The sequence below is a fragment of the Rissa tridactyla genome, chromosome 2 (assembly GCF_028500815.1).
Source record: "Rissa tridactyla isolate bRisTri1 chromosome 2, bRisTri1.patW.cur.20221130, whole genome shotgun sequence".
Classification (NCBI taxonomy): Eukaryota; Metazoa; Chordata; class Aves; order Charadriiformes; family Laridae; genus Rissa; species Rissa tridactyla.
The window spans coordinates 42701231-42845409 of NC_071467.1; the positions used below are offsets into that span (position 1 = coordinate 42701231).

The 144179-nt window shown below is 41.5% G+C and overlaps 2 protein-coding genes across 6 annotated transcripts; both read right to left on the reverse strand.

Annotated features, from left to right (window-relative positions):
• Positions 1-23700: 23700 nt before the first annotated feature.
• On the reverse strand, positions 23701-78023 carry LYN (LYN proto-oncogene, Src family tyrosine kinase). Of its 5 annotated transcripts, none has more exons than XM_054191400.1 (13): positions 77878-78023; positions 56427-56500; positions 55146-55194; positions 54947-55052; positions 54498-54596; positions 54289-54392; positions 52637-52786; positions 51180-51332; positions 43232-43414; positions 42222-42298; positions 32464-32617; positions 30465-30596; positions 23701-25361 (listed from the first exon to the last, which is right to left on the reverse strand). In XM_054191400.1, the coding sequence occupies exons 2-13, from the start codon at positions 56493-56495 to the stop codon at positions 25159-25161; spliced, it is 1479 nt and encodes a 492-aa protein (XP_054047375.1). In that variant the 5' UTR covers positions 56496-56500; positions 77878-78023; the 3' UTR covers positions 23701-25158. The 5 variants fall into 5 exon arrangements, with proteins under 5 accessions (XP_054047375.1, XP_054047371.1, XP_054047374.1 ...); XM_054191396.1 differs by having other exon boundaries at positions 56364-56500; XM_054191399.1 differs by lacking the exon at positions 77878-78023 and adding an exon at positions 77690-77737 and having other exon boundaries at positions 56364-56500.
• Positions 78024-110103: 32080 nt separating this feature from the next.
• Positions 110104-135826, reverse strand: TGS1 (trimethylguanosine synthase 1). The gene is made up of 13 exons (XM_054192299.1): positions 135662-135826; positions 134618-134682; positions 132597-132769; positions 129751-130603; positions 128340-128457; positions 127382-127468; positions 126193-126364; positions 124514-124865; positions 123411-123584; positions 122342-122485; positions 119699-119917; positions 118896-118972; positions 110104-110396 (listed from the first exon to the last, which is right to left on the reverse strand). The coding sequence occupies exons 1-13, from the start codon at positions 135757-135759 to the stop codon at positions 110280-110282; spliced, it is 2649 nt and encodes an 882-aa protein (XP_054048274.1). The 5' UTR covers positions 135760-135826; the 3' UTR covers positions 110104-110279.
• Between the last annotated feature and the right edge of the window lie 8353 nt (positions 135827-144179).

Genomic DNA, 144179 nt, shown 5'->3' on the forward strand with positions numbered 1-144179 from the left:
TGCAAAAGCACAGAAATATTCATCCTCACCCCTGCCCCCATATATTGCGAATACTGATGCAAAGAATTCATTTAGCTGTCCTTGGAGGACAAGGTCTCTGCAGTGTATCGCTCAGCCCTCACGTTTGTGGAGTCTCAAAGGCAGTCTGATAGACCTCTTGTTCCCGACCTGTTTGAAGAAGAATTCAATATTAGTTTTGGTTTGCTTCTTGCAATTTGCTTTTTTAAAACATATCCTTGCATTTAATCTTCCAGAGTTGGAACCTTTTGTATTTTTTTCACTTGGGTTATTTTTTTTTCCCCTCAACTTACATTCATCTTTCCCTAGGCAGTTCTTGTTGAGTAGTATGCACTGCCATAGCTCTAGTTTGGTATTATTCATCAATCTGAGCTGGCTGTAAGGGTAAATGGATTTACAAAATCAATTTGTTTTACAAGTTGGTTATGTTATTTCTCTTTGGAATGGGAAATTTCTGACTACCTGACCATTAGTGAAACTACTTATTTTTAAAAGCAGGGAGGGAGGAAAAAAGTTAGTGTTGAAGTTCGTACTAGATTTTTTAAAGTTCTTGTCTTTATGTAGTTCATGATGAAATAGTTGATCTTCCAACTGTTAGCTGTATAACCTGTTTTACATGATATGAAGGCTTTTTCCTCAGCTTCCAACGACTATGAATGCTTGAAAGATCTTCAACTTCGATGATTTCTCTTAACTAGCACCTCAATCTGTGAGGAAGATGCTTGGTAAAAAATGAAAAAAACCCCCACAAACCCAAAAAGCAAGCAACAAAAAACCCCCTTACTATCTCTGTAATCAATGAGAGATCAATTTAATTTTTAGGTCCTTTTTCCTCCGTGCCATGCATAATTTTCAGGAAAGCATCTTTGTTCCAAATACGCAACAGGAAAAGAAAAAAAAAGTGGAACCCAAGCCCTATTTCCTGTAGCTGCAAACTGATGCTTTAAACATAGACAGTTCACAGCTTAACTGATCTGTTGTTGCTTATAGAGATAATGATTTTCGCAAGTAAAGCGTAAGAGCTTTGGATGAAATTCTGTACTTCTCATACAACTGCCAGTGGTTCTCAAGAGTCACCCGTGAGAGAACAGGAAGTTGTGTTCTTTGGATATAAACAATGTGTACAGAGCCAGAAATGGTCCAACGCCTGCCAGCTTACCTGCGGGGTTAGTTGAGGGGAGACAAGAGTGACGTGTTACTAGCTGGATTCCAGCTCTGCAGATCTGACTACTTGAAGGCCTTCACTCATGAGCATCTATGGGGCTGCAGATGTTGTATTCTTCTGTAGCTCTCTAGGATTTAGTATGTCTGACTTGCATTTCTGTTCCTGGAAGTGTGGGAGGAATGTTAAAGAGTATATGGGTTGAAAGCCTGGCACACTGAGCAAGTGATTGGTCTAAATTCAGTACCCAGCTTCTTAGAGCCTCTATACCAGTTGATAAACACTTGTTAATTGAGACTCCTAGAAAGAGCAGTACTTCCTATGTACATATTACACATGGATTATTAGTCTTACTGGCTCTGGCCAGTCTCTGAACACAAATGTCAGATTTATTTACAATCAATCCCTGTGGCTGATGCTTCAAGACACTGTTAAGCTATACTGGTAGTTCAGTTTGTATTTTTGGTAGCGTGTCTGGTGTAAAACAAATTTTCCTGAAACTGCATTCTACATTTATCTAGTTAGTGAGTGCTAGGTAACTGCATCTCACACCTACTTAAATGAGAAGTGGCAGTTAAAGCTAATTCCCTTTTCTTCGTTACTGGTAACACCATCTATTAATCAAAGGATAGTGCTTCAAGCTTATTTTACTTGACTTACGCTGGTCATAGTTTTTTTCACACTGAAAATAATTGAAGTGGAAAATCAGTAGATAGCTTTGTTGTCATAGCTGGGATTGTGCAAGCCACAATCACAAAAAACCAGGGTTTAGAAAGCATTAAGAAAAAAAACAATGTTGCTGAAAGGAATCCTAGAAAAATTTTTTACCTCTTAAAAAGCTCCAGATAATTGCCTTAACTTTGTCTACACTCTGTCTTTCTTGTGAAGTGGATATCTCTGTAGTTGTTACATGTGTCAAGAGTGATTGTCTGTAAACTTTGCAACTCTCTAACTCTGGTAAATAGATGAAAACACTAGGGGTTTTGGTGGTGGTGTTTGGGTTTGGTTTTTTTTTCAGATAGTTTTCTTCCGAAATTTTATGTGGTGTTTTGATTTACCTTGTCTTCTTTTTTTTTTTTTAAGAGTTGTGTAACTATTGAAGATCCCCAGACAGTAATTCTTAATGCACCCAAAGAATCTTCTGCAATGAAAAACAGTGAAAGAGGGATTGGTCATTCTGTGCACAGGTTCACATTTTCTCAGGTAGGCAAGCTTTTTTCCTAATTTTTAGTTATAGTTTGTTGTTTTCCACTGTAATGGTAAAATTGAATTTTCTACTATATCATGCAATGTGATTTCTCTTCTTTGAAATACATGTGGTGGTAGTTGCCTTAAAAATGACAGACTGCTTATTATTTACTGCTAGGCTGTCAAGAAAGCTCTATTACAAGGGAGGTCCCTATTAGGTAAGACTAGGTGAAGCTTCCTTGGTAACTCTTTTTTATTTGCTTATATGCAACAGAAGCTTCTCATAGGCGCAGACTTACAGTGGTTTGGCTGCTCCTGCAGATGCCCTCATCTGGGAAGCGTTATGGGAAATAACCTGTTTAAAGGGACTTATGTAAGCCTGTGTTTAGGGACTTAATTTTGAAAGAATAGCAGCTTAACTGCTTAAACCTTCTATACTGGAAGTAAGTTTCTTAACTCTATTACCTACTGCAAGAACTTCCATTCTTACAGTATCAAAACATAAACAGCTCCATGCATTGAGTAACTTACTTAAACTGTTGTAATGCTGATCTTCTCATCTGTTATGGATGACCAGTACAGAGTGAGGAGGGAGTCACCAGCAGAGCTCTTGAAAGTGTCCACTAAGTAGTATGTTCTCAGTGGCATTCTGAGTAGTTTATCTTAAGAATAGGAAAATATTCAAAACCAAGTGCAAGCCTGAGTGCCTCTCAGAATTAAGCAGGCATCCTGTGAGAACCCAAAGGAAAACATTGACTTAGAAGGGGTTCAGTCAAGACAGAAAACTAAGCTCTCTCTGAAAAACTAGTCGCTCTTAATCAGTGCTTAATATTTTGATATATTAAACTTCTTTGTGCTGCTTATCATTCTTCTTTTTTTCTTTCCTTTCTCTTCTTCCAACCCCCACCCCTTCTCCAAGGTCTTTGGACCAGAAACTACTCAGAGTGAATTTTTTGAAGGCTCAATGAAAGACATAGTAAGAGCATATGTTAATGGAGTGAATGGGCTGGTGTTTACTTACGGGGTTACAAATGCAGGCAAGACATTCACTATCCAAGGTATAAAATGTTTGCCAAAAATCATATATAACAACCAAGTCAAAATCCAATGAGAAGTTAGTATGAATGTCTACAATTATGTTTTGTTATTTTTAAGGGACTTCAAAAGATTTTGGTATTTTACCTCGCTCACTTGATGTGATTTTTAACCACATAAGGGGAAGACATTACCTGAAGATGAACTTCAAACCATATTTGAGCAATGATATTAAGAAACTAGAAGATGCACAAGTTAAGCAAGAAGAAGCCATAAAAACTGCTATTCTTGCATCACTGAAAGAGGTCAGTGACCAAATACTTCCTTGTTACTGAATGAAGCTTCTTAAAAACTTCCTAACAGACTATCTTTAATAAAATCTCTGTTTCACTATTGATTCTTTAGATCTATCTAAATCTACAGTATGGATACTTGGTGAACCTTGGAATAATAAGGCAACTGGCTGTTTTTGGAGCTCAGGGTAAACTGGAAGAACTTTCTGCATCAGGCAGCACACAGTTCAAACCAAAAACCATTGCAAAGCCTGTATTTCCATAGAGGAGCAATTCTGATACTGTGGTGACACTAGCCCTTGAAAAGTCTCTGAGAGCTGACCTATCTAGAACTCGCTTCTTGTTAAGTGACTCTTCTTTTGGGTCAGGTTTCCAGGCTGGATCTCTGGGCAGTTGCTCAAATTTCAGTACTAGCTCAGGAGAGTTGATGGCAATGTCTTAGCAGGGGCATCAAAGAAGGCGGAAGAGTCCCTTTTGGTGGAAGACAGTCTTGAAGCAGATTATAAAGTTGGTAAACCTGTGATTCGTGTAACTTCATAAAAAAACTTTTCTGATACAGCAAGTGAAGTGAGATGCCACAAAATGAGTTTCCTAAAAGGATTACAGCCTGCTTTAGAGGATTGTATGTATCTTTTACTTTGGTCTCTGAAGATTGTAGTTAGAATAGAGGAGTGTTTACGGTGGCAGCCTCCCGTTCTTATTATCTAGTCTTTTCTGTTTCCATTGCAAGAAATGGATCTTGCCAGAAAATGGGCACCCTTGTGTGTGTGTGACTGTTTTATACTTCTAAGCCCAGTTGCAAATTGTCACAAGATGTCTGGCTGTTTTTCCTGATGTTCAGAACACCTTTAAACTGAACTGTGAGTGTACTGCATTTTGGGATTATCATACAAAGCAGCACTGAACGAATTCTGGGAGGTATAGAAGCAATGATTAACTGGGTTTTCTTTTTTCCATGGTCTTTAATACCAATGTTGTTGAAGCTGAAATGTTGTAGCACTAAAAGAATATCCTTCTGTGAATCATATTCATATATAAAGTTCCACTCTAAATTCTATTGCTTAATTTAAACTCTGCAAATGGAACTTTGTTTAGTCTGAGTCTGGTTAACTTTTGAGGAAAGACCTCGGATGAAAAATCTAAAAGATGCTAAAGATCGCATATTTATTTTGAGAGTGTCTTAAAAAGGTCATTTGCACTGTGTGTGTGTATGCATAGGGGGTGAGGGTCTTAAAGGAAAAAGACAGGTAGATAGTAGGTAAATATTTTTAAAAACTTTATGGAACTTACAAGCTTGCAAGAAGGAACAAGCAGGAGCTCAAGGTCTAGAAAAGGAGGTCAATATCTTGTTTTGAAGATAACTCTATACTTTACAAATATTCCTTTCTGTTATATCAGTCTGACTTTATTAATAGTTTAGTTACTGAATGTTGCAGTAGGTGATCTAGATGCTGCTCCTGCACTCCACTGAAGGGCAAGCAAGACTCCACCATCAGGAAAGAAAGGCAAAAACGTATCTAGAAAATAATACATGGCAAAACCTTGCTTATGTGTTGTGGTGCTTCCATAGTGATAGCTCAGCTATCGCCAGTACTAGAGCTGTGCTTCGTGATAGCTTGTGAATAGCCTCACTGTTTGGATGTTCACTCAAGCTTGTAATCTGAGAGCAGATATGTTTTGGTGGGCTTGGTTTTGGTTTACACGGATTTCTGTAGGCACTTTTCCCAGGCTCAGTTTACATGTCATGCAGAAAGAGCCTGCTGTTCCTTTCATTCTGTCAGTTTAAACTGCTCTGAGTTACTGCAGTACTCTAGCGTTTAATGTTCTACTGTTTGTTTTCTATACAGTACTGCTGCAAAAACTCTTGCTTGGCATGGTTCACACCCTCTCTTTCCTTCCCTTTATTTGTTCTATTCACTGGATGAAATACTGGGTTTTACTGGATTAAAAGTAAATACTGCTTTACTTGCATTCCTATTCCCACCTGTCCTCATATTTCCTACTAAATGTCAGCTTCTGTCGCTGGCAAACAATGTCAGTTCCTGTTCCCACTTGTTTTCAGGCTGTCGTCTTCATGTTCTTTACTGTATTTGGTCTTATGATTTGAAGAACAGCATAGCAACATAGCTAATTAACTCAGTTTTGTTGAAATACCTTTACAAAAACTTACCACGTGCAAAAGTAGTGGTACTGGGTTTTTTACATTCTTTTACACTTTTGACATGCATAGATATGCCATGCACATCAGTCCCTTATTCTTCTTTGTATGTTACAAACAGAATGAACAGAAGCCATACTTGTGGTTATACTTGTAACTTCTCAAGCAACATAAATGTGTAGACAGGGCAGTCTTTGCAAAATAGTAATTTATAAAATAAATGACAACAAAATCATATGCTATTTGTCTTTAAAATGGAAGATTGGAAAGTATGGCTTCATACTTTTCTGTTAGTAAAAAATACGGTTTGGATATATCAAGTGAGTAACATAAACATCAGTAGACAATCCATGACAAACTTAGCCCTGCATTCTAATAGTTAGCATTAAGGTTTACTTCTTTGAATCTGGTTCCCTCTTCTACTCTAGGATAACCCTTCATCAGGATTGTGTTTTGGGAAATCAGAGTGAATGTTCTAATGTATAAAATATGGAGAGGGAGGTAGTATGTGGAGGTGTTGGAGTCTCTGAATAATGGGTGTTGCTACTTGATTACAACAGTTTTCCTAGCAGTAATTTGAAGCCTATGTTTTGACAAGTCTTGTCAGGTTTATAAATAATTTTGTTGATGTAAAGAAATTCAGCAAGTGTGTGTACTTAAAGAAACTGAGCTGTTATCTATACAGGATTTTTAATGGCCTTTTAATTCAGTCTGAACTAAACCAAGACAGACTGTTGGTTTATCAGATCTTTAAGTCCTTTATGAAGCTATTATTTCACTCTGCCTGAAGTCTTAAAGTAAGTTTGACTCAAACTCTCACAGACCTGGTGCTTTGCAAAAGTGATCAGCAACAAGCAAGCAAATTAGGAATCTCTGATGCTTTAGTGTCTCTGCTGCCCACCACCCTGCCATCTGACCCTGAAAGAAACTTACTTCTCCAGTTCTTTTGGTTGACTGAAATACCATTCAGTGGTTCATAAAAACATTTTGAGCTGTCGCAATCTGACATTGTCAGTCTGATCTTGGTTCTCCCAGAACTGTAAAGTCAGTCTACTTTGTTAGCAGCAGCTGGCCTCTAAAACAGATTGGTGGGAGTAGCAGAGAGCAATAATTCTTGTGAGGGAAGACCTTTATTGATTCTAGCTTTGTATTGTTAAAAACATTTCATTTGCAGCCAGGCTTAACACTTAATACTACTGTAATATTTAAATCTTAAATAGTGGAATTACTGTCATTTTTTTTACTTCTGCTATTCTCATAGTCTGTTCATGTGGATGTAACGGTCTCTTATTTTCTCAAGGAGACAGAAAGCATCTCAAATACTATTACAAATATGTGTGATGTGGAGTCAGCTGCTTCCAACTGTACTTCAAAAAGTGTTTCTTCTGATTCACTAGGTAAAATAAAGTGGAAAAATTCTGTGGGGAAAAAAATAACAGAAATTTTGGAACATAAGTGGGTAATTATTGGTGGATTAAAAAGTATCTGTACTACAAAGTAAAGGTACATAGTTTGTAACCAAATTTTAATGGTTCAGCTTGGGAGACAGAGTAACAATGTAAACATATTTTGACAGCTTTTCTCCTTTTTTGGGACGAGGGAGGGTTAGTTCTGCAAAGTTAACACAGAAGCGGCTGGAAACTTGCGGTAGAGGGGGCAATACCTTAGAACTTGGGCATGTTCTGGTTACATGTGACTGCTGAGAGGTTTGAATGTTCTTGGGTAAACTCAGAGTACTGTGTATCTCATTGTACAACACAGATATCTACAAGCCTTCTCCTTTTAGTAGGTTCTATATACTGCAATTAAAATTTATCAATGAGTTGTTTGGTCATTGAACTCTCTCTGTTTTGGGTTAGCAGAGAGCAACTTTGTTCCGCTTGATGTATATAGGACTAATATACACCAAAGAACACAAGCGTCTGTGTGGATTTCTTTTTGTGAAATTTATAATGAATATGTGTATGATCTATTAAATGTATTATCTACATCAAAAACTCAGAAGCGCAGAGTCTTAAGAATTTGTGAGGATCAAGGAGGAAATTCCTATGTTAAAGGTAATAATACTGTTTTATGACCTTGGCAGTTTCACAGAATTTCTTTGATGATCAGATGTGTATGTAAAAGTTTCTTTTCACAGACTTAAAGTGGATTAACATTCAGAGCACTGAAGAAGCCTGCAAAATACTAAAAATAGGAAACAAGAACCGAAGCTTTGCTTGTACTAGAATGAATGAGCAATCAAGTAGGAGGTTTGTTCCTCTAATTATAAGCATATGCTGTCCCTTTCCTTTTAAGGGGAGGGGGGAGGGGAAGGGAGAAGAAGACTTTAGAATATGTTTGAAATGAGCCACTCTTTTAATAATGGCTTAAGACTTTCCTTGATTATTCTGGTTTTATTATAAAATTCTTTCTGGAAGAAAGCTAGGAGAGGGTCTATGTCTTTAATAGTAGCTGGACTTGGGTTGCTATTCATGGCTTTGGACAACCAAAAAGCTCAAATCCCATTAATTTTTGAGTGCCAACAGGGCACTTGACAAATGCTAATGGTGCTGAGTGGGAATGGCTGTGTGAGGATGTTGAAGGAAAAGCTGGACAGTTCTTCATCACTAGCAGTATAATTCTTGGAAACCTGGAGTCTGTCAGTAGGGGATGTAGGAAGGAGCAAGTTGTGCAGTACCTTTCAGTGCTGCTTGATTATCTAGATGCTTTTAGATTGCTGTGTTCTACCTGAGCTTACTTGGTATCTTAAGAATTAAGCCCCCATGTCTGGGAGACAGAACAGGGAGAATCTGTTGGGAGGAAATAAAGAGAAGGTGGTATACTTTCTGTTGAAAATGCCTTCTTACTTGATTTTAATGCTATCAGTAACTTGTCCTTTAGGTGTGGAAGGGCCATGTTGTATATTTAGCTAGTATAATCATAGTGTTGCTAAGCCTGCTTTTTCCTCTAAAAAGCAAGAGTTACACTGTTCTGTGTTGGCTAAAGACAGATGCTATTAAATTTCACACTATGATTCCACCTGAATTTCACTCAAACCTAAAGAAGTGCAGGAAAGAACTGTGTTTTTCTGGTGGAGTTTTGTGCCTAGAATGTTGTCTTTTTGCTCCAGAGAACATGCTAACTTCCACTTAGCTTGTTTCTAAATTGTGTTTTTGATTTGTTTTTCTCTTTAGAAACTTCATTCTTAACTTACGCTTCCTCATTTACTGGATAAACTGGGGACAGGGCACTCCTGGTTCTGGGATTTTCTGTTTTGTTTCAGACAGCATATGTCCACTGCCTTTGTAGCTTGATGCTACAGTAACTGGATTTTTAAGTGTTACAAATTCAGCCTTTCTAGAAAACAGAGTAATTTGAAAACTAAACAAATAACTGTGTATGTTGAGGTAGGCAATATTACAGGACTGTCAAACCTTAACTTACTCTCCTCCTCCATCGCCTCTAAGAAGTTAATTCCTCAGATTTACAGAGTTCAAATACTGTCCAAAGTTTGTATACTATGAGTACTCATCTTTTGATTAGTAGACTTAAGTGAACTGGCTTGTTCATTCTCCAAGACAGCTTGTAGGCTTCATGTGATATTTTTCCTTCTCCTGTATTGAAATAAATGGAAAGTCACAACATGCAACTTTTATTGCTGCTTTTTGTTGCTGAATGCAAAGGTAACTAATGTAAATTAGTGAATGAATTCTTGTTCTTTCTTCAGCACTGCACTTTCTGTAGCATACAAATTTTAATTTGCTTCAGTGACTGCTTAATTTTCATAGCTGTGGTTATTAAAAAGGACTTCTTTCTATTCCAGTCACAGTATATTTTCGATAAGGCTGCTAAGGCTAACTGATGAGCATCAGCCGTGTGTTCTTGGAGTTTCAGAGTAAGTGAATGCTTCATCTCATTACCATAATGTAAATACTTTAGAAAAGTTGATAAAGTGTAAGCATGCTAAACTGGTGAACTTTCTTTTAATAAACAAATCCTCTGAGAACTGAGGAGGAAATCAAAACTTCACTGGCTGCATAAAACTGACTGGAAACCTGATCGGGACAGGCATCGAAGCGTTTCCTTATCTCTTTTATTCTGTTAAGGTTTCACTGAAGGAATCTGTTACAACTCTGTCAGTCGTATGTAAATTGAGGGAAATATATGTATATTGTCTTAAATAAAGGGGAGGTGGGGCCAGAATAGTACTAGGTAATACCACACTGTATATTCTGGTAAGCAGAATTCAAATGGCTGGCTGATAGAAGCCAGTGTCTAAAGTTGGAGTGCTGTAGTTAGTGCTGAAGACCCAAGGTGCAAGCTATGCCAAGTGTATCTTTCTGCTTTGGGACCAGACTAGAGTTTATGGGTTGAATGTTTGTGGTACTATGTTTGATGTGCTCCTGGAATAGAAGTTTTAGTCTATCATCAAAAAACAATGCAGGTGACATGCTCTGGGACTGCTCCATAGTACAATCTACAGTAAGAGAGGATCATCAGGTGATATGCTTAAAAACTCTTCTTGTGATCTAAAATGCTAATGTAGGTGTACCCAGTGAAAGCAGTGCTAAGTCCTTACACCTCTCTGTTCTTTTGTGATTTAGAGGAAGTGGCTTAATCTTTTGTCTTCAAGCCATTTAGATAGCTTTTTTAGTTTGTTTTTTTTTTTTCCCTGATTAATTGCCTGTTTAGTTTGATATGGAAAAATGAGGACAGTCCTGTAACAGTGTTTTAATTCAGTCCTAGCTCCTACTGATTTGTCTCTTGTCTCTGCTAAGCAGAGATGGTAATAACTATACCTCATTGAGATAACACCTTTTAATATCAGATGTTATGGTGATAAATACTCTAAGGAGAGATAACTTGAGGAAATGACTGCATCTGTATTCCTTACTGTTCCCTGTCTTGGTGTATTCCCTGAGCAAAGCTTGCAGCAGCTGTTAGATGAATGAGAGAGTTTGTATGTTGCTTAAGGAAGAAAAAAAGCTCTTTGTCTTGTACTGAAAAGGATGAAGATCATAAGATCATAGCCTTTCACACAGTTGAAATACGTGCCTTTTTAATATGTATAGTGTTAATATGTACTTATTTCAGCTGTGTGAAAGGCTATAATCTTACAGAGGTGTTATTTTATGTAAATAAATGTATGTATAAGTGAGTAATAGTTGGGTTACATAAATTATATAACTTCTAGAGCTTCCTGTACTTCAAGGGTTTTCTTAATAAAAAGTCAAAGTGATTAAATTCCTTGATTATTGAGGATAGTTGTCTCTGATTGTGACCTATTGTACTACGAGGGGCAACTCAGTGACCTGAGTTTAGTAGTACATAATTGCTGTAGCCAAAGAAAGAGCTCTAAGGTGATCTGTGAAGGACTTCTGGCCTCTTATTTGCCATAGTGAACAAATGGTTCTGCATTCAAAAGGGGCAGACTGCAGTGTATTAAGCGTACTACTATCCTGCAATCCTCTGTGCTGGAACTGGTGAAGGTGACAGTCAAAGTGCTTCTGTAGCAAAGCCCCACTTATGCAAAACTGTTTCAGAAATTCCTTGTACCTTGTCTGGAAGTACTTACTTTAGGATTGCAACAAAATTTGGGTTCCTAAGCTGAATTCTTTATGTAAGAATGCCTGCAAAGCTTAAATGAATGCTACAAGCAGACTTCTTTGAATGTGCTGAATAGACTGTCTTAGGAGCAGCAATCTTACTCAAGTATCTTTATATACAATGGGAAGATAGAGAGGTTAGTGCTGGTATCCTAAATACCTTGTGTAGTGCCTTTGGGACAAAACATCGATATTAAAGTAGAATTTATTCTGTGATCTAGGTAGGCTGAAATGAGTCACTCGTTTACACTTTGGACACGTAAAGAAATAAAAAGACATGCAGTTCTATTTTCATACTGTTTAGAAACAAGTTTATATGTGTGCTCTGGATAATTCTTTCCTGCAGGTTGTCTTTCTGTGACTTGGCTGGATCGGAGAGGTGTAATAAAACACAAGCCTTTGGAGACAGACTAAAAGAAGCAGGAAATATTAATAATTCTCTTCATATCCTTGGAAAATGCATTGCAGCACTGAAGCAAAATCAAAATCCAAAGTAAGTGACAACTTGTAAAAAACATGCTGAGTTTTGGGTTGAAAACCTAAGTATCCCTTTATGTTTCTGCAAGGGACTTGTGTGGTCAGAGGAAAATGGAAACCAACAAAATCTTGTAAGCCTTCTTTATTACAGATGTCACTGGAATACTCGAAATGAACATTCTTTTTCTAAAACTGTCGTTTGTGCAGAATAAAAAGGGACAATTTGCCTGAAACTACCAAGCATTTTTATTGTGTGTGTGAACAATACTCTATGTGTACAAAGCTCCTGTTTTGTCCTCTTCCCTTCCACCTCCAAGTTATACTATTACCTCCAAGGTAGAGTCATCAGACAGGACAGGACAGATGTCCTGTACTTTAGCTTTTGGCTTGTTCCAGTATCTACTTTGTAACACTAGGGAACTGTGAAGCAGACACTATACTACTTTTACTTTAATTACTTCAGTTTCTTGGAGAGTGTATGAGATCCAGGAAAGAACTTACTCTTTAATGTGAAATAGTTTAGGCTTAAATATGAGCATCCTACTGCATCTCTTTCCTGAAAGACAGAAACATAATTAAGCTGAGTTATGGTATCACACAATCTTACAATTTTTTTATTTCACAATTTTATTATTTTTTTCTCAATAAGGATGAAGCCAAGCTACATTCCATTCAGAGAGAGCAAATTGACTCGTCTGTTTCAGCCATTCTTTTGTGGAAAAGGCAAAGCTTGTATGATTGTAAACATTAATCAGCATGCTTCCACATATGATGAAACACTACATGTAATGAAATTTTCAGCTATAGCCAAACAGGTAAGAGTGCATCTACTTTCTCTGCTATTCTGCATTCTTTTTTACTATTGACTTGTGAAATGATTGGGTTGTATTGACTTGAGTGTGACTAGGACTTTTGATGCATCATATTAATTCTTCTGCATGTGGCTTCCTCTAAAAGGCTTACAGTAGTCTTGCCCATCCTCAAACCTGTCTGTGGTAAGAAGTTAGGACCGCTGCATTTGTCTGTGGCTTGTTCAGTTTTACGCTATGGACATTCTGCATGGTAAAAAAAAAAAAAAAAAAAAAAAACAACAAAAAAAAACCCAAAGTAGTCAGGGCACTTCCAGATATGACTGGTTATACCATCTGAGCAAATGCAAGATTTCGATTCAAGATTTTGAGGAATTGTTTAACCTCTGTGCAGTTAAGCATCTGTTGCACAAAATGACAATTGTTTAAAACTTCTTGGACAGCTAGTGGTGATAGACAAAGTAGCAGCCTCTTACTTTGTAGTCTGAATGAGATCTCTTGTGCCTGCATTACTCCTATTTGGCTAAGTGCAAGTAATTAATAACAGACAAAAAGGGAAGACTTTTTTTGTATGTTAATGCTTGACAGGAGTGTATTCCTCTCCTTTGAAAGCAAAACCCCTCTGCTAAATCTGCCTGCTTTCATGTTTCCTGCTAGCTCTGCTTGTCAGCCTCCCTTTACATTGAGGACTTGGGGCTGATGGTACTGTGTTTCATGGCAGAAATGAAGTTCATTTCTAGTCTGGAACCATGGATTAGTTCTGACGTGTTCCAAGTCTGTAATGGCATGTCTAATATGATCTTAGAGAAAGACTCTTCTAATTCTGTTCAGATGCAACTTTCATCATAAGATAAGAGTGTGCACTGAGGAGATAGGCTTCTATGATATGTTGTCCTATGACATACATACTTAAAAACTTTAAATAGCATGAATTGCTGAATCCTGGTCACAGTATTTCAGGAAGGAGCAAATGTTTTAGGGATTTGCTGCTTTTCATTAACTTTCCAGGAAATTACACCAAAACCCTATATTTTAGGGGGACAGAAAGCACCTTTCTAGACAAGTATACTAAGTTTGTTAGTAGATAATTTTTCCCATTTTAACTTTGTTAGAGTACTGAAGTCTTATATTTGTATTGATAGATGTTTTTGTCTATTAAGACAAGTAAAATTTTGTTAATGTTCTTGTAATCATTAAATATACTGTAAATACAACAATGCATTCATGCCACTTCTTCCTAATATTCTGATACCTGCAATATTGACAGCATTGATAAATCAGTGTGTTTAACTCTGGATTTTCCAGGTAATCCAGACAATCCTACCCAAAAGTTTTGGTTATTTTCCACCCAAGCTAGTTGGAGGTGATGGCAAACCTATCATGTGCTTTGATGCTAACACATCTGTAGATGACTTTCCTGACAGTACTGAAACCTCCATGGAAGAGGAAGTGGACATCACCATTCTGAGTCATGAGGTAGATACACATCTACTCAAGTGGTCTAGTTCTGAGGGAACAAGTGTAGTTGTGGAAGTCTGCCTGTGGCTTTCTGGGTAGGTCAAGTGCTAAATTTGGAGTTCAACCAATTGCTCAACAAGTAGAGTAAGGAAGCAGTATGTGTGTTTAAAACAATATTATTTAGTCATTTGTGTGTGCTTTTGAGACCGGCAGGAACAAGTTAAGATGCAGCATTTTAAAAACAATGCTATACAATCTAATAGCAATAAGCTGTAAAAATCAAGTAGGCTTTATGCCAGACAGTTGTAAAAATTAATATTTAAATGCTAAAACATTAGTACAATTTGTGATAGCAGAAACCATCAAGATGAAGAAAGGCTGTCTTTGCTGTAGAAATTGATGTTTGAAAGTGCTTAACCCTTGGTGCAGCCCTCCCTGAAAATATAGGCTTGTAGAAATTCCCCCTGTGGATGGCTGTCTGTATCCGTATGTCATTTGACATGCATTATCAATGTGTGTTTCTAGCTTGTTTTCTGAACCGAAATATGTTAAATTTAGGATCTTTTGAAAACTGCTGAGAACTTAAAGGAGAAACTTGTTGCAGAAAGGCAAAGTAAACTGCTTCTGGAGGCGAAGATACGTAAAGAGATGGCAGAAGCAATGTTCCGACAGCTGTTGGAAACAGAGGAAGCCTGGAGGCAAGTCCTCTTCGAGACTGAAAGGATTCCACACATATAAATGCATACATATATACACACATATATGCAAGACGTGTATTCATATTATTTAAAGAAGTGAGGGCTGGACAGTTTCTGATGAAAAGGGAAGAAAAAAACATTAAAATAAACTTGTACAGATCGGCCTCTTCCTGTGTACAATGAAAAAGTAATGCTGCTTTCTTGTTGAACTTCTCTCTATTTAATTTATAAATACTGGAGGTTGTCCTGACTCGTTATTAGTATCTAGCAAAGGTAGAAGACACTTATAGGTGCCCCACTGAGGCTTGTGATTGTTCCAAAACTTGAACTTGCTCATGTTAACATGCATGCATGTGCTTAAGATAGTTTGAGTTGTATCTCTGAGCTCTCCCTCTGGATTCTTGCTTCTGGATGACTTCTGAACCTTTGTCAGTTCACTGTCTTATAAATGACTATGTATGCCTGCACCGATGTTACTAACTTGGGGATTTTTTTCAAGCTGAAGCTGAATTTACTTCCTCTTAATTCCTCTCTTCTTGAAATTAGTTTCCTGATGTTTGAATTGCTAGCAGAGACTAACTCCAAGTTAAGTTGCCGGCTGAACATGCTATAGTTTAACACCTGCACTGATGTTTAAAATTGTTTGGGTACCTTTGACCAAACACATGAAACAGCAGTGATACTTTTTATCTTTTGAGGTGATGTTCTGTGTCGCTGCTGGGTCATTTTTTTTAAATTGTGACAAGAGTAATGTGTAATGTATTGAAATAATAAGGCAAATTTGGCATATATCTTTAATGGAAAAAAAAAAACCCCAACAATATGAAAGACACCCCTCAGAAACATGCTTCAAATATCAGGTCTAATTTGCTGTAGTAATATCTATCACTACATGTTGGTGGATTTTTTTTTAATAAAGCTTTTGTTTGCAAATCTTAAGTATGCGTTCTTCTGAAGCACTTTTCTTGGTATATGCCAAATAGAAGTTATGCCGTGTTGCAAGTCTGTAGGATCATTGAGAATAAAAAGGAGAAAAGGGAGAAAAGTAATTCTTGGTCTCTCAACTTCACAATTTATGATTAGATGAATAATTTTGATACTGCCACTTGAACACATGTAGTCAAATTGTAATAGCTGGAATGATAATATACTAAATAACACTAACGTGTTCTCCTCAGCAACCGCTTGGAAGATATGAAAGACAGTTACGAAGAAAAACTGGAGAGCAAATTTGACATGTATAAAGAGGCCCTCAAGAAACATGCATATGTGTGTGCAATGGAACAGATTGAAGACCATTATGTTCCCATAGAAGAATTTCTAGCTGAACAACAGAAAGTTGAGGTATGACTTGACTGCTGTTAAAAAAAATGTGTGCTAGTCTTTTAACTGTAAATTTTGCTTTTCCTTAACAGAACCATTCAGGAATCTTAAATGTAACACTGAACAGTCAAAATAACTAGGAATTCAGCCTAGCTTTTCTGGTTTTCCAATGCTAACTGTAAGGATAGAGATCTCTTCTGTCTAACACTACCTGTACTGTATACCTGAACTTTCTGATCTTTGAGGGGACAGTTCAGTTAAATCCAAGTCATCTTTATCTCTGTAGTGCAATGATTGGAACACCTAGAGGAATGTTGTAGACAGCAGTCTGGCTTTGTGGAGATCCTTGGGATTGTAGAGTGTCTAGTAAAAATTTAGTCTGAAAGGGCTGGTGGGGAATTCGGTACAGGGTAGCTGTTTTAATTATAATGGATCTGTGCTCTGAAGGTCTAGAGAGAGGACTGTGGGATAAGAAACTGTGATGAGAAATCAAACTTTATATAGGAGATAACTTAATCTCTTGAATGTACTTATACCTACAACTGCTCAGAGTTGGCATCAGTAAGTTGCTATTCCTTTTGAAACTGAGCCATGTTAGCCATGTGCAACTCTGTCTTTACTTGTAGCTTCTACTTAGATAGCTAAGTGTATCCAGGCAACAAATGAGACCTGTGAGTCTGTATTTTCAGAAGGTCTTTAGTGGAAGAGTAAAACAACTGTGGTGTACACCAGAGGTGCTTTCTCACCACACTGTCCTGTCCAGGAACTGATAAGACATCTCACTCCACTGGTAGGCAGGTTCCTATCAAGACATGAGGGAAGTGGGGTTTCTGTTGTAAATTGTGATATGTAAACATTTCTGCTTTTAGAGCTCTCCATTCAGGTGCTGACAAGCAACACTGTATTGTGTCACGGCCTCTGTTTTTACAGCTCCTTTGCGCTTGTCTCTTTTCTCCCCTTAGACACTGGTTTTATGTTCGCTTAACCCCTAGCTGTAGACTATGTTGGCATAGAGGAAAAGTTTTAATAGTGCTCTCTGTATTTATAGCTGCCTCTTACACTGTCCACAAAGCTGCATAAGGGAAAATTCAAAGAACAAGATAGTCTTGGTAGCAAGTCAGATAAGAAACTGATGAAATACCTAAGGTGTAAAACTCTTAATTGACAAATGAAAGCACAACATGAAATTGAAGCGAGCAGCTTGAGAGAACCAGAATTAGATTAATAACTTTTCTTAATGGTGACACGCGTTTGCTTTCTCACTCTGAAATACCATCCTAGCAGTCTGACAGGTACTGAAAAAGAGATTGAGATTAAAATTTAGGTCTATGAAATATATTCTTCCTTATTTATCAGGCTAACTGGCAACAGTGTTTAACAGATGCACTAAAGTTTCCTTTCTGCCCTATGGTTACTTTTAATACAGTTTGGAAATTCGGAAGATTGGAAGAGTTGACTCCTGTGTAAAGGAACTTCTTCCTACAAGGTCTCATGATCTGAGTGTTGCTCCTTACTGTGGTTTCTCAACCATAACCATCACAACTTCCATCTGGAATGATTTTAAAACTGCATATCTATATGTAGTATAATTGAAGGACGTGCAGTAGTGCATCAGGTTAAGCAGAAATTTAGACAAATTATACCATGTGCCCTTCTTTTTTTCAGGATAGGGAGAGTAAAATACTGCAATTGGAAAGGCAACTTGATGAACAGTCAAGGAGGCTGTTGGCTCTGGGAAGTCCAAATTCAGATATACTGACTACTGACAATAACATGGAACTAGGTAGGAATCTAATCTGGATATTCAAAGTTCATTTTACCTTTGGTAATGTGTATAATCCCAAGCAAACCTTTCTTTTGCCTGTAGATCTTATGAACAAGACGATGAAGAGAGCCAATGAAGGACTGCAGAAACAATGCAAGGAGAAAGAAGAGGTAGCTCTTGCTTAATATTTAACAAATCTGGAGATAACGGTCCTAAACTCTGTTATGGTTCAAAGCTTAAAGATTGGCACTGTAGACAAAAGCATGAAGATTCCTGCAAATTGGCATCAAGTTTACAAAAAAGCCCTTGCCCAATTGTGGATGACTTTTGCTAGAGATTAGCTGTGTTCTGGCTTTATTCTTTACTGAAAGAGTGGTCAGGCACTGGAACAGCCTGCCCAGGGAGGTGGTTGAGTCACCATCCCTAGAGGTATTTGAGAAACCTCTAGATTTGGCACTTCAGGGCATGCTCTAGTGGCAGAGATTACAGGGGTTTTTTTATGTGTGTGTATGGTTGGACTCAATGATCTCAAAGGTCCTTTCCAACCATGAAGATTCAATGATTCTAGTTTGTAAAGGCATCTACTACTATAACAAGTCACATGGTGAACATGACGTGAGTTGGGAGAAGGGAAGTATAAAGCCTTGTATTGGAATTTGTTGTAAACATTGCTGTCACGGCCTCAGTGCTTTCCTTCCTGAAATGCTGCCTGCTCATGCACAGGGGAACAGTTACAGAATCTGGTAACAGTTTCAATCTAGAGCCAAAATAGTGCCTTAAACCACTCCTTTCTGTAAGGACTGAACTCCACTATCCCCTTTAAACTTAAGTAAAGGGTAATGTCTCTGTTCTTCAAACCAGCAAGATCCCTGCGCTCTGAATAGCGTGTAGAGGTGGAAATTACGAGCTTCATGGTCTGTTATGGAAAACAAATACTAATTGTTTTTAGGTATGCACTTTAGCCTATACCTTGAATAAACTTCTTGTAAGGCTGCTGTTTGTCTCTCACATTTTAAGAGGATGGGGAGGAGGAAAGAGACAAGCCTTGCTCCTTTTGCTAATAACAAATAGGAGCAGGGGTTGGAGAAATACTTCCAGATGGTTCTAATACACCATGTAAATGGAAAGTGAACTTAAATCCTTTCTATTGAGAAAATGTAGTCCAAAAATAACTGTTTTGTTACCAAGTCTAAAGTCTCATGTTATGGCCCCTGGCGTTTGTTTTCCACTCCTGTTGTTGAGAGGTCTACATAAATTTTCATTTCCTATGTAAATTTTGATTTTTTGATGCTAGAAATTTTGGGGTTTATACTTGATATGGGGATACAGTATTGATTGTTTTGTGTGGCTAGAAAGTGTTAGAATGATGGGACTGCTGCCTGGCAATAACTGAAGTGAGCGAAGTTTAACTCAATTGGTTCCATCAGTGCCTTTCTGTGGCTTTGCCTCGCATATCTGTACGTGTGTGATGAGTAATTCAATACTTCTTGTTTTTCCTCCCATTCAGCCATTACATATGGGCAAACGGTTTTTTTGGCAAACTAGATATTTTCCCTCCAACCTCATATCATTAGGTTACTTCTACAACACTAATTTTGCTGGTTCAGAGTTTCTTTTCCCTGTTAGGACTTGATCCATCAATATTCCCATCAGAAAGGTGAGGTCTTCTGTTGTAACTGTGCTCCAGTTCATTATATAAATACTGTTAATGAGATGACAGCATTCTTTTAACTACACTTACTTTAAAGGAGCAGACCGTTCCGCTTAGTCTGTGCTGCAGTTCTTTGACTGACTGGTCTGTGTAAATCTGTTAGCTTCAGCACAATGGTACATTACTACTCCAGCTGTATTTTATGACCAGAAATGATGGGTTGGGACACAAGGGGTTGAGAGAAGCAGGGTTTATCTTCATTGCTTTGATCTGGGGAGTTTGCACTGTTCAATATTAATCAGAAATGCTTATAGTTTCTCTGTGAGTTCTGTTCATAAACAAAATTCATGTAAAATATGCTGTCTGGAGCTCCAGTGTCTATGGGTTTTATTTTCAGCTTATAAAATCTCTGAAGTTTAAAATACAGAAATTAAATGAGACCCTGCTAGAAGCTAATGAAGGCTACAGAAAAATGGCAGAAGAGAACAGTCAACTGAAGCATACAATTGTGCTCAAGGTTTGTCAACAATTTAAAAGCAAATTTAATATGGCTTGTATCTATAGTTGTATTGGAAGTTTCTGTGTCATTGTACATGTAAAAACACCATTCAGTCTTATTAATTTATTTTGAAGTTAGCATAATGTTTTTACTTAAGTTCGTTTTTTTGCATTCTTTTTTTCTGTCCCTAACTTCCTGAATTATGAGCTCAGAGCCCCTGTGTTTCACTCCTTCACTTTGTGTCTTGTAAGACAAGACTCATTTTTCAATTTAAATGATAGACTTGGTCAATAGAGTAACTTTGTGCTGACAATTCTTGCTAATCTAAAGATGCCACAAATTACTGTCAAGCAAAGAAAACACTACTCAGAACACTAGTCATGAAGTGTTTTGCTGAGGGCAAGCAGTCAGTACACAAATGTTACTGCAACAAGACCTAAGGATCTATGGCTTTAAAGCTATGCTGACAGTCCTGCAGAGGTGGCCATGCTGGATAAGAGATACAGGCAGGTAAAATACTTAATACTGAAACAGAAGGAAATCTTCCTTCAAAAGCAGGGACTTCATAAAGATGATAGCATCTGACCTCAGGCATCAACTAGGATCCTACATAAAAAAAGAGGGAATTTTGAACACTTGACACTTTGCATCTATGTCTCATTTGTGACCTGCAAATGAAGCAAGGCAGATATAAGACTGCTTAGTGATGTTTTCTTTGGGTAATTTAATTACCTTCTGCATGCTTTTAAGTCTAAGGCTGAGAATGAAAATTATTAATCTTGAATTTTGTTTCTTAATTGGTTCTGAGACATAAGAAGGTGACTTTTTGTTAACCACAGGGATTAGAGAGCATCTTTATGACACTGTATTCTGCCCACTCAAAGCATTTTTTCAGTCCTGGTTAGCAGACTTCAGACTATAGTAAGAGTTTAGATTTGACCAGTTTTGCTTTCAGTAATCGCAGCTTAAGACAGGGAAGCCTTCCTTATTTGGTTCCTAGAACACCAGCAATTCTTTGCAAAGTATGGCTAAGTGTTTTAGCATCAACTTCTTCTGTCAGACTTGGTCTCTAACTAGATCTGATAGCCCCATAGCTTGCTGTTCTCTAAATTACATAGCAGTAATTCAGAAGAAATGGGTACTAAATAGCCATTTGGCATAGTAATTACAGGGGTGTTTACTGGTATAGTAAAATAAACTGAAACAGAAAATGAACTACATGAAAAAGGCTTTGGAGTGTTCACATTCCTTATCCTCATAGGAACAAGAAATGAATAGTCTTCAGAACTGGGCTAAACGTGTTCTTGAGCTTGAAGAAACAGTCTCTTCCCTGCAAAAAGAACTTGACGAAAAGAAAAAGCATTTCTCTATAGAGGAGGCAAAACAGCCAAAACCTAAGAGAGGTTTGTTGTCTAACCTGAAATCCACAGTAGCAACTACTGCTAGTACACCTCTTGGTAAAGGCTGGGGGAAGTATGAAGATGCTTCATCCTCTTCAAGAAAACAAGTACTGTTTGCTCATAAAGCAAAAGAATAATATTTGATGAATGAAAGTATGCAATTACTGGAGTTCTTTATCAATCTCAAACTGCTGGTATCTTTTTCTCAGTCTAGATGCCATCTTGACTGTCATGTTAACTAACAAAAATGATTAATACAGAACTCTTAATTGAATCAGGGTTGAATATAGAACTAAACCTGTGCTTTTACTGTTGGTATAGGGATGTGATTTGATATATATATATATATATATATAAATATATATATATATAAAAACACTTTTAATTCTTGAGTAACTGCTATCATGGTCTTCTATACTGATAAATGTGTGATTCATGTGGGATGGCATGCTCGTCATTTGCTGCTCTTGTTACCTTTTTAAATTAAGTATTTTCGTTGCTGGTTCCTGGAAATCAGATGGCTTTTAGGATTAATCTCAAGTAGTTAAAATAGCTTGGTTCTTCAGTTAATATTCTGGCTTTGATCTGGAAAGTGCTATATTGGTACCAAACTGAGCAAATTGCTAAACATAAGGTCTCACAAAAGAGGCAATAAAATGAGGTCTTATCTGCCTCCTTGCTATTTTTCAGCTAACTTGGCTTTGTAAAGGAACTTGTTTTGATATCATTTGAATTTCCACTAAGATTATGCATTAAACTTTAAAAAATCTATTTATAATAAAATTTTCCATTGCTAAATTAAGCTCTGACTGTTCATTTTATAAAGGTGAGAAAATCAGTGAAATCAAGATAAGGAAAGATCATAAACCTAGAGGCCAAATGATCATAGTGATTGACACATGACGGTCTCGAGTTGAATCTAGTAACTCAATGAAGGAAGACTGGAGCATGATAAAATTTGAAATAGCTTTCTTAGAGCCATTTCAGTCAATGAGGGTGAGAGTTTATTCTAACTACTGTGGAAGTACCATGCCTGTAAGTGCTGGAGGATTGCTTTAGAACAAGGCAGAATCCATAAGTAAATTGGATTGTTCAGTCCCTGTAATGCTGTTTCTTGTAGTGGAAGGGGACCCAGTTCAGAGCAAGAACCTCACCCTCCCTGTGGAGACACTAGGTGGTGCAGCATTCCTGTGCGCCACCAAGAGCAGACCTTCTCTGGTGTGAATGTTCTTGCCAGGTCTCTTGAGTTTTGGCTTGGTGCGTGCAAATGCAGTGATAAATAATCAATCTGACATGTCTTTAACCAGGCTGGAGATGTAGCACCTGAGCCAGTGCAGGTCTCACGTTGTTTCTGTTAAATATAGGTTATCTGACTGCAGTAGTTCTACAGGCCTATAATCCCTGCAGTGCAGAACTTCTAAAATTTTATTCTACTCCCACACAAATTATTCCAGCTATTAAGAACACTTTGGGGTGTAGTGATACAATACACTGAGTGTTGATTCCTTGAATAAAAAGCTGTTACATGCAAATTGCTCTAAGAACAGCAATGCTTAAACAGAAGTTAAAAAAAATAATCTCAACAGGCTAATGCTGGAAACTTTCTATAATACCATTTCAAATGATCTAGCGCTACACCTTGACAGTCTGTCATGTGTCTGAGCGTGTATGTTAGCAATTTTATGTAACTAACTATAACCTTTTATTCTGTGAGCAACTGCTCTTTCCATGTTCCCTCCTACTTCCCAGAGCTCTGTGATTGGCTACAGAAAATGGTTTGAAAGACAAGTTTGTTATCTTAAGCTATTTTTTTTTAACTTAAAATAAAATGAAGCCTGTAGTGAAGTACTGACCATTCTTAACTGTAATGTTTTCCAAGGAGTGGCAATGGACTGTGTTGCTATTACACTAAAGACTTCTGAGAAGCTGTTTTAAAGGACAGCTGAGGGCTGACTTCCTTTCCTCCTGCCCTCCAGACCACAAAGAAATGCTAACAAGGATGCAGAAAGCTTCCTAAAGCTGAATGGATGTAGGGAAAGCAGAACCATTAATATTTACCATTGCAAAATAATCTTGTTACTGGTGATGAACAGATGTTCCCCTGTTCCACTTGAAGCTATCGCTCTGCATAGAACATCAGCCATTTGTTTTATCTCAAATTACTACCATACGACTTGCTTCAGATTAAGTGTTTATTAAAATTAAAAATCACATTACAATAGAAACTATTTACATATTTAACTGATAGTCCGCTTAAACTGCACAGTTTGACTGAAGGAAGCCAATCGAAAAGACAAGCAATTAATATTTATGCTGCTGAACTTCAACTGCAGGCACACTGAAGCTTTATCAAAAGGGTTTTAAGCTTCTGCAAAGTACCATTTGCCTAAATAACTGGTCTGAGGGGTGGCAAAGATTTACTGGGTTTCAGTTGTAAGAACCAGTGTCACCTTGGAAAAAAAAAAGTAATCTATGCTGTAGTTACATTGCAAATGCACTAGCCCAGCTGTTTTGTTAAGTAATTTGATAGAACAATTCAATATGTAGATCTGAGCAAACTGCATTCACTTTTATGAATTAAGTTTGTTGCTCAGTATATAAATCTATAGTGTCACTGCAATGTAACTTGATATCTTATTGCGTATTTCCACAAATTGTTTTTGATAGTGCTAGAGCTAGTTTTAGCTTTAAAACAGATTTGAGGTTAGTTGATTAAAGCAGCAAAAATTTAAGGAATATTCTTGAATAATCACAGAGGATTAAAAATTAAGATTAAAATATTTTCACTGGTAACAGTCTCAGGGACGGCAATGAAAGTATTAACTTCCTTCAACATCCTGTGCTTTCCCGTGGTCTTCAGATGATGACTTTGGCCTTGTGGGAAACTGAAAGTTGAATAGAGCTAGGTGTGCTGCCGCTTCTGTCATTGTGTGTGCTCATATTGCACTTTGGCATCTGTGATGGCTGTGTGATGCTTGGAAAATGATTTTAAATTCAATATGAGTAATACAGCGGTAGAACAGAATCGTCTTCAGTGTAAAGAATTACATACATAACCCTTCCTTAAAGGAAACCATGGCACCATTTAGAAAGCCTTACAAGAGGTGACAGTACTCCAGCTACTACTGTGAAATAACAAGGATATAAAAATAATTTTCACAATATGCTGTATTTGAAAAAAGATGATTTAAGAACACCACCATGTCTTAAATCTTTAAGTTCTCCTTCATGACTTTTTCTTTTGGAAACAGCTGTTCATGCATCTTCTCGCCCCTTTTGTAAAGGTCTCCTTGTAATGTATTCCGTGACTTAGGTCCTAAGAAGGCTTTGTCAGGCTGTACCAGTGCATGATCCCTTTCCTTCCTTTTTTCCTCCCCACCCCAAAAAGCCTGTTTGGTTTGGGATGTTTCTGCAGATGCAAAACGGAACACGTAAGGAGAACTTCAATCTTTAGAGGAACTGTTTTAACCAAATAAAAACATTATTATTTCTTTGCAGAATTACTCTTTCCTTTAGCATTTCAGCTTCCACACTCGGTTAAGACATCCAAACTCGTGAAGGAATTGGTTTGAGCAGTCTGTCCAAATAATAGTCTGTGCCAATGATGCATGTCAATAGAAAAAATCGTTCTTTGTTCTATGGCTGTTGTTGATACTGCCCTTCTGTTGCTGTGTAGAAATCATCAAGCACACTCTGTAGATAATCAAATGTTGGCCTCTCTTCTGCTTTGTCTTTCCAGCATGTTTTCATGATATCGTAAAGCTCGGCTGGACAAGTTTCCATGCGTGGCATTCGGTACCCACGCTGAAGAGCAACCATCACATCTGAATTGCTCATACCTTCAATAGAAAAAGAAAGTTTTGATGAAATTATTTCAATTCCTGAAGAAACGATTCTTTCTTTTTTATTTACTTCACTCTAAAGCTCTTCACCCAATAATACAAGGCTATTACGACTTATTAAAGGGAGCTACTAATATGAGTTCGATAAACAAGGCTGAGGTGTGCACCGGCACCAAGGGACTTGCTTTGAAAATCCTGGAGGAAGATTTCTGTTTCCTAAGTTGAGTGTAGCAACCTCTTTAGTGCCAAATCTAATGAGACTGTGGAAGAGATCATAATTCTTGTCTCCAGAACCAGCTTCGTCCTGTTCCTCTGACCAGTCCTGCCACTGTTTATTCTGCTTCCAGCTGGGGTGAGATTCACAGCAAAAACCCACCCTGGCATCTGCCTTTGTCTCCAGCTGCAGAGCTTTTAGCCTGCTCACTGTAGACCCTATCCATAGTGAGACAAAGGGCAGCCTACCTGTTTGACCCCGCTCTGAATCACCCTGCACAATGTAGTAACGCACTTTCAGATTTTCTTCTACATCAGCTTTTCTGTAAGTGCTGCTGATTGCGAGATACTGGACATGGTCACTCGTGATGTCATTACTTGTAACAGGCAATTTCCCCTCCTTTCTTCCTCATCCTATTCCTATTGCGCAAACCCATCTTGCCAGCTGTGCTGAGCATTACTTTGTTTCCCCATTCCAGTTTTCTTTCAGAGGATAAGAACTCTTAACTACCAGCAGTGCATCCTGAGCCTCGTGTGCCAACTAATGTCATGTGAGACAGGCCTGCCCTGGACTCCATCCTCTGCCTCTCTTTTTTTTTCCCCCACCCTTACCCTCCATTTTTACATCCTTGAGAGATTGGTTCACAGATCGATTTCAACACCTGCTCTCAGAAGGTCAGCTACAGCAGGGCCAACAAAAAGGCTCAACACTTTCTACACAGAAAGCTGCCTTCCAGCTTGTCCCATCCTCTGCAAATCTTATGCAACCCAGTGGAGTAATTGTGCCAGGATTACCTTCTCCAGGACACAGATGCTAAGCTTTCTGTACTCCAGTGAATGCTATTTCTTCTGATGACTGAGCATGCAGGAAGCACCTGTGCTTCAGCCTAGATATTTGCTACCACCAGTGAAGCCTTTCCCTGTATCGAGAAGGGTATTCCAGACCCCGCAGCCGCTGGCCGCTCCTCAGGCCAAATGTTCCACATGGTGCAGTTCTGCCTAAGACTACAGTTTCTCATGGTTTTTCTCAGGGAACTCGGCCTCCGGTGGGGTGCGTGCATGGTGTTCACTGCTCCCGCTTGCACCAGTTCCCTATAGGTGCAGGGAGAGCAGCTACACTCTGCCAAGAGGAGGCAGGACGGGTCCTGCCTGAAGAAAAGTCTTGGATGCAGATGTGCATCCAAGTATTGGGTGACCATACAGCTCTGTTGCTGCAGACGGTGCGGACCTTTGTACGTGTTACCTGACTACTAAAGCTATGACTTAAGCCACTTGGCAGGTAAGGACACCTTTGAATTACAGCCAAATGACAACTTTATCCAATATAACTACTTTGATTATCCAAGATGACTAAAGTTCATATAGTTGACTTCAGTTCAAGCCTTTTGGCTTTAACCTATTCTGGAAATATTGTCAGCCATGAAATCTGTGTCTGGCTCAGAGTGCTTACTTTGAGTACATCTTTTGTATTTTCAGTTCCGCTTTGGAAGGAGGAGTGACATTTTCCTGAGCTAATACTGCACACGTGTGTAGAAAAACAGTATTTTGAAGGTAGCAGTGGAATGGCGTGTTGTCACAGAATAAGGAATTACTGCTATATAAAGACAAAATAAACACAGGAAGAAAGGCAATAAAGCATTTTATAGGGAAGAGCAATCTGACTCCTTGAGCTTAAGGAAATGGATTGTATATAACGTATGCAGTAAAATAGTTATTCACATTATGCAAAGTCTTAGCTGACTGCGTGCTGCTACATGAGAACTGCTGCTACTGGAATTTTGTGCAGAACAGGACCGATTCTGTGGGTTTAAGTACTTTATAGGATTGTGCTTAGATCTAGCGTCTGCAGGACTGATTGATTGTCACATTCTGAATGCCAAGGACAAAGCCTGTGTTTCAGCTAGCCTGCAGGAAAAACTGTTAAATAATCATTTAAGTTCACAGGGCAAAAATGAAGAGACTTTTCTCAGGATTTCATAGTAAATACGTCATGAACATACTTGCATATGTTTGGGGGTTTATTTAAAACAAAAAGGCTTACCTGTCTACCCCACAGTCCAGGTAGTATTCTCAAAATAGCTACTTGTTTAACTTTTTTTTTGGTTATCACTTTTTTTCTTTTTTTCTGTCTAGGGAATTACCTGTCTCATCAAAACTACGTCCTAATCAGTAAAAGAAATGTATCCCACGTGCAGATTTGTGACACTTACAGCCTCTTAAATGCTAGCAAAGGACATTGGCTCTAAAGGGTTGGTACATGTCTCTTAATTTATGTTGTGGTACCTCTTAAGCTTCACAGATAAAGACATATTTCCTTATGTTAGAGGCCGGGAAATGATGTGACCACAATGGTATGGAGGAAGAATCCCACTGCACAGAAAATGGCATATCTTGTGAAGAGCAGCGGACGTAATTGGAATGCAAGTATAGATGTTGCCCGTATTTGACATACTATATAATGACCTGGAAATTAGTTTTAACAGCCAATTCAACTTATTTTCCCAGAGATTCAGATACTTGTTTCATATTTCTGAGGTAGTTCCTTAAACTATAGTCCCACTAATTGCTTTGAGTTTCTCAGGAAGAGAAACAGCTGTTGTAATTTAAGAACAAAGATCACAAAAGACCCAAGTTTCTTGGCTGGAAATGCTTCCTACCAAGTTGCCTGCCTAGATTTTCTTTACGGGTATTAACTACTTGCCAGTTTCAACTCAAACTGTTTCATATGCAGCTTTATGCTGAATACCGGCTAGTTGCTGGTTAATAATTGAGAACAATTATTTAATTTAAACAAGCATTCCTGTTAGAATTGAATAATCAATTTACTGTTTCTCTCCAGTGGCCATTGGTTACAACCTACCACTAAGTTACTCTTGCCATGCTGGGGTAATTTGCCCAAACCTGTCACATCTCTTCGTGTAAAGTAAATTGGGCACTTATTTATTTTGCTGTCCTTCTGATTCCTCAGTATCAACTTTCAGTCTAATAGGCTATTTCAATGTAAACTTCTATTTAAAATAGACATATATCCCTCTTCCAGTTTAATCCAAGCAATGCCTGCAAACTATTAAAACCTTCCAGTATGCAATCAAGAGGCTTCCGTTTCTAATTGCTGGTTGACAAATGAATTCATAGTGTATGGCCTATTTATGGTGCTCATAAAAATGCTCCCACGCTTAAAAAAAATATTGCCCAGACTTCCACTAGAAGGGACATTTTCCCACGGTCTGCTCTACAGATTGGTTTTGTTTTTAAAATAAAAATATGATATGCTTTATGGAGGTGAAGAGAGAGCAGACTTAGCTGCAGAATTAAGTATTGGATTGGGGTTTGTATTTTTGTACTGCTGGTTTCCAGGTGAGCTTGTAGGTTTGCTCAGCGAAGGACAATTTTCAAGGCATCCAGAAATAACTTGGTGAGCCCAGCTCAACGTAGGCAACTGTCTGGATACATAGACATGTACTAACAGGAAAAAAAAAAGATATCTCAACTGTGGGAAGAGCCATGCATTACTCGGCAGCGTAGAACTCCCATCTGATCCTTCCTGGGAACATGAGCAGTGTTCAGAATAGCTTTGGGAGGACCTGCTACTCAGTCACATATTTTATAGCCCTTACCTAAAAACCAACCCGGAGCACATGTTTAAACACTTAGCTGTGCAAGCAGCCCTATCACCTCTCGAAGTTTAAGGGGGTTACCCTTGAGCTTAAGTGCTTTCTTGGACTGGAACCTTACCGAGCAATGAGAGTGTCTGGTTTTGCTCTACCTCTTTTACGGGAAGTTGATATGTTCTTCCATAACGTAGCGTAAAGTTGGCTGCCCTCACCCCTTCCCTGCTACCTGTCTCCCTGTGCCCAGAGGTGTTGAGCCTACTGTCATTTCAGGTCCTGGGACTCGGGTCTCGCAGGTCTGCCCCTGTGAACATCTCCAGCAGTTCAGGATGCAGAGCTGAACCTGAATTCCAGCAGCTCAGGAAGTGGTGGTGAGAATGTTTTCACTGTTTAAATAGCAAGAGCTGCTGCACTGGATGCGTTGGGAAAGCTTTGCTGGGATGAAATATCTGTCTCCCTTTACTGCCTGTAAACTGCAGGATCCTACGGGTTCTTCTCATGAGTCACTCCGTCTACGAGGTGTGCAGTACAGGTGAATACAGCTGTACTTTCCCCATTTGCCCACAAGATAAGAGAATTTAGGTTAATTTTCCATAACCTCAGTAAGCTTAAATGAATGCCGTCTGCTGCCCCGAGTTAATCAGCTATGCCTGAGATGTGACAATTTTGCGTGCGAAAATACCCTTCATACAAGTTGTTTCTGTGCGCTGGAAACATTAGTATGTATTTTGTTTAACAGAAAGTAAAATGAAACATAAAGCACGTAACCCTTTCACAGCTACTTAACGCAGCTGTGATTGATGTACTCCTATGTGGTCGTGTACCTGAGCTGTATGGAACAATGAAGAGTAAATATTCCTAGTGGTACATCAACACTGTTTTAGGGTCTGCTTTCATATTTGTTTAGATTAGCCAACGCTGACAAATTATTACAGCCTATTTGCTCGTGAAGACACACTTAGTACTTTCACATATTACGATACTAAAAAACCCCAGCAGCTTACACAGCACCATTAGAGACTGTGCTGCTGACTGTATAGCTGGGATCTGTGACAGTTCAGCATTTGAATTCACCTTTTGAATATATAAAAATGACTACATGTTTATGGTGCTTTTAGTCTGTCTGCTAAAATTCACCCCAGAGAGGTTTCAAAGCAATAACATTCCTGTAAGATGTTTTCCAAATCACTGCTGTCACTACTGTCAGATGGTATTGTCTTTGCTTTTTAACACCAAAGTATAAATACAGACTAACAGCATAAACGCACGCCCGTACCTGGATAAGGAATCTTTCCATATGTAACGATTTCATACAGGAGAATCCCAAATGACCACACATCAGATTTAATAGTGAAAGATCCATAGTTTATTGCCTCCGGTGCTGTCCATTTAATAGGGAATTTTGCACCTACAAAAAAAGTACAGTCTCAATCAGTCAAAGGCAAATTTAAACACTCGATACCAAGTCACTAAAAGGTCTCAAACGACTTGGCTACGATACCCCAAAATTAGCAAAGTTACCAGGAACTCCTTCTGTCAGAGTGTTATCAGCAGAGATGTGCTGCAAGACGCACGTTGCCACACTGCATGTCCTGTGTCAGAGGTGCAGATAAGATGCCGAAAGTTACGTAGCACCTTTTGACTCTTACGTATAGTTAATTTTTGCTAAAATTACAGTCACCGTTTTCCCTTCTGCCCAGTGTTCGGGCAACAATCTTACAATTCCCATCAGCTGGAACTTCGCACAACTTAAGCTTTTCCTATCTCAAAGAAAGTCAGTCCAGCTGCAACACACACTTTAACTCATTTCACATTCAGCCATAGATACAAAAGCAGTAGCAAGTCATATCTTAAAAAGTCATATCTTCAAATACTGTCTTTCATGTCTAATTAACTGATTCCAGAAAATCCCAGTTAAATAAGAAAAGTTCAAGTAGCCCTTGTTGGGGAATATTACATTAGCTCTTCAGACAACGAAGCGAAACACAAGCATGTATTTCTCTCTATGCCCTTTTTAGCCTGCTCTATCATTCTGGCACAAAACACCTGGGAAGCTAGGAAACTTTTCTGAATGGCAGAAAACACATCAAAGAAACTCGGCATAAAGAATTTATAACCTGAAATGTTCGTTTAATCAACATACAATGTCCAGAGCTAGCTAAGAAACACAGATATGGGTTCTGCACCTCTGAAAACAGCTTAAGCAGGCCCTTCCCTCTGATCTATTGAATTACTGTTACCCAGTGGCTTCTGAATAGCTCATCTTCCTTTCATCTCAGCCGTAGTGCATTGTTCTCTTTCTTCTTCACACCTTAGTTCTTCCCCTCTCGTCCTACATTACCCCAGTTTCCACCCAGACTGTGTGAAAATGTGAGGTAGCGTCTTTTAAAACGAGAGGGGGAAACCCAGCCAACAAACCTGCTCCAAAAAGTCACCCTAATGCCATCTGTGCGTGGAAGCAGAAACGAAAAAAACTTTCCACTACAACGAATTGACTAGGCGCTGCCTGAAAGGAGCCTTGACAACATTAGCAAAACTCAAACAAATAGCTTCAATAGTGTCATGTCCCCTCTTGCCAGTCCTGACCCTGCTGCGACGTTACCTGCCATCCGTGTGCGGAGCCCGCCGGCGTCCCCACACCTAGCAGCAACGCTGCTGAACGCGCAAATCAATGCTGCAGCTCCTAAAGCAGCTTCAAAAGACAGCGAGTTCTTCTAAAGGTTTCCTTGTTATCAGCAACTACACCTGCTAGGGCCCCTTCCTTTCCCTAAGTGAAAGGAGGTGGATGAGGCACTTAAGGACGTGAAGGGAAAATGAGATCATATTTTCTTGGCGTTTAATTCAGTGGGATGGAAGCTGTCGGTGTGCAATTAATTTGTCCAATTTAGAAAAATTCGTGTGCAGTTCAGTACTTTCAATTTTCTTTGTTTTTCAAATTTATTTAAAATAAACATATTTATTTAAATAAATACATTTATTTAAAATAAATAAAAAGCCTGGGGAGCACAGAAATATTTTTTATTTTTTATTTATAATAAATAAAATTTATTTATATTTTTATATTTATATTTTATATTTAAATATAAATTAAAAATAATAATAAAAATAATTTTATTATTATTTTCCTTATTTATTTTAAAAGTTGTTGACATCGGAACGCTGCCTCTAGGAAGTTGTTACGGCATTTTCTGTCCTTGGTGACCATGTTATTGTTAGGTACAGCCTCGCTGCCTCCCAGAAGCTGAAGTTTTAAGGACAAAAATAAAAATACATACCTTCCCTTGCTGTATATTCGTTGTCTTCGATGACTCTCGCTAGTCCAAAATCAGCGATTTTGCACATCAGTAAGTCCGAAACCAGAACATTCGCTGCTCTCAAATCTCGATGGATATAATTTTTTCTTTCTATGTATGCCATCCCTTCTGCGATCTGTAACCAAAGAAACAACTGCTTTGATATTTCAACACCTCACACCACCATCTTTCAAGGTATCAGCAAAGCCGCATCCATTTATTCATTACTGGTATCTTTGGAGCACTTTTATAGATGGAAGCAAGGAAAGAGTGACTGCCGTGAAAAACCTATACGTAGATCCAGTCCTGCCAAGCAATACTTACAGTAGCCGCTTCAAAAGAATTGTTTGGGTGAATAACAGCTGGCAGGATTAGAGAGACGTGTATTAGAGACATTTCCTGTACCAAAATCAAAACCTTCCTCAGATTTCTACTAAAATAGTCTCTTCCCCAAATTACTAACCAGTTTATTTTCCAAATACTAAGGAAATGGAAGGAATTAATAACTTAAACAAGATATGGATGTTCTTTAAAAGGCTGATAAAGCAACAGTGCAGAGAGAGTTAAAAAAAAAACCCAACAATTTTCTGTTTACTCAGTATGGGCCTGGACAATCAGGAAACAATTACTAAGATATGGCAAACAATTTTATCTTTATTTTCTTCTACAGCACCGTGTACCTGTTCACACACGAGGAGTGTTTGGCAACAGCCAGCTCTCAGATACTATCATAAGTAAACTTAATTTGTATTTCAGCAGCCCAAATTAATTTCCAAGCCAAATTAAAGATGATTAACGTCCTCAAAATATGCACTGGGAATGATTTTTTCAGTATTTGCCCAGACTAAAGGTTTCTTTTTTTTCCCCCCCTGTAGAAAAACATTTTGCTTTTAAGTAAAAAAGAAACTGAAATAATAGTTTCTAAACTCAGAGCAATAAAACTGATGTCGAAAAGATTGAGAGGATCTAGGAAAAAAAGAGAAATAAAGCCAGTGCTGGTGAGCTGGCAGTTTTTCTCTCTGTTGTAAGACTCTGGGTCATTCCCGGGCCAGGCCCACGGTCCGACCTGTGCTGCAGGTACCTCTCCCGGCTGCCTGTGGGTGGGTGACAGGCAGCTCGCTCTCGGCCGCGCACTTTGGGGAACGCACCGGCTCCCAGATTGGCTGGTGAAGCAGCAGTAAAGCAGTAGGTCTCCGGTGCCAGTCCCCAGCACACCCATAGCCGGGATCTTCCCCCTCCACCTCGGGAGAAGACAAGCGCACGCACCCCTTCTCGGCGCCAGAGGTGCTCGTTTCAGCCGTGCAGCAAAGCGGGCAGGAGCACCTGACCCAATTTTAAGACAACTTTAACATAACTTCTGCTTATCCATTTTTAAAAAGTCCCCGAGGGGTACCGCGAAGGCACACACTGCCACCGCTTACAACACAAAACCACACGGTCTTCGTTCCTCTTTTTCGGTTTAGGCAATGGAAAAATAGAGCCACTTGCCCTCCCACCTCCTCCCACTGCAAACCTCTTCTTACAAACCCATATAGTCTGCAGACGGGGCGTTACATTGCCCTTGTATGATGCGGGGGGGTTCTCACACTAGCCCAGAAAGAAACTCGGGTGATGAAGAGAATGAAGAACACCTGCATTTCACATTTTCTAGAAATAAGTAAGATGTTTCATAATGAAGGAAGCAGCTACTAGTGAATGATTGCCACAGAGAGTCTTACTAGAGACTGACAGACAAAACAGAGGAGTATTTGATTAGATCCTGCTCTGCCTCTCTCTCCTCCCCATGCAGTTACTTCGGGGAGGACCGAGAGATGAAAGGGAAGGTTTTGCTGTAAGATCAATGCTGAGATTGGACTGGCCAGCTTGGCAGATAGGACCAAAATGGAGACAGGTCCACTAACGTCACCAAAAATACATCAACCATCACGAAGGAATCGATCTTCCTCCTAATTCCCTGCACGGATCTAACATTTGGGCGAACTGCTGGCTGAGGAATGAAGAACGACTTCATGAAAGAGACATTCGTTTACAAGCCCATCCAAGCAAAGCCATCGGAAAGACCATTTTATTTCCTTGTGTTTGTGCCAGATTCAGTGAAGTCATCATCTGAGTAGTCACAAACGAAGAATGTGACCTCAAACGATCCATTAAGTTTTCAGCAAATACAAACTGCATTTCCGTGAAATTCCACAACACTAGTTTTAACTGCAGTAAACCAGAGAAATTGAAAGAAGCCAGGTATGTGCAAGCATTTGGGCACGCGAAAAATTCCCAAGTAGGAAAAGAATAATGGGCAAGGAATTTTGAATGGGAGAAGGAGGGGAAACACAGCGACTGGACAACTGAACTCACACATCTGGTCACTTTAAGCCTTTGCTTTGGAAAAGAAAAAGAAAAAAAAAAGGATTTTTTAAATCAAGGGAATGGGTGCCAAAGCCCATGTAATAATTCTTTATGATAATTGTTGGGTTTCATTGCCAAATGATATGTTAAAAGTAGAGAAATTCACAGGAACAAAAGAAGATTAAAGCCCTCTTCCCGTTCTTTTAATGATCGTTGGTACCTGCCAAGACTGTTCGGCTAGACATAACTACTACTCGGGAGCAGGATGGTAAAGCTAATTTGGGCTTCTGGAATATGTTTTGTGGCCTTTAAGAGAGGATTCTGCCTACACTGCAGAAGTGTTAGTACCAAGGAGGCATCAAGTTTCCCCTTTGCCTTTAATGAACTACTGACATGCTTCTTGAATCCTTTTACAATCAACCAACAAATCTCTAAATACTAGGAACTAGGCACCCAGGGTCAGAATGGAAGAAAAGTTTTCTGGAAGGAATAAGCCACTCCACAAGACGGCCTCCGTACTGTAAAGCTTCAGCTGAAAGCCACGCCATAACTGAATGATTGGGAGCCGCGGTTCTGCAGACAGCTCTGTCACCCATTTGGGGCGAGATTTCAACTGGCGCTGCTCTTTGCTCTCTCTTTCTGCTCTTTCTACCTGTAAAGCAGGGTAATTACTTAACTTTCCAGAACACTCGTGGGTCATTTCACAAATAGGTATAAAACCCTTTCAAAATCCTGATAGAAAATGGTAGCAAAACCACGGCGCATAGGAGGATGCTTTGAAAACATTGCATTCCCTACTTTCTGACCCATTCTTTCAGCTTCTGAAGGTGTTCCGGGAAAGAGGCAAAAGCAGCAGAGGACTTTGAAGTAGGGAGGGGAGAACCTACTGTCACAGAAGAGCTACACCGCCTGAAAAGCAGACTTCCCTGGTGCAACATCACAGCTGACATTAAAGGGCACAGAGAGGGATGGGCAGTTCTGTGCTTTTTTTTTTTCTCAAAAGGTGAAACTCCGTATTATAATTTATTATTTTTTTTTCTGCAAAACCAGAGAACTTCTGGATTCCTTCATAGCTCCGTTTTTTCAACTCAAAGACACACTTGATTTCAACTTCCATTCCGAAGCTGTGTGACCCTCTTTTGCAAGACTAATTTCAAACCGGGCGTGTTTTACACATAGGTTGTGATGCTGTTTCTTCATGCAGAGAGCGGGTTACGGCAACGCGCGTAAGGGATTCCACTTGCACATTTCTAGGCCGTATGTAAAAATGTGGAATACTGAAGAGGCCAGATGGCTTTGTTTGGGGCCAGCCCGATAGGATGTTTTCACATCGTGCTGAGAATGCATTATATCATGCTGAGGAGGAAAACTAAGTGACAGGGGTCGAGAAATAGAGTGGAATAAAAATGAATGGGAACGAAAGAATGGCCAAAGATTTATATTTTTTTCAGGAAAGCAAATTTTAAACCAACTGGAGGGCTGACAGGTACAGCCTCATGGGAAAAAAGTCTCAGGAGCAACTACACCATCAAAAAAACCCAGCAATTACAAGTGCAAGGGCAAATCACGCTTATTGTAAAGACAGTGCCTGATGAGAAAAATTTGGCCAAATCTTGTGTGGTCAGAAACACACAAAAATTATAAAGTCAAATTACAAAATATAAAAAAATGCCCCAATACAATAAAAATCAGAAGAGACCACCCACACAAACTGGTACAAACAGTAAGTATAAGCAAGGAAACTACAGGTGCATTACTAATAGAACAAGACCAAGGAAAACACTCACATTAAATGAATGATTAAATTAAATGATGCAGAAGACTACACGCAAATGGTACAGAGAACTTTTTACATGCCCGCCTTTGCCCCATTCTCCACTGAAAGGGCCAAGGGTGCGCACATGGTTAACATGAATGACAAAGGGGTAAATAAGAAGACAGGATGGAAAAGGGAAAGAACCGGGTTAGGACAGTTTTCATGGATACATGTAGTTTATGAGACACCTGAAAACTGTCAGTAAATCCAAACTCACACATCGTCACTCAGAGAAAAAAATATAAGTGATGGATCAGTATATCAGTGATGGATCAGCTTATATTTGTTAGAAATTAAGTCAACTCCAGGAAAAAAGAAAAGCTGTGACCTACAGTTTCCAAAATATTGAGAACACTAGGCTAAGAACCTCCCCAATCCTCTCCAGCCCTATTTTAAACCAAACTTATGTAGAAATGATTACTTAGAGATGGTTTAGGTGTACTTTTAACAGATTTTGTGTTGGCAGATGTGGCTTCTTACTCTTTTCAGGATCCGAACTATAAAACTACATATGAAACCGCAGGCAGTAGAAGGCAGGGATTTGTGAATAAAGGCAGCTTCGAAATTCCCTCTGTATCGCTGCTGCCTGCGAGACAAGCGGGGCTGAACTGCTGCACTCGCTCCCCGGGGCTGGGATGCCGCCCCTGAGGGCCCAGCCGCGAACAGGACATCCCGGCAGCATCCCTCCTCCTTTGCTCGGCGGGTGAGGGATGGTGGCCTCAAAGCTGCTCTTGGCTGCCCACCAGCTCAGGCGCAGGGATGCAGGATGCTCCTGCCAAAGCAGGTAAACCAGCCCAAAAACCAGGTTGGAAATGAGTCCAAAGCCCTTAGGGTGGGAGGGAGCATCCTGCTGGTGAAGTTTAAGCAGAGGAAATAACGGAGCATATCCTGAGGTTCACACTGCCTTAAATTTGGTAATTCTTAGCTCCTAGGGAAAGAGCCTCACTAAAAACAGTCTGCAGTTTTGAAAGGTTTGAAGCAAACAGGTGTTATTGATCTGGACAAGATTGTCTTTGGGATTAACCAAACCCAGGTTTCTTTCATAGAATAGAATCACAGAATTGCCTAGTTTGGAAGGGACCTTTCAGATCATCTAGTTCAACCATCAACCTAACTCTGACAAAAACCATCACTAAACCATATCTCCAAGCACTATGTCTTTCAATAACGTCCAGACACATAAAAAAATAAAATGTACTTCTTGATCGCAGAGTTTTCAAAAAGAGAGTTCACCTTCACGTGACTCTGTCTATGAAGGGGTGTAGACCCTTTGTATGTGGCAGTGCTAACCTAGTACCTAGTTTGGACTCGATGATCTTAAAGGTCTCTTCCAACCAAAACGATTCTATGATTCTATCCGGCAACTGAAAACTGTTGCAAAATAGTCACATTTTAATCTTCAAGTGACATATCAGTGTAACACCAATTTTCAGTTTGCAGCAGTGCTTATGCTAAAGGTGAATTCAGGAAAGGCTGCAAAAATGTATTTCACTTGCTCCATCCAGTCAAGAGCTATGCAGTCAAAGCAGACTCAGGGAAACAAAGGATTACTAAAGTAACATATATAATTATACACTGGTACATTAGAGGATATCATTAAAAATGACAGAAACCTGAAAAGGAATATAGCAAGACTGCAGCAGAAATCTCCCAATGCCAAATAAGAGTTAAATTCATTCTGATTTAGGACTTCCCCTTTTCCCCTTAAAAAAGAAAGCAGAGAGAGAGATTAAAGCACTGCATCAAAAATCTCTATTAATTTTATTCTAAGTGTATCATAATTTTAATTTGTAGCCTTAGAAAGCAGAAAGAAAAGGATAAGAGTTGCCAATGAAGTTGTAGATCATCGAAGAATTAATGGAAATATCAGCACTGCATGGGAAAGAGGACGGACTGTTTTTACGACAAAGCTTTGACCAGTTTGAAAGTGATGATGTGAGTATGTTCAGTAACAACTGATATCATTTTCCTGACCACAGCCACCATACATGTGTGTGCTACACGGTAGATAACGGATTTGCGTAAGAAGCAGGAAGAGCCTACACATGCAAAAGGTTCACTGAATTTGCATCGTACGTTTTTGGCAGCTCTCATCAAACAGAAGCACGTACGATGTCAAGAACCGTGAAACAAAGAATCGGGAGCTTTTTGGGTTAATTACCTCTAGGGCACGATGAAAACCAACTAGTAAAATCTAGAGTTTGACAGTCGCTTTAGCGCTGAAGGAGCTAGGCGGTTGCCTGTAGTCAACCAAAAGGAATATGGGCAATGTCCACTCGGATTGTCTTGGCCTGCTGCATTAGCAAGATGTGGCCGTATAGCTTGTGGACAAAGCGATGAAATTTGCTTACCCTCCAACTCGTAACTGGGAGCCACCAGCACCTTTGGGTTCCCTGAGCCCGCCGGCTGAGCTGATGGGCAGGAAGGGGAACGAAAGGAACCGCTTGCCAACCGCCTTGCCAAACGTACGGCAGTTGCGAGACCAGCCGGTGAGGTTGCCGTGCTGCTGACCCAGGCACCAGCAGTGGTCACGCAGGAAGGGAAACAGGCTCAGATTTTGCCTTCTCCGTATTCCTGGCTGTTTCTGGCATGTCTGACATATGGACAATTCTGCCAACTTCTACGGGAGATGCCGAAGCTCTGCTCGGTACTAAAGCAGGCAGTATGTGCTTGAAGATGTTTGCAAAACTCAGCTTCCTGTAAAACACACTCCTTTCAGAGACTTCTAGCATTCATCTCTAGTGGCCAAAATCATCCTTGCCAGGGATAGTTAAGACTAGGTCTCTCCAGCCCCTACTCATATGCACTAATTAAAACACAAAAGAGAAACTTCAGCTCTTTCAGAGGGCAGACTGCTTTTAGAAACTGAGCTGGACCACCTGCCTAGCAAGCATTTTCTTGCCATGTTTTCCACAAGCCTAATTTCACAAATTGTGATTGTGAAAAAATAAGCCAATCCTCAGCTACCATTTGTTGCATTTTCAGTCTTTCTGAGAAGCTGCGACAGTCTGGTAAAGTGCCTTGCCAGAATGCTGTGGTTAGACAGTCATGAAGGGCTCAAGTGTGGGTCCACCAAGGCAAAAAAATATGCCTGATCTTATTTAAGTAGTTCACCATCAGGTTCCTACCATGCTTTTTTTTTTTTAACCTCTTCTGAGACATAGATCTCCAAATTTCTTTCCCCTTAGGCTGTACAGAGAGGTTTACACCACTGTTGTAAGAATAAATTAGTGTTCCATTTGTACAAACCAGAGCCATACCAAAAATACTAGGCACACTTTATGTTCTCCTTCATATACCGCCTACATTCTGGAAAAGCGTGATCCACGGGTCTGCAGTAAAATTGCCATTAACTTATCAGTAGGCCAACAGAATTTGAAAATATTTTTGTCTCTCTTTTGCCCTAAAGACCATCAATTAATGTTCAGACTGTCAGAGTTGGAGAAGACCAGTGGAACATCTGCGTTGATCAGAGGGAAATCTCCGGTCTGAGAACTACACGCAGCCTGCAAGTCTATTCCACACAGTCCTGTTATTACCCAGTGGCATTAAGGACTTTTTACAAATGTGCTCAAAAACCCTATGCATTCTTTCCATAAGAAAAATCCCGGTATCTCCGTTCCAAAGTTTTGTTTGGGCTGTGGCTAGACACCCTCAGAGAAGCCTTCCTGAACATCCCTTTAAGATCGCTCTGCAACCCAATGCATGGCTCGCGCACAGGAATTTCTGTTGATAGTCTACGTCTCACGTGAAGAGAGGGACTTCTCCTATCACCCGTGCTGCACAAGGTCCTGACCTCTGAGGCCAAGTGCAAGAACCAGCTCTGAGAGGTTGTTGTCAGGTCAGGGTGACAAGCGATCCCCATTTCAAGTGACCCAACCTTCAAAGCTTTGTAAACGACAATCACTGAGCCCTGTCATCTTGGAAGTGATTTACCCAAGTTGTACACAGAGTTGCTTTCTAGTTCATTAAGCTTTTTCAGCCTTAAATTTCTGAAAACACAATATCCCTAACTCCAATAAAAGGGTCTGCTATAAAACTACATGTGCTTTCCTCTCCGCATCCTAGGTCTCTTTTCATGCCACTGGTCATAGATGTTCTTCTCTCCCTTGAGTTTTAAACACTATTTTCAAAGCTATGTTTTGGGTTTTTTTCCCTGCCCACTGTTATTCATCTCTCCAGATGACGACCTGGGATCCAGCAGGTTTTCCACATCTACAAAGCTTTTGCCCCACTAAATTCTCAAGGACAAGTTACCCAAAGAGTTCAGAAAACTTAGAAAGCCTATAGCTACACCGGACCGATAATTATAGCAAAATTGGCTCCTGTGTTGAATCTATGTTACATAAAAATTTATATTTGATATATTGAACATCTGTTTTATGTGATATATAATACATCATAGAATAGAATAGTTCCAGTTGGGAAAGACCTCCAGTGATCATGTAGTCCAATTGCTTGACCACTTCAGGCCACTTAAATCAAAAGTTAAAGCATGTTGTCAAGGGCATTGTCCAAATGCCTCTCAAACACTGACAGGCTTGGGGCATCGCCCACCTCTCTAGGAAGCCTGTACCGGTGTTTGACCACCCTCTCAGTAAAGAAATGATTCCTAATATCTAAACTTATACTTATTTATATAGTAATAGCTATATGAAACAGTTATATAATTACCTTATAGGGAATTTTTGATATAAATCACTAATGTTTTATTACATCTTTTTAAAGCTTTCTTGCCTTTCCTTCTGGATTGTAACAAATTAGTTTAACAGAGTAAAACAGTCCGCAAACTCTAACGTATCTTGAAAAGCCTGAAAGGCTGGTGAAACAATAACCTATTAGAAATGCCTTCATTGCCTATTAGTAACATCAGTTACAACTTGTGAAAGCACAATCTTTACTAATTTTCTATATGCCTCCCTGGACATCGAACGCTGGCAACTGTCCGAGGCGAAACAGTGGGCCCCACCGACCTTTGGTTCAGGCTTTGACACACAAATCACTCTGGGGTCTCTCTCAACAAATTTCGTTTATGACATGGGATAACTTGTATATTTTGAAACACTCATCTCAGTTCATCAATCAGATACTAGTACCCGAAACATCATTTGAATAGATTTCATTTATTTCTCAGTAATTTACGTAAGAATTTGAAACCAGCGATAGTCCCTTGAGGTTAAGAGAAGTCTGACCAACTGACCTAACTTGACAAGTAAAAATGACACATTTAATGCTGAAGGAATCTTGCAAGCACAAAATCACAAACCTGTACTTATGCTTTCAACTCACAGCCGCCCGAACTGAAAGCGGCCTTTCCACAAAGGAAAGCGGCTGCGTACCGCTGCCATCTAAGCAGGCCACCAGCAGTATCGAAGAGGTAAGCCTAACTTCACATACTCCCTTTGAAACCTCTTTTATCTATTCCCTCCTTTCAAGTAACCTTATTTACTCAGACCAAAACTTCTTTGAAAATTAAATTTTTTTTTTTTTTTTTCAAAAACACCACCTTAGGATAAAGTTGCCCGGCATGAGTTTCAGACCACAAATGCCATTAATTTTCAGCATATTTCTTAAAATTTACCTGAGCAGAGAAGTCAATTAGCTTTGGAAGCAACAATTTACTTCCTTCATCGCTCTTCAGAAAATCCAGCAAGCTTCCTGTGACAACAGAGAAAACATTAAGTCAGTGCAGTTTATTACCAAAATAAAGGTCGCGCCAGATCCCCACTTTTCTGGACCACAAAATTTTTGCAGTGAAGTGTTTTGATGTATTTTCAAGTTGACTAAAGTAAGGCAGTCTCTTTACATGATTTAACAGTAACATCCAAATCAGCATGTTGGGCATCCGAGTTTTGACGTTTTCCTGGGCGTAGAAAACTCCCATCAGACCATACCTTAGGTCAGTGGTGGTGAGTCTGGTAAACACCCTAATCTACAGAATATCAGGAAAGCTGCCTTAGGAGAACCACACACATCAATCCTTTCCAAGTCATAAAGAATAAGTGGCTCAACACTTGTTTACGAAGTCATCAGCAGAATTGCTTGAAAAGAGAACAAACCAAGAAAAAATACCACCCAAGACAACCTGAGAAGGAAACCTCACCTATTTTGTGTAGTAACGCTCTAATAAAGGTTGTCCTTTTCTAGGAGGGCAGCCGTCCTTGCAGGACCACTCATCGCTCACCTTATTACGCACGTATTTATCAATTCAAGGGCCACATAAGGCCATTTCTAAGGTTTGTTTTAATTGCCTTGCTATTACACCAGACACAAAAGTTAGGTAGGGACCCCAAAGGAACCAAAGCTATTTGGGGGGTTATGCTCTGCATCTTTAACAATTAAAAATGCTGCATTTAAGACAACTGTAAAAATAGCTTATTTCCCAAATGCAGCAATGAATCATAAAATTAAAGCTTCAGCCCTCCTCTAGGATAGGGGCTCCTTCACTTTATATCAGAGCATTCAAAAGAAGAACACCAAAATCCCAAGTTTGCCTTTTTTTATTCCTTCCTTTATAAAGAAAGGGGACTGATTTATGAGAAGCAGAAAAGTTCACTAAAACATTGCTTGCAGATCCAATGTTATTCTCACCTTTAGCCATGAATTCTGTTATAATATAAATAGGCTCTTCTTTGGTCACTACAGCATAAAGCCTAACGAGCTTATCATGCTGAAGTGTTTTCATGAGGTTGGCTTCCTCCAGGAAGGCTTGCACAGACATCGTTCCAGGCTTCAGAGTCTTCACAGCCACTTTCGTACTATTATGATAGTAACCTAAAAGGAGGGAATACGATCAGCGCCCTTGAAGTCACCGTGCCACACAGTGCCCCGACTAGTAGGCATTGTAAAGCAGGTGAGGGTGGATTCCAGTAATAGCTGAGAGTCTGAGAGCAAGTGCCAGATGTAGCGCAAATATTTACACTAAAATTCCTTTTTGTTTTGCAACTGATACAACACTGCGGCGAACAACAATCCATTCCCTATTTTCAGAAATCAGTTATCTGAAAAGAAATATAAAGCAAGCAAACTATCTTCCTTCATACCGAGTTTTCATTTACAAGTAGTGCATAAAACATTCAAACAGTCAGAAGATGTTTTAATGAATGTCCACATAAATTGTCGCAGAATCTAATGGATTGCTTTCAAGATTCTGGAGCATCTTTAAATACGATGATTATAACCATTTTATGCATGCCAGTCTCGTGCTTATAATCCTTTCTGTAACCTTCAGTACTCAGAGCATTACGGGAAAGGGCAGTCGAATGAGCGCTCCCATGACCAACAAACATACGCCACCAGGACTGCAGTCCTGCAGTCTTCAGAGCAAGACTTAAAATGTGATAACTCCTTATGGCATAGCCCATGCCCAGAGTGGAAGAGACTGTAGCTGTTTCACTTCTCTGTTTATCAAATCTTCTAAAGGTAATATTCTCATTCTATAAAAAGCAACCATCAGTGAAGAGAAAAGCAGTGAATTATTACCTGCTTTAATGGTTTGCAAACATTAAATAAATGTTAAAATAGCATTAAAAAACCAATAGAGTAGCAAGCACTGTTCCTAAAGTTTATCTTGTGAAGTCATTTAATTTGAAAAAGAAAGGAGGGAGGGAGAGTGAGAGAGAAAGAAGGATATAAACACACCTTCTTCATAACATTTCAGGTTTACAGAATGCTTCAGTAATATCAATCCCCAGCCTTTTGTCCCCAACCGTACCCATGTCAACATTGCAAAAATATTTCTCGGAAGAGGTAAGACTTCAATGACTCAAGGAAATAGCCTCACTTCCTTATTCAGCAACAATCCAGACAGTATTACCACGACGGCTACACCTTTAAATTGGAGTCCACAATTTCCTTGTACCTAAGATTTATCATCTAAACTTAAGAAATCAGTGGCAAAGCAAGAAACTAATTTCTGGATCGTAAGTGATTGCTCTAACCACTGCGTCTTCCATCACCTGTCTTAAAGAAGGATCATTGCCTGAGAAAAGCCACTGTATCTATCACAAATTATTCACCTCCAAAATATTAAATATATTTTTCCAACGACAATCAGGTCAAAGCATAACAACGATATGCTTCTGGATGATCTAATAATAAGAAATGACAACTACGGGTCAAATTCTGCTGTTATAGCTCAGGTATACAATTTATATCCACCAGAAAAGATGTTAAATACATGTCTTTCTGCTTAAGAAGAAGACAGCTTATTTGCACCGTTTCTACTATTCCATCACATACCATAAAGCAGGGCACTAGTACCACTAACAATTTGTTGAATACTCTACTGAACATACTAATTAATATCACTATTTCTGTGAAGCAATCGTGACCAACACGCTTAACATGAACTATGTAACAGCACTTCACATTCACTGAAGTGATCCATCAAACTAGGGTTCTACTTGCAGAAAGTTTATGTTACTACAACACCTGAGCGATACTGAAATTTTCTGCCAAAAGAGTCTCCCCTGACCTTCTGGTGGTAACACACAAAGCAAATTAGCTGATGAGAGCAGTGGAGAGATTTGATCCTGATCTCTCTCAAGTTCACTTATTTCATCAGGTATTGGGAAGGATGGGACACCAAAACAGTGAGGAAAGGTTGTCGTGAACTCTATGAGCACACACAATGGTGCCTGTAAGAAATGGACAGTCTGGCAAAACCGGAATTTGTTACCTCATTCCCTCACCCATTACAAGAAAAACCAGTGTTAGCTTGATATGGGCTGAGGACCACACCAGACCTGAACCCTCACAGAACACAAGTCCCTGTCTTGCAGCTAAGCAGGTGCCACCTTGCCATTTGGGAGAAAGCTCCTGTCATCTGTGAGTCCAAAGTAGCAGAGTAAGAACATGGGGGAGGATTATATTAGGATAGGAGGCTAGACAGACCTGGAGGAGGCAGCAACTTTTTAGTATGCATCTGTACCACCCCATCTTAACAAAGTCTCAGTCCTCGTGGCAGGGCACTTATCATTACCATGAGAACCTCCATGCTAGTTTCTGTAAAGATTGTCTGCTTTTGCAGGCGCACTCTTACTGTACAGGTAAGAAACCGCAGCCCTTGTGCAGGCGGAGGGAAAACTGGTGACGTCCAAGTGTTTCAGCGAGTGACAGCAAATTTAATGTTCAATCTGCATCACAGAAGTATTCCAGTGACACGCAGGGAGCTGTGGGAAGGGGTGGCTACAGCACTGCATCGCCCCTGCTTCGAACAGTGCCTGGGGCTCCGAACCTTCACTAACGTCTGCCTTGGCTGAACTGAACCTGGCTCCAGGTGTAAACCCACCACTTGCTGTGTCATGGTGTTCCTTGCCATGTGATATGAATGGACTTACGGTCAGTTTGCTGCCTAAACATTAATTAAAAAAGATAGGTAAGCAATGAAGTTCTTGCCTACATCTAGAACACCTGACATAACGTTCAGAGTCTTTGCAACTGACATTCAGCTCATGGATGTGCTGTAAAAAAGTATTTGCCATACCGATGAGATGAGTTTTCTTGGTTCATTTTAGATGTCTCTGATTTTTCTAACAGCTGCATAAGAAAATACACCTCCAAAACGGGCATTATGTATATTCTAATTTGGGAGTTACCGAATGAGAGAGTCTTTTACACCTGAGATGCAAGCAAAATGTGCCTCATTAATAAAATACACCATAATGGCTCCATTTGGCTTGTTAACTTTTCTCTTAGCCCTGCTTGAGAATTCCTTTCATGGATTATTAATACCCCAGAGCATTATGGTTCACATCGTATCAGTGCACACTAGAAACAAAAATGCATAAAACATAGACCCTGCTCTGGCAGTGCTACACTGGTTCATCACATCACTAAAGAAGCTGCCCAGATGCACTGAACTCCACGGTCAAGAACCCTTTCGTACCACCACAGGAAGCAAATCTCTCTGCAGTTTAAGCTTCTGTTAAAATTTGAACATGCTGCAAGCAATAATATATGCAAGTCTGAGGAATGTCGTGATGTCTTACACAGAGAGATGTCTTACACAGTTCTTCCCTATATCACAGAATCACACAATGGTAGGGGTTGGAAGGGACCTCTGGAGATCATCTGGTCCAACCCCCCTGCCAGAGCAGGGTCACCTACAGCAGGTTGCACAGGAACGTGTCCAGGAGGGTTTTGAATGTCTCCAGAGCTGGAGACTCCACCACCTCTCTGGGCAGCCCGTTCCAGTGCCCTGCCACCCTCAGGGTAAAGAAGTTCCTCCTCATGTTTAGGTGGAACTTCCTGTGCTCAAGTTTGTGCCCGTTAGAATCCTCAAAAAATTGTTGGTGTTTCAGGTATTTATTTTGGAGTTGATTGTGATTATTTTGACAGAGTAGTAACCTGGACAGCCAGGTTGCCACTAAACTCGCATTGGCTTAATCAGGCCAAGCTGTGACATGAATTTATAACAGACAATAATGAGGATGAGCATACCATTCCAAGTCCTATGAGGAGAGGCTGAGGGAGCTGGGCATGTTTAGCTTGGAGAAGAGGAGGCTGAGGGGAGACCTCATTGCCCTCTGCAACTACCTGAAAGGAGGTTGGAGAGAGGTGGGTGTTGTCCTCTTCTCCCAGGTGAATAATGACAGGACCAGAGGAAATGGTCTGAAGTTGTGGCAGGGGAGATTTAGATTAGACATTAGGAAGAATTACTTTACTGAAAGAGTGGTCAAGCACTGGAACGGCCTGCCCAGGGAGGTGCTTGAGTCACCATCCCTAGAGGTATTAAAGAAACGTCTAGATTTGGCACTTCAGGGCATGCTCTAGTGGCAGAGATTGTAGGGGTTTGGGGTTTTGTGTGTGTGTATGGTTGGACTCGATGATCTCAAAGGTCCTTTCCAACCATGAAGATTCTATGATTCTATGATTTCTGACCACAACTCCAGGCCTGAAGATGAAACAACTTTGTGAACAAGCCTACAAGAGGCAGCTTTCTACTTCCTCTGCTTTCACAGTATTTCCCTGCAAGGTTATACTGGGAACAACCTGTTTGAGCTACAGAGGTACGGCACTGTTAGAAGCCAGATAATGTCTCAGGCTGTTACGACTGCAGGAGGTACAGTATTTCCGAGATGCTCACTGGGGAAGAGACTGAGGAACAGCAGCTTCTCCGCATCCTATTGTATGTCAGCACATCACTCCTCCTTCACCAACTACAGCTGTCACTCAGCTGAAGAGCAGAGGAATGCAACAGTAGCTCCACCTCTAGCTCATCTCCATACAGCCCATTAAATGTGAAGGCAAAAAAGCACAGGCTGCAGCTTTCTAACTGCTTCCGTGGTGCAGGGCATAAAATGTGAACACCACTCTGCCATGCTGGTTTTTTTTTCATCTATCATGTCAGCACAGCTGATGCCCAAAACACACACATAAACACTGACTTGGTATACTAAAACCAGAAAGTCTTTATAAAATGTATAAAATTACACATTGCTGTAATGAAGAGAGAAATGAAATGCACTTGGAAGTGATACACAAAACACACAAAACTGAGAAATCGATGATCCTTCATAGCAAGTTTTCTCTCTGTAGAAGAAACTCTTCACAGAGCTGGAGGAGAGTCACCTGCCCACTTTGTAAGTGACACAGATTCTCTGCACAGGTCACACAGGAGCACAGCCGAGAGCTTGGGGGACATGGGGGTCTGCTTTTTGTTCCTTAGTCCTCCCATAATATAAGCTGACTCCCTCCAAAATGTGCAAGAGGAAGATGTCAACTTGGAAACACAAAGGGTACTTATGGACAAACCGGAAAGAAAAGACCATAAGAGATATGCTGGCATATCTTCATGATGCAGTAACAGTATTCTCTCTGTCTTCCCATATATCACAGAATCACAGAAGGGTTGAGGTTGAAAGGGGCCTCTGCAGGGCATCTGGTCCAACCCCCCTGATCAAGCAGGGCCACCTAGAGCTGGTTGTCCAGGACTGTGTCCAGTTGGCTTTTGAATATCTCCAAGGATGTTCCAAGGATATCCAAGACTCCACAACCTCTCTGGGCAATCTCTGCCAGCACTTGGTCACTCACACAGTGAAAATGGTTTTCCTGATCTTCAGAGGGAACCTCATGTGCTTCAGTTTGTGCCCATTGCCTCTGGTCCCGTCACTGGGCACCACTAAAAAGAGCCGGGCTCCATCCTCTTTGCACCCTCCCTTCAGGTATTTACATACATTGATAAGACCCCCCTGAGCCTTCTCTCCAGGCCGAACAGTCCCAGGTCTCTCGGCCTTTCTTCACAGGACAGGTGCTCCTCCCTTCATCGTCTTTGTGGCCCTTCACTGGACTCTCTCCAGTAGCTCTGTTTCTCTACTGGGGAGTCCAGTTCCTCCAAATGGGACAATGTTCCCTCTGAAACCACAATTCCAAGTACCCTTTATCAAGAAGAAACGTAGGTAGTAATTAAACCATGGAACGCTATTTCTCTCTAATTCACACTATGGCTGAAAAATCATTTTGCTCTGTATGAGGAGAGACGTTAACAACCCGCTCTCTAATCAGGAGAGAAACGACGAGGTTATTTCTCCATACCCCTACACAGCTCCTGATGCCCCTGGTTGATCATTACAACACACAGTGTTTGTTGACGCCCGCCGCTGCACAGCTGACCTAATACGTCTTTTCCAGCTTCAGCTTCCTTGGTTCTAAGATTAACCAGGCTCCTGATTCGAGAGGGCCTGCGCCATGCAAATCAGCCTCTCTCGCTTCAGAAAGAAAGCGGAGAAGAGGAAACACAGCCATCGCTTTCACAGTACATTAATTTTTCTCACAGTGCGGCAATTCAGATGCAGGGGTTAGGCCCAATTTAGATGTTAAAAGAATGACACAAACAAGAGGAAACATCTTGAACCAGAAACACCCTTTTAAAGTTTTACGCCTCTGTGTGGGCATGTGCAGAAGTAGTCACTTCCCAAAATGATTTACATTTTTCAAGCAGGCAATAAACTTCTGCCACTAAGTCTTTCATAGTGTTTCAGTGTCAGTTAAACATTTCTTGGCCTGTTTTATTAGACAGAAAAAACCTGCACAGAGGCTGACGCTTGTCTTAACTAGTATGTAAATTGTCACTCGTGTATCATAGCTAGAAGGTTTCTTAAACCTTTTCTTGTGAAGGCAGATAAAAGGTTGAATTTGGCTATATTATATTACAGAGATGCGTTGCTTGCATTTTTAACATGATTTATGTCAAAAGATTGCACCTATGACTGGATTAGAGCTTTCTGATTGACGCTATAGCTGTGTGTGGAATTTGCTACTCAAACAACACTCCTCTGTGCTCTGCTTTTCTAAAGGAGAGCGTCTCTCCAACGCAATGACATTCCTGTTAGCCTGCTGCACTCCCGAGCATCATCAGAGACCCCTTCATAATTTTACATCTTCTAGTAAGTTTTGGGATATGCTATTAAGTTGCTCAGAAATGTCTTGCCTATAGCATCTTGTTTAAAAAATAAAGCAAAACAAAACAAAAAAAGCAACTAAAAAACCCCATTCCATTAATAATTTTATAACTATTTTAATATAACCTCCAAAAAGGAGTTCAGGGAAGGGTTGAGACAACGATCTAGCCTGAAAAAAACACCATAATGAAGACTTTGGGAGAAAGGTATAGTTTACCTCAAATAAGATGGTAACCATTAACAAGCGTGTAAGTAATGAATAGCACACAAAACCTGCAATATGGAACCCAAAAGAATACTCAGATCCCTGAATAGACAGCATTTCAAAAGCAAGAGGATTAAATATCTTTGCAGACATGTGATTAGAAAGCGGTCATAGCCCCTTGCTGCAGGAGCTCACTGAGGCTGAGAAAATAAGATTGTTTATAAGCAAAGCTAATTATGGTTATAATAATCAGTGCTATCGTTGTTTGCTGGGTATATATCAACATTTTCAACTTGTAAGTCTTACAACACTTTCATTACTGGGGACCTGCATGATAGTTCAAGGCAGAGGGTGATCAATTTCTAATCTTCTTACTACATAAGTCGCCTACTTTCTCAGCAGCATTCTGGCGGGTAATAATCTCGGATTAAGTGTCCCCGTTTTTCACCCAGTGTGGCAGTCCCATGCATTATATTGCAGCCTCTTCTTTACCAAGAGACAACGAAAACTCTATACATAATTCACCAAAAGACATGATTTCTTTCTATTTCCAGTTCTTTTCCACTTTCTGATTTGAAACAAAGTTCTGAGATGCCCACTGATTTTGAGAGTCAGGAGTCACATCTTAATATAACCTACTTCCCCCACAAAACACAACCAAAAAAAACCCTGTTGTCTTCAACCCTCTAAATTACAGTGCTTACTCAGTCATTATTTTTTCCTTTAAAAGACACCAAAGGATTTCTTCCATGACGTCAGATATCTTCCCCCTCCCAAACCCCCTCTCCTCACAAGAAGGTATACTCTGGCCTTGACTTTGCGGATTTACAAGGTTATCGGACCAAGTTCACATCCACTCCTATTGTGAATGACTCCGAAATGACACTTCTTTCAGCAGATTTAAATGCTCTTTCCAAAGGAACGAACTTACCCATCCAGACTTCTCCAAACTGACCAGCTCCCAGTTTCTTCACTAATTTAATTGATTCCCGTGGAATTTCCCATGCGTCTTTATCCCATGGTTTTTGAGGCTTGGGACTAATACAAGCTTTCTCCAACTTTCTGCATAAGCCATCTGATTGCTCTGTTTTTCAAAGGAAAAACAAAATAGGAAGTCTGTTACACTTCTGTTCCTTGTGACTTGAGACAAACATTACTTAATTGCAGGTGTGCACTGCACAAAATAATTTTCAAAATAATCAGGTGTTTTGATGAAAATGTAACCTTTCTGGTGCTCTCACTTAACTTTAAGCACCTCTGAACTGAAATTTGGTATTCCGATACAAATTTAATAAAGAAGTGTCACGTGCATCTGGCTACCATCAGATTATTAAGGGTTTTTTAGTACAATTCGTACCAACTAAATAAAATATAAGATACGTTTACTGTCAGTATGTTGATGATGATGTACACTGGAGTCAGGCTTGGAACCTGTATTCTGAATTTGTCATTAAATTTTCGTACAGCATTGTTTCAGACGCATGTGCATGCAAGCATAAGTAGGTCACAATTAGTTTTTCTCTCCAGACACAGAGCAGCTACAACTTTAATACAAATGTAGAATAATTCTCAGGTTTTCCAGCTGTGCCAAAGAATTACCACACACGTCTGACAATTCAGAGAAATCTCATAGCCAAGTCTCAATGCAGCTTTGAAAAATCACTACGTGATTTTCTGTCCTACATTTTTCATCTCTGTCTTCCCAGTTACAAGACTAAAACCACATATTTTGGAGCTACCCAACAGGAGGTTTTGCAGAACGAAAAGTCACTTTCGTAGCTAAAACATAGGTAGAAACTTGTCCCTTCCTCCCCCAGGCCTTTTTTTTTTTTTTTTTTTTTTTAAATAATGAATGTATACATTCTATGTGGGTACAATTTTCTTTCTTTGAAGTCAATGGACTTTTACTTCCTTCAAAATGCCATTCACAATAAATAAACAAACAAACAAATAAAAAAAAATACAGGAAAAATAAAAACAATTCCACATCCAACACCGCAAGAAGATATTCACAAGTCTATACGTATTTCTGCTAATTGTGAATGCTAATTTACTTTCAAATACAGAATTTATTTATTTACAATGCAGTCAATTCTTACTGTAGTTTCACATCATCATAACTTTGATGAAGTGTTTTATAAAGCTATTCTTTACTTGACAATGGTATGCTGCAGAGCAAGCAGTGTTAGGTCTGATTATGATAACAACGTTACTTGGGTTCCAAGCAGTTTTACTTTATCTTTGATAATATGCATGCCTGGGTTATTTAGGAAAAAAAAAAAAAAAAAAGATGAAAAGCTTTGAAACAAAACAAGAAAGCATTTCTTTTCCTTTACAGGAAATAATGGCTGTATTCTATTAAGTAATCCACAAACCCATTCAACTTACTTTGATAATGTTTGATCATATCGTTGATGTTGGGAAAAGTTATTCTGGGAGAGATGTAAAATCCTCCATTGTCTAGACTCCTAATTTTGTAGTGCTTAATAACGTCGCCGTGCTGTGGGTCATAGTCTCTTATGGAGAGAGAATAGCTGCCTGCAGAGAAAGAAAGAACGATCATTAGGAGATAGCAAAAGTCTACAGCGTCCACACATATACAGTTGAGCCTAACAAAATCACCTTTTTATCTGTTTTTCTTTTTACTCCCTTATTTCCTCAAAAAGCATTTTGCAATCAACAGGAGGAAGTTGGCCAATAGCCGGTCGTGAACTGGTCACCAAAATGCTTACAGTCACACTTTTCAATCTTATTCAACAAAGCTAGGAGTTCCATAAGCCCGACAGCTCCACGTCCAAAGCCCACTTCTGCAGCAGGTCCCCCCAGCTAGAGTGGGAAAACAAGGCCAGGGCTGTCACACTCCTCACGCAGAAGCTGGAATTCAGAGACCAGCATTTCGGAAAAGGAAGACGCTGGATGTCACAGACCAAACAAAAGGGTACCTTGGAGGTGGCTTGAGGCACAGAGGAGGGAGGGCAGATCTCTTAGTCCTAGGGAGCCTAACCTCCGCTGACATTTAAGATGTGGCAGCAGAGCATCTACCCTCAACTACAGAGCTCTTCGTTTCTTCTACTTGTACAATTCTTGTCCATTTTCAACTGACAAGAAACCACCTCAGCACCTTCCCTCTCCCCACACACAGATCCAGTGACAGAAGGGGATAGGAAGAAATGTTTTGGGGGTACTTTGTCTTACTTTCAGCAGCCAATGTTGAATTTAGGAGTCTTCCATTGAGAACTTCATTTAGGAGTCTTCATGTGAGAGCAAAGAAACAACTATATGGGCCCATTACAGAGAGGTACCTAATCAATGTTAGGGCCAGAAAACCAATGCCTGTGGAGGCGATAGACATTCAATTTGATGAAGGGATTCATGCATCTTTCTCTGGAGGACACAGTGTTAGAGTACCCAGCTGGAGAATCCAGTCAGGCTGTTGTCAGAGTCCAGACACAGAACCTCCTATTCTTTTCTGAAAATCTCAGCCAAAGAGTCTGGAGACTTCACTAAGCTTTACAGTACAAAGAGCTCTGTCTATAGCAGAAACCTTTACCAAAAAGCTTTTGGAAAAAAAAATCACACTAATCACATGACAGTGCAGAAGTATAAACCCCTTATTATGCACTAAGTACATTTTAAAACTTGTAGCAATGGATACAGACCCAATAATGGAAGACTATAAAATGCAGCATCTGCTGTTTACAATGAAAAATGTCCTTTAGTAAAGGAATCACAAATGTTAGGAAGGGAAAAGATCTCTGCATTCATTCCTGCTACTTGTCAGTGTAACCACACATGCAGACATACACACACACATTTTTTTTTTTTTCCTAACTCAACTTTGGGTGTGAACCTGAAGCTCTCTCTCTTGTCTCTTTTCCTGGTGATTTTCTTATCCTTCTCACTCCTACAGAACTGGAGAAAAGTCACGCAATAGGACACATGAGGACTATGCCACACCCAGTGCCACTTCATGCCAATTTTTGTGAAGACTGACTGTATGTTTTTAATTCAATTCCAAAGTAACCCACCCCAAAGCCTACCTTTTAATGTTTCACTTTCCCTGATAAGGAAAGCTCCAGGACCATTTCCAGGAGCCAGGAGTTGTCTTTCGGCATCTTTTCGGGTTATGTCTTTGAAGAACCATCTGAAAAAAATTTCAGAGAGTTAGAACCATTTCTTTCCCCCACAAAGGATACACCACCAGGGTGAAGAAGTAATTTTCCAGGATTTAGTGCTTGGGAGAACTCACTCTTCTGTTTCCAAGGTGTTTACTTTTGCTACGTAGTTGCTGGGAATGAAGCCTTCTTTCCTCGTTGTGAGAGATTTTGCTCTCCACCATTCTCCCAGCCTGAAAAACAGAAACAACACTAGTATTCACAGGAAAGGAAAATTATAAAGCGTTATTTGGCTTCTACTGTGCTGAGAGCTTCACCCGCGCTGCAGAGAGAAGCAGCATCTTTTCTCTGAACTCAAGCCCCCTTCGAAGCCATTGGCTCCACCACATCAATGTTTGGTCGCTGTTGCCAAGGGCAGCTGCCAAGTCCTACCAACAGCTCCACATGCATTTGTGTTTGCACATATAAGGGAGCTCCCTTACCATTAATACACTCATGTTTTGACTAGGATACCAAAAAATTATAAAGGTAATTAGATGAGTCCAAAGAAAAACTACAATACAATCAGTACAGTCATACTTACTCCTCAATAACTTTCAATTTTTCTCCTTTTTTGAAGGACAAGTCATCTTCATGAATGCCATCATAGGGATACAAAGCTACCACAATGACTCCATGCTCCTCTGTTTCTACAAAGGCAGAAAGCCAAAGGCGCGTTTGCATTATTTTGCAGGCTGACATGGGCACAGCACACAGCAGTTAAGATTCCTACGAAAACATACCTTCGGTGATGAACCGCTGTCCTGGTAAGAGCTGTGCTTCTTGATTTGCCTACAATAAAATATGTCTTTAATTAAGCAGTTTTAGATCTTTGCGACAATCTTACATTACAATTACATATTATTCAGTTGCTTTGGTATCATCTTACACGCCTTAAATTAAAAGGAAATGCTCCAATCTCTTCCCACCATTCTTCCAAAGATAAAAATACAGTAAGTCCCCACTAGATTTTGAATTGAGCAGCTCAGACCTCGGGAAGTTGTGACACAAGATGTGGGGAGGAAGTTCGCAGCTTTGTGTCATCTGCTGATGAGGATTTATGCAGGGCGCTTTAACAGGACAGTTACTAACACGTAGCTGTCATGCTAAAGAATTAAAAGCACAGTTATGCTGCTAAGATCGTGCAAGACAAAAGAAGTAATTAAAAAGAAAAAAAAGTAAATGGTAGTTTGTGATGTGTGTACGGAGAGCACGGTGAGAGCACGGTGAGCCCACCGCGTCAGCTGGTGAGAGGGGAGAGAAGGGCGGCCCTCACTCGCGGAGGCACAGAACAAAAGGTACCAGTCAATCTGCAAAATATCAAACCCACTTGGTAGCCGCTGGGATTCCCCTTCCTTTCTAATGCCAGGCAGCACACACGGAACCACCATGAGGCTGTTCCTCCTGCAGCAGAGTGCTGCTCCCTGTGCCCTCCACTCCCCTCCTGTCCTTACCTATGTCCCTCGTGCCACGTCGAGTAGTGGCCTTCAGGGAATAAAAGGAAAGTTGACCAGAGCTGGTGAAGAACCGCCCGTGATTATCTCAGCCTTTTTAAACAGCCCTTTTAAACAGAACAATTAACACCTGGATCCCACAGCTATTAGAAACGCAACAGCGATGCTTTTAAAAATGGTTCTAAACTACTTCAGGTTTTCTAAAGTCACCTAGCATTCTTCTACAGACGTAGCTATACCTAGACCAAGCATCTCCAAGGATTACGGTTTTCATGCAGAAAACTATCACAAACATAACAAAGTAATTAAGCAACAAACCACTGATTTTTATTTTTTAGTTCTTTAAGTACTTATTCGTTGAGGGTGAACTGCACAACACTAAGAGCCCAATTGTGTACTAATGATCGTTTGAATTTCCTCATGCATGTGCTTTGGATTGAAATTTAAGTTATGCCAGTCATGCTTTGATCTTGCTACTGGAATTCTCCCCTGAGACTATCTACTTACTGGCCTTTGCTGTTTATTGGACGTTGGATCCCTCACATAAATAGTTCGTTCAGTTTTACGTACTGGTTGATTCTTCAAATCTAGCCCATCTCCATGCTGATTCTCTTTCCTTTTTGATTTTATACATCCCATATTTCCTGTTGGAATAAAAAAGGTGTTAAACAAAAAACATTATGCCATAAACCAAGCCGTTTGCCATGCAATCATCTGGGCTATGCAGCAAAAACCTGATTCCTTTTAATACACAATAGTCCACGGGGAGAACAACTGAAGGTTAGGAACACACACTGAAAGCTCTTTTCTGCTGCAAAGGGAAGAAATGACTTCTTGTCTCGATCCACAGATGAAGTAAATATTTCAAAATAGTTATTTACCATTTCAGTATTTTCAGATTTATCATCTTTTCTCCCCAATGGCCCCTCTCACCCCCCCGAAACCCCTTACATCTTTCTGATACTTCTGTGAGCTTCAGAATAGATATAAGAAAAATGGAATTACTGTAGCGACAACTTATTTCTGTACGTTTTAGAGAAAAGGCTGCTTTGGAAGACGTAGAAAAAAACTCCAGTCCGAATGATGAGAAGTGCAGCTGGATCTAGCGACACCTGTATCTCCCCACTTCATTTTGCCTATGCCAGGCTAGCAGGGAGCTCCCAGTGATTCAAATCCCCATCTCGCATGAGGCTGATGACTTGTGCAGTCCCAGCTCCATGGCAGATACGCTGCTACTGTGACCTTCGGTAATGAATCTCTTTGTTCAAACAGGCCTGTTACGGCAGCCTAAAACAGCCGATGTGTGTATCAGTGACGGCAAATCACCACGCAAGTATTTCTTCTTCAATACAATTTAGAAGGATAATCCTTCTCAGGGTGTGCATCCGTGCTAAATCAGATGAGATACAGCTGTTAGCATCTACATGACTGGAACCTGACTGCTAATCCCCTGATGTAATTACATAGCACTTCAGCAAGCACATATACAACATTATCTCCATATTCCTCCCTCAGAGGACAGTAATCATACTTACTCTTCAAAGAATCCACCATGAATGCTTTTCAAACCTCCCCTTCCTTCCTCTCTCCCTCCTTTCAGGTCAGTGCTCTAATGCTAGGTTCACAGCCACACTTTCCCTTGCAGGCACACACTCTCACTCCCCCCCCTGCCCTAATTAATCTTTAAAGCCAGTTCTTTGAAGAACAATGTAAAACCTAGAATGAGAGCTCAGTGAACGTCCGGGCTCAAGTAAACCAGCACTGACTAAAACACAGCTGGAAAAGATAAAGCAGATCCTACCACCCTATACTGCACCCCACCTATACCTTCATCTCTGGGTTAGAAAAGGTCATCATAGTAAACAGTTAAAGTTGTAGAGGTGTCCACCCGCAGACACAACTGTTTCAATGGGACGGTGCCTTACACACCTGTAGGTAGGAAAATTAGCCGGATCGCTCTGGGTTCATATTAAGACTTATACTTTTGTAACAACACTGATAATAATCATAATCCTAACTAAGTATAACAATAAGCCAAGGCCACAAACACTCCCTTGTGGCAGGTCTCAACTTCCCACATCACCTTCATTTAATTTCCCATCCTGCCCTCGAGGAAGCACCACATAACGACAGACGCACTGTCCTATCCATGGGCTGAACGCTGCCTTCTAAAAATGAGAGGAGGGTACCTCCTCACCTACCATTTCTGCAAATTATTTCTCACCCATTGCTAACAAATCTGGGCTGTCTGTGAGATTTCAGCAGCGATGCAGCGAACTGTGATACGAGCTTAAAAGCAGCATGAGAACTCACTGCTCCCCTTGCTGTCTTCTCTTGAAATAAAAATAAAAGGAATCATACAGAAAATCAATAGGCACTGACCAGGCATCACCATCCCACAGAGGCAGAGAATACAGTTTCCTCTTCTTGTGTGTCAACATTTCAGCATTCCCATACTCGTTTGAAGGCACTGGGGGGCACCTTCAACCAGGATCTTCCCTTAGAAGCAAACACCTTTAATGCTTAATTTCAGCTTGTGAAAACACCCACTGGAAGATTTTTTTCCAAATTCTCCACTCTACATGGGTTACATACTAGGTGTTTTGAAATACCGAGAAGGATTTTATTTATTCATTTATTTACAATTGCGGATATATAGAAGAGTCTTGTCCTGCAGTTAATGGTTCACAGGGAATTTCTGCACACTCACAGCCACGCTGGTGTTGGCATGCCCACCCTAGACATCAGGAAGCCCAGTGTTTAATTACCTGCTGCATCTGCAAGATCAGGTATTGAGCCACCTCATTGCTAACCTTTTTGCTCTTGAATAGTTCTGCTTCTACAGGACAAACAGCTAAAGTGGAGGACATAAGGTAATTTGATCTAAGTTGTCAGCCAAAAATCCCTTTCCCTATCGCTGTAAGAAAGCTGAAGATATCTTTAGAGACTGCAGCTTGCCCAGTGCTGGTGTAAACTCAGGGAAAAGCATTTTTACTCAGATTTTTTTTTTTTTCCTGCAGCTTAAAGAACATGAACAGCTGTAACATAAGCCCGCTGTGAGGTTGTGCCGGTAAGCTCAAGGTTAGCATTTGTTGGTGACAGTATCAACAAGGGATCAGTAATACCACTGTGCAGGTGCCCTGTAGCCCCACAGAAGCCCACTCGGTGCCACGTGAAATCACACAAATGCAGCATGCCAGATAACACATGTGGTGGCACCAACCACAGAGAAGATTCTGAGTCTCATCGTGAAGCACAGGTTTTTGGTTTTTTCCTCATGGAGATGACAGCCCGGGATCCTCACAGGACTTACCTTGGTCTAGATTAGCAAAAAGCCCCAACAGTTGGTGCTGAAGCCCATAGCTGCTTCAAGGGGGGGTTATTGCCCTGTTCACTCCAGTATAGCCCCAAGGACTGAACGCTCAGTAGGAGCAAGACCACAGTAAGGGTTTATTTAAAGGTAATCCTCACACTGCATCTTCCTAAAGCGGTCTCAGTCTTGCACTCTGAGTCTGCTCCACAACATGAACCACAGCCCAGCAAGTGGGGACAACTGCTTCAGGAGTGGGATCCTGATCTAACTAAAATGCTGATGTAGACACATCCTGAGAGTATCAGCTTCTTTATGAAACAAGCTTCTTAAATCTTGCAAAAGAAACATATGAAAAATATGCAGTAACGTAAAACGAATGTTTAGCACTTTATACATATCAATATAGTTAAGTTTATGACATGTAATTTAACATTTAATTTTCTGACCTTATGTATTTCTAAACAAGTATAGGCAGACAACGGAGACACAGCATAAACAAAGTTGAAAAATAGTTTTTAAGCAGTAGAAACTGGATCAATGAGCACATGTTCTTTTGATACTGTGAAACAAAAGATTTTTGAACTCTTCAAAGAGGCCACAGGATCTTAAATTTGTATATGCTAGCTCTCTGTAAAGCTGTGTGCACTGCATTCCAGATGGCACATTTAAAATTCCATAAGATCAGTCCTATGCCCAAGGCAAACGTAACTGTCTTGGTTTCAAAAGCTTCTGCTCAGTGATTGCTCAGTTCATCTGCAATGCCAGATTTATTAGTTTCCAGCGCAGCATTATACATTTCTACTGCAGTCTAATCTGGGTCTTTCCCACGGTTTTGAACACGGTATCAACGTAAAGATTCATAGGGCCAGTATAAACAGCAAGTACCGATGGGAGAGTTTCAATGGATTTCAATGGATTTCAAAATACCAAATGCCATATGATTACCAAAGTTAACTTCACAAACATTCAACCATACAAAAAAGAAACTCTGAAGTATAAAAGGTGTATGCAGTGCACACCTTTCTGAGTTTATAGAGTAGTCATAAGGAAAATTTGAAGGGGGGAAGTTCATTCAGGCATAAATAAAATATTTCACTTGGTGTAAAATGTTTATTTGCATAGCTCTCTGTTGCCGTATCACAATGAGCATCACGGACGCGTATTGTGCAGGTATACAGAGAAAAAGAATATGGTAAGCAAAGAGCAATCCAGAGAGGGCAGCAGCGTTAGAAAAGAAGCTATGTTATTGTTTGGCAGAGATAAAAATAATTTAGATATCAGAAGAAATGCTGCCAGTCCCTACTCAGCCGTTTCCCATTCCAACAGATTCGCAACACAGGAGCTATTTCTTTTCATCCATGCTTCTCATTGACTGTCCTGTCCGCACCTCCAGACATGAAAGATAAATATTCAATTAAAAGAAACTCTGCATAACACAGCTGCTAACTTTTATAAACAGATAACTAAAAAAGTATCAGCTCCTCTTTTAACAAAGAGCATATTGTATTTAATGGCTAAAAGGCAAGGACAGGTACTTGAGTTGACATTTCCAGCATGGTGATAAGAATCTGAGCTCAGGCAGCCTTTGAAAAGCCAGAGGAGTATCCTAAGAACCATCACACAGAGCCTCTGGAGCAGGTTGTTCCACAGACACCGATTTTGATGCCTACAGAGGCATTTGCCTTGAATTTTCCCTCTGAATCCCCCATTTCATCTTGGGTCTTAATTTCAAAGCAGATTACGGGGGGGGGGGGGGGGCTTGTGCAACATTTTTCCAGGGTTAAAAGCTGCTGTCTATCCCCAAAACACTGTTGCTTTTTCTGCCTTTTGCTGTTATTACCAGCCAAGCAATGTGTCTAAAGCCACAATACTTCCCACTGCGAGCAGTCAAGTTTCGTGTGACCGTCGCCCATCCATCCACCACCAGCAGCGTGCGAGGTTTCATTTCCTCCCAGCGCTTATCTTCTGCATCATCTACAAAGCCAATCTCGTTTTTCTTTTTGCTCATGGTCACGATTGTTCTCCTCCCTGTGATTCTCTTACATACAATATTTACCGCGCACATTAGTTAACCATTTTCTAAAAATCCACCTGACGTGTCCGGGATTTTCTTCATCTGAGTTATGTCTTCATGACAATGACTCTGAAATCCTCGCAGATTTTTCAACAGTTTAGCGTGGCTTCATTCTAATCTTTGCAGAAAATGCAAACTTTTAAAAAAACAACTAGCATAGATTATACTTTGCCTTTTCCAATAATAAAGTAACTTTAAAAAGAATTAGAACGACAACACTGACTACACAAGCAACTCTATTTTATCAAATAAATATCTGTTGTTCAAAAGGTCAGTAATTGGGTACAGAAACACCAATTCTGTGGGTGGCTTAGACTTTTAACAGATATAGACATATATATTTTAACAGATACATAAAAAAATAATTTGTATTCAATTGCAATGTTTATAAGCAGTAAACTCTTCATTTAAGCCACAACACTTCTTACGCATACATATATAAAAGTTTTTCCTTAGCAGTACAAATAAGAGAGAGAATGCACATTAAGATGTACAAAGAAAAAAAAAATTTAAAAAAATCAAGACCCCCCAAATCATTCTGAGTCTTGAACATCGTTCTGTATTTAAGCTTCTGAATCAAAGAACAGGAAGCAATTGTTTACACCTACATATAAAAAAAACAACTGGTTTTAAATCTGGAGCTTTAAAGCAGCTTAGAGAGCAGTGCAGTAAATAATTTTATTTTTTAACACCTCTTTCAAAAATTCAAAAGAATACCTTTTCCCTCCTCCGTTTTAGACTTTTCATTCTGGACTTTAATGTCAGCTGGTACGCTGCTACTTCACAAGTTACAAAGCCAGAGGTAACAGAGTGATGCCTTCACCAGATCTCCTGAATAATTGAGAATGTGAGACTTCTCCGCATCACTCTCAAGGTCAAGGCAGAAGTGTCTCAAAAACCAAACAAACTCAGATGATCAACTTAGATCTAAAACTGCTGGGGAGGAAGAATCGTAAGCCCACTCTGCCCAAGGACACAAGGCTTTTTCAGTACCTTCACTCAACTTTCTACATCACTTCAATCAACTGCTCGAGTTTCCCATTCCATGAAAAAAAATGGGAAAAATATGAAATTTAAGGAATTCATTTATCTTAACCTTTACTGCTGACTCTCTCTCTATGTTGACCTGCTTCCACATCATCTGCAAAACCTGAGTGTTGCACTGATCTTCTATACCTCTGTTACTGGGACTGTGAGGAGGGGCATCTCCGAGGGGCCTCAGAAACCTGGGTTCATTTCTGACCCATCATCACACGGTGCAGAACGGCAAAGCAACCTCCAAGGAACCCGGAGGAGAAGTTTAATTTGAGGTGGCAGAGCTCAGCAAAGCCTCATCAGCACTGTTCTATACGTATTTGTGCCAGTGAAGATGTGGTTACCAGACCAGAGTGCGAATAAGAGTGACAAAAATAAATTTTCTGTGGCTGGGACTAATGTGAAAGAATTAAACTGGAGAGCAACTGAACAGAAGTGGATTCCTGATCCTTGGTTGTCTCACAAATGACCACTTTTTATGTTGTTCAGCCTTGTACCTGCAATTCATCACATATATATACAATATGTATTTATATATTTAATAATATAATATACTATATATATACACCGTGAGTCCTGACTTCCTGGTAACTTTCATCGAATTAGATTCTTGCAAACACAGAAATCCTGGGTCAGCTTTCATCTTGGGCTTGTTTCACTTCCTACATCTTGTTTTTGCACTGGAGACCAACTAGGGGAACTTAAGCAGTTTGTCCTTCCCTCGCCTTTCTGCTGAAAATGCTATGGATGTCTCGGTCACTCCCCGTCTCATGTACTTTAATCTATGTTTTTTAAATTTAACTTATTTCTATAGGTCCAGATTACATCATCCATATGCCTCCCAAACTGAATTTATCCCTCATATGATACGCATATACATGGGCGTATAAAATTCCTGCCACGTGAGAAGCAGTAGTCCTTCTGACAGCATTTTTTAAAAAGGAGAAAATTTGAGGAATTCTTTAGCTGCTTTGATCTTTTGGGGGGAAAAGGTGAGACAAAGCTGAAACAATATTTTGACATACATATAAACAGGCAAAGAAGAGAAACAAGTTAATCCCTAGTGTAACCATCAAAACCCAAATAGTAGTGTTGTGGAAAAGTTTGCAACAAGAATGTTACTGTGAGATTTCCTCAAACTTACTCTCATTTAAGTCAAACCCTCAAATTTTCCAAGGGTGCACTTCTATCAGAGCAAGGTAACAGTGATATCTTGTTTATCACAATCGCATCGTACAAGCTCAGAAACGAGTTTGCCAAGCTCCATTTTTACAGAGGTTAATGGGTGGTGGTAAGAACAAAATATTATTGCTCACTCCACTTGGCTTAGAAGCTGTGTCCTAATTCCCAGTAAGCACGTTTTGGGGACAATAATGGCATTTAGCCCTTCATCCTCTTAGGCGATTAGGAAGAAGTCACATCTCTTTCAGTCTCTTTTCTAGGCTTTAAAGACCAAACCCTCTCAGTCTTTTCCATTTCCACTGGTTATCCTCGGAGCCCTTCTCCACATCTGTTTCAGTTTGAACTCACCCCTCTAAAGGGCAGGAGGCTGGAGTTGGTCGGGTGTTCCAAGATGACATTCAACAATGCTTTGCAAGAAATAATATTTCTATTTCTTCCATCTACAGAAATACATCACCCAATAAATTTCAGCAATTAATTTATTATTTTCACACTTCCATCAATCATGCTAGCCTTTATAATCCCCTCGTGATCAGTTAAGGCACTCAACTTTGTTTCATTTTTCATAATGACAAACTGTTGTCACAGCAGATTTTCCTCTCCTGTCTCCAGTAGCATGACCTGGCACCCTGATATTAAATTTCTCCCCATTATTTTGCCAGACCGTTCTTTCTGCATGATGCTTTCAGATGCCCGTGTGTTTGTAATACTTCCTAATATCACAAGGGGACTCCTTACTTTTTCACTGCAAATGACGGTGTTAAAAGGAAAAAAAAAAAGGTCTTAATGTAATGCTAATGCAACATTAGGCAACAGAGAGTGGTATTGCCAAGAGTTTGGGGAAGTGCAGCAGACAGGCACCGCCACCCTGTTCAGCTTCTTTCACGGTTCCTTCCTCAGCAATTGTGACCAAGACAAATTCTATTTTGTCCATGCTACCTCAGATTATTTTTTAGGGTCTTCCTGTATCAGTTACAGAAGGTACCACGCTGGCACCTTCATGCTCTCCAACACTTACATCCTACTGCAGTTATAAATCAGTCATGTTTCTATTTTCTCCGCAACACTGGGTTTTAAGCCCTGCACCAGTATTTCTATTCCTTCTCTTTAGAGCTGAGATTTCCAACATTAGCACACAAATATCTCAGTCTGACCAAACCAATCTGGGTTGGTAGAAACCTTTCTTGAACTCATTACCTAGCTGACTGCTGTTCTTGATGACGTTCCTGACACTCATTCTTCCACCCTTTGGCGTCCTGTTTTCCTTTCTCACATTGGCCTGCATATTGAAATCAGGGGTAGACCTATGCAACATTAATAATTCAACTCCATTTCCTAATTTAAAGATTTTTTCAATCAAAATTCGAGTTAGAACAGGGGAAAAAAGGTGTGCTGCCATCTGACTACAGTGGAAGTGGTCTGTGTATTACATCATACAGCAAAGATCCCCCAACAGTTGACACTGGACCAGGAAACTTCTGGCGAGATAAAATACCTGGTGTTGTCGTATTAATGATGTATTGATGTGTTTCATTGCACACATGGCAGAAACCCGTTATCCTGTACCCCCTCCTTTTTTTTTTTTTTTTACTTATTAGTCCAGGCCTTTTAGCTGTGTAATAACCAACATTAATTAATGCATTGCTATACTAAATAGAAAATAAGTGACTCAAGTTATCACACCTCAAACTCCCAAGCATGAACTGATCCGATACAGTTATATGGAAACCAGGTGTGGTCAGGTGGGGTTTGAGGATTATGTACTTTCCTCCGCAGCCTTTGAAATAGGAGTGCTTTGGTAAGACGAACCGTATCGGTTCAGGTAAACAGTTTTGTGTATTCAAATGATACTAATCCACAGTCCAACCTTTGTGTGTCTGTCCTTTAAGTCTTGGAGGCGAGAATAAGTCTATTCCATGCTCAGGTAAATGATACATGATCTTTGTTGGAACTCATAAATGATAGCATAACATGTATTTACTTTACTGTGGGGGTGGTGAGGCACTGGAACAGGTTGCCCAGGGAGGCTGTGGATGCCCCATCCCTGGAAGTGTTCAAGGCCAGGCTGGATGGGGCTTTGAGCAGCCTGGTCTAGTGGGAGGTGTCCCTGCCCGTGGCAGGGGGGTTGGAACTAGGTGATCTTTAAGGTCCTGTCCAACCTGAACCATTCTATGATTCTATGATATATAATAAATAACATCATCGCTGATGACATGAAAGGTAGCTCTAGCAGGCGTGGGGGGCCTTGACCAAGAAAGAAGCATCTTATATTTTTCTATAAATCCACCACAGTTTTTGTCTAGATTTCTTAAAAGCTTCGTTTCATGCAGGAACTTTGGCAACAGAAAAAAAAAAAAAATTAGAATAAAAAAATAAAGAAGAAATACTGAAAATAACTAATGTAATCATGATAGTATAATAACCTTATAATATCTGTAAAAGGATGGAAATAAAATTCTGAAACAAAACAGTACATTGACATGAAGCAGGTTATAATTTATACAAACTACTGATCCTTTCCCTTGTTTATGCAATTGAAGAAAAATACCAAAAGATAAGAAAGTTAATCCACACAAGATTGTGATTTTGTTAACATTGCATAAAAGACTTTATATATTATGCCAATGTTCCAGATTCACGTAGTCAGTGGTTTTGGCACTGATTTTAAACCGAGTCTTACATTAAGGTAACATCTGTTTTATGACCTTATAGCACTCGCGTCATTTTATTACAATCATTTGCCTCAACTGCATCCTCTAGAATTTTGAATCAATATCAACAGTGAAATAATTCACTTTGCCAGCCCTCAGGCAACTGCGTCTTCCATTTCCTCAACTTTTTTCCACCGTACTGTATGTTTTGAGGATAGGGAAAAAGGTCAAATAACACCCGAATTTGTCAAAACAGAATAAACTTCTATCAAGTTCTTCAAAAGGATCATATGAAATGGAACAGAGAAAAACTGTACCAACACGTTAACCAACTTAAAGGGAAGGTTCCCAAAATACTTTACAGACCTAAAAGTGTTACGCAAACTATTAGTAAAAATATCATTTTCTTTACAAGTAAAAAACTTCACTCTGTGAACTTCAGTAATGACAAAGAACCATATAACCAAATCTCCATTTCCAGATGAAAATTTGGCCAACTACATTGAAGAGGAAAGTAATTTTTCCTAAGGATTAGGAAGTGTCCCACTCCAGCTAGCAAACCCCAAGGACTACGTCTACATTCCAAGCTGAGTGTATCTATGACTTGCATACAATTTTTTCAGCTTTAAATTGATGACTTTGGCCAACAATGGCAGTATGCTAAAGGTTCAGTAGTCTAATGTTTGCCCTGAGCTTTATAGATGTCCATGTCTACCAGTAGTACAAAGATCCTTCTCCTGTCCCTTTTTAATGACTAGAGCAATGACTGTGGCATAGGAAAATGAGAAACTACCTACAAAACCAACAAGGTTTTGGACCGAGGTCCAGGAGTAGCCCAAATTACATCATCCTTATAAAAAGTGACATGACAGAAGGGCAGAAGGACAAGCTTCACACTGTTCCTTTGGAGAACACAGGTCTGGGACCTATCCTTCTTCACTCCCAACAGGACTTACCTAGCTCCTCTCTCTCCTCCTCTTCTTCACAGACACGCAGTTAGCCTCCCAAAATAAGGTGTAGTTGAGAGGCATGGAACAAGGGTTCCTTCATCAGTAGAACAGTCCAAAATGCCTACTTTATACACATGGTGGTTTTACTCAGGTGTTGAGTTCAACCTACCCATCAATGTACTTGAAGGCAAAGGCACAGCCACACAAACAAATTACACTGAGTAACAAGCGGCCCTGCATGAGCTACTTTGCAGTACCTAATGTCTACATTTACTACGTGATACATGCAAGAGAAATCAGAGTTAGCTTGTCCTGGTTTCATTGAGCCTCAGAAAATGGAGTGAGCAGCTTGCTAACGTTTAATGAGTTTGGGGAAAATTAAGGTTTCTCTTTAATATCATCATCAGGCTGCACCCCAGCTAGCTCTTCAACTGAAATTTGTTGCTCTGTCCACCCCCTCCAGAAGACACATAGGAAGGTATATTTGCAGGTAGCAGCTCATACTTGAAACCTTCGTCTCATTCAAGAAAGGCAGCCTAATGCTTAACCTCCACATGCCTGGACAGAGGTATTGACAGCATGTTTGTTAGGGAAAATCATTAATAGCTACTATGACTAAGGGGAGAAGATGGTTACTTATGAACATGGCCTTCAACTAGTTAAAGTTGTTGTTGGCAATAAAGAGTCTTTTGCAGATGTGATCTCTTGCTTTGAGATGTGCCTGTAATTCAAACCCATGGCTATACTGAGTAAACAGCACTCAAAAATTATGAAATTATCACAACGTGTCAAGGAAAACGTGATGGAGGACAGCAAATTCACAGCCAACAAATCCTGATGAAGGTTTCGAGGGTGGCCTCATAGAAAGTATACCACTTCTCCTTTGGGTTTATCTTCTGTTTTCAGTGTGTTTAATAAAAGGGGGAAAGAGGGAGCAGATCATTAGTGCATATTAGCTTTTGCTCACTCAAATTCAGGTAACCATATCCCCATGGAATAAATCGGCTTACCTGGTTTTACGCACTCTACAATCTACTTTCAACATGGGTTAAGATAGTTATGACTGAATTAATGCAGAATGACTTCTGCGTCCATGGATCCTAACTCGGTGCTAGCCTGGTTACACTGTCACTCACATTACCTTGCACCACGCTGCATTTACCATCCTGCTCCATTGCTCAGAGGGCTTCTTCATCTGCTGTCACCTCCACGTTTAAATGCTGACACATCCTCACGACCAAACTTGCAACTTAAACATAGGATTCTTGTTATAATCACATCGTATTGTGCCTTGGGCACTTGTCTAAAGCACTGAATTTCCCAAATAACTCACAAAAGAAAAACAGATTTTTATTTCACCCTTTTCAAATGCCAGTATATAGCTGGGTTGCAAAAAAAGGTTACTTCTCCAGCAGACTGTTTTGTGTTTCATTAGCTGTACAGCACTAGACGTACACAGAGGAACTCTCCTGAAACACAGGGTGTTGTACTGGGGTACCTAATATGGTTTTAAGAATGAACTCTAGGCTCAGATGAAAATTTAGGGTTAAATCATTCATGCCGATGTGGGCTAACACTCTTAGTCAGAGTCCAGTTTCTCCTGGAAGTTTGCAAACCTTGGACAAGTTTTCTTAAGTCACAAGAGGAAGTTGCAAGAGTTCTCGAAAAAAACCAACCAGACACTGTCAAATCCGGTGCCAGTAAATTACACTAGCAAAAAATGAAATTTTGTGCTATTTAATCTTTACAGGGATAACAGAAGAACATTCAGCACTAATTGTGTAAGTATTCCTGTGAGGAACCACTTTGTCGTGTTCTCACTGGCGTTAAGCAGCAGAACCTCCCTTAACTTCAAGGGTGTACTCCAGGTTCCGGCACTTCAAAGAGGTGTATTTATAAATCATTTATTTTACTTAATTTTAAACTCTGTGTTAATTATATTCATTTGACAGGCATGTTCCAGTTGATTTCTCACCCAGCTTAGTAAACCGTTCTAAGCAACTGTTGCAAAATACATGCAGGGGCACCAAAGGATATTGTCTGACCCAACAGTTTGCTGCAAACATGATAAATAGAACTTGAAGAGCTATACCATGACAATTTTTGGAGCTTTTCAGATTAAGTCCTTGAGAACAGTTTGGTTTTTTCGATAACTTTTTTTTTTTTTAAAACACTCTGCATAAGCCTACTAAAGATATCCCGAAGGACTGCAAATTTCCACCAATTCAAGTCTGAAAGCCTGACATATAAACAAAAAAGCACACTTTAACTCAAGTCTCGTGAAACTACATGCTTAAGCTGGAGTGACAGTAAGAGTGTAAAAGGAAAAACGTCACTGAACAAACATGGAGTAGGACTTCACATCCAAGTTTCTAAGCTTGCTTTTCACGTTTGTTGCACACAACGAGCATGAATATGAAGTTTCTCTAAAGTTAATAAGAATTAAAAATATTTTACATACTTTCTATTTTCAGAGAGGAGTGAGAGTGGGAATGTGGAAACTCGCTTTTGAGGAAGGGTTGCGAATGGCTGGTGTGACGGTTCACTTCATTGTTCCTGCTTCAAACGTTTCAAGGAAGAACTGGAGACCTTGGGTTTTAAACGCATGTATGTCTTTGCAAATGATCTTTCTCAAGGGCAAGAATGAACACAGAGCTCCCCACATCAGCGGGACAACAGCTATGCGAGAATATCATGTTGATTAAAGTTCTTTTAAATTTGAGAGAAGCTATTCTACTCCAAATAGAAGTTCTGAGTGGAGGACTGACTTGAAGAAGCATTCTGCATTTGCTCAATATGTTAATTTATTTCATTTTCAGAAACTGATGAATACTTTGACTGCTGCTACTATTTTGACTTTGCCTTCATGTTTCTTGTTTTCTCTCTCTAAAAACAATCAACATGGTTGTATTCACAACGTATCGTTACTGGATTGCACAGCATTTAGTATTTTGTGTTGTTTCTAGCCCTGCTTAACGGTCAAGAGCCTTGCAATTGGTAGCAGACGAAAACCTAGCAGTAACAACCACAGTAAAGTTCCACTCAACCAGGTTCTGAGCCTGTAAGTGACTGCACACAACTTGCAGGAGCTCTGCAGACTTTGAGAGACTCAGGCCAGGGCTTTCTAAACAAAGTGCAGAACACGGACCCTAGTGAGTATGATGCACGATAATTACGTCAGATTTTGATTCACTGGAGGTCCCTGACACACATTCATGCCGCAGACTGCAAGAATTTCACGGTACTATTATTACGACCATACTGGCTGCTCATTTAAGTTTATAACCTTTGTAACTTAAAATATCAAATATATAGCTCATAGGCAGGCCACGTGATTGCACTGTACCTAATAAAAACATCTTAAGGCTGTGCACAAGCCCCATGGTTTATACGCGACTTTAGCACTCGTAGACCATGCAGCTCCCTTTCCAAGGAAGAACAAAGAGTAAATCAGTGTTCACAATGTTTGTTTCAAGAGAACTGTAATGAGTCCACAAGGAAATTACGTTTGAATTACAGAGAATTAAATGTTGTGCAAAAAAGTCACTTTAAAAACAAGTAAGACTGCTTGATTGTTGGGCACATGTGGGAAGTTCTCAGGACAACACAAACTATATGAGAAAAGGTGTAGGAGAGGAGGCTGAAATCCCTGAGAGGTCAGAACTGGGGTCGATGCTGAGAAATAAATAGAGAGAAGACTGTAGAAGCAGAGAGATAAAAGGAGAAAAAACAACTACGTAAGAATGCAAAGGACGATAACTAATGGGGTAGAGACAAGTATAGTCCCTAGGAAAGCACATAATCTCAATCAGCATGACAAGACACAGAACATGTAATAACAAAATATAGTCACGTCACTGAAACTGTTCTGTGCTCAAAAGAGAAATGACTTTTCTGTGTCATACCACACCAAGCATCTTGCTTTCATTGCGGGAGCAAGGAAAAGGACTTTTCACCCACCTAAACCTAGCAGAAGACTGCCATTGTACATAGTCAAATATATTACAGAAGATAATACTGTTCTGATCTCTGATTTAAATAAGCTATTCAAATGCTGAATTTTGCATTTTATGACACTTGTATCTAATGCCCTCAGACTTGCTCAAATGTTCCATCAAAAGCAGAAACGTCTCACCTGAAGCACCTTTTTCCCCACTTGTTCACTCCATCAGCCAAATCTCCTTTCTGCTGGTGCTGGCTCTGCTGAAGTTGGTTCTTCAAAACTTGCAATGCCTTCCCAAAGCTAAATTTCTTAAGTTTCATTTTCTGTGTGGACAGAGCATATGGGGCATGTCGACACCGAGGAGCACAGCACGGAAATCCTGGAACATGAGCTGTTGCCTTAGCACCACACCCACACAATACCAAACTTTGGTTTCTTCTTCACAAGCCAGCACGCATGCCGATAAGACCACGCTCTGCTTCACCCAACCAGGTGGATTTACAAGGAGGGCCAATGCTGGCTCAAAAACCTTTCACATGTGCCACTAGACGGCACAGATAAACCTCCTGCATAAAACAGAAATAAAACTTGACCAGAAAAGGTCACAGAACAGCAGACAAAGGGGTAGAAGACAATCCACGTTGACCATTTTCAAGATAGAAAATAACCTGTTCCAAGAAAGGTTGAGGTCACCATTTTAAATCAGATGTGGCAAACAGTGGTAGTTGGCTCTAAAGTTAGATCACATCTATATATAATACATGCTCTAGACAGAAAAGTCATCTTGGCAATCTGTAGAAGTACAAAGCTGCCCTGTAAGGAGGCACAGGCTTCTTAAAACACCGTGAAGACCATGCTGGTACTGTCAGGTTGGTACTCCATTGGACTTCACACCTCTTCGAGAGGCTGGGGGGACGTATTTCTGGCCACATATTCCCTGATAGGGTAGCACAAGTAGATTACAAATTATAATTAGATTATGAAAGGTACTGGGACTTATTTTTCTGGAAGGGGAAGAAGTTGCTGCACAGAGATCTAAATCAAGAGATGAACTAAACGGCTTATACCAGTGACAGTCCTGAAGACAAAGCTGGAGAGAAAGAAACGACAGAATGGTGTTGGGGAAATTAACGACTGGAGAAGAGAAAAGGAAACAGCGGTAGGAAGGGAGTACTGCTAAGGCAGGATAAAGACTAAAACATGTTGTTTTCCAGGAAACTGGGGAGAAAAACCCCCAAACACAGCATTATTAGTAATGAAGACACTTGAAGCAGTGTGGCTCTGAGACTTTTTCAGACACACCGGTAAGTGTCATGGCAGACGGATGGGAACTGCCTACAAGGAAATTTAGTGGAAACTTTTCAGAAGAGGCAAGCTCTCCTGGTCAGGCCTAGTGGCAATACTGCTCTCCACCACCTGCCTAGCAGAAACCATCAATGAGGCTGTCTACATCCCTAGAGAAACTGGCTTAGCATTCACCTCGATATGGCCCGGTGCTTCTCCGCCGGCGCCTGGAGAGCTGCTGCAATCTCTCTCACAGCCAGTGCAAGTGCAGCTGGAAACCAGCGACAGACCAAAGGCCTCACAAGACAGAAAAAGGAAGACAAAGTGCCATGCCAGCAACACAGCCAGAGAGCTGCTTCAAAGGCAAGTTTTCCTACACCCCTCACAGGCTGCGACGCTTCCCTCAAGCCTTTGCATAGCTTAGCACATCTTTTGCAACGGTAGGTCTGTAGTTACAAAAATGTACTTTGACTCCCATTTGCATGCTCTGCTACGCCGTAACGGTGCATTCAAATGACTCTTGCAATGTATTCTGAACAAGTAGAACCCAGAACATCCAACGGAGGATTTCCTCTTTCTCCTGCCCAGCCCCTTCCTGTGTGTTTACCCAAAGCTTTCAGTTCCTCAGTGGCGCTGACACCAGCTCTGGCGATCCCTTAACCCTGTTCTCCAGCTCTCGCCCGCTCACACCTGAATCCCAGCCACCCCGGGGCATTCAGCACTCAAGGAAGGTTTTAGAAATCCCGTAGGGGACACATGGTAAGGCTGGGGTTGCCCTGAAACAAAACATGTTCTGTCCACTGGATCTAATGAATGTAAGCCTCATCATGCCAGCAAAGGCATACTCACACGGGCAATTTCAACAAATGCAATAGAGGTACTACTACCCAGGTCTTATCCGACTCCATTGATACTACTGGGAAATAATTTCTTTTTCTGAATAGAGTAAAACTTAGTTATAGGTCAGACCTACCGATTTATAAATACGTTATCATTATGTAGGAATTCACTCAAACATACTCTTTACCTTTCAATATTAATTTTGTTCTAAGCCCCAAGTCTTACACGGAAAAAACGAACCCTCTTAGCAGCCAAATATACTTCTGCGCTAACTCCTGTAGTAGCATATTGTTTCAGTTTCTGCCCAAGAAAAAGCCTGAACAAGACTTCATCAAAAAATTGATCAAACAGGTTTGTGTACACCGATCTGTACAAACTAATGAAGGAAACATGAAAAGCACAGCAATATCTTACAGAAGCCACATCAGAAAGCCCACTTGACAGACATATGTTTTTGTCGACAAGCTTCCTGAAACGGCTTTCTGTTAAACCAACAAAGGAGTAGTTAAGAACACGTCCCAGAAGGACCCCACTCCCTCCAAACTTTTATCACGTCCTGACTTCTAGTAGCCCTCTAAAATAGAGAAAACTGCAGTGAAGATCATTCCAGAAGAGGAGCTGCATCCCGTACATCAACCCCTGTGGTGAGCTATCACAACGTGCTATCACAGGCACTTTCCAAGAAATGGCTTGGTCACAAGAACGCGCATAGTAAAGAGCAGGCCTTTGCAAGTTAAAGCAGCAAATTCTACAACACATCAGCCACAACTTAGACAGGAAAAAGTAGCCTCACGCTATACACAGCAGAGACCGTAGACGAAGAAGGACACACTGTTCAGACTGTTTATCATTTGATCCCTTTGAACTGACAAAGTAAGATAGTACGCTGCGCAAACACAGGAACCAATTGTAGATACTTAAGATGCCAGCAGTTTGAAAAGGATAGATGAGGCTGACCTAAAGGACGGCAAATACTGGCCTGCATGGTGCCAGCCTCCCCTTTTCCCCCCAGAGAAATGAGGTTTACCCATTCTCCCCTTCACCCTTCCCTGGTCTCCTCCTCCTTCTGTCCCCAGCAAAGTGCTGTCAAAATACCATCTCTCTTCTGACGTTCAGCTGACAAAAATAACTAAACTATTTACCTCTGTGAGTACTTCTTCAGGGCACACAACAAATACAAGTGTATCATAAATATTTGGAGGAAATGTTTCCAACGCAAGATGAATCCTGCCTTTACATTTTGTTCCATGAATTCACATTTTCAGGAAAGATGCCGAACACGACTGCCAATGATTCAACCTCGGAAATTACAGCATTTAATGACAATGTCAACAGGAAACGTATTTGAATCAGGCAAAAATAAATATGAAAGCACAGACCTCTCCATCCTTCCCTGAAGGACAATTAAGTTTAAACTAGGAAGAGTCACACTAAGGACAATTACATCGTATTTATTTGCCTTTTATTAGTAGCAGCTGATTTCTTTGCGACGCTACCATTGCTGTTTACAGTATGGCAGTCTCCTTCTCCTTGTATGCCTCACTAAAGACTGTTTTCATACGAATGTAATTTTACATTTTTTATCAACGTAGGTTCCTGTGGCATGGCTTGGCAAGTCTGGAAGCCATTCTCCCTATACATACTTGCATAGATATAGATATAGATGATATAGATACGGATATATCGAGGAGACACAAATAAATGGCAGAAATAGGAAGCAGGGATATGAGCAGCAGGAGAAAAATCCTAATTCTCAGCTGGGCAACTGGTTCTTCTCCAAAATTAAGCTGTTCTTCTCAGAGACAGAAATCCCATAGGGGTAAAATAACAATAAATACTACTTAACAGAGTCACGTGGTTTGGTGGAATTCTTTACACACCCAGCTTCATAGCTTCAGAAGGAAGTATCACCTACTGCACACAAAGCTCACACAACCCTCAGGATTCCCAGCCAGCGGATTCTCCTCCCATCCCTTGCATTAGCACGTGACAGCTCACATCCTTCAGGGATCACTGGTGCTACAGAAACACATCTCTGCGTGCAGCCGTGCTACCAGAGCAGAGGGCTAGGAGTCCTAGCCTACACCTAATGCCCAACCCATGCCTTTTTAAAATTTATTTATTAAATATTATAATTATTTATTCCGCATCTGGTTGTTTTCTGTGTTCATTCAGTTTTGCAAAGGGGTCCCTGAACCCTGAAAGTAAAACTGGCTCTACAGTTCCCCGAACACAAGAAATAAAGTTGCTCAGTCATTACGAATATGCACGTATGGAAAGAAGGAAAGACCTCACCCCCTCCCCAGATCATCTAGCCCTTTGAGAAAAATAAAAATTGGTTCATGGTCCACATCTTTCCACCCAAAAACCTTGAAGATGCTCATTAAGATTCCAAATAACATGTGAAGTACAGATAGGAAAACATCTCCTTTTTGTGACAGAAATGGAATCACATCTGAGATCAAATACCTCAGTTCTTCAACTTTCCTGAACAGCTACAGAGAGGACAAACGCTGCTCTCTGATGTGCAGCACAAGAACGGCCAGAGGTAGCGTCTCTGGTCTTCTGAGCCGCCGCGCTCTCAGCTGAGAGTTGAGAGAGCTGAGCCAGGAGGACCTGGGACCTTTTTCATTGCCCATTTTATGAATTGCTTCCCGCAACACCTGACCTTCCGTGATGCCATTTATCTTACAAGACCCAACAAGGCCATAGAAAGATGGCTCACTTCAATTACGTCGATAAAATGGGGGGGGGGGGGGGGAGTATTGTGAAAGAGTTGCTTATGCATTCATAAAGACACGCAGGAAAGAATTTCGCAGTTATGGAAATACTCTTGAAAGGGTAGCATTAAAAACCGGAATATTAAACGTCTTAAAGGCAATGGGGTTTAACTTCGTATGCGAAAGTTTCATAATTCGTTGCATTGTCAGAAAAAATCATTGCACAACTCCACTGGTCAAGGAACTTACAAAGAAAGGCCTAAGCCTTACCTTGTCCTCTGTATAATTATATACTCAAAAAAAACCTCCAGGAGAAAAGCAGAACAACTTCAAGCCAGCTACTGTACAAAGATGATCGTTCTACACCACTATAGTTAAATATAGATAGATCTCAACAGCACACAATTAAAATAGACCTTTATGTTATTTAATCAAGAATTCTTTTCTAACTAGTCTGCAGCTCACGAAGCTGAAACGGATAAAGAAAAAGAGCTATAAATCTCAGAAGAGATCTATAGAATGAGACATCTGTTGATCTCAGAGTTCATTGATTTTAATCCTCACACAAGATTTCATAAATCTAACTGATTTCTAGCCTGTTGCTACTTTCTTAGAGAAAATGGTTTGATTTTTTCTCATCCATACTTTCCGCCTTGCTGATGGTACCTATTATAAAGATACAAAGTCACAACACATAAAAGATAAGTAACACCTACTCTGCATTCAGTACTGGATTGGAAACAATTCACACAAACACAATTTGACTATCCTTTCGGTAAAACTGAGCTACATTTTCCCAACATAGCTTTGCAATTTCCCAACAAAAATCTTCCTCTTTTTTTTTTTTTTTTTTAATAACCCTTTAGCAATACTACGATAAGCGCAGACTTATCTACCTGGAACTCACACTTTACAGATACTTGCAACTAACATCAAGATACCTAAATTACATAAGTATTACAGGTACTCTATGGGATCAAGCTAAAAAAATGTAATTTCCCATTTGTATTAGAATGTGCTAAAATACGTTAAGATTGGTCAGACTGTTTCTTTTTTTGTTTCAAAGGTGGAAATGAAAGGCAAGAGATGAGATATTGATTTGGGGTTTCAGATGTTTCGGATGAAATAACAGAATGAGAGCTCACCCTTTGTGCTCCCTATGTATACCCACAATACAGATCTGGCTAAACAAGTTCTAAGTGTTAATCTCTTAGGTCAGGTCTTCGGTGCCAACAGAGGTCAACGAGGCAGCGAGATGAGTTCCTGCAAACCCATTCACTGCAAACACATAAAAGATGCCATTTCAACAGAAACTCTAACTGCTTTACTGAAGGTACAGCATCAACTAGGGAGATCTAGCTTGACTTTCAGATCCTAAATTAAAATTGGAAGGAGAAAACCCCTCAAGACCATTCCTTAGGCATACAGTACCGTTACAGGCATAGTCAGCAAGAAACACCATGCAGCAAACATCACAATACCATTTTCTCGTCTTTCTTTTAAGCTAAGGCACATTTGAACATACAGTTAAGAGGAAGCAGCTGTAACTTGGAAGACGCTCCCGGAATGACCCTCCTAGAGAAAAAGCGGTGTAAGAAGGAATATCCAGAGGCCAGATTGTCTCCACTAAGTCAAAGCTCTCGCCTTGGCTTGAGACACGGGCTGCAGGCTTTGATCAGATAATTTTACACGCTTGCCGGCACGAAACAGCCAGAAGGCACCCGAGCACTCAGAAGCAAGCGGCAAGAAGTAAATCGCCCTTTTGAATTTTTTTTGTTTTGTTTTGTTTTGTTTTTTCCTTACAAATGCCGTATTTCCTTCAAGACCCCATCCGCTCCTACCGGGAAGGTGAGGCGGCAGCGGCACCTCCTCCGGCAGGCAGAAGGGAAGGCAAACCGCCCCGCAAAGCGCCGTCTACCCGCCGTGCCGCGCCGGGGACACGGAGGCAGCCCGGCCACCCCCCCGCCCGCTGCGCCCCCGCGGGAGAAGCCGGGGCTGCCTCCCCCCGCCCCTTCACGCCAGCACTTACTTTCCCGGGTGCGAAAGTTGCGCGGCAGCCAGTGAACTCCACGGTGACGGGCGGCAGAGCGGGGTGTCCCGGGGCCGGTGTGGGAGCGGAGCGGAGCGGAGCGGAGCCGGGGCGCGGTGCTGCTCCCCGCCGGCCGGGAGAGGGGCGGGGGGGGGCGGGAGTGGGGGGGGGGGGGTGTTCGGCCGGCGGAGGAACCGCGCAGGGCGGCCGGCGGTTGGCTCGCATCCTCTGCGGGCTTGAACTTCCTGCTGCCGGCTTCGATTTGCATGCGGGGCTGCCAGGGGAGAGCGGGGCCGGGGGGGGGGCAAAGGCGGGCGACGGGGAGGCGCAGCTCCGCCGGCTGGGGCGCGGAGCGGAGGCAGTGATGGGAGAGAGGGGGGACAGGAGATGTGGAAGGGAGAGAGGGAGGGAGGGAGCGAGGCAGTGATGGGGGAGAGTGGGGGGGACAAGAGATGTGGAAGGGGGGTCGTGCCGGGGGTAGGATTCTGCCGGGCTGCGTCGAGGTTGGAGCCCCCCTCTGCCCCACAGCAAACTTCATGCGGTGGGTTAGGGTTAGCCTCCGGGAAAAGCTACAACTGCGTAAACCGGCGTTAGTCCGAGAGGCAAAACAGAAAAAAAAAAAAAAGGCTGTCTTGTTCCACCAACAGCCTAAAAAAAACCCATCGTGAACATCTCCAAAACTCAACTATAGCAACTTCTAACGTTCGTTGGAAGCTGGGTTGGAAGAAAACAAAGAACAAGTAAAGTTATCTTTTAATTTTTCTTTTCTTTCTTTTTTTTTTTTTTTTTAAAGAATGATTTCCTAGCCCGTTGAAAAGTGAAAGAAAATCTCATAGGTCAGCAAAACAGGAAATATGAATGTGTGGACATAACACCCAGAGGATGCAGCTGAAAAGCTCTACGAGAAGTGGAGTCACAGTGTCATACGTGTACTGCCAGACCACCTGGACGAGGTCGAGTCGTGGAGATTTCAAAGGCAGAATTTCAAAAGAAAAGCATTTAAGCTTTCCATATAAAGTGTTGAAGACAGTGGAACAAGTTTGGGGGACAATCAAAGTGGTACTAGGTACAAGATCATAGATTCATAGAATTGTCTAGGTTGGAAGGGACCTTTAAGATCACTGAGTCCAACCATCAACCTAACACTGCCAAAAACACCACTAAACCATGTCCCTCAGCACCACGTCTACCCAACTTTTAAATACCTCCAGGGATGGTGATTCCACCACTTCCTGGGCAGCCTGTTCCAATCTCTCTACCCTTTCTTGAAGTCCACCAATAGGGCCTAACTATGAGTTTCAGCAGACTGGGGAGCTGGTGAGGACTTCCAGCAGGGCAACCAAATAGCTGAAAATGGCTCAATGCAGCTCACACCCAGGGGTTTAAGAACCTGAATCATGTCCAGGAAAGCAAACTCTGATATCAGGACTTACAGGTCTTTGGCACTGATGTAAAGGGCTGCCGCACACGGCCATGTGCAACTGGCACAATCACTGTAGTATGTCTGCAGTCCCATCTCGAGGCTGTGACTCCAGCACACACGCCACTGCCTTGATCCACTCGAAGACTCAGTCTGTAGAAGCAGTCAGAATATCATCTGTCATATTTCTAAATGAGTCCCAGATGTCCCTGAGCTCTGAAAAGTGGAGGGCAATAGGTGCTTGTCTTCATTGAATTAGATCATCAATGGTTAAAATAATGCCATGTAGATACTCATACTAAGACCAGCCTCTAAAAATATTGTAGGATAAGACAGTACGGAATTCCTTCAAGTTCTATTAAAAAGTTGGTGAATGTTTTCTCCCTTCCCCCATCTTATTTAAAGGTGTTTTAAAAAGAAAAAAGAAAAAAGAAAAGAAAAAAACCAAACCACAAAACAACATTTTTCCCCATGAAAAGTTTATACAAAAATGAAAGATCTGATTTAATTTATGTTGTCTTGGGTTTGGGGATTTTTTTTTTTTTTGTTGGGAATTTGGATTACAAAATGTTATGCAAAATGAGCTATTTCTATTTGGAAGTGCTATCACAGAGGCTCAAGAAAATTTTCTGTTAGTGCCTCATCTAAGTACCTTGATCTTCGATCTTTCTTCTTCAAGAGGAGAAATGGTGCACAGAACCCACATCTGTCTTGGCCTCCCTCTTTTCCTCCTTATTTCTTCTTTTCATTATCAAGCACTCTGATGGGCTCAAAATTCATCTTCTCCTCTCAAAGCATTAGTGTAAATAAAACAAAATTTAATTTTATAAATGTGTAATAGAGTCCATCAGTCTAGTAAATACAATCTTACTTATAACATGAATCATTCGGAAAAATAAAAAAAGTGCTGAATTACCCTCAATAGGCTGCTGTGCAATATGGGATTCAGGAGGCATAGCACAAACTCATCAGTCCTGCCCCAAAAGAACTAAGATGAAGAAGGGATGGGGTATAGTAAATATACTGTGCTTTATAAGAAGAAAAAAACAAAGACAGGTTGTTAGTATCATTTGAAAGAAGTCATGGCTTTATGTATCCTCGTTCCTGCTGGTAAGAGTAATATGTACAAAATGCACCTTGGAAAGCGTAAGCAGGAAAGAAAGTCCCTCTCTTATTATATATTTGCCAAGGGATTAAAAAAAAGCTGGTTCCAGCCTCACTACGTTTGTAGGTCTGCTGTTAGTCACATGTTTTAAAATGTCTTTGTGTATAGATCAAGAAAGTTGGTGGGTGGTGTAAAATGGGGCAAGAAAGAAACTTCAACCCTGCCACTGAAGTGGAAGTCCTTGTATGTGAGTCACGTTAGCCAGCTAGCCTTCATGCTCAGCAATTGATTTTCCGCTTTGGGCCAGCTTGACTCCCAGACTTTGTCCCTGCTGCTGAATTAAGCACGGCTGCAAGACATTGCTCCAGTACAGCGGCCAGCTGGCGCTGTAAGAGTCCATGTCCCTGCTCTTGGCATTCAGAACACAAGGACTACACCAAACTGGTGTCTGAACATTCCCTGGCCCAGGTTAACTTCCAGATGAGCTCTGGACATTTTTTGAGTGTGGTAAGTGGCCAGGGCCAGGGATCAATCCAGCAATTTGGCAGTAGACTCAGGAATGTCCAGGCAAGTTTCCTTGGGCATCGTTAATTCCTGGCCTATAGGTAGTCCTATAGACTCCAAACCAACCCAGCTACTCACCCATGTAGGTAGCTGCTGGTCGTTGTTTGGGTTGCGTCCGTGAGTATGTAGTGGCACAAACTGGAGGGGATAGTGGCTCTGGGCAGTAAATTAAACCTTGTCACGGACAATGAAAACAGACAGCAGACTTTGCTCCGTGTTTTCAAATGTTCCTTAAACTCATCGTTGCACACTTTCTACAGTCTGCTTGAATGCAAGAGCAGAGCAGTAATAGAAGAATACTAGTTAGTTATGCAAGCATAGGTGGCCCGGCCAGAGCGGTAATTTGAGAGAGATCCCAAGGAACACCTGGGTTCATTCAATTACAAAAAAGCAGGGAAAAGATCACTTTGTTCAAAAATAGATTTACAAGGATTTAAAGTCTTCTCAGAAGAACAGGGAAAGAGAGAGCAAAGACCCACATAAAACTAAAACATTGAGACATCTGGCCTTTTTGAATGAGCTAGAGTTTTGGAAACTCGTTCCCAATTGGTTGACGCAGTAAAATGTCTTTTCTTGAGAAATTCCAGCATTTACATGGTCACCGCCTGCATTGTTTTTCTGTATTTTATTTCTTCCTCAAGGGATTATCATTAAGTAGTTAAAGTCCAAATTGTTAACCTGCTTTGTAAAAATTGTAGCAATTTTTAAACAAGTAGTGAAGAGTGGATTATAAAAAATGAGATCCAAGTCACATGCTTGTTCTTCACACAATGTTGTTGGAGAAAAAAAAAAAACCTAACAAAAAAAACCCAGAAAAGAAAAGCTGTATGTTTTGGCATTCCTTTTGCATTGCTTCCTTTCTTCTTGTAACCTAAAATTTTAGAGAAAGCCATATAGACCTAGGTATGAAGAATATTTACAAATTTTATTCTAAGAAATGCACTTGTCTTGTGATAAAGGTGGTTTGCTTCTGTTTGTTTGTTCAAAGAAAAAAAATATAGGAAATAAATGTTACTTTCAAGTATGAAGCAACCAGTCAATGCATCCTTATGTGTGGATATTCATCAGTTCCTGTTCTTGTTTCCAGTTTGGAGCATGGGAAAATAAGTTTTGTGACATTAAAGAGAAATGAAAACAAACAAACAAACAAAATCTTAGTTTTTAAGGGTAGTTCCATTGTGATTCTTTGAAATTCATCACACACTAATTTATGATCTTGACTAATTTTATGGCTAAAAGTTTTGAAATAATTTAAAAAGTCTTTGGGGAATAATACACAGATCCCTATACTGACTGAGCCTGCATTTGGCCTGTTGTTCAGACTAACGCTACACATACTCAGTAGGTTAAAGTAGGGAAAGCTGCCATCTTTCCTGTAGACAGTGGTCTGCCTAATGCACAGCCACTTACATTTTATTACACTGGCATTTTCTGGCCATAAATCCTCAATTCACTTTTTTTTTTATTTCATCTTATTAATTCCCATGAATGAGCCATAATAATACAGCATATAGAAGCATTTGCCTTGAGATACTCTAATTCTGAAAGTTAAGAAAAAGCTGTTTCTTCTGTGTCTTTGCTAATTTTAAATATTTTTTTTTCACCTGCCATTACCCTTTTTTATACACAGGAATCTTTCCCATTTTGCTTCCACTCGTTTCGTGGCTGCGAGCAGAAAAATTGCTCGTTTGCGAATCAAAACATGTCCAACACTGGAAGCCAGTTTGAGACCCGGCTGCAACGAGCTAGGTTGTGCTGGACTGGTGCCTATCCTGATGGAGACTGAAAATGGCCTACGTGTGCTCTACAGAACATCCCAATTGCCTTTTCTGTAGAAATGACAGCTCAAATAAAAGGTCGTCTTGGTTCTCAAGAATATCATCTTACTCACAGAGCCAAGAAAAGCAGCTGAACCAATGAGTTCTTCGCAGCTCATTCAGGTAGGCAATAGTAAGGGTGAGCTGACAAACAAGTGGTTCCAGGAGCCCTTTGCTTTCAAAGATTGGGGGGCATTTGCAGAAATTCTTCTTGGTCTGAAGATGCTGCCCACAGCATTAAAGAATGTGTTGAATTTATTCTTAATCTAGTACACAGATCTGTGATATTTATTTACCCGGAAGAACAGATTTGAGCTAATTCAGGAGCAGGTGTATGATCATTTCAAATTAGCAGGATTACACAGTGGTGATATATTTGTTTGGTTTTTTTGTTGGCTGCCTTGTACTCCAAGTGTTACGCCTGGTATCACCAGCCTGGACGGGTGTCTAGCCTGCATCTGGCCTGTCCTGTACCACATGAATTCATAGAATCATAGAATGGTTTAGGTTGGAAGGGACCTTAAAGATCATCCAGTTCCAACCCCCCTGCCATGGGCAGGGACACCTCCCACTAGACCAGGCTGCTCAAAGCCCCATCCAGCCTGGCCTTGAACACTTCCAGGGATGGGGCATCCACAGCCTCCCTGGGCAACCTGTTCCAGTGTCTCACCACCCTCAGAGTGAAAAATTTCTTCCTAATAGCTAATCTAAGTCTACCCTCTTCCAGTTTAAAACTGTTACTCTTCATCCTTTTGCTCCACTCCCTGGTAAGTCCCTCCCCATCTCTCCTGTAGGCCCCCTTTAGGTACTGGAAGGCTGCTATAAGGTCTCCCTGGGGCCTTCTCTTCTGCAGGCTGAACAACCCCAACTCTCTCAGCCTGTCTTTATAGGAGAGATGCTCCAGCCCTCTGATCATCTTTGTGGCCCTAATTGACTTGTTAGTTCACAAGCAACATGGTGTTTCTGGAGGCAGCTTCCAGAGTGGGATGCTGTCAACGTGTAGCTTTCCCTTTCCAACATTAGCCAGTTGCTATGGAAAATTGCCTTACAGAGAGACAGCGGACCATCGTTAGCATCTCTGCTGTGCAAGAGTAACGCAGTGTTCAAGCTGCTCCTGAACAGCTGCAGTAGCAGTAGGAAGACAGTCCTGTTCCTGGTCACAGCCACGACAGCAGTATGAGGCATCCCTGCACCAAGCACAGCTTTCATTTTCCTCCAGGACAGTGCAGAGCATCAGGCAACACTTGTGCACATTGACTTAATGAAGTCAGAGCTGGTAGCATTGATGAAAACTTTTGGTACCAATCAGAGTTACCAACCCCCTCCCCTTGTTGCACAGGGTTTGTGAGAAATAGCTCTTACCTGGGATAAGATAGTTATCAGTGGAGTGCCGCTGAGCATCAAGAAGAAGGTTGCCTTGGTTATAGGAAACCTGGGAGCACATAACTTTTGCTGGGGTGTTACCCATCAGCCTGGGCTTGGGAAGTTGACAACTACCTGTGTGAGTTAGGAGGTAACACCTGCCACCCATAAAGTTCTCAGCATGCACCCTTTGATGGACATGAGGATGTGTTGGAAGGCTGTGCTACCTCTAACAGCAAAATGGTAGGGTGATCTCTTTATTCCCTGTCTCCTTATCTAGCACAATTTTCGATCAGCAGGAATCCCAAGAGGAGCCATCACGGACCATTACAGATACGTTACTGCTGTCAAGCTCAGGCTGGCTGGTCTGGCAATGCATATGGCACTCATATCTTTCCTGTCTCCTGCCCGTCCTGTGTTGTGCAGCCATGCCAAGTGCAAACAGGCTGCTGAGCCCATTTGGAGTGATGGAGTTACTGAATCACTCTAATACTGGATGAGCTTGCTTACCTCATCTTGCATTTAGCAGCAACCTACCTGTTGCTAGAACCTCTTGCGTTGCCACCTCAGGTAAGGCTTCAGAACGGCTGTGCAACATGTCTAAAAGAATGCTGGAAGTCTACTAAACTGTCTTCTGGACCAATCTCCTGTTTGCATGCTGTGTCCCTCACAAAAACCCAGGGAGCCAAAAGAGCAGATGGTGGCAGGGTAGGAGTACGAGTGGAACTACAGCCAGTCCCTCCACCAGCTGCAGCTCACTCGTTTCCCGTGAAAACTGGGAGGGTCACATTGTCAGGGACAACCTGACTAATTGTTTTCTGCCGAGTGGTTGACAGCTGTTTGCTGTAACTTGAAATCACGCATATGTCGGACATGAGCAGTAAATCAGCTTTTCTCTGACTTTCCTGTTCCCAGTTGCCGTTTCCCCCTGAAGCCCTTTGTATCCCGTTCTTGGAGCCAGGCCCGACTGGCTTTGAAATCCCAGCTGTGCCGGCCCATCCATTGCAGCTCTGCAGCTCTTTGCCCCAGGCTTTGAAATGCTTGAAATTTCAGCCCTTAACATCTCTGCTGCCATCCAGCCCTGCCGTGCGAGACCCCAAATAATACTCTCAGCTGGAAGCAAATGAAAAGTAGAAAGTAATTGAAAAACAAAGGCAAAAAAGAAAACCAAATTTTGAATAAAATGACACAGCAGCTATTTCCAGACATACTTGAAGTGTGGCAGACGGGCACTGCCCAAGTTCTTGTCTGGGATGAGGTTGTAGCAAGAATCTCACGCAGTGTCTCCTGCAGGTAATGCCTGCTCTATTAGCAGTTGTTCGTTAGCAGCTGCTGAGCCTTGGGTAAGTCATTTGGTGTGGAGGTGTTTAGGATGGGATATGAAGTGCTGAGGAAGGCTACGTCTGAGGTGCTAGGAGCTTCTGAGGGAACAGGAATTACTGGCGCTCATTATGGCCGATACCAACCTCCTCTGAGTCTATAGTAGCACTTGTGATCTCAACAGCACCTGTGTTTGTCACCTGGCTCCACTTTTTGGAAGTCCTAGGATACTTTATTTAGTCTGTTCTTTCTTATCATCACAACTACCTCTTTCCTGTAGCCACACATTTGCTGCCAGAGAACTGCCCAGCCTCTTGATTGTCATGCACACCCTGTACTTGCTGTTCTGTGTTCTGCCACAGTCAGCAGAGTTCGTTTAGTAAGAGAATAAAAGTAATCCTTGTTCTTTCCTTAGCTAGACAGGTTTTTAACATTTCCAAAGGTTATTTGAAGGTCTACACCAGCAGCTTGTGCCCTGACTGGATCAGCTCAACCACTGGCAGCTTCCATGTGCATATTCTTTGGATAGGTTGCTCCTAAACCATGAAGGGCTGTGGATTGGAGTCAGTGAGGGATTGCAAACCTCTGTTAGTGTTAGACCTGGGGGGAAGGAGACCTCCTAGGATGAGTGGAAGCGTATACATTTCTGAAGGATGCATGGCATGATCTACTGCCTTTGAGACAGAAAATACATGGACTTGCAACAAGGTAGAGGGCAATGAAGGTAGATTTCTCCACTGATGAAACCTCTTCTTCTTTATAGATAAGCCTATCTCTTGATAATGTGGCAAGTGGCTGTTTCCAAGGGAGCGGACTACTGGGGATGAGAGAACAATACTGGGACATACTGGGCTCACAGACCTGGAAGGCTTGCAAGAGTATGACATGCAATTCAACCTGACACAAAGTATGGCGGTGAGGGATCAGAGGGACACTCGAGTTGGTAATGGGGAGGTACAATATGGCGCAAGCCTGGGACAAACCAAGGCAGAAGCCTCTGGCACAAACTTAGGTGCATGCAAGGGTTAGGGAACAGCATTCCTCAGGTACTAGTTAGTTTGTTAGTAAAGCACTTGAGACCACAATGAATGCCTAAAAAATGCTGAGATAACCCAGGGGAAACAAAACAAAAAAGCCTCCTTGGAGCATTTGGGATAGATGGTGCTTTTGGCTACCAAGAGCATTTAATTTCTCCTTGGCTGTCTTTTCCATGTGGCCAGGTTTGGTTTTGTGCTCAAACTTATCCTCTACCTTAAAAGGAGTGACCTCATGTACAACAGAGGGAAATCCTAGATCCTTTGCCGTGGAGTTTCTTTTCTTCTCTGAAAGTACGTGTGTGCTCCCTCTCAGAATATGGTCCACCACCGTAATGACAGTAAACCTGTCAGCACCTGTCCTTTGCTTTCCACTGCTGCACCTAACCACCTCGCAGAACTTCTCAGACACATGTCTTTTGCCCTCAACTTTCCCAAGTCCCTTTGATGTCCATCCCCACTGAAGCATCTGTGGAAAATGGCAAACTGTATCTTGATGTGTATTGCCCACAAAGGCCTACAGCGTGGTGCAGTGTAAGGGGTGGTTCCAGAGGAACATCAGCTGTATTTATGGCTTGCATGGATTTATGGCTTGACTTCAGTTAGGATGGCTGTGAGTCAGTGACAGTGCTGTATTGGCAAACTGGTTGTGTGAACGCCGAGGCCAAGGCAAGGGTTGAGGAAAAGATCTGATGAAGAGATCTGATGCAAGGCAGGAATCTAGGGTAAGATCTATGACAAAGAAGCCAACTGGTGAGGTCCATTAGAGGTGGCCAACACATGTAAGATTGCAAGCTTGCAGGTGACATTCAAGGATCATTATCTTTGAACAGAATGAGCTGGGCAGAGGCAAGAGGCCATCGGGGCAGACTTTTGGGATGGCACTAGCTGGGAGAGCGCCACTGAATTTATACTACAGCAAAGCCAGTTTAAAATTCGTTGATATGAGTTTAATCCATCAAAGCTTTCTCCTATGTGTATCAGGGCAGTGCTTTGCATTAGATGACCACCGCAATTTTGGTCCAGTAATATTTAAAATAAGGTTTACCGTTGTAATAGACCACAGCCTTAGAGGCAAGGGTGGCACTATAAATACAACTCAAATGTCAAAAGCAATTTTAGACTGAGCTCTGGGGAGATTAGGCTAATCTTGTAGATGGCATGCATGCTAAGAGGTGTTTGATTAACTAAATTAATTGTCATCCTGATGAAGTAAAATGGCAAGCATATGGACATTTTTTTTTTGTGGTCTGTACTGTAACATGAACCTTTATTAAACGGCTGCCATGAACAAGTCAAACAGTTCACACTACTAAGACGAGGTTATTAGCGCAAACTGCAACTAGGCTCCGCACATGTGCACACAGTGCTGTCACTAAGGCAGCCCTCTTGTTCATAAAGTGAAATTTAAGTGAGCTGGGACTCAGAAATAAATCATTTGCCCACAAAAAGAAACACAGAGGTGCACTGTATAGTCCCCCAATATGTACAAATGCATACATTACATTAGGTATGCAAATTCCCTAATGATAAGTGTGCCTAATTTGCTATTTGTGTGTATATGTCAACATTTCTTCAGGTGCAGCTGTGAGGGTGCTTGTGAAATGTGCGAGCCCAGAGATAAACTGAACGAACCCAATCTTTAACGTTCTTAACTAAAACGTGATATGCAGTAGATTCTAATCTACTATCTATATTACTGTAGAAACAGTTTTTCTAACCTTATGATTTGTGCTAAATAAAGCTGGTGAAATTAGATAGATAGAAAAAAAATTGGGTCCTGAGAAATCAAAAGGATGATACATCTCTTCCAAGTCTTTCACCTCCCAGGAAGGCCACCAAATAGGGTGCTACAGGGAGAGCAGAGGGTATCAGAACCATGCAGAAGAAGTGTAGATGCTAAGGGACTCCCAGCACCTTGGATATTGTCGCCAAAAGAGCTCAACTTGATTGCATCTCTTTCAGGATCTTAAATGGGCTCAAATGTGTTACAGCTGACCATATCTGACTCTGCACGAGTCTGACGCCTACTTCTATGAGTCTCTACTTCTCTAACTTCTGATTTCCTCTTCAGCTGGCATTTAGACTTAATAAGATTATACAGAGCTATGAAGATTTTAGCTCTTCCTGTACATTTTCTAATGCTTTTTATTGATAACATTATTATCTCAGTATAGATAACAGTTTTGGATAATTGTTGACATTTATTTAGATGATTAAGCAGATCAATTAGTCATAAAAAGATTTAAAAAGTGGAAAAAAACACACTCACAGAAGAGATAGGTATATGATTCATAATTTGCAGGTATAGCTGAAAACGTAAAATATCTACTTGACCAAGTAATACGCTAAATGAGAAAAAAAACCCAAACTATCAGACAGTCCCTAATGCTATACACCAGATTAGATTTGTAGATAAATACACCAATATTTTCTCTTTAAAAAGGCAAATGTGCTTTTTTTCGAATGAATAATATGCACATATTCTAAAACATGGTAGCTGTTGTCCCATTGCTCGGTGACATTACTCAAGATGCCGCTCTGCTTTGCCATCATCTCTGCACGAATGTAGCGCCTTGTCAGGGACTGACATTACCAGGCCTCCAAAGGAGCTGCCCGCCCTGATGTGTCAAATCAATGTCTGCCAACTATGGTGATGGGGTCATTGAGCAACAGCCGGTGGATCTGTCAAGCTCATGATCAGAGGAATGGTTCACAGCAGTCCCAAAGCAGTAGAAGACATTTCTACTGGTGACAGCTACAGCCCTGACGACCATTTTGAGCAAAAACTGCCAAGCGACTTTTATGCCACTAAACTTGAAAGCGGTTTCCAGAAGATGAGGATGCTTCAAAACAAATGGGAATGGGACTGCACAGCAAGCTCATGGCCATGACTGCTACAATAAAGAAAATCAAAGAATGAGATCCTGAGCATCACTGTCTGCCACCCGTGCGTCTCTGTCTCAGAGTTGTCTTACTTAGACATCTGTGTTCATGGGAGACTAAGTCTAATGCAAAACCTAGTATCACTCACTTTTCTTGGTAACTATCTCATGTGAATAACGTCCTGTTTCGTCATCTCCATAATTTATGCACGCTACTGCAAAATTAATTTGATTTTCAGTAAGACATTTTGGGTCAACACTAACCTTTAAAATGAATCAGAGGAACAACAGCTCTCAGATAAAAGCTTTTTGGGCCAACTTCTTGAGGTGTTCTAGTGACAACTACTACAGGGCACAGCTGGAACTGTGTGGCCACTTTCTTTGTGCTATTCTTTTGCCTTCCCACCTTCCATTTTCTTTTGGATACAGTGTCCTAATTGCTCTTGCCTTTGCTTTTTTGAAGGTTTTCCTCCACTTTCTCCTTTGCCTCCTACCTTTTCTCCTATCATATTATCTTTTACCTGTTCCCCATCAGCGATCAATTTGCATATTGGAGCGGGTTCAGCAAAGAGCCACAAAGATGATTGGAAAAATGGATCACATGATGTATGAGGAGAAGCTGAGACCTGTGTTTGTCATGGAGAAGAGGTGGGTTGGTGAAAGTCTAATCATACTCTTCAGCTACTTGAAGATGTGTAATAGAGAAGATGACAGATTCTTGGAGGTGCAGAGTGAAATTACAAGAGGCAATGCTCAAAGTTACAGCAATAAAAATTCCAGATGGATCTAAGGAAAAATATTTTCTCCATGAGAGTGGTTAAACCTGCAACAGGTGCCTAGAGAGCCTGTAGGATCTCCATGCTTGGAGATACTCAAAACTACTAGTCAGGGCCCTCAGCAACCTGACCTAACTTTGAAGCTAGCCCTGACTTGAGTGGGAAGTTGAATTCCAACGAAAACTATTCTGTGATTCTGTCTTCAAATCTCTTTAGTCTGCTAATCTCCATTTTCTTAAGGCCTTCTTCTCAAGTAAGCTTCCCTTTAATCCATGCCGCTCAAGCCTCCTGTCCTACCTGGTCAGCCATCAGCAACACTGACCCAAAAGTGCGTTTGATTCATGTGCACACTTTCCTCTCTGCAATTTTTCATCATGCTCTCCCATATCCGGTTGTCTTTGGACTGGAAGAAGTTACTTTAGCTCTGAGCCGCTCTGCAGGTAACGGCTGGAAGAAATCTGTTGAACAATAAGAAAACTGAGAGTCACATTCCGTTTGTTGCATACGAGGTTGAGCCCACCCATCCCAATTGCATCCAGATGCTGTATCCAGTGTTCGCTTAGGACAGCGCTGTCTTAGACTGTGTGCAGCTATTTCACTGCTTGATATTTGAAAGCCAGATTTAGAAAAGTGACCCTTAACGTCCAATTTAGTGTAATGAATAGAACAGCAAAAACATGATGAAAAAACATAAAACCGCAACAAAGATATTAAGACACATTTGTTCTCATCCACATATATCACCAAGGCAAAGTGTATGAAAGAAAAAAGACTATTAATTGCATTGGCTTAACCTCGCCTGCCAAAGCAAAACTTCCATACTCACTTAAAGACTGAATGGCATTTAAAAATCAAAGTAGTAAATATCTGAGAACTGCATGGTAGCTGTACTCAGTAGAATGTTGTTTCTTGAAAGGCAAATTATGAATAGCAGTTTTGGCAAGAGTCTGGGTTTGACTACCAACAACAGTATTAACTTGCTATTATGGCATGCAGGGCAAAGTTTAGGCTACTTGCTAATTATAAGTACAGACAGAGACCCAACAAGATGATGCTTCCTGAAAGAACTAGCCCAGAATAGAGACTGCCTAGGATTATAAAAATATTAAATTATAGCACTTAGAAATGTTGTTGGCCAGACAGATCCCTCAGACATGGCAGTTAAAGTCTTCAAGGACTAAGTAGTCCATGTGCTTTTGATCTCGTGGCTTCCCCATCATCTATGCAGTGGAGAATATGAACAAAGATAAACAGGAACCAGTGTGGGCTACTTCTTTAAAAAGAGAAAGACTGAAAATCTCTGTGAAGGAGTCCCACGAGATTCCCACTGCTCAAAGAAACCGCCAGGTTGAATGAGACAGCCAGAAGAAAGAGGGACTCAGAGGGGTGTTGAGGACTTCTCCACTGAGCAGCCACACTTTGGTGGTATGTGCCAGGAGGGAGCAGACAACGATCTCCCAAGACTTTGTGGACCCTCAGATGAGGAGCATGTGAATGTGATGAGGTTTGGAGGGATGCCAGAGCCCCCGGTCATGGGGGGAATCTTCAGCCAGATTCCCAGGACCACTTTCCTGGGTGTCATACTTGTGAGGGGGAGTATGTCTGCCACACTGTACTGTGGCAGGACGTGAATGCAAAGAAAGGCAGAGGCAGATGTTCGCAAGGCACAAAGAGGTCTGTAGGACAGTCTGATGATTATCATTCAGCCAGCTGCTGCGGGGAACGGAAGGTGATGCAGAGTAGGGGTGTTCAACCCAGCCTTGGCTCCAAGGCGGTGAGGAAGCACCTGCACAGGACAGCCACAGTGTGCACCTACCTCTGCCAACAGCTGCCTACAGCCTTCTGAGGCTGAGCGCATCAGCCAGGATCAAACTCCTGTGCAGAGGAGTCCTTCAGTGGCTGCTGGAGCCTTGTGCAGGCACAGGCCATGGCTGCTGGGAGGCAACACCATGTCACCTCCTTAAATGCTGCCGCTCTGCAGCTCCAGGCTCCCTCACTGGGACTGTCCAGCCCCAGGAGACTGGGGAGAAGCCGAACCATGAAAGACCAGTCTCCTTTGTTTCCTTATCATTCTCCTGCACTACCTGTAAACCACGATGTGAACCCTGAGGATGGTTTGCATTGTATTTAAGGATGGGGACAGTGGTGAGCTCCATATAAGTCATCCATGAGTTCTTGGATGGTGATGCATTTTGGCTAGACTGAAGGAAGATAGATATGGACAGTAGGTGGAGAATTACACACTCTCGATAAATGTAAAAACTAACAGCAGCATAACACAAACTCTGTTTCCCTTCCCAGCATCACTATTTATTTTCTGTGCCAATTTAAAAAAAAAAAAACTTTTCAATTGACGACTCAGAAAATGCTCAGTATTTGTGTTAATTGGCTCAACTGTGTCAGTTGTCAAAGGTAAAGCAAACAGGTACAACCCTATCCTGGTGTATTAGTTGTGCCTGAAGGACAAAGAGAAGTAGAGGATTACAGTGATTACACCAGACTGGGTGACGGGAACGTAACAGAAAATTGATACCACAGTCACCACCAACAAACACTGAAAGCAGGTTAGTAGGTAAACTAAAGAGAGTTCCCAGCTATTACAGAAACACAAATACCATCTGGAACAAAGCAACACTTTCCTGTGGCATTTTTCATAGCATATTTTACTAAGCCGGCTAAATCAAAGGTTTTGGAGAACAATTGCGTGAGAACAATTAGGACACAGAGATAAGGTTCAGGTAATATTCGAAGGAAAGCAAGGAAAACCCAAGTTATTCTAGAAGGCTATCGCAATTTACAGGGAGAAAAAGGAAAGGCTGTATATGCTACTAGTCTCAAACAGCCTCAAGAAAGGCTGCAGAGCCTGAAGCTGGATGAAAGAAGAGCTCAAGGGTTAGAAGGGCCATGAAGAAATTGATAGTAACCTTTATCTTTTGGCCAAGGCTAGAAAGTAGCGTTTCAACTGGTTCCTGGAATTAATAGGTTAAAGCTTTTTCACCCACACCAGCATTAACTAACTGTAATAGGACTTTGAGGTTTGGAGCTGGGGCTTTTTGAGGATAAGTAAACATACATACGTGTCAATCCGGAGACAGTCCCTGCCCCAGAGATTTCCTAGTCTAGACGTCTATGCTGATGTGGAAAGTAGATAGGGAGCAGAAGATGTGCTGTTGACAAAAACAGTTGTGAAACAGATGGCACTGGGAGAGAGCAGGAGAACTGGTGATTGAAAAGTGGGGAAAAAAAGTTGGCCAATATAAAGAGAAACAAGATGCCTGCTGCCAATATACCTGTGACCAGATCAGGAAAAGACTCAAAGAATGAGGGAGTGGGAGAAGTGTGCATGAGAGGTATGTAAAAGAACTACAGGAAACTTCTCACCCTGGAGAGAACGTTGATGTAAATAGCGAACAAAACCACAGAGCCTCATCTTTATTGTTCTGCCTGCTGAGGCTGTATCTGTATGGCAGAGAGAGGAAGAACAGTGCCAGAATTAAACACGCATGATAGCAGTTAGACACTGACTTTTTCTCGTTTCACTGTCAGATCAGATCATGAAGTTATGAGACTTATTTATTGACAGATTTGGTTCCTGGTAATTATTAATGGGGTTTATTGAAACCACCACAACTGAAGTGCTACGTACTGTGTAAACACAGAAAGTCATTTCCTGACACTAAGTAAAGGACAATAATAATAATAATAATAATAATAAATATGCTCAGTGGCAATGAAAAATGAAATAAAATCCTCTGTAACCCAGTAACACATCACTATTCAATTTTCATCAGCCAACTGCTTCTGAGTGTCACAGTAGGGAAAAGTCTTGAAAAGGGATTTTGAGGAAGAAAATGAATTTCAGGAGATTCCAGTTATTTAATGTGAAGTCGTGCCTCTGAAATTCTGTAAGGAATTATTACTGAAAGTTAGGCTTTATTCATTTGTTATCTCTCCACTAATTCACTTTCACTTGGTCTGTCATCACAAATCTGTCTGTTTAATTTTGGGTGATTCTATATGTATCCACACAGACACGCAAACTGTCTCTCAGGCTTACTCTAAGACTAGATGTTTATCTGTCTGATATCACACTTTTTTTCCCCAAGGCCTTTGGGTAAGATCAGATTGACTTTTGATAGATCTAAGGTTCAAAGCTCTGTTTGTACTTGCAGATAGAGTAGAAAGAGGAAGGCAATTTTTTTTTGGCCAGTTTTTCAACTTTTCCTTCTTTCTCTGTTACCTTTAAATATGCCAACTCTATGACCAGAATTATTACGTTCTCGTTTATCGTTTGCTTTTGTTGGGAGCAGGATTTGTTTGGTTTCTGTTATGCCACTCTTACTGGTGTTCTGGTCAGCTATACCCCTTTATCCAGAAGAAAGAAGATACATCTCAGAAATCCTTCTGCTGGCATTCAAGAGCTACAAAAAATGGTTGGGGGACACTAGTTTGGAAACTGTGGGTGAGAGAAAGGACTGCTGGCACAGAAGCCCCCCCTTCCAGGTCTTTTCCAGGAAAGCTCCGGTGAAGACTCATAGCCACGCTCTCCCTCTGATGCTAGTAACTCCTGAAACTCCTCCACGAAGCCAAAGGCTCCAGAAAATAATATCAGCTTCTCTAACTTCCCTCAGGAGGCTTTGCCTTTGAATTCCCTGCTGCTGGCCAGGAGGAGACCACAATCTATCTGCCTATCTCGGTACTGAGGTTGGTAGTCACCCCAAGAGGTGACTTGTGACTTCCCTCTCCTGATGCAGGAGAGGATCCAGGCATAGAGGAGTGCCCGGACAGGACTCCACTGCCACTTTCTTCCCTATTTCACTATTTCTGTTATAGGAACAAAAAAAAGCAGAAGTTAAAGAAACTGCACAACGGTTACAGGATGTCCTGTTGCATTTATCTAGCAATGCAGGCGAATGACTCACACAAAATATTTGATGATCGGAAACTATTATGTTTTTCTTTCTTTCTCACATTTCTTCCTGAAAATATAAAGCATTCAAACTCTGAAACACAGTTACAGGCGACATCTTAAAGCTTTATGAATTCAAGGAAAGAATAGGGAAACTAAGTCTGTCTTTGAAAGCTTATTGTAGTCCAGAAAAAAAATCACGTGACAAAAATGTGCCTGCCCATCTCTGAAAGCGGTGTTACATGAAAGCGAATCGTGTCATCCAGATCACTGGAAAAAAGTCCTGACCAGAGCATATTCTTCGACATGGATTATATATGGAATTTATTATCCTGATCCTTTTTATTTAATAAAGAGTTGTCTACCCACAATTCACACCACCATTAACAATCTTAAACTGTTCCTAGTTTGTGTTTTACAGAACCCAGCGCAAGGTTACTCACCTATGAGTGTCCAGGATGTATTTTACTGGCACGTGGCCCACGCACAGCTGTGGGGACACTCGGTGTTTGCTTCCTACCTTTGTCACATCTCCTCTGCATCAGCCTGGGAGGGGGGAATCCTGAATCCAAGCCCCTGCTCCAGGGGACGTACAAAGTAGATGGAGATCGGTTACAAAGCCTGGTTGTGCATGGCCCTGTACGGACCCGTCTGAAAGAGTTGTCAGTCCAACACAGACAAGAAGAGGAAATACAATTATCATCATTTCATACAGAAAAAAATGGAGGAACTGTTACAGTCACTTTCCCAAGGCCATGCGGGAAGTCTGTGAGAATGGAGCCTATTTCCACAGAGTACCAGTGTAATAGCCTGAGCAATCAGCATTCAAGGAAGAAGAGCCTATGAGCCCTCTATTAAAAGTACAGAGACAACAAGCCGTGTGTCAATTGTGAGCATATCCAGCACACATTGCGTTAGGCTCACTATCAGCACACACTTTCGGACTTGTAAAGGAAAAAAAATAATCATAAACATGGCTGATTGGGGATGAGAGCAAAGACTGCTAGAGAATCTTTCACTAGGAATCAATTTTTTGTGTGGTTGTGTCTAAGAAGCAACCAAGAAATGTTAGACATGGTAACCCAAGAGGAGTGAATAGAAGGTCACAATGACCATCAGATGATTTTATTTATCTTCAGGATTTAAGACTGTCTTGCTTCACATTTTCTCAGCGACCACAAAGCTAGAAATTTACATCTGATTTTTTTCATTGTGTTAATGAAGTCAAGATTATCATGTGGTTCCTCGATTACCATCAGCAGGAGAATTAAGAAAACATCAGATCCCATGACATTCACGAGATTGTGAGAGTTGATAGGACTGGCTCTAAGCACACAGAATTATCTCTACATGCTAAGCTTATTTTTGGTACAGAGCGGTCAGCTATTTCTGGGTAAACTTTCTACCTCTGTCTCTTGCTTAGAAGAAGGAATTTCTCAGTGCTATGCAATAGAGCGATAGGAAATGGCAGTTCCTGTCCCAGGGACAAGGCAGAAAAAAAGGTGGGAGGCAGAAGAAGAACAATTTAAGCCGCTCAACAGCTTGGCCAGACACTGAGCTCAGTTCTGATTTTCAATTCAGAGCTTTGGACCCCAGCACCATTTACTTCGAAGATATTGTTTTATAAAAGTCCACCAGGTTATGCAAAGCAAGGCATAACTAAAGGCAGTCTAAGAATATCGTACTTAAAACTCACAAAGTCCGTGTCTTAAAAAGTCCTTTTATGGGCCTTTTCCAAAATAATAGCTCCCTCAGGCTCAAATGCCTCATACCCAAGTAAAGATTTTGTTTAATTCATAAAGAAGTTGATTTGTCTGCTAGATTGTTTCCCATGGATCAGCCTGTTTGCAAACACAAAACATACCGGCATCCAGCTGGGTGTTACTGCTGCCAATTTCAAGACAATAAATGGTTCAGTACAGAGCAAAATTCAAAACTTTTATTCCACAGAGCAATAAAAGCAGTAGACATTGCCTACTGACACACTGCCAGAGTAAATATTACCTACTGTATAAGTTTCCATCCAGAGCTTTCATCAGGTCAAAGTACAACGACAAGCATTATCAAGCTTTACACTGCATTAGAAGAGTTTTCATGAATGATTGAAAAAACATTTTAATTACATTTTCAAACATGTTACTCATGGCATCTTAACGAGCTATAATCTCCCTCAGCTGCAGTGTATAATGAGTTGGCACTGCTCTCTTGAAGACAGGGAGTTTTGGTGGGGATCAAGCCTTCAGGAAAGAGTTAAATGGCTTCTGTGGCATTTCTGGCACCCCAAGACAGGTATCCCCAGCACATAAAAAACAAGGGGAAATATCTGAGTTCAGCACATCTGCAACGTGTCCCCTGCCAGCAGCCAAGCCAGGAGAAGGGTTTTGAGCTCACTGTTATTATTTGGTTGTTGTTTGCTTTATTAATACATCCAACTGCAAGAGAAAGGAGGCACATTGGTTGTATGGAGCAAGTGGACCATTGGTAAGTTAGGTTTGGGAGCTGTCTCCTAGTGCTGGTGGAAACACTACAAATAGACCTGCTAGAAATCAAATAAGTGTGCTAGAAATAGGAGAATTTGTACATGTTTTCCTTAAAAATAAACCCAGTATGTTCTAGCCTTGTCCATTTAATAAAAAGTAAGTTTTGCTCTTTCTGCACCTTCAGTAAAGTCACATACCAGTTTGCAGCTCCATCTTGCAGTCAGAGCAAGATGTCCCGTGTGCAAATACACCCAGGCAGGGATCAACAGGCATGGTTCTGTCCTGAGCTCCAGTATGGCCACTGCACCTCTCCCCACTCTGGGTGTTAAATGGAGGATGCATTTGCTGTTTGAGCCATTTCAGCTGTTGCACAGATAGAAAACCCCATATCAGCTGTGGGAAAAACCCCAGGCTTTGCAGTAAGCCTGGAAGGGGAAGAGACTTGGTTGGTGGCAAACCCAAGGTGTGAAGTGAGTGTCAAACCTGATGACTTGTCGTAAGGAATATCTGCCAGCAGCTCCTTTACTTTCATAGAGTAAGAAAACCATCTGAGATGCTTCATCTGGCAATAGGAGAGCAGCAAAATGCTGGGTAGTTAACAAGGTAAACAGGCTGTAGCTTCTGAATAGCATGTGTAGCATGTGTAGTCTGGTGAGGGGGACAACAGTTTTACCTAATGAAATACAGTTGAGTGTGCCACAGTTTGAGGGCTCTAAGCATCTCCCAGTCATTACAAAGGCAGATTTTGATTCTCTCTAAGAAAATTATATTCCCCAGCCGGGAGATGGACCATAAAATGCATATGGAGCCTCCTAACGAGGCTTTAAAAGAAATTAATTTGGTCACTTCTATTAGATAATCCAATCTCTTTTCCTCGGTTCAATGCAAGTCTTTGTGGCCCATCTTCCAAGGTTTCAGCTGGTCTGGATTTTTTGTTTTCTTTCTTTGGTTTCTTCTTCCTTTGAAACATCCCTCTAGAGCTTTCTCCAGTGAAATACCATGAATTTTTCAGGAAAACATTTTTCTGGTTTAATAACATACTTTAAGCTGTTGTTGCATCCAGCAGTGCCACACTGTCAAATCCTCCCTTCTCTTTGCTTTTATTGACTTGCACTGTTACTTTCCTTCTTTTTAGGTCAGACTCAGACTTATTATTTTTTTTTTAAAGGTAGTTTTTAAAAGCAAGAGTTTTCCCTGCTCTCCCCACTGCTCACCAGCTTTGTTTTCGGCTAGATGGGCGCGCACGGCATTTTCAGGCTGCTCCATGCTGTAGCCTGGCAATGATCCGAAGTGTCCTCTCCCAGGGCTGGGGAATGCGTGCACAATTGGTAGGAAACGTAAGAGCGGCCCAGGAGGGGCTCATACCGAAGCTGTTCATTAGGGACGCTTCCAGTAAATGCGCTCCACAGCAACATGCCAAGTGATGGGAATTGCTTAGGGACCGCGTTTTTTATTTCAGTCAAAAAAAGGCACTCCTTTGCAAGACGTATCATTTGGTGGGAGAGAAACTCTGAAGAAACAACAGGAACAAGCCACAGAAGAGACAGCAGCAGGAAGGATGGTCTTTGGGACATCAGGAGTTAAAACCAGGAGGTTGTAATCTATTTATGGAAAAGAGCTAGGAGCTTTGTGTATGTGGTAACCAGCCCCAGCTCTCGGAGCCATCGAGGTGGCAGAATCCAACTCGGAATGCTAATTACTGTAACTGAAGAATGAGTATACTTATTATCTGATATAAAGCAGTTTTAGAAACACCCACAGTTTTAAAATAATAGTAATAACAGTAATTGAAAACATGAACTGACAAGTCACTAACAACCCATTATATCACAGCAGCGTGGAAGAGCCTCATACCTTTACACAGCACCCTTCTGCCAATCCCTGATGAATATACACACCCCAACGTGGTCTAAAGAGCTGCTGCCCAGAAGATGTTACAATATGTCACAGCCCAACACCCAAATCGTGGTGTTTCTGCTAGGTCTTTTGTTACTGGAGTAAGGTGGGACTCAAAAAAACCCCTATTAGTAGCTGGCTTCAAAAAGACATACAGGTTTGTCCCTTGGTGTAAATCAAATCCACTTTTCTGAGCTACCTGTTTTCACTTGGACCCAGATGGAGGTCTCAGACTTCCCGTATTTGGGCTCAGATGGGATAAGGATAAAACTTAAGGACCCCAGGAGCTAAAAGACTGGCCGTATTTATCACACAGAGGAGTGATTCAGAAAGCGCGTTCCACAGACACTCATGGCTTGAGCCAGAAGTCTCAGGGAAGCACCTTCTCCCCAGGGAGCTGCAGCTCGTCCTTGCCTGTGTGTCTCCTGAGCCAAGGAAGGTGAGGTGAGGGAGGAGGACGTGAGTCCCACGTTGCTCTCTGTTTCCTCAGCCTGCCTTGAAAGGCAAAAAAGGCAAAAAGTTTTGCAAAGAAGCAAGAAACTTAGTTAAATTCAGACTGGACATGGTAGGAGAATAAAAAATTTTTTAAAAAAAGCAAAAAAAAAGCTTTCTTTTCTTCCAGCTATTCTTGTCTTCATTTCATGGAATTCAATTTTTGGAAGTAGTAGCATAACACAACTGAGAAAACAGCCACATAAAAGTTCCCCCTCCCTATTCCACATTGGCATTTGGCAGCTCGAGGATACCTTATCCTGTGGCTGCCCATGGAGCAAAGGAAGTGGGAGGAGGAAGAGGGAACATGTTTGCATTCCTTGTACTTTCTGATTTCGGAATTTGAATCTGATATAATCTAGAGGATGATCCCAGTCTCTAATTAGCCCCAGAGCTAATGAGCACTGTAAGTCGGCTTGTCTTCCTACAGCCCTTCTGCGTGCCCTACGCCAAGAGCGGCTCGGCCCCATCCAGGCTCGCCGTTTCCTCCAGATTTGTGCAACCTTGGAAGATGAGATCGATCCAGACCGTCGTCCTGATCATTCAGTTGCGCAGAGGTGGCTGGGGAATCGGGGCCCGACATCGTCAGCGTTTTCCCCTGAGCTCGCACCAGGGATGTGGTTTGCAAGTTTCCATCTGCGGACGGGCCCAGCCTGCTTGCTGCCATGCACGATGCGGTTACGCTTTGCTCTCTCCTTGCGTCTTTCCGGATGCCTGCCATCTGGCAGGCCCCGCTCACGTTTACGGGGCTCTGCGAAGAGGGTGACGGATTTGCTTTGCCACCGGCCGCACAAACGCGCACATTGTACGGGGCTGGCGGCGTGCCTGGCTTCTCCCAGCGATAGCGTAGCCCACCCATTCTGTTCATCTCAACCCGGATGCATAATCGGCTTAGCGTACAATAATAATTCATTCGTATTTCAAAACAATCTTGCCCTACTTGCTACCACTTCATTAATTCCTTAGACTGAGTTGCATCATTTCTTTTCGGAGTTACACCCAGCAGCTCCACTCCTGCATCGCGGATCCAGAGCTGCCCGGTCCTGAGCACAGAGAGCATCCGTGCGCGCTGGGTGCCTCACAAGACTGAGACGGATGGGAAGGAGGTGGAGGTAGGGTGTGAGATAACCTATCTAGATAACTGTGGTGTTTACATAGCAGCATCTGATATTTTAGGAAAACCCACAGTAGATACATAATCAACAGAATAGTGTTTATTGTTAAACTAATTTCTGAGCCAACACCTCTAAGGGTGCAGCTCTCACATGAGGTGATGGTCTGAAAGGTCCCTTCCAACCTAGACAAGTCTATGATTCTGTGATTCTACGGCATATTGTTTTAGTCCATAGAAAATGCCATGGAAAGGAAAGAATGATAATTTTGGAGAGGCAGCCAGGATTTGGGTGTTCCCTGTCCTGTGCCGTGCCAGGGAACGCTCCAGTTCCCCGCTGCCTTTTGCTGCTTGAAACCAGCCCTGCCGGCGGGGTGGGGGAGCAGCCCTGTACCCCCCACATTCGCAGGGCCCCTGCCTGCAGCTGGCGGGCGCTGCTTGCACGGTCCCGGCTGGGACAGCTGTGCCCTACAGAATGAGATGCTGGTAGCTTGCCAGCCAGCCTCAAATCACTCCGCTCAAACCGAAATGAATTTTAAAGTGAAGGCAAAGCGAAATTATGTTGACATGCAAAGTAGAAGCGTTCAGTTGCTGTCTGTAGAGACAGGCAGACATAGAAATGAAGAGAAGAATCACAGATGTCTAGCAGTGATTTTTTTTTTTTAATTTATTTTTTTTTAAGCTCCAGTTAGCCCTCCAGTTCTTCCAGCCAGAGAGCACTGGGGTGCTGAGCTGGAGTTCCGTCACTGAGTAAGGCACCCGTTATCTCCAGGTATCTCTAGACCAATAGTTTATTTTAATTTTGTGGTTGCCGCCCTTACCGTGGCTCACACGGCAGCGTAGTTTTGGAGCATACAAGCTGCATTCTTGTCAGGGAAAACGTAGCCAGAAGATCACCTTGACCACCAGTGCGCACTCGGCCCACAGGACTGGTTTAGAGCTGCTCTGTGATAAAACCCCAGCGCCGTGTGCCGCACGGGGCCTCTGTGCTGGCTGTTTTCCTCTCTAGCCCCCTTCCTAGGGTGCTGCGTTGCCCATGGGCACCTCGCTGTAGTAACCTCCCCCTGCATGGCAGGACACTGATTTTGGGATTGGAATCTGGGTTGCCCCTGGTAGGAAGGCGACATCTCAAAAAGAAACCTGGGAATCTCTCCTTGGCTACAAGGAAAGGATCTGGGGCTCGTGGCATCCGCGGTACGAAGTAAGCGTTCAGCGAGAATAACCAGGCATCAGCAAGAAGTCATGACTTCAAAACTTCTCCTGTATACTCTTACATACATTGTCTGTTCAGTGCTCTTTGTGTTAACCCCCAATGGTCTTAGCAAATACATTTTATAGTGCAAGCAGCAAACTGCAGCATTGCTATTTTCTCTTATGACCAGAAAGCTAACAGTTATCACACCTCAGCAGCTGTGTCACCGCCTCAGGCCACTGACTCATTTTGACCTGTTTTTAATGAAAAACTAACCAGGAAAGGGCAGCACAGGTGCTAGCCTGCATAGACGGGGGCTGGCCGCCGGCTGTGCTACCTCCTTCCCCTGTCTGTCTTCAGAGACCCATGGGGAGCTTGAAGTGTTTCAGATGCTGTGAAGAGGCTACCCGGTACCGCCCTGCTGCCTATTCGGGTCACATTGGCCAGTTACTCTTTACCCCCAACACAGGACAGCTGGCTCCCAGGCCTACCAGCTGAAGCATCTGTCGTGTTTTTCCCAAAAGTGCAGTTTGCCTGGTGTGCTACCGTGCTTGGGAGTCCTGCTGTGGCCAGCACAGAGCAGCTCGGGTATTTGCTTCCTCTGCAATAAACTGTGGAAAATGATACCGCTGGTGAGGATCCTAGCATTGCCGCTCGGCGTGCAGTCTCAAAATCATGACCTGACACCTGTCACCAAGGTCTTCTGATCACTCTTCTTGCGTAAACGAAAAATAAAAAGTTCCCTGCGCGGCCCGAAAGGCAATACAAAACTCACATTGCAGATGGGGAGAGGAAAGGAAGAGGCAGTGTTTGCCTAATACAGCCTGGAGTCCAGCAGGAATCTGAGCTTTTCTTAATATTCCTTTATCTAAGTTATTGTGAATTGCCATGGATTATGCCATTCATCTTTGCCCACGATGGTCCTGCTGTGCAAGGCGGCAGCACCTTTAGCATCAGCAAACCTGAGCAGTAATCCAGGTCTGCTCCCAGGCATTCCCTCAAACACCTGCACTAGCCTGGGCGCGATGATCTGCTTTTTCTTTCTCTCTTAAAACTCATGAACTTTCTGCAAGATCGAATACCTATAAACCATGATCTGTAAATTCTGGCTCTTTCTTTTTTTCTCACCCAAGCAGTTGACTTCTGAGCGGGGACGCACCGCTCCTTGCAATTTCTTCTCCTGGCAGTTTCCCCAGGTCCCTAATCCCCACTGCTTGTCATGTCTGCCCACATGCTCTGAGCTGGGCAAATACTTGGGTTCACTTCTCTCATGGTTCAGAGCTGCCGAACAGCTGCTCATCGCTGGTTCCTCCTCTGGGCTGAGTTGAGCTCATGAATCTTCTAGGGTTTTCTGAGTCTTCTGTGCTGGCATAGCTCATTTTTCTTTCAGCTAACCATACCGTGTTAATTTTGCCAAATCGGCCAAATTGGATTTCTTCTTGGCAGACCTTGATTCTGCGGCCACCGCTTCCATTTGCGAACTGGTTTTCTACTTGCCAAGAGATTGAATGATTTCTCTGCTTTGAATTTTTATAACAAGTGACAATACTTTTGGGTTAGGTCATTTTTCTCATTAACAGAGAAAATAAACGCGCAAGAAGTCAGACTGTTTCCTGCTTTAATTTATCTATAATAATTGCCCCCAGTTCTTTAAGCAAAGCTGATAAACCAGAGCAGCAGCAGAGGCAAGCAGCGTGGTCAATCCCAAATGCTGAAAAATCACGTCAGCCTTTCTTCATCTCTGCGCCTCAGGCCAAAACATGAGGCCGACCTGCCTACCAAGCAATTGCGAAATAGTTACATTTTGGACATTCTTATCTGATTTCTGAACTATTATAATGCATCCAGGTCTTGTTTCTGTGTCAGCTGTTTTTGTTTGGTTTTGTGTTGTTTTTTTTTTTTAACTGCAAAGACTACAGATTTATTTTTAGATGAAAGCTCCTCTTTTTTTTTTTTTTTCAGACAATGCTCTTTACAAGCTGCATGAAAGAGCCAAAGACTGCCATTAACGTCACACAACTTGGCAGCAAGAGCCAAAGTGGACACAAAGAGTGTCTCTCGCAGAAGCTGCAATCCAGGCACCACGGTGCTCAGCTCTGCAGCCTGAACGCGGCCCCGTTGGCCCCGTGCTCTGTCCTGCTCCCACAACTCGGCTCTTTCCTCAGCCATCAGGAGAACTTGCTTGGAGGAGATGTCCCATGACCACAGAGGTGCTTCTCAAACCTGACTCTTAACAGCCCCTCTTCCAGGCAGGGTTGATGAACACCCTAGCTGGTTGTTTCTGTATTAGGTGAACCACCACCACGAGACTCGCTTTTCTGGGGAGAACTGGGCTTCTCGGCCTCAAAACCCAGGACCGAAAGCACTTCCCAGGGTGCAGTTTCTCCTGCAGCAGGAGCCGCAGCCCTGGGGTTCCCCGCGGAGACGCAGCCCGGGGAACTCCAGCTTCCCGTTTGGGGGCGGTCGCTTTTCAGAAGCACAGGTCTGAGCCCGGGCTGCAGATAACACTGCATCTGCTGCCAGCATCCAAAGGCTCTGAGGTCCAAGGGAACCCACAGAAATCATCCCCGTACCGGCATGGATGTTTGGCATGGGCAGTCCCCCTCCAGAGCGACCCTCCGGGGTGATGGGCTTAAGAGTTTGGAGCTCTCCTGAGCGAAGCTGCCCGTGTTTCACCTTCCTAGGCAGACTTTCAGATTAAGTTCGCGTACACCAGAAAGCAAAGCGTACAATTTGCTCCTCTGTTTGACATAATCACAGGCTGTCCCGGTGCCTGGAACAGTTTAATGAATACCTTAGGACGGGTTTTGCTGTCAGATCATAATACTGCCTCTCGCAAAAGCTCTTGCCACTGTCACCATCGCTGTGTCCGACACTGTGACAGTGTGAAGAGCCCCCAGAGCTCTAGGTAGCGTCGCACCAATATGTATTTATTCAACCTGTTTCAACCTGCAATAACTATGCAGAGGAATATCCTCTCTGACGGCCCGCCCTTTGGCCACGTTTTTGGGATAAAAGATTGGGGAAAGGTAATTTCATTACTCCTCACACAGCGAAGGCACGCTCTCAGCCTCTTCACTCATGCTTATGCAATGCTAAAGCTCTGGTGGTGCCATTGCACTCCTCTAGTAAACCACAGGGGTTTCACAAGAAGGTTGCAGCGCAGCCTTGAGAAAAAGGAAGAAAAAGAGCCAGAGAGAGAGCTGGGAAGGATCGTGCTGTCATCAAACCCAGACTGCGTCCAACAGTACTTTGTTTTTTTCCCCTCAGCAGTCTGAGAACCCAGAAACCCAGAGCGACGTTTTGGGTTTTCAGTGAAGCCCGAGCTGCTGGGAAGCTCTTTGAAACTCGCTACACTTCTGGAACTTCTTGAGGTGACAGGCCAAGACCTCAGAGATGTGCCGAAAGGAAGAGCTCAGAAAACGCATTTGCATGAGACTTGAAGAAGGGTACACACGGGGCTGATGGCAAAACCACGGACCCTGACAGCTAGAGATGCCCCTGTTGTGACATGTGCTAGAAAGACACCGATCCTCGGGTCTTTATATGGAGAAACCTGTGACTGACTCTAAGGTTGCTTGAAGGAGAAGGTAAATGGTGAGACCCTGCTGTAGGTGCCAGGGGTTGTTTGGCAGAGCTGCGTGCGCAGCCCGGCTGGGGAATTCCCCGGCACAGGGAAACCCTCGAGCAGGGCCTGTTTTGTCTCCGATGATGGGCTGCTGCCCTCCCTGCCTCTGCCCCTGGCAACAGCCCCGCTCACAGCATCGCTCAGGCACGACCTTTAGGAGACACCACAGGGACACGTAGAGATGGACACCAAGCCCTGAGGTGGACAAGCCCTGTTTGCAGGCTCAGCCTTTTCTCCTGCCTCCTCCCTCCACACAGCCAGGGTTTTCACTGCTTGGGTAACTCTCCAGCCTCACCAAATTCAATTACTCCAGCTGGATTTAGCCATTCCTGTTGCTTCCTTTCAGCTAATGATGACTTCTGCAGCCTCCCAAGTAACAAGATTCTGGAAAGGAGATTGTACAGAATTGGGGGTCAATTTATTCTCCCAAGTAACAAGTGATAGGACAAGAGGAAATGGCCTCAAGTTGCGCCACAGGAGGTTTAAACTGGATATTAGGAAAAATTTCTACACCCAAAGGGTTATCAAACATTGGAAGAGGCTGGCCAGGGAAGTGGTTGAGTCCCCATCCCTGGAGGTATTTAAAAGACGGGTAGACATGGTGCTGAGGGACATGGTGGTTTTGTCAATGTTAGGCTGATGTTTGGACTTGATGATCTGAAAGGTCCCTTCCAACCTAGGCCATTCTATGATTCTTTTTTGTTTTTTTCCTTTCATATGAATTATTTTGGACATTTGGGGGACTTCACTTAACCGAATCAATACAGCATCACTCTTACCAGTGCCTCACCGGCGTGTGTATATGGGCAATACCCTGCCCTGACGGAGCAGGCCGGAGCGCTTGGCAGCTTCACTGCCTGACAGCTGAAACAGGAGAGGGTCTGAATCCCTTTCAAGCCTGGTTTTAGAGCATTTATTCCTTCCTCACTGCACCACACGCTTGCAAAAACATCTCTGTTCTGTTTTCACATAGAAATTTAAAACTTCCTCGCCACTGAAAATCAGGGTTCTTTTTTTAAATACTGTGGACTGCACCATGGTATTCCAGTGGCAGGAATACTGAGATTTTTGTGTTGAAAAGGCTAAACTAGCAATGCTAAATTACTTCATGCTACATGTTAGGACTACCCTCTTCCTTGGTATTTGGAGGTGGAAAGCTTCACGAGTGAGGGGAAGACATTTAAAGCACACTGAGTATGAGGCACAGGAAAGCAGAGAGAGTAAATCAAGTGAAAATGACCCAATTTTCTACTGATTTGTTCAATGAGTTACTGCAAGTAATTTTTTCCTTGTGCTATTTATGGAGTTTCCCTCTTTTAAATGTTACCACGGTCACTGTGGTGTAACATTAATTTGTTTATATAACCCCCGAGTTGCCCATGTAGACCCAGATGTTATTTCAGAACCACTACACTTGGGGGAAGATTTTCTAAAACCTGCACATTAAAACTTTATGGAACAGTGATTTTTTACCATAACACTAATGGGGCCTCCATCAGAGAAGGGCACAACGCTGACCGTCCTACCATGAAGAGATGGTTGCTCAGCTCCGCTGATGCTCTGGTCCCCTTGAGCCTGCAATTAGGCTTCAGCCTTGTAACGTGCTTGTTTTTAACTGCACGTTCCACCGCTCCCCTCCATACGGTGCACCAGAAACCGATGGGCTCGGTTTAATGCTGGATTTAATTAAGATAAACCTAAGAGATCAGAATCTCGAGAGCACAGTGGAAAGTAGAAACCAGTATATATTCACTGCATTTAGCCCAAATATCAACTTAAAAAAAAAAATAAAATCTGCATTTTTCCTATAGCTTATTTTGTGGCTTAAAATCAGGAAAAGATGAAACCTCTACGAGTATTTACTTTACAGTAGCAACATAAATTCTTTGTAGCCTAATATATTATATGCAAAATGCTACATGAGTCTCAACAAGGTAGTAAAACTCTGAGCATAAGATACCCAGAAATTTAACCGCATCTCAGCCCAAGTTAACTTTTTTATTTTTCTAGAATATAAAGCAGTTACGCTTTACAGAAACTCATGCCATGAATGAAGCTGTCCTCCATTAAGCGTTTGTTGGTTGAAATTATCAACAACAAAGTAAAACTACTTGTACGTATTTTAGGCTTAACAGATGGACTGATTCACAGCCCTGAGGAACTTCACCTGTTTCGTGTGAGTGGGAAGCTGAGGGCAAACACTTATCGAAACTGAGCAGAGTGTATTCTTACTTCAAGTTGTACTTTAAAAAAAAATAATTGGAAAAAAAAAAAGAGCTTTTGTACTTTGTTACAGAGAGAAACAGCCATGAGCAAGGATGTTCTTCTACTTTTGGTGCTTCGTGTGCTTGCAAAGCTCAGCAGAGACGTTTGAGAAATCGTTCCGTCTAACCAGTAAGTGCATGATATTGGAAGTAAACATTACAACAGTAAATGTTGGACCTTTTATGTCATATTTCAGCTTCCACATTTTACATATTTGGCACTGAACAAAACCTGACTACTCTCCTGAAGATAGAAGTGAATTCACTGTTATTTCCCCCATAGAAGTTCCTTTCACAGAAGCCACATCAGCAAGATCTCAAAATGCTTCTACAGCTAGTCCTCTTAACTTTAGGGAGGAAAAGAGGACCAAAGAGGACGACACAGTGTTCCTGTAAGCAGTAATGAGCGCAATATAGTCAAATTTTAGTGTACAGAGTACTGTGACATACACAGTATAAAGTAATTTATTCCTCATTTGTCCTTATGACTCTTTCTTGGATTTTTTTCTTTTTGTAGCTTGTAGTGAATATTTAACAGCATCATTAGATTCATGCACCACTGCCGCAGCAGGTTTGGACCTCCTGTACTACTAGCACCCTTGCCAACCTCCCCTGCTTCCAAGTAGCAAACTTCTAAGGAATACTGAAGCGCAGATTATTTCTTTCCTTTACTATTCCCTTTAAATACTGACAGAGTCTGGCATGATTACAGCACTTCTTCCTTGCCACAGTACAGTGGCAAAATGCAGTGATACAAATCAGTCAAATTACCTAAAATACCTTACACGAAGCATGGATGTAAGGGTCATTAACAGTTTAGCACTTGTCTGGTACTGGATGGACAGTAAAGTTAGAAAAAAAAACAACGATGTCCCAAGTGCTATTTTACTGCGTAACAAACTTGCACTGAGACGGGTTGTACATGTGTTTTTTTAACATCCTGTACACACACAAACGCTTCAGTCCAACCGATTTGAAGAGCTGGAATTCATTCCTTACAGGGGGAAAAAAAATAATCCTCTTATTTGGTTATTCTACACAGTTATTCTAGAGAGTTTTGTTTTTCAGCACTAATGCATGGTTTAGTGCTTAGTCTCTGCTGCATTCAGCATCCTGCTGCACTCCAAGCAAAGGAGAAGCAGCACTAATTTATTATCTTAGGAACTATACACCTACACTCTTACCTCAAAAACATGTTCAAAATTGGTCTTGGGTACTTACTGTAAGTGCATGTCAGTGAGAGCTCCATATCCATGCCCTAGACGCTTCTCACCTGCCTCCTCTCCTGCTTGGAGACATGCCCAAAAACCACTCTTGCCCCACCAAAGCCCGAGTGGGAGCACAGAGCCCTCACCAGAGAGATCCAGGCTGCCTCTGCCCTCCCTGAAGACCGGGGCCAGGATCCAAAAGGCCTCAAAAAGAGGGGGACACACATGCCCCTCTGGTTACTGAGGCAAGCCTCCCGTCCAAAGGTTCCTTCAAAATATCTTTGTAATGAAGAGGGCTGGCAAGGAGGAAAAAAATAAAATTAAATAAAGCCAGAGGGTAAAGCTCTGCTGCCAGCCACAAACATGTCCCGCTTCTCTCCCTGTGCTGGAACAAGCCGGAACACTCACTGATAAGAAGTATGTGGACCTTTGTCCTACAAAGAAAAGCTGAAGGGGTTTCTCAGGGAGCCAGAGAGGTGAAACCGGGTTAACCTCTGGTGGTGCAGCTGACCGTCCAGTTCCACCTGATGTTCAGATGCTTTTGTTTCTCAAGCACTGGGAGCAGTTCTTGACACACAGCGGCGTTCAGGCTATTCTTTTTGACCCTGTGAATGCTCCAAACCGGAGCAAGTACAGAAGTAGCACATGCGAGAGTTGCAAAAAAAATCCTGAACTTCCCTTCAACTGATTGGACTTGAACCTCGCAAGACTGCATTTTATAAAGGTCTCTTTTCCTATCTTCACAGCTCCTCTACGTCTACAATTTTGTGAAAATTATTATAAAACATTTATTGACAGGAGCAATAAACAGAACAAATTTCTGTAAACAGAAATTAAAAGCGGAAAATGGCTTGAAGTCATTTTTGACCAGCCAGCTGTACAAAAGCTTAAGCAAAGCAGTAGTCAGGGAGGCTGGGTTTAGAAGAACCCACACTGAGTTCAAGAGGTGTCATGCCTTATTAGATCACCAAAATAAGCTGTTATCGTCTTCAGTTTGTTGTTGAGAAAATTTTGTTCTATTTCAACTTTCCCTCCCGGCCCTGCTAAGGAAGCCACCTGAAAAACAAAGAGCAAACAACAAATCAATCAATGCACAGGAAAAGAGGCAAACCCCCGAACTTTTTATTCCCGTGAAATACCACATAAGCCACATCTTTGCTCTGTGACTGGTGACAATGCTCCTTGGCACCTAATGCCTCTGCTCCTCTTTCCATGTCTCCTCTTACTCACAGAAGTGGCTTGTGGCTTTCTTGTGACTGAAAAATCCCCCTCACGCCAAGCCATGAAAATAAGAGGACTTCAGAACTAAAGATAAATACTCATCGTTTCACATGCCATGCTGAGGCAAGGGATGCTAGACTCTGGTTTGCAGGCTACTTTGAGGGCATTTGAGACACCCCCCGGTTGGGGCAAAAAGCAAGCTGTAAACTGTGCTTTGAAGGCGTCAAAAATCCAACATTTTGGCAGAAGAGTAAAACCAAATCCCGGAATTAGGAAGCATAAAGATTGCACTGAAGGAGGCAGGGGGGAGAACAACCCAAACAAAACAACCCCAAAACCCCAAACAGGCAGAGGACCTCACAAACCCCATTTTTTTTGTTGTTGCTGTTGCAAGCTGTTGTGTGCACCGGAGTGTCGGGCAGTGCTGAGGGCAAGGCTGCGGGCAGCTGAGGAACTGCAGGCAGGGAGAGCCCGTCGGGCAGTGCTGGTCCCAGCTCTTGTGTTTACGATCACTGGAGTGAGAATTTCACCGTTCATGCTCTGTTGCCCGAGCCCGGTGCACACCTTTAATGCTCAACAATTACAAACAGACAACGTTTCACAGCAGACTTTGCATTTTGGACTGGAGCGTGCAATACCTTCTCCTCCTCCGGTCCTACTCATGACCCCTTTGAGGGACCGACAGCTGCACAAGGCTGCCTGTTTCTCACCAGGACAGACCGCGCAGACAGAAGGAAAAGAACGCCACCAAAATTCAGTGTTGACTGCTTTTCTCCCCACATCGCAGACCCTGAGGACCTGTGCTGTAGTAGCGTCCCTGCTCCACAGCCAGTTCTGCTCCATGCTGCCGTTTTCCCTGCCGGCTGCAGGAAAACTATTTCTACAGTTCCCTGTGCAGGGGAACTCCCCAGGCAGGCAAAGTGATCAAGGTCTACAAGCCTGCAGTAGATTTTAACTGATCTTTGAACCAAGAAGTCCGTGACGTTAGCAACTGAAACTTAAAGTTCAGGTTGCGTTATTAACACTTCTAAACTCCTTGGAGACTTGACTCTGTAACGCAGGTTTATATTTAAACATGCTGAACTTCCTCTATTTTACTGTAAGTAAAAAACCAGCCTGCTATCAAAAGGAAATAACAGATTAATCTAAATTATACTTTGAACTTTTATTGACTTGTCCAGAAAATTACCACACTTATTTAAATCAAGCATTTACTTTTCTGTTTTGGTTTTTTTTCCCCCCCCTCTCCCTTTCCATTTTTTTTCATTTCTGCAGACAAAAACAAAAGCGTGAGTGGTTTCTTCATCCTTCAATTTAATGGTAATGGGAAAAAAATCTCCACCTTCTTGTCAAAAAGGAACCTGCCACTTAAGTAAAAAAGCAGAAGCTGGCTGACTTATAAATAGCACAAGAATCTGAAATTGGCAAGTGATCAGGAATGTTAATTTCCCAACTTATCTTTTCTTACTTGAAATCCTAAAAGCAGTTACCATTGTGGGGCAATCCATACTTTTTTCTAGGAAGACGTTAAGTTTGTACTTTTAATTTATTACGAAATAAAGCTGGAACGTCCCTTCCAAAACGCGTTAGAGGCTTTGCACTTTATAGCTAATGTTGTTTAACTATTCTAAAATATTAACTGGATTAGTCAACTTAATATAAGAATACTGAAATTACTGTCTCGAGGTTACATACTCCCGCTTTCAGGGCACAATTTGTGTCACTAACATATACACATATGACTAATGCATTGATATTAAACACAAGTGTTCAGTAAATATTTCTCTTCGAAGACCAATAAAGCAAAATGTTTCGTTGGTAACACAGGCAAATGCTGAGGGGTGGCATCCACCAAAGGGCACCCGAGAAGTGACATACGCTGTGTCTAGTCTCTAAGTGTTAAATCCAGAATAACGAAGACTAATTTCAAATGACTGCTGAAAGTATTTGATAAACCCAACGGTGACAAAAATCTAATGAGCACAGGGGCTTGGCAGGGACGGATCCAGCACCGCGTACTCTCTCAACCCCGCCCTCATATTCAGAGGAAACGCAGATCCTCTGCAACGATGCTTATTTGTAAATTGCTGGAGGTTGCAAATTTAATTACATAGGAGTTGCCAAGTTTTCCTCAGAAGGGTCCAGTCAACCCTGACAGCTTAACAAGGGAAAGCTGCCACACACCAAGCTCCAGAAAGGTGCCAGCTTGGCGGAGGGATGCCCTCTAAAAACTGGAGAGGATTAAGGAACGATGCTTTGACAAAAAACAAAGGTGCTTACCTATATTTAGAAATACTGACACACATCTGTTTCTGAAGTGAACTACAGTGGTGAGTACAGAAAGGCTTAGTTTCTTTAAAACACCGGACGAGTCCAAAATTTGTTTACTTTTCCTGTGCAAACACAACAATTCCCTGCTGGCAATTCTCCTCATCCTGGCTTATTCTTTAGCCCAAACCCATGTAACTCAGGGGGGCAGAGGCAAAGGATGCAGCTTCAGTGGACACCTTCCTGCATCCCTCTCACCTGGATACTTCATCCTTCCTTTCAGTGACTGCTGATGGAAATAGTCCACACCTACGGACACAGAGCATTCAAAATGCAGCCAGCAGGTTTGGTCTCAAGTTTAAAATAGGAGACATCAGAAAAAGAAATACGAAAAGGGAAACGAACATGGAAGATTACTTCAGGAGCACAAGTTGCTTAAGGTACAAACTTTTTTTATATTATTCAGGTGTATTTTTGAACTCAAAGGTTTTCCTGATGGCCTTGCAGTTTTGTTTTTTTTTTTAAATCATCCTTTAGTAAAGCACCTTCCTATCTGTTCCAGCCACCAGCAAAGGTTACCGTGGATAAAAAGCTCTATCATCATTTTTTCCCTCCTCCAAGAAAGGAGGGAAATTTCTCTCATACCTTTTCTATGGTATGAGAAATATAAGCTTTTTGGCTTAATAGGCAGTCACACAAGGACACTGTGATTCATTTCATTTTACAGAATGCTAGTAAAAAGAAGAAACCCCTCCCCCCTCAACCAACCTAAAGGCTAGGGGAAAATAAAAACCCAACGCACTTGAAAAAAAAAAAAGGCAATGGTATTCTTTACACTGAACATAATAAAACAAAATGCACTCAGGCAGCACTTTTCAAGATGCACATCTTTAGGTCAATTACACCACTGCCACACTGGTGCTGCCACCTTTTGACAGGCTGGAGATATCATTATTTTATTTTTTTTTAAATTGAGGTGGGCAAACTACAATTCAGGATTTAAGTGCTAAGAGCTTTAGAAATATTGAAGTCCAGAAGTGCCACTCCGGCTTGGTGTATGCTGGGGGTATCTTCTGACTTTATCTTTTATCAAGGAGAGAGAAAAGATGTGAGTTTAAAGTGGGCTGCTTAAAAGCTGCCGTTATTAACATGATAGTCACAGCTGAAGCGTACACAATTACGTTCACCTAGAAATTATCAGTCTGCAAAACACATCAACCCACAGTCTTTTACCTGCCAACTCCCCTAATACCCAAGCATCTTAAAAATACAATCAATCTGAGTTCAGCTCCCGGCCTCTCACTCCCTGCTTTACTCACTGTTGTATTTACTCCTAAATAAACACAACGTTGCTTGGCAGGTCCCATTTGGCTAGGTCTCCAGTCTAAAAATGACAGCTAAATCAAAGCGGCCAGTGGTAGTTTTACTAGTCAGCCTCCCATCAGATATCTTACATCACAGAGGCTAGCATATATTCTTTAATTAAACTGATGTCTCTGGTATGATTTTCTGTTCTCCGGCTGACACCAGGTAGAATTAAAATAATAAAATAAATTAGTTAGTTTTACCCATCTTTCCACTCGCTTCATTGACCAGTCATTTGTAACAACTGGACTTTCAAGAACATCTTCCCACCCAAACACTAGACTTGCAGATAGAACAGGGCTTTGGTGTCTAACTCTAGATTATCCCAAACTGAGCGACAAAGATGAGGTGGCAACAAAGGCAAGAAAAAAAGTACAGTACCTACATGATGCGTATTCTTTGTATGACTATCAGGGTCAAGAGCACTTTGCTTAATTCTGGGCTCAGGGAATCACTCTACACACTAGACAATCAACAAAAGGTAATTTGTCTCTTCTGGCAGTATTTGGAATAAAAACCAGGTCTCAGACACCAACATTTAGGACAGCAAAAGTTCCAACAACAGGGAAATTTCACTAAATTAGGCAGATCTATCACATAGCAAAAAAACCAAACACCTGTCTCCAAAACCCAAGAAACTCCAAACCCAGGGATTATGGTTTTGCAGCAGTCATCAAACCTTCAAATAGTAAAGACGCACACAAGATTTTCAATACAAACACAGGAAAAGGTCTGAAAAATGACTGGTAAAAAAAAAAAAAAGAATTAACAACAGTGCGTAAAGACTAATGTAAACCTTTCCCTGCCTCCTACCCTGCTTCAGTTTTTAAAAACACAGCATCTTGAGTGAACAAATGCAGCCTGTAAGATCTTCCTAGTGGGGACCGACTGTGTTACAAAACTATACAAGACCAAGCAGACTGCCAAAAGGTCAGCTCATGATGGACGGAACTACAACTGGCTGGTAACAAATAAATCACTAGCTAGTTTAAGTGGAGAGAGGCTGCCAATTTGCATTATGATCCCAGTTTATATAGTTCCAGTCAACCAGCAGGCATCGCATGGGAAAATACCATAAATAATATAGCTAGAAGAGCATATGACCATGAACACCTTGCTAGTGCACAGAATTTATCACTTCCCACCGGATCTCTCACACATCTGTGAAGTGTCGCACCACGTCCACCACAGAGCTGCTCTCATGCAGTGCACCCTCCCAGTGCCACCACTGTTGCATCCCCAAGCGGTACATTCACTGCTTTTCAAAAACACCACCGGCAGACAAATACCAGTGTAGCCCCCCAGAACTGAAGCAGTATTAATATACTCCTGACTGGTAGTATCCACACCATCCCCCCTTTCACAAAAGGTTGTGAAAAAAAAAACAACCTTAAAGAAAAGACTTGGATGTTAAGATGCTGCAAAGAGATGGGTATCAACAAGGGTGTCACGTGAACTACTTAACAGGCACTATTAATTAAACAATGTATTTTTTTAAACTATGTGCACATACATATATACAATAATTCCTGATTATTCCTCAACTAAAAATAGTATTTTGAAAGATTGATTCGACGTAATTATGGACCTGTATGCATTACAAATTTTGTAACAAGTACATGCTTGTAAACCAGGAGATTTGGTGCAATTAAATGAGATGTTTCACATTTCTGCTAAATGCACCAACCCTATTCCAGTGGTTCGCTGCTCCCTCTCGAGGCAGAAGTACAGAAGTTCATTTCTCCTCTTCCACTTAGTGACTTTTGTAAGGGAATTCAAAGAACCCCATCTCTCTCTCTCTCTCTGAGACTAACTCTACACAGAAAAGGCTGTGCCTGCAGACATAATAAGCACTGGTTTTGCAATAAAATCCCGTGGAACATGGCTGGATGTCTTGTTTACCAATAAGGCAATGAACATCAAGTCCTCCGACGCAGCTAGGGCAAGGTCAGCTACCACCCCCTTTCACACCAGCAGCAGGATCCCTATTCTACGTCAAGTCTATAACTGTAAAAAGCAGCACAGATTTTCTGTTAAATTTGCACCACCTTAACTAAAGGTTAAACACTTTTTATCGTAACGTTGCTTCAACTGCTGGGCATTTTTTTCCATTTGTGCTTGAGATCTACTGTTAGACAAGCAAACTTGCACTGATACACTGGCTTACAGTCAGTATAAGCATCTTTGTGGAAGTTTGCAATTGCACTTAAGTCAGCTTCTAAATCAATTTTAATTGACAAAGCACACAAGCACACCTCAGTTGTAGACTCAAGCCAGTCAACAAGAGACAAGAGGCAGAGTGCTTAAGTTTTAACAACTGCCACCTTACACGTTCAGCGTGTTTGACCACCTCCCCGGGGAGCTAAGCGATCTCTGAAAGCCTTACATGTGTAGGAGCACACAGAGTTAATTTCTGAGGACACAGAAGACGCAAATCTTACATGCCTGAGCAATGTTATCACAAATCAAACTTAGGTTTTTAAGTTTCCGCTCAAATCTAAGGCACCAGATAATCTGTTCAGCAAATATTGCTTTATCCAAGTTACTCAGTTTTCAGGTATCAACCTCCTGCACAAAATATTTAAGATCATCAAGCTTTTATAGGCCCCTAGAGTTTATGGATTACATTAATCAGCCAAGCTACATCACTACACCTTAGAACTGGTGTCCACAGGCCCTTGTCAAGGCAGCTGTTGCAGCAGAAGCTGCCCTATCTGGTCCATGAGAAAAGTAAGGTACATGAGAACTGTGGGCAAAACCATGAGCAAACTGAGAATACAACCGTCTACACTAACCATGTAGGAACTTCAATGATAAGTCTGTTTTTCTGGAGATTCACACCCCTGGAAGTGTAGTGGCAGTAAATTCAGAATCTTCTTCATTTTTAAGTGTCAAGAGTGATGGGAGCCAAACCCATAACCAGTCTCCTTTGGGCTAGAGTGCCCACTAAGGTCACATTTGGGATGGTCATGTTTGACACACCTCTGTCCACACAGGATTAAGACTAATTTTCCCTAAACAGTGGGCTAGATCCACGTTCTCAGATCATCAACCTTTAGTTGTTTTTTTTTTTTTTTTTTTTTTTTTTTTTTTTTTTTTTTTCCTTATACTGGCACAATCTCTAGAGAAAGGCATGAGGAGCTGACTTCTTTTCTTAAGAGTAGCCCATAGCCTGGACGACTGAAATGAACCCAGGCCTACAGCCACGTGCTTTTAACAACTCAGCCATGACCACAAAGCCATGTTTTTGAGCAACAGCAGTTATTCCTCAGCCATTTAAGCAAAGGCAAACCCATGGAGGTACATCAAGGGTCACTTAAGAGCACATCAAAAACATCCATAGCCAAATGGAGCAAGATGTAGAGGTGGCAAGACACCTCACCCAACCACGCAGAGGTGCTGAGCTTTACTGCAGGAACAGGCACAGGCCTGCGGATAGTACTCTTAGATGCTTTTGTGGGAACGTAAGTGAACCATAGATGCCTTTTCCCATTTATAAATACAGTAAAAAGTGCTCATGAGCAGAGCAGAAACCTGGTAAGGTAATTTTTCATCATAGGAATGAAGCATTTGATAAAATGCAGTGGTTAGAAGTTGAAACTAGAGAAACACTTCCTAAAGTTAAGGTCCCTAATCACATATTCATAAGCAGAGAAACTGCCTAAAGTTAAGCTCCCTAATCACATATTCATAAGCCACTTTGACATGTCACTGGCCTGAAATGCAAAAAGCAACGGAATCATCACCTGCTGTATAAATGGTGCTGTGCATAGCACAGGCTCATAGTGTGCTAATACTCAGGCCATGTGAATTTCAGCCTGTTTCTCAAGCCAGCTGTTTGCCACCAACAGTTCTGCGAGCCACCATGTGGATTGAGACTTTGCCTGCTCTAAGTAAGACACAGCTTTTGGAAAAACAGGAAATAAACCTGGGAAGTTCTGTGGCATGTTGCAGGTGAGGAGCACATCTGACGGCTCTCTTCTTTGCAAAAAGCTACAAGACGTAATTAACATAGAAAATACACAGAGGAAACTAAACCAGACACTCAGGGGAATTGTTACAGTCATCTAATTACTTTTAAAAAATTCTAATGAAATTCTCTAACACAAAAAAAAAACCCACACCAGTGAAACAAATGGTGTGTTTATCAAGTCAGCGACAAATTTAACCATCTAATCACTGCAATGTGAGCAGCCTATGCGGAACCACACACTTGTGTGGACAGCATCAGTACCACCTCTGGGGGCACGACATTTGTCTCTGCTCTGCTAATCAGTGATAGTAGTGATTGCAGGCTGTACAATGATTTCCTGCAACTCCTTCATAAACTGAAAGCCACGAAAGTTTAGGACTCAGCAACTTACCGGACAGTTGGTTAAAATATTTTTTCTTTTGTAATGATGTATCTGTCTGGCACTCAAGAAATGTACTAGCTTTGGATCTTCTCTAAGAACCTCCAATCTGTTGCTTTATGAAGGAACAGTATCAAAATCATGGAAATAATCTACTATTCCTATTTCTAAATATATCAAGAGTACTGCAAACACAGAAATCGCCTAACATAAGGTTCCAACTTAAAACAAAAGACCCCTCCCATATTCAGCTGAACAGACTTAAAAGTTTGAAGTTTGTGCTTATAATACTTCTGTTTTAAGCCAGCTGAGCTTTCTATAGTTACCAAGCCCTTATTGAGTAACACACCTGGTCAATGTCGGCGTTCCGAGGTAGAAAATACACAATATTGTTTGTGATCTTCTTGGAGAGCCTGAAGATTTCAAATGTAGAAGGCAGTAAAGGAAAAAACAAGAATGGGGAAAGAGAAGTTGCTTTATATTCATTAATTTTGAAAATATGTCCCAAATTCAGTTATTATGCAATTAAATTATAGTTAGTCTTCTGGGTGTACGAGTTAGATACTCTTCTAAAATGCAGAAATTAGTATTGTCTAAATGTAGAAATTCTATTTTACCGTTATTGCCCTAGAAAGTAGAAAAAACCCCATAGCAGGTGCTATGATTGAGTGTAGTTTGAGTAAGATATTCTAAGATATACCTTTTATAAATCAATTAAAAAGTGGAATTAATGACAAAGTCTAGCTCATGTAACTAATTATTACCTATATATACACACCACATGGCTATTTGATTACTTCAGGATATTTTAATAAAATAATATAAAGGACTTAAAACTGCTGAATTAATGCTTTAAGTTAAGAAGCTACTACAATTCTCTAAGGAATTTTTTGCTTTTAAAAATAACTTTAAGACTTTTTTTTAAAAAAATTATAATAATACTTAATTTTAGGTGGTCAAAGTCATATAGCTGAGGCTGGGGGGAAGCGGACTAAACAAATGTGGCACATGTGGGACTTCAGCTGCTGGTCATATCATCCACAATCAGCCAACTCGACATGCAAAGCCCATGTCAAGAGAGGGAGGAGAAGAGAGAAAGAAAACCACTCGTAAATGACTGAAAATCACAACAATGAGTAACTTTGAAAGGATATCCGTCTGGGCAAATCATGGTTTGGATATCGAAGATTTCGGCAGTGGCATAGTCAGGGCCCCCCCAGGGTGGGCTGAGGAACACAACATCTGCTTGCAGGTCAGCAGCCAGCACCATGAAGTCTCCGCACACGAATTCTATCTGATCCGCCACACCGTAGACCTCAGCATTGTTCCGTGCAAGACTGAGCTTCTCGGGATCAATATCAATAGCGATCACTGCAAATGAAAGAGAGAGCAAATGCACAGGTTGATGTGAACTGCGAATGCCACCTGACCACCAAAAGGCTGTTTCAGAAGGAAGGTGTTCTTCTGCAGCCACCAGATACAAGTCACATCTATAATCTACTGTTGTGCGGTGAGTGACTACTTCAGTTTTGTAGGTCATGGTAGACATGAAGCTACGGTTCCTCAGAGAGGAAGAACCTGCCCCTGCGTGGCAGAAGCAGAGGTTTCACCAAGAGCAGAACCACTGCATTGACAAACCAGCAAGGGAAGCCACACAGCCAAGACTGGGAAGGCTCAGCTGGTGTTGCAAAGCTAGAGAGCTTTAGCTTTTGGCAGTCATACATCTACTACTGTGACAATCCTCCATCTCAGCTCAAGTAATGGACAGGTAAGGCTGTCCACCTAAGAGAGGAAGTCCTCCTTAGGAGGAAACCTTAGCTGTCAGGAGCCTGACAACTTAAATGATGTCAATTAGAAACTTACTCTTCTCCATTTTAAAGATAAAACATGTATCTGTGGTTGATCACATTGTACTGAAAATTGAGTTTAAAAAACCCACCCAACAATGCAGGACAAGAGAGATGAGACAAGGGCAGTACATAATCACAGAAATAAAAATTTGTCCAGGAAATACAAAAAGCTAAGTGAAATTTAGAAAATATTTATAGAATGGATCATAGCCTACCAAACTTCATGCAGCAGAAGCTGCCGTTTGTCTTGCTCAGAAATTACTCAGAAGCATTAGATGAGCTGGTATTGATGAGTAGAGGAACACGAGGTAGTCAATGTCTTTACGGAAAGCACTCTCAATGTTTCACTGCAATTTCATTAGCTGGCAACAGGAACTTAGACTAATACTAAGTTATCATCACTTTTCTGTATTTGGTTCTGCTGCACCTGCAGGTGATCCCATTTTAAGTACTATTCACACATAACCTGCTTTTGAGTACACAGACTTAGCGTAACAATTGGGAAAACCATCAGTTTTGTGGCATCTCCGCAGGTCAGCGCTGCAAACAAAACTCAACTTTTACCAGCAATCTTCAGTTTATCTGACAGACTAGTTACTATGCCACATAAAAATAACTGACTAGTACAACACAAATCCAACTCTGACTGAAAATAGAAAAGTAGTTTTATAGGTCCTTTTTAAAAACACAGAACTCATATTGTGAGTCTGATGAAGCAAAAAAGCTTGTTGCTTTAGAAGCACTGAAAAAATTATAAAAAAAAAATAATCAGCAAACAGAGTTGTGGAATAATTACTAAATTGGCCAAGAATACAAAAATACAGCGTTGTTCACACATTAAGGAAAGTCATAAAATCAAGAGGCTTCTGAGGTAGAATACAGCCGCAGCTGGCACGCGAAGAATGCAACATCTGTGATCCCCTGTACTAAGTTGTTTGCGAAACTACACGATGGATGGAACGGAACGCACTTGTTCCGTGGCCTTCCCTTGTGACAAATAGCAGATATGGGGACGAGATGGTACTACGGAACAGATAAGCAGCCTACACGCTACCCGAGCCAACATTTCGTCAGATGTTGATGAAATGCTGTCCTTTGTGCGAACTTTGCTCACTACAATGTACCAAAACACACCTCCATCCTGGAGACTATCCGCCCCTGAGGTGCGAACACTCCTCCTTGAGTACCTTAATCATAATAAAAGTACATATGACTAAAGTCACTCAAACTCCACTTCGAAAATAGAAAAATAGTATAAAAATAGCCCAAGAGAGAGGGGATGCCAGGGAAGACACCATCGCGAAGAATTCCATTGCTGATTTCTGGTATCAGTCGACAGGCTGAGCCTTTCTTCCCCCCCATAGGGATGCCTTTGGGTAAGACTTCGACTACACCGAGTGCTTTCTCGGGGACTTAGAAATTTCTCTAGAGAATCTTTACCCTACATTTATAGCCAGGCTGTATCGTTTATAATTTTGTCGCGCGTTTTGTATACTTAACAATATCTTTATTTGCACGTGCTTTGTAGACAGTGTATTTATCACCGGCAATCCTAAAGAACCTGTATATCTGTTGTTTAAATAAACTGCTCTGTTGAAGTAGCTGGTCGTTTTGCTTTCTCACTGAACGCGACCAAAGACTCGAGAGTGGCCGTGCTAGTTCAGGAGCACAACTAGACTGAAGGTGCAGTCCACTATTACTGTATCCAAATCGTAATAGTTCAATACATATTAAAAGCGATTGGACTAATAGTGCTGACTTGGGCATCACTCAGAATTTAAACCTAGCTGCACCTAGCCTCCCACCTCGGTGAGGAGTGTTAGAACGCAAGGGGGTTTATCTTCTGCCAAAACCGCTTGGCCCCTTTTCACGCAACAAGAGTGCATACCCAAATTTTTAGGGAGAAACAAAATAATACAATACAATATATACAACACCTGCTTACCTCTTTTTGAGGTCAGTGCAAACTGAATAGCGTTTCCTCCAACCCCACAGAATGCATCCACTATGATATCGCAGTTGAATGACTGGCTAACGCGGACGGCAATATGCTCAGCTATTTTCTCAGGAGTAACAGAAAACCAACCCTCTGCAAAGGAAAGGGAAGAAGTGTATTTTCGCCTCTTATTTCAAGGTCACCTGAATTAAAAACAGCCAACCAACCTCCCCAACAACTGAAGGTTTAGCATTAATCTCAACAATTTTGGCTTAGTGCATTCAACCAGGAAATGGAGGCTTTGAAGATGATAAACTCTGGTCAGTCTGGCAATCTGCTAAGCAAACAAAGTCTCGCTGAAGCAAACAGATAGGCCTGAATCTCAGTAAATGCTTTGTTGAACTTCGTGCTGAGGACTCCATCTTATCAAGGACAAGCCCACTGAGACAGCCATGAAAAACTTTATACACCAGAATTATGCTCTGTAACAAACAGAACCAGAAATATATTCTCTCTTATCTGACTTGTTGTTTTCTTTACAGCGATGTCTGGTCTGCCAAATAATCTACATGTTTATGTGGGAGAGCATTAGAAGTGAAAGGCTTACAAACCCAAGACACAAAAACGCAGTAATCCTAATTCCTCCTTTACCTATAAATTTATGGTCTGGAAGCGGTTTTCCTGCAAACATGGAAAAAAAAACCCCAAACTTTGAAACTGACTGCTGAAAGTCAGAACAAAACTAAATCCATCAGCATTTTTGGAAGTCTCACAAAATTATTTTAGAAAATATAGAAATCAAGCTTCTGAAAAAGTCCTGACCAAGCATAATTTGGGTACAATATGATCTTCAGCAAACACTAGGACTAATGCAAACAAGGGTGTCCCATGCCAGAAGGTCTACTGAAGTCCAAGACTTCTGTTCGCCTGCACGCTGGGGGATGGAATTTATCCAGAGGTGCTAACGCATGCTCAGTAACGCTCCTCTTATAAGGAAATCAGTAATAAACTGCGAGAAGGGCCACAAGTTTGGATACATCTTACACCACCAATTCAGTGCACTCTGCACTAAACACACCTCTGTCTAGTTTAATTCCCTCATCAAACCGCGAGAACAGCCGGTAGCGTTGTGCCCAGTACTTGGCCAGCTCCGGATCAGCAGCAATCTCAGCAGGTATAGCTCCCAGTGCAATTTTATTCCTTCTCCTCCTTTTTTTCTCCTTCTTCTTTGTGGTAATTTTTTCATCTACAGCTGGAAGACACTGCAAAAGTTAACAATCACTGTTCTTGCAGGCTAGCAATGTAATTGGTAGGTAGGTGACAGTTAAGACATAAGAGAGTTAAGACAAACTGTTCATGTTTTAACAACACTGCTAAATGTCCGTAATTACTGTTTGCCAGATTATGCAAATTAGTGGTTTAAGTTAAAAAAGAGCATCCTATATTTCCAGGGTATAGTGTTACCTGACAGGTAAACAGTCACAGTCCTAAAAATCGTAACACTTCACCCATTATTTAAGAGCCTTAAAAGGCTAGCCATCATCTTCAACTGATGGTAATGAACTCTACATAGTAAGCAAACAAGTGGATCAGAGACCAATTTAATGCCCTTATTTACATAAGGAACAAGAATCAATCTGGACAGGAGTTTTACAGTAGAAATCTAACATAACTGAATTACTGCAGGAAGAATTAAACTATATGTAGAAACCTGAATAATCCCGTTTTCCTTTGTTTAGAGTGTTAAATAGAAAAGTTCCTAATATAATTATTTTTTTCCCTAGAAAATAATTTCAACAACACATGCTCCCCAAAGCTCAGCACTGTGCATCTGAGAACCCCAAACGTGATGGTCTGTGCATCTACTTGAAGTTAATCACCCTCATCCTTACAGGGGAAAAAGGGTATGAATTTGAGACCCGTTAGATCACATCTAGGATCAACAATGACTGTTTATCTATAAAGAAATACTGCCAATGTTAGAAACAAGATCTGGGATTCTGGCGCTCCAGGAATAACCTACTGCTGCTAGCACAGCTCTCAATTTGCCTTATTACCCCTTGGACCTAACGAGTCTCTCTGGATAAAGAGAATAAGTAAATTCCACACAATACTGCCTTCCCAAATTGCAGCGTTAAGTCCACTGCCAATTAATTTCCAGTTTGTGGGAAACTGATGTACCTTCACTGACATCCTCTGTCTCTGCTCGGAGATAATCGGGAATATCCAAGCGGACTAGCTGCCGCCCGCAGCCATGCTCCTGCTTGCTGGCAGCCTGGCCATTGGAGCCACTTGCTGCTGCATCCTGTGCTTCCTCCTCAAGGTTACTCCCTCCAGGTTCTGTGAAGACCACGCTGGAGGATGGTGGCTCTTGGTTTTCAGCATTCAGTGTCACAGTTTGTGTGGCAGTAACACCTTCCTGATCCTCCGAGTCGCTGCTCGAGGATGATGCTTCCGCTTTACGCTGAGGGCAGGTTGTCTGGGATGTGGCTTCCTCCCCAGGCTTATTAACCCGCTTTAAGAACTTCTCCACCTGAGATTGTCAAATCACATGGACGATTAGACTGTTAACCAGCTTACTTTTGAACTCTAAGGCTAGTTTAAAAGCATTAGAGTTCAAAAGAACCTGCCATGCACACACTCTCAACCATGTGTATTTTGAAAAAAATAGAATAGGCATAGTCAAAAAATTCAGGATACACAAGTCCTTAATTCTGCTCCCTTTTTACAACATTTCGAAAACAAGTTGTCATTGTGAACTAGATACCAACTGCCTGCAAAAGAGGAAATCCACAAAAACCAACTGATAAATATGGTTACATTCTCAAGTAATATCTGAAACATAGTCAGATGGCTGAGGACTACTACTTTTTAATTAACTATCTTGTCTCTGATCCGCATTCAAAGAAGCAATCAGGCAGAGAATTCTGCCTTCCAGGTTTGGATAAACAGGTAAAATTAACTTCATACATTAGCTGCATCAGCTCTAAGATGTACCAAATGGTGCATGTGCTAAAGGGTTCTGCCGAAAGGGTTCCTCAAAGTCTGAGGAAATTTATGAATTTTTTTTTTCTTCACATAACTAAAATTGCTCTTGAACTACACTGGCCTCAGGTGATCAAGCCTTTGATAAAAAATTATATAGCAATGGGACTGGAGTTCAATGCAGTATGTGCTGTCACCACCAGAAAAGAGCATTTTGCACTTGGTGTTAAGGCCAAGCATCCCAGGAGGCAAATTAACATTGAAAATCTGAGGTAACAGATTTTAAAGAGACTCAACTAAGAAAACGAGTGACCAAGTTTTTCTACTAATTTCTAACTTCTGAGTTAAAAAAACAAACGCATAAAGTTATAGGTGAAAATAAATGCAGGTAGAGGTGTAAGCAAAAGCATTGATACACATTACTAAGAACACCAGTTACATGAAATACACTAACCTATACAAACATTTTTCTCTAACTGCTGAAGTGCCAGCACTAAAACAAATGCCCTCACATGCCTTTTAAAATCAGAGACACTTTTAGTAACTACAGAAACCTACACACACCTCTAAAAGAACGATGCACCCAGATGTTAAGAATGACTTTCACATAACTTCGCCATTAAGCTTGCATTCCTCTTGATAGATTGCCAAGAGTCCACCAAGGTCCTTCCATATCCACCCTAAACTAACTACTCTTCACCTAAGCATGGAAATTAAAAAAAAAAAAAAGAAAGAAAAAAGAATAACAAGCAGTGGACTGACACTCAAAAAATGCCACCTACTCTGGACAATTAATATTTTCATTTTGTAATTCAACAACAGCTAAGGGAGCAGATAAATCTATGAATTACAGCAACACTAACAATTAAACCTACCTTTTTCAAAGTTTTACTTTTTTTGCAAGATGTTTCAGATTCCTCTGTAAAGAAGATGTGTGTGGTTTTGCTCTTCCTTGGTTTACGCATATCCAAGAATCGGGACGTGAGTTTTGCCTTTTTCTCCAAGTACTGCACACTTCGGTGGGTGAAATCTGGAATTCCACCATACCTGAAATTTAAAAAAAAAAAAAATTAAAAAAAGGACTTGGTTAATTTCTAATCTGGAGGCCTTTATATGAATGCTGATGTCTACAGAAAATTATTTAGACTAAATTATTTCTTTGAGACATTTGCTCCACTCTTAAAATATACGTCACTGGATGTAGCTGCAAAACAATGCACCCTCATGAAAACTTTTAAATATTTTTATTTGAAAATGTTTACCCGAATTGGTTTTAGATTTTTTTTTTTCTCATAGGTGTATAACGTTAGGTGGAAGCAATTTCCCAGACCAGCCTGAAGAATAGCAATGAAAAAATATCTTGATTAATAGAATGAAATGTCTTTTGAAGATTCTTTACAGCCACCAAAACCAGCTACTTTGGTCTCCTGGCAAATGCAATAACGAAAAAAAAAAAAAGGGAAATCTGAATCTGGGCAATTCACTTTAATAATTTTTATAAAATAGAATAGAGATTGTCAACTACAAAACATACTCCTCTTTGAAACATATATATATATATGTACTAAACAACTTGCACCTTGCAGAAGCACTAAACCTAAGCTACAGTCCACCTGTGCCCTATGAAATTTCACTGGTCAATACCCTGGCAACACTTTATCAGTAGAGCAATATTTTATTAGCATAAAGAAGCATCATTCCAATATGAAACAGCTAATAATTATGATCTAAGCTCACAGGACTCCAAACTGAGAGGACCATTCATTGTCAGAGCCTCTGAGCTCTAATTTAAGTAGCTGACCAGCCATTTAACACTTACACAACTGCAACTACCTTATGAGTTAAGCTTCTGTTTCAAAGCACTTTTCTTCTTCTTTAATTAGTGTCTGAAACTTTGCATCTCTCTCTCTAGCCAAAGGATGAAAATTTTATTAGAAGCAGAGACTAACTTTGGGAATCATCTTCAAAATTTTAACGGCATAGGAATGGAAACAAATGGTTTATTTGAATAATAACAAGAGAGGTGACTTATGAATAAATCCCAAGCTCCTCATAAGCATTTACTTTTGTCCTGTGCCACACTTGAAACCCAAAACAGAGCAGGTCTCCTCAGGATCTTCTACTGGGTTCTCATCCACATCCAGTTCATGGCTAGGAAAAAATGCAGATGACAGAGTTACTTACTGTAAAAAACACAATTTTTACAGATAAACCATACGTGCATAAGCACATACTTTTTCCTTTTTTTTTTTTTTTTTACCCAATTCTAGGGATGTATATCCTTCTATCAGGGTTATAATATTCCAACTGTTACAAATGACCTCTTAAAATGTTTACTATCAAGACCTACATGGAACTGATGAAGACAGTGTTTGTTCACTCTATTTCCAAATTACCTTCGTCACCTATTATGTTATCTATATTATTATCTATTATTAATGCTATGGCAACTGCAAAATATTAGAACAAAACCAAAGCTACATGATTAGCAGAGAGTAATTCCATCCATCCCTTCACCTTTGACCTTGTAAATTTATTAGAGAGGGAGACCTATCTTGCCATCTTTGAGGCTATAAATTTTTAGAGAAGAAAGAAAAAGATTGTGACAAGGCAGAGATTACCTATTTTATGATTGCCAGAGCACTGAGCAGTTTACTGGCAGCATACAATTCAGTTAAACAACACAAATTATTTACTATAGTTCTTGTATTGTCTACACTAATTAGACCTACATAAGCAAGTTGTCCTATCCGATTTAACAATCTTGTATACTTCACTGGCACAAGAATAGTACTGTCACCTTGCACAATCATTAAGGCCATATATTGTTTTCATAAAGCAGCAGAAGAGAAGAAATATCTCCCCGCTTGTTGCCAGGTAAAGTGATAAGCAGTGATGGAAGACTGGTTTTGTACTGAAGTTTTAACTCACAATCGCAAGCAAACAAACAGTTTCTATAAATCAGGAGGCTTCTGGACCCGGGCTTCTTGAGAAAAAAGCTCATCTAATTTTCATGACTTGCCTTCTCTTGATTTTGGCATGTCTGTATTCAGGGGGCTCTTCATCCTCATCTTCATCTTGGTCACGAAGCAGCAACTGTTCTTTGTCATTTGAATTCGAGCTACATGACCCCTGCGAACCTAAAAAAGATAGATGAGATCACATTTTCCTTCTGCATAAATAAATTCCTTATTTTTCCTGTCCCCAAAGTATGTCTGCGGGTTGTCCTGAATCTGACAAATAAGGCTTAAGTGCCAAACATGCATAGCTTTACCTGTCTTTGTTTGAGGGACAACATACCAATGCAGGCTTCCAGTATTAGTTACGCTGCAGAGCTAATAATCTTAAGCAGGACCAACTTCAAATTATCTCAGCTCTCCAAGAAAAATAAAATGCCTACAAGGCACAAATTCAAAACACTTTCTTCCTTGTGCGTAGATTTTGTTTCTATTTCATTAGCTATGCAAAGATATTCACATACATTTAACAAGAGAGGATTCCAACACTCCTCTCATTTCTTCTTGGAAAGGAGATTTTCCTTTCACCTCTCCCATTCCAACTATGCTGTAGGATCAAGATGGGACCACACCTGCTTCTTCCTTCCTTAGGAAGTCACTAGCAGCAGACTCAAGAGGTTTCTGACCAAACTGAAGCCCCAGGCTGCTGACACTTGACTCACATGCTTCATCCCTCCTTCTGAGCGGGAGAAACCATAGAACAACCAGGAAAGATGTTAGGCTGCTGCTTACAGCGAATGCTGTCAGGAAGAACTGGCAGGCAACCGAGATGTCTCTCTCCTTTCTCTGCACGCTGAACTAGCTGACAAAAACGTCTCCAGCCCAGTCTTGTACCTCCCTCACAGAAGCTCTTCCAGTAACGTAAGGAAAAGCCACTGTCTTCTACCATACTACTACGTTACCTGGCACTTTCACTTGTTAGCACTAGCTGTGAACGTATGAATTTGGGGTTGTAAGGATGACTGCAGCTCACTGACTAATTGATAACTTAATGCTGGAAAGGACCTCTGGAAGACATCTGGTCCACTACAACAAAACAAGAGTTTATTTTCATGTATGTCATTTTTAGACAGAAGGCAAAAAAAAACCAAAACACCAACCCCGGAACTGCAGAACTTTTTTTCCCCCCTCAAAAAGATGATCTTAAAATTTGTCAGATTCATGAGAACATCAAACCTGAATTTTCATTCATTTTAGACAATCAGTGATAAGAGACATCAGCTGAATGACACAGCTGCAATATCAATACTAACATAAATAAATACACACTAACAATGCTCTCTCACCACCTTCTGTAGTACCTTTAAACATTTACAAAGAACATGAAAACAGCATAAGACAGACATGCCCTTGTTTCTTATATATGACCACCTAGAGAAATTCTAGAAGAATCAATTTTAGCCGATCTTGTATTACCTGACTGGTTAACGCTTTTATTTTCACAAGATGCACTCCTTTTCCTGTTTGCTCCATCACAGGGCTCCTTCCGGCTTTCACTGTCAGATGAACTACGCTCTTGAGGACCTTGGTGGGCTACTGTTAGAGCGGCACTGCTCTGCTCCACTTCCTCCAAATTCAGATTTAAATTACAAATCCCAGAGATTATTTCACTGTGGGGTTCAGCACTTGAAGGGAGTGTTTCTTCGCTTCTGGTGACAGAGGGAGACAGCTCCAAGCTCAGCGCTTCACTGTGTTCAGCCCCTAGGTTAACCAAGTCCATTTTTTCTGAAAAACGTGTCTCCTGGGTAACCCCATTAGCTTCCACGACATCACCGTGTGAGCTCTCAATAGTCCATCCTTGACTTGTCCAGTACTGAAACTGCTCCCAGTAATACCAGTACAGTTCACTGTAATGCTGCTCCCACTCCTCCATGGTGTCTGGACTATTCCAAGGCTCAGAAGCTGTGGTGGTCTCAGACGATGAGACCTCCTGATGCTTCTCCAGCCAACTTTGCCAAAGAAGGCCCTCTCCATACTCGCTCCAGTACTTCTCCCATTTTTCTTTAAGTTCACTGGGTAAAGCCTTACTTGCAAGACTTTCTGAACTTTCACAGTTCCCTTCACTTACATCCTGAGGTTTGCTGCTCTTCTCACATTGCTCTGTAGCTAGGGCCAGCTCACCAGGAATGGACTGGATACGACCATCACACGCTTGATCCTGGCATTCCTGTCCCATTTTATCCTCATGTTTTTTCTGTAACTCTTTTTTCTTCTTCTTTTTCTTTTTCATAATCTTCATGTTACTCCTCTTTCTATAATTTTCTGTTGCCTGAATATAATGGAAAAACAGACTTAGAAGTCCACAGTGTATATGCAGTCTTTTGTCCTCTCTCCAAGCACGTTTCTGTTTCTGTTGTAACCCTCCCTCTTACTGCAACCCTGCCGTTAGCTTTCTCCCCACAAAAGGTTGTAGGGTTTATGGGTCTGATAGGGCTCCGCTGCATAACCTTGGCTGAGGTTTCTGAGGAAGCTGTGAGAAAGTCTATAGAAAGACACACACACAAAAAGGCAGAATTACAGACCGAAGTGGGGCTGCTGAGAGGGAAGCCATTAGTAGCTCAAGGATTCAGAAGGAAAGACATCAACATGAAACATCATCAAGTCCTAAAGGGAGGTTGGTCAGGAATTGAGGGGTCACTGGGCTGAGCTCAACAGTAAAACACTATCTCCGTAACATCAAGGACCTGTTTCGAGGGGCCATGGAGGCTCAGTCGCCTGGTATCTGCCTGGCCAGCAAACAGTGTTGAGGTGTCTTAGTAGGGTAGTGCTGAGCCTAACAGATTGTTAAATCCTTGCCTATCTTTGAGTGCTTTAAACAAAAAGACATTGCTTTATACTCATAAGCTCTGTAAATCCTGCAGCTGAATTTCTGCATGCCTGAAGACATTGACCCAAAAGAGGGGTGTAATATTCTTCCCATCTGAAGATCTCCAAGTTGGCTGACAAACACAAGGAAACAGCCTCCTCTCCAAACAGGTGGGCCTTTCATTTGTGCAATACAACCATTTCACTTGTTACAACAAACTCAGACTCCTACAGTTGTCTAGTGGAACAGAAGACAGAAACCTGTTATCAAAAGGAAACACTAAGGTAACTTGTTGGTTTCATCAAATACAACTTCACTTGTTTTAATGGGACTTCCTGTGCTTACAGATGTATAACAACATAAAAACATCCAAGAAAAATAAGTTGTTCTATCAAATAAATCTGCCCATTTTTTTCATAAACTGCCCAATTAAGTTTGGCAGGTAAAAAGGCGGTGGTGATGAGGGATGACAACACACATGGGCAAAAGACCACAAACGTACATACATTACTCCGAGGGTTCATCAGCTACAATCCCTAGATTTGTTGCATTGATTAATGCATAAGGTAGACTACAGAGAAGTTAGGTTCAGCGATCTGGCATTAATCTTTCATCCACATCCCTCTTAATGTCACGTGAATAAATGCAGTGCAAAGCACAATGCTTAGTAGTAATCTAGTAAAAACAGACATTATTTTCTCATTAAACTTATTTGCAGTATTACTACATAGCAACAGAAATCATGCATATACTTTAGCCTTGAAGCTGGACGCCTGTAAGTCTATTTACATGCCATCAACTAAAATCATGTACAGGCTTCTCCTATTTATTTACAAATTAATCAGGTCAGAACCAGAGTGCTCTGCACAAAAGCAATCTCTCACTGCCAGGGAGGTCTGTATTCTACAGAATGGACAAAGTGGATATCCCTCTGTCTTTTTCTCATCTGTGCACAACTTCGGTCTTTACGTAAAGCTCAACCACTACCTACAGGAAGTGGAGCAACCAAGCCTCCCTCCTGCCCTTTGGAACAGCCCGGCTTTATCACTGCAAGGGGGATCTAAGGAACTAGCTTTTCATATTAGTATCTAAAGCTAAATGGTTAAAGCAGACAGTGTGAATACGGGTGCTCAGGTTTGAGTGTACTAGTTGTTCTGAAGCAGAGCATCAACATTACCATGACTGTTTTAAACTAAATCTCTCCAGTAACAAGAGCAGTACAGAGATGGAAGCATAAAGCACAGCCTGACCTTGTTTAGTCAAACTGGCAGGTGCATTTTACAAATGGCACAGATCACGGTGCTGCATGTTGTTACAAGTATGCGAGGCAGGCAGCTTAAAGCCCGCTCGGATACATTTCCATGAACTGCAGTCTCAAAAACAACCGAGGAGCAGACATGCACCTATGTCTGGAAACACAAAGTAAACACAACAAATAAAGCAAATAAATATTTACCACAATATCCCTGTGGGCTGACTGCCCACCAAACTGAAGAGGCAATCCCATACTCTTCATGAGCTCGGCCTCCGAGTCTAGTTCAACTTCTTCCAGGTCAAGAGCATGATTAATATTCACCTTTAATGTAGCATTGGGACAACGGTTCTCCTCTTCAGATGCTTGTTCCTCCCCTATTAACAAATTATATTAAGTGAATATGAGCTGGTTCCAATACCTCAGTGCAACAGCACGGCCCACAAAAATTAGCAGAACTACCCCTTAAGCTTCCTTTCCCACTTAAAATTTTCATCATAAGTATTTAATTTCTGCATAACTATCAGTAGGAATCAAAATCTAACTTCAACAGCCAAAACACTGCACTGGATCTGGCTGGAACCCCCCCCCCAGACAGCACGATGTTTTGGATCTGTGACTAAAACAATGTGGATAACACATGGAGGTTTTGGCTATCGCTGAGCGGTGCTTGCACAGCATCGTAATGTTCTCTTCTCCCCACTCTGCCCCCTCCCAGCGAGTGGGCTGCGGTGGGCAAGAGACTGAGAGGGAACACAGCTGGGACTGCTGACCCAAAGTGGCTGAAGGGATAGTGAATACTGTGTAATGTGATGCTGGACAATAAAAACTGGGGTAAAGGGTGTGGGTGCTTGGGGTCAACCCACCACAAACATTCACATCAATAACTTGCAGAGCAAACTACAGTAACGCCCAACGAACAACTGAAAAAACAGTATTAGGAAAAGAAAATGCTTTACAGGAGTTCTTTTGGCATGTATCAGAGCAAGCTTAAAATACAAAAAACTGCTGGTTTCAAAAAAAATCTTTCAAAAAACACACTAAGATAATACACTTTTACAACAATAATACATATGAACTACAGAACACAATTATCTCAGAAATAACAATCAACTATTGAAATACTGCTTGAAATACACATCTATCAAATTTTTAAGCAACATCATATATATATATAAAATGACATATACCACTCAAAAAGTAGGAACTCTATATTGATGAAACTTAAGAAATACAAAATCTCTTAACACATTTGATTAAAAAAAACCACTTAAGTTTTTCAGTTTTGTCAGGATATATTTACTGCCAAATTATCACACAGCACAAGACTCTTCTGTTTTTAACTGGTAACTCTCCCACAATTCAGTCATATATGCACAAAACCATGGTTTATTTTCTCCTTCTTCACTTCACTCACATTGCCTCCATCTAACCTGTGCTATTCACTCTCAGCTTCTACGGACATTCTTTTCTGTTCAGACTCCCTCCTTTCAAATCAAACCATTATATGACGCTGTGGCTAGGAAGACAGCAATGGAAAAATCAGATACCATAGGAATTATGTTCAGATAGGCATGCGTGAGGAATTCGGGAGGACAGAGCAAGGGACTGGTGTTGAATCTGCCAGGGCATACACCATGATTATCCCTAAAATACAAGCAAGCAGGAAGAGGCTTACTCCTCCAGTCCTCCTCACATGATTCCTAATGTACATGCAAATCATAATTTTCCCCATCAGGGGTACTGCTTCTTCTCTGCTTCTAGCCCAGCAGATGAATCAGTGACAGCCAATGTCCTAGACTGGGGTAGTGGCAGCAGGACAGTATTACTCCCAGGCAAACATCTAGGATTTGCAGACCCTCTGTTACATAATTAATTTTGAGCTAGGGAAGTTGAAATTATGATTTCAGAGCAGGTCAGGCACTTGTGAGATAATCTGCTCTGTGCACCAAGCAGAGACTACGTGAGCTGCTGAATCTGTGCAAACAGGAATAAGCATCGCACCTGGTTTGACACAGACTTCCACATCAAGATTATAGTAACTTGAAAGTTATGCTAGTGCTAAGTTATTGTTCACATCCATCCCCATAACAAAAGTACAGAAAAGCCAGAAATAAGAATGAAACTATGGGTTAGCAGTTATACAGTCCTACTGTAGCTTAAGTAAACACACATAACTCATTTTAACTGCACATCATTTTGCACAGTACATTTTATTACCTTACCTGTACTGTCATTGTCATCTTTGACATAAAATCCTTTTAATCCCAGTTTATATAATCTTCGATCTCTGTAAAAATGAAGAGTGCCATTGATGAAGAAGGTCATTATTAAAAGATATATCTATTATTTTTTTTTTTTTTACAGTAAAAACAATCCTTCCGTGGAATGACCTCCCCAGGGATGTGGCAGAGTCCCCATCACTGGAGGGATGCAATCAGACAGGGTGCGAGAAAACCTCATCTGAGCTTCCTTTCCCATAAAATGTTAGCCCAGATGATGTTTTGAGGTCCCTTCCCACCTGGGCTGCTCTGTGATTCTGAACACAAGAAGCTAAGAAAAATATGAAAAAGGCAGCATTTTAAAGCCTGATGCAAAAAGCCCACGTGGGAGATGTTCAGAAAACGTTGCTGCTACACAGAATACCCGGGAATCAAATTTTTGGCCCACAAAATGTTCTGCTGAAGTGGGTGGAATTTAGTGCCTGCAGTCCCAAACTGCAAATATTTCAGCCCCCACACAACGCTGAGGGCACTGCATCTCCGCCAAGTGCCTCAGCTAAACACCGAGCGTACTTTAACACCAAAAAATCTCCGGTAACGGCCATGGCATCTCCCATCCGCAGAGGAAGGGACCAAAAGTTCCGCTATCCCAAATCACCCATCTCCTGCGACAGACCGCCCCTCAGCAACATCCCCCTCCCTCGCCCTCCCTGGCAAACCCCCTCCCCCTCTCCGGCTCGGGGAGGCCCGGGGCAGCAGGAGCGGACGGGGAGGGAGCGGACACCGAGAGGTGAGGGGGCCCCGACCGGCGGGGCCGCGGCTGCCCGCCGGGCCGGGCCCGCTCCAGTAAGGCCCCCCCCCCGCGGGAACCAGCGTACGGTTGGGTGGGCTTTCCCTCGCGTCCTGCCCCGCCATCGCCAGTATCGCTTGGTCAGCACAACCTATACGAAGCGCGGCCCTTCCCCGAGCCCCCCCTCCGCCCCCAGCGGAAACCTCCCCGGGCCACGGGGTACGCGGACACGCAGGGCCGGCGAGGCCGCTACTCACTCGACGAAGGCGCGGGAGCAGAGGCAGAGGATGCTGTGGGCCGGCCCCGCCCGCAGCAGCAGCTCCGCCACAAGCCGCCCCCGCGGGTCCTGCACCATCCCTACGGGAAGACCCACGCCGCCGCACCGGCCCGCCGCCGCCGCCTTCCGCCGGATCTGCCCTCAGCGCCGGCACCGCCCCGCCACCGCGCGGGGTCGGCCGAGGGGGCGGGCGGAGCCGAGTGGAGCCGAGTGGAGCCGAGCGGAGCCGAGTGGAGCCGAGCGGAGCCGAGTCCAGCCGAGCCGAGCGGAGCCGCGCCGTCCGGGGTAGGGGGGCGCCAGCCGCGGCGGTGGCGGTGTCTCCGCTCCAGGCGCATCTGTGGCGGATGGAGCGGTGCACCTCGCTCGTAGAGAGAAGCAGCGATGCATGTATTGATCTTTAACAAAGTTTGATGGTAAATGCGACAGTGTTTTTAACAAGATTCGAGGTGGCGAGGCACACTGGGTTATTTACTGCACAGAGGACAGGGTCAGAGAGAGCTGTCAGGGAGACCCTCCCTTTGAGTCAAGGTTCCAGAGAGCACCCCCTTGCTTTCTAAACCTCTCAGAGAGGAATCTAGGTGCCGCTGGATCCAGTCCTAGTCCTGGACTTGGTCAACGGTTTATATCTAAAGGATTATACATGCACAATCAAGCCTTTGTATCGCTTAGCTAAGATTTCAAAGTTTAGCGTGCTATTAGTCACTGAGGATCTGTTGGCGGCAAGGAATCTCTCAATCTCGAGAAGGAACCTTGAGCAGCATCCCTACCCAAGGGGAGATCCTGGTGTGCAGCCTGCTGCTGTGTGGGAGAGCTCAAAGAGCTCTTGGGCTGTTCACTATTTATGGGGGTAAGATGATTGACCTATTTTTTTATGCATATTGACCACAGTACCAATATTGCTTAAGTTAGCCCTTGGCTATTGTGTTGTTTTCTGTCTCACCGAAACCACGCTGAGCCCCGGATGCTGCCATCATCACTAGACGCACCCATGGTGACCACCACGGGTGGTTATCGCTTGGGCAGGGTTACAGGAGATAAAGATCAGGCTGGCTCCTGGGGAGAGGGAGCACACCGGCACAGCATCCGCTGCACCCAAGTTGGGGGTTCAGCTTTTAGCATCTTACTTCGCCCATCGGCGTCCCAGGCTACCCAGCTGCAGAGTAGATGGGCTTGTGAGAGCTGCAGTTGGGGGTGCCTGTGCGAGCGCAGCCATAGATCTGCACTGGGGACCAGCAACGCGTGATACCGTACAGTGACACGGGTGTCACAGTGTTTTGCTCCCAGACCTCTTTCCTGTGGAGTCCTGCTTCAGGCACCGGATGAGATACAACCTAGGAAAACATTGTTGTGGATCTGGGAGACCTGCTGACCCATTGTGAGAGTTGGAGGGTGTTTAGAATAGGAGGGTGGAAGGAGAGAAGGGAAGGTGCAGTGTTGAGCAGACCACAGGATGCTACCCTGTAGAATTAGATTTTATCCTTGCCTCTACTGCAAAGACTTTATATGCACAGGGTTTGAGAGATTTCCAACGTAAAACACTGACCGATGGACTATTCAGCTCTACTTAGATTATCGAGCACTTATCTAAAATGCATGAAATCCATGTCTCTCTGAAGACCATTACAAAGCCTTCCTAGACATCACTGGGCCAGGATTCCTCAGATTATAATTATGGACTTTGTGATCTCTTCTTACCTGCTAGGCTGCCTACTGGACACTGGGAGAGTATTAGAAAAAAGTGTATCATACGTGCCTGCCCTGCTTTTAGGCCTTCTGTGAGGCATTTGCTTGTGACAAGCTGGGATCCTGGGCTTTACATTAACTACATTCAATGCATGATGTGCTGTGTGGTTTGTCTGCTGTGCTGTCTCCTTCCCTTTGCATCGGTACATTTTGGCTAACAGGGCTATACAGCCTCATGAGGGTGCAAGATGTCCTCAGGGTTTTTAAGAGGCTTCATGTAGGAAATATGCAAAGGCGAGTTTGGAGGCAGACGGACTGACTGTTCAGGTGATAGTAGCACGACTACCATCCAACAACAAATTCCATCCACTTACAGAAAAAAATATCTTAAAATCAATTGTATCCTGAATCATGCACCATCTTACATCTGATATAATCCAAAATATTAAATGCCATCATTAGTCAGGACTTGTATATATCTATTGCTACAGTAATTAAATACTTCAGAAATCCAGGGAAAGATTACACCGCTTCTAGCACTTGTATGGGTATAACTGCATTTGCAATTAGGGTGCTACATCACCTTCATATTTCAAAACTGAAAACGCAGTAAAATAAAAATCTTTCAACACAAGTTGTTTAGCAACAGCCAAATGCTGAGTCTATAAAAGTTGAATTGTGAATTGCAAAACATTTTGAGATTTATTATACTCCTCTGCTTAAGGAAACAATACTACATTTCAAGTGAAATGCAGAGAATACTTTTGTATAAGAACAAGATGGCTGTTCTTTTATAATATCCAAGCCCGACATCCTGCAGCCCCCAGGAGCAGCAGTTGAGGCTAGACATACGTGGGAATGCCTCCTAATACTCTCCCATTCCCCAGCCATCTACAGCTGATGGCATATGGTTTCTACCTGTTTAGTAAAACAGTGGAATTTTCCTTATCGTTCTTGTCCAGATTTCCCCCGGACCCATCATCTAGCAGTGAACTGCACAGATCTATCAGATGTTGCATGAGAAGTCACCTTTTGCCCTTCCAACCCTTACCATTCTGTGATTCTGTGATCCTGTGATTCTCCCAGCTTCAAGTGATGCTTTCTGTATTGGAAGAGTGAGCAATTGATCCATAGTCAGCTACCGTGTTGCTGGGTTTTATAGATGTCGGTCGTATTCCTTATAATCTATCTCTTTTCCAAGCTGACAAGCCCTGGCCATATTCGATGTTCCTTCTCTGGGAGCCAGTCCATGCCTCTGGTTTTTCTCGTTACTGTTTTCTGACCATTTTCTAGTTGTACTATATCCTAGTAGCGATATCCCCTCTGGACCAGGACTGTGCTGATAGGTCTGACCTAAGCGGGACAGTGCACGTGGAGTGTGATTTTTAAATGTTTTAAACATTTAAATGATGATTGTAAAATGTTACACTTCAACTAGCAAAAAGATGCTTGAAACAATGCTTGTTTCAGTTTAGCTTGCGCTGGCAAATAACATGTTTAAGCTAAAGGAAAACAAGCCATCCTTAAAAAATATCCACTTATGGGATGCAACTAATTAAAAAGTCATATGTAATGAAGCTGGTTTAAGTTTGTACTTGTGGGAAAACAATGGACTGCTGTGCATTGAGTTGGTACAGGGTCGATACGTCCTTCCACTGGAACCCGAAATGATTTACATGATCCACAGGAATGAAGCCAAAGCAGCCAGCAGCTCTATAGCCGGCTTCCCAGGCTGCCCGCCCTCCTCTGCCCGCCCTTGCTTTCCTCTGGCAGCTCCTGGTGTGAAAGGCCTCCTTCTCCGCTTCCCTCGCCTATTTTCTGCTCCTTGTTCCCTGCTCTCACACACCGCCTTGGGCCCCACCTTCAAAGCCCTTCCTAGACCTATCTGTTGCTATTTTTATATGTATATATTTCTCAGGTGACAGTGAAGACCTCCGCTTCCTGGTGATCCTGGCGTTGCTGCTTTTATCTCTGCTTCTCAGAATGTGACCTTGCCTCCAGCTAACTTTAAAGCTCTTCATTATTTCCTTCTTTTTAAATCCCTTTTCAAGGCTAACTTCCATGACAGATACTGACCAAGTAATAATAAGTTGATAGATGCTGAGAATAGCATTCTTAGCTGTTAAAAATGAAACAAAAGCAAATATATCCAATGTGTATAAAATAGAAGATATTCTCACAGTAACTCTTACCTGCTGGTGTAATTCTGAGCTCCAGCCCTACCTGGATGTCTCCCTTATCATGTATGAGAAGTGCTGGAGAAATAAGGCAAATATTTCTGCATCAACCTGTGGTTTATTATATGTTTATGTAAGAACTTACAGGAAAGAACCTTCATTGTTTTCCTGGAGGAAATTATTGGATTATATATGTATCTGAATATAACTGAAACCCAAGTCATTTATCAATGTCTTGGTTTATAAACAGAAGATAAGATTAAATCCAGTATTTAAATAGAGTAAAATTTTCTAAGTTACGTGTTACAAAAGACAAGTAATTCTGTCATCTTTCTCTAGTGGGTAAGCTGAGAGAAATATTTGAGAGTGTTTAACTCAATGTACTGTATTCTCTCTTAGCAGGAAGGGATATCTGGGCCTGAATGTCATACATGAGAATCTCTAATCTCTGCAATTTATATATCAGAAGAATTGATTCAGCTGAAGTATCTGGATGACTTTCTGCAATGCGTGCCCTGGTTCTGGCCAATCCAAATGCCTGTTATAATGTGTTTTGTACCTGAGGTTTTTCTGCCTGGTATTCTGTACCTTTTCAGTCCTTTGCTTCCCATTTACAAAAGAAACTATGGCTTAAAGGGACGTTGTTCCAATGAACTGTGGGACAGAAGGCCACAAACGGTGACATATCTCTGGAACTCGTATGGAAAATTATGGCATGGCAAGTGAGGGTTTTTTCTTTTAGCTTGAAAATAGTCTGTAATAAAGAGGAGGAGATGGAGGAAATGTTATTTCTCCAGTTGCCGATGTCCACAGAAGGATGCACAATTGGCTTAAGCTTCAGAGACCCTCCAGTCCTCTAAAAATGTATTTGCCAATGTATAAATGACCAGATACTCAAATATTATTCATGACTTGCAGAACTAGACATCTCTCAGTATTATGCCCTTTTCACTTTTTTTTTTTTTAAAGACTGGAGTCCACTAAGCAAATGCAAATCATAAGGTCAAGGTAGTTTGACATATGATTTTGTGACTATCTGTGAGACACTTAGATATGAGTGATCAGGCACATAAGAAAATAATTTTATGTACCAGCATTGTCGCAGTGAGAATTAAACTCTTAGAGTCCCACTTCTAATTCTTGTTCATATTTTTTTGCTTTTATTTTGAAATACATGATGCCATCCCAGCTAGATTACATATTTGCTTTAAATAGTTGATGAGCCAAACAAATGTTTAAAAGGAAACAAAGCAAACATGGTATCCAGGCATGTTATTTAGGTCTGTTACTTACTATATGGTGCATTTTTTATCCATTAATTGTCACCTTAAAGGCACCTTAAGTCTCAGCCTTCTAGTAATGGGCAGAATCCTCTAATTATGCTGTAGCTGTATTCAGATTGTGTCATTAGACAAATCTGTGGGAGATGCAGCTTCTTGCAATCATTGTGGTTGCCTTAGCTGTTATGGTTTGTTCGGTATTTGGAATTACAGTGAAATAACAACACTGTTAAACAGTAATTACATGGCTTTCACAGAAGTGAAGCAAAAGTGTTTAAGAGAAAGTCTATTCAAAAAGAAGAAATAAAGGGGTGCTTTGGTGACAGCTCCATGTCCTTTGATTACAGGACAGAATATGAATTTTAATTGCTCTTATTTTTATACAGTGAAGGGCTCTGGGGTTTTTGGTGTTGTTTTGTTTTCTTTTGGTTTGTTTTCGTGTTTTGTTTTGTTTGTTTGTTTGTTTTTTTTGTTTGGGTGTTTTTCGTTGTTTTGTTGTATTTTGTTTTGGTTTTTTTGTGGTGGTCATGTCTTTCCTGTTTATTTTTCTGTATAAACCAGGCCAAATATATATGTGACATTTCACCAGAGTGGAGAAATTGCCACAGAATAGATAACTGGTTTATTGCAGCACTGGGGAGTCCCATCACTTATTGCTGATACCTTTAGTCCCTACATAAAGAATCTTCTAGCTCACGCTTGGAGGCAAAAGCCAGAAAGGCTAGAAAAATAACAGACAACTTTTATAATGCTTGTACCATGGATTTGTTTGTCCCTGGCTCCATATGTCTTCACAGCCCAAACGAATACTGTCAGTGCCTGCTGTCTTCAAAGCACCTTTGAATCCTGTGGGAACCACAATTAATTGGAACGGTACCTGTTCGGTCTTGCCAGTTATCAGACGCTGTTAATCTAATACTTCTGTTTCTGCCCTTTGTAGTCTTTGCTTTAACTTTTTATATTCTTTTTTTTATGTACGGTAGTACATGCAGTTAAATCATATCCAGTTACATAGTCCTAGATGATGGGCCAGACCATTTATTTTACGAGCAGCCACTATTCATTGGCACCTTTCGAAGGGCTGCTCATGTAGTTTAAGCCAGAGGAGACCATGTCCTAAGACTGTGAACACATCGGGGACATCTTAAAAAATTAGTTTGAAGATGTGTAGCTTTAATTCTTCTTTACCATGAAGTATATTTCTTTTATAATTGGGTTAGTTTTTATAGGTACAGCCTTCTGTGATTATTCCTATAAGGAAGATTTATAGTGCTTCATTACAGCTCCGTTTTCCAATGTAGCTCTGAAAATAATAACTTTATGTTTCTCTGGTGCTTACTAATTTTCACTTGCATGTTTGTGGACTTTTTGGCATTGTATAAGAGGCCTAATCATATACCTGTTATACTAAATAGTATGTACATGCTGAGTAAAAAGATTGTTTCTAATCTAAAGAGTGGGTAGCAGCTTTGTGTAAAGAATGCAAGACTTCTTATGCTTGCAGGCCAAAAAATGATGTCAAAGAAAGACAAATCAAAGGACATGGCCATAGGCAAGAGCTTATAGAAGCAATTAATTTTTCACCTCAACAGCCACCACTGACCACAAAACAAGATCCTACTGGTTTAAGTAACTGCAGGGTAACAAAACTAATCTAAAGGATCTAGCCTCACAAGAAAACAGGGTGGAAAATTAGGGACATGCCCTTGCCTATCTGCAGTAAAGCAGTTTAATGTTAGTGCTTCCCTAATAAAGAGGAGGTCTTCCATACAGGGGTTTTCCTCTGACACTGAACTTGTTCCTGCTGGGGTCCTGCTCTGCAGATGCCAGGATGCCCTCACTTGCCGCTTACATCAGGGCACGCTTTAGCATTAATAGGCTGGCCACTTGCTAGAGCTCCTTTTTATGTTAAAACTTACAGTAACCAGCGACTATCGTTTTCTTTCTGTTCAATTCATAACAATTTTATGTGTATTTCTTTCATGGTACATTTGTATTACATGTTTTAACTTTATTTGCTATGTTTCATGATTAGTATTTTTAGTAAAATTCTAGGGGACGGGTTGTTTCTCTGGAACTAATCATTGAACCATCTTGCTTCCCAGGTGATATTTGGGGATCCAAAAGCTTTAGCTGCATTTTTCTTTTCAATGTTTTTGCTGAATGGGAAACTTTTATTTCATTCTGCTCTTTCTGCACTCTCTTAGCCCATCAAGTATTTTTAATTTCCTTAGTTACAGCACATGAGTATGAGAAACTATAGACTGTTCATCTGTGAGGTGTTTCCCCAAATTCAGTGGTTTGGCTGCAAATAATACTGATGTATGTGAGGAGAGACTACCTACTGAAATATAATTTACAAATAAGAAGTTTCCTTTCTCCGTTACAAGCTCATACTAAAGGGTAACCCCATATAGAGAGAAATGGCACAGGAATGCACCAAACCAGCAACTGACTTTGAGATGAAGAGCAATATAATTAGAGGATCAAGAAGGAGCTCGTTAGTCCCTAACTACATTTATGCTAGGAAATGAAGTAGTCAATCATCTGAGTTAAAGAGCTATTGTAACTTGAGTGTGATTCAGGGGTACTTAAGCTAATTGCTTACTGGTTTTTTAATAGCACAGGACTTTTTTAACACAAGGGAGTGTGGCAGGGGAGACTTGCTCGATTTACGTGGTTTAACTCAAATTAGGATCAAAGTGGTTTCCAGATTTATTAATGACACGTAATTAGCCGGCAGTCAGTGAACTTCACTTTCTGGATCAATACCAGCAGGCCAACAGATAAACCAAAGTACAAAACACTTGCAAGATGCTGAAAAGCACCTACAAGTTTCTAAACACCCTAATCCCCACCATTTCTAATCCCACAGGTGCACGCTCACGTGTGCACACCCCTTTCTTACAGGTGTGGGGGGGTGACAAGCGCACCCCCATAACATTTTATATTCTTGACAGGCGAGGAGCTTTGTGGGGTGGAAGAAATGCCAGATGGTCCATCACTCACCATGGAGCCATCCCTGCTGACTCCTTGTTCTTCGCTGCTGGTTTATCCAGCCAGAGGCACAGGCTCTGCCACTCTGTAGCCGGTCATTTCACATTTGAAATGCCAGGGAAATAGTCTCATTTGATGAGAGAATGCTAAGTAAGGAATATTTTAGATTAAAATATCTTGATGAAGCTCACAGATAAATATGCACCTACAGTGATTCTGGTAAGTAACACAAAGAGATGAACCAAAGGGGCTGTTATTCCAGTCTCTTCAGCCATGGCCAACCGTAGCTAATGAAGGCTAAGGAAAAAAAATAAGAATAAGCCATGTATGCTATGGTAGTTCCCCAGATAAATTTGAATTA

What these genes read in the sequence shown, in the direction of transcription:
- LYN (XM_054191396.1), bottom strand. Translation starts at nt 56,495, where the DNA reads ATGGGATGTATAAAATCAAAAAGGAAAGAGAATCAGCATGGAGATGGG. An exon ending in CCAATAAACAGCAAAGGCCA is followed by an intron (nt 55,195 to 56,363) that starts GTAAGTAGATAG and finishes ATTTTATTGTAG; the next exon opens with GCAAATCAAGAAGCACAGCT. An exon ending in AACAGAATTCATGGCTAAAG is followed by an intron (nt 42,299 to 43,231) that starts GTGAGAATAACA and finishes CTGTTGTCACAG; the next exon opens with GAAGCTTGCTGGATTTTCTG.
- TGS1 (XM_054192299.1), bottom strand. Translation starts at nt 135,759, where the DNA reads ATGGTGCAGGACCCGCGGGGGCGGCTTGTGGCGGAGCTGCTGCTGCGG. An exon ending in TAAAAGCGTTAACCAGTCAG is followed by an intron (nt 128,458 to 129,750) that starts GTAATACAAGAT and finishes TATCTTTTTTAG; the next exon opens with GTTCGCAGGGGTCATGTAGC. An exon ending in TGCACTGACCTCAAAAAGAG is followed by an intron (nt 119,918 to 122,341) that starts GTAAGCAGGTGT and finishes TTTCATTTGCAG; the next exon opens with TGATCGCTATTGATATTGAT.